At 42.8% G+C, this 137,500-nt stretch overlaps 7 protein-coding genes across 17 annotated transcripts; 5 read left to right on the forward strand and 2 right to left on the reverse strand.

Annotated features, from left to right (window-relative positions):
- Positions 1 to 19,182: 19,182 nt before the first annotated feature.
- LOC133410977 (rho guanine nucleotide exchange factor 7-like) lies at positions 19,183 to 35,585 on the reverse strand. 7 transcript variants are annotated; one of them, XM_061692710.1, is made up of 23 exons: positions 35,259 to 35,585; positions 34,619 to 34,702; positions 32,587 to 32,685; positions 32,385 to 32,469; positions 32,191 to 32,306; positions 31,865 to 32,069; positions 31,235 to 31,326; positions 23,776 to 23,870; positions 23,513 to 23,608; positions 23,098 to 23,220; positions 22,837 to 22,975; positions 22,657 to 22,716; positions 22,410 to 22,556; positions 22,242 to 22,328; positions 22,028 to 22,106; positions 21,713 to 21,843; positions 21,426 to 21,632; positions 21,216 to 21,309; positions 21,042 to 21,131; positions 20,465 to 20,623; positions 20,174 to 20,270; positions 19,997 to 20,078; positions 19,183 to 19,926 (listed from the first exon to the last, which is right to left on the reverse strand). In XM_061692710.1, exons 1-23 carry the CDS (start codon positions 35,421 to 35,423, stop codon positions 19,804 to 19,806), a joined length of 2,655 nt encoding a protein of 884 aa, XP_061548694.1. In that variant the 5' UTR covers positions 35,424 to 35,585; the 3' UTR covers positions 19,183 to 19,803. The 7 variants fall into 7 exon arrangements, with proteins under 7 accessions (XP_061548694.1, XP_061548704.1, XP_061548733.1 ...); XM_061692720.1 differs by having other exon boundaries at positions 19,997 to 20,051; positions 35,259 to 35,581; XM_061692749.1 differs by lacking the exon at positions 20,465 to 20,623 and having other exon boundaries at positions 35,259 to 35,584.
- An 865-nt stretch (positions 35,586 to 36,450) lies between these two features.
- Positions 36,451 to 73,795, forward strand: LOC133411001 (protein-tyrosine kinase 2-beta-like). Of its 3 annotated transcripts, XM_061692778.1 has the most exons (31): positions 36,451 to 36,461; positions 36,546 to 38,086; positions 38,155 to 38,480; positions 40,114 to 40,292; positions 40,376 to 40,463; positions 40,553 to 40,632; positions 40,721 to 40,783; positions 44,463 to 44,517; positions 44,596 to 44,736; positions 45,587 to 45,658; positions 45,741 to 45,842; positions 46,955 to 47,072; positions 47,168 to 47,198; positions 49,470 to 49,495; positions 49,602 to 49,649; positions 49,738 to 49,832; positions 49,921 to 50,002; positions 50,097 to 50,197; positions 54,065 to 54,180; positions 54,255 to 54,355; positions 54,433 to 54,522; positions 62,426 to 62,630; positions 69,903 to 69,993; positions 70,077 to 70,121; positions 70,252 to 70,368; positions 70,450 to 70,482; positions 72,682 to 72,706; positions 72,800 to 72,840; positions 72,948 to 73,082; positions 73,188 to 73,268; positions 73,471 to 73,795. In XM_061692778.1, exons 3-31 carry the CDS (start codon positions 38,277 to 38,279, stop codon positions 73,702 to 73,704), a joined length of 2,799 nt encoding a protein of 932 aa, XP_061548762.1. In that variant the 5' UTR covers positions 36,451 to 36,461; positions 36,546 to 38,086; positions 38,155 to 38,276; the 3' UTR covers positions 73,705 to 73,795. The 3 variants fall into 3 exon arrangements, with proteins under 3 accessions (XP_061548762.1, XP_061548771.1, XP_061548781.1); XM_061692787.1 differs by having other exon boundaries at positions 36,546 to 38,480; XM_061692797.1 differs by lacking the exons at positions 72,682 to 72,706; positions 72,800 to 72,840; positions 72,948 to 73,082; positions 73,188 to 73,268; positions 73,471 to 73,795 and adding an exon at positions 71,235 to 71,856.
- A 6,897-nt stretch (positions 73,796 to 80,692) lies between these two features.
- Positions 80,693 to 83,854, forward strand: LOC133411015 (inosine-uridine preferring nucleoside hydrolase-like). The gene is made up of 8 exons (XM_061692811.1): positions 80,693 to 80,973; positions 82,052 to 82,248; positions 82,332 to 82,511; positions 82,587 to 82,698; positions 82,785 to 82,921; positions 82,998 to 83,075; positions 83,445 to 83,561; positions 83,639 to 83,854. Exons 1-8 carry the CDS (start codon positions 80,844 to 80,846, stop codon positions 83,789 to 83,791), a joined length of 1,104 nt encoding a protein of 367 aa, XP_061548795.1. The 5' UTR covers positions 80,693 to 80,843; the 3' UTR covers positions 83,792 to 83,854.
- Positions 83,855 to 90,450: 6,596 nt separating this feature from the next.
- LOC133411023 (inosine-uridine preferring nucleoside hydrolase-like) lies at positions 90,451 to 99,643 on the forward strand. Of its 2 annotated transcripts, none has more exons than XM_061692831.1 (8): positions 90,451 to 90,696; positions 93,841 to 94,022; positions 94,094 to 94,273; positions 98,064 to 98,175; positions 98,263 to 98,399; positions 98,500 to 98,577; positions 98,713 to 98,829; positions 98,923 to 99,643. In XM_061692831.1, the coding sequence occupies exons 2-8, from the start codon at positions 93,846 to 93,848 to the stop codon at positions 99,073 to 99,075; spliced, it is 954 nt and encodes a 317-aa protein (XP_061548815.1). In that variant the 5' UTR covers positions 90,451 to 90,696; positions 93,841 to 93,845; the 3' UTR covers positions 99,076 to 99,643. The 2 variants fall into 2 exon arrangements, with proteins under 2 accessions (XP_061548815.1, XP_061548806.1); XM_061692822.1 differs by lacking the exon at positions 90,451 to 90,696 and adding an exon at positions 93,263 to 93,367.
- A 9,052-nt stretch (positions 99,644 to 108,695) lies between these two features.
- unc50 (unc-50 homolog (C. elegans)) lies at positions 108,696 to 116,554 on the reverse strand. Of its 2 annotated transcripts, none has more exons than XM_061692845.1 (6): positions 116,470 to 116,554; positions 115,527 to 115,797; positions 115,317 to 115,437; positions 115,104 to 115,243; positions 113,897 to 114,004; positions 108,696 to 109,218 (listed from the first exon to the last, which is right to left on the reverse strand). In XM_061692845.1, exons 2-6 carry the CDS (start codon positions 115,792 to 115,794, stop codon positions 109,082 to 109,084), a joined length of 774 nt encoding a protein of 257 aa, XP_061548829.1. In that variant the 5' UTR covers positions 115,795 to 115,797; positions 116,470 to 116,554; the 3' UTR covers positions 108,696 to 109,081. The 2 variants fall into 2 exon arrangements, with proteins under 2 accessions (XP_061548829.1, XP_061548838.1); XM_061692854.1 differs by lacking the exon at positions 108,696 to 109,218 and adding an exon at positions 109,229 to 112,792.
- Positions 116,555 to 116,804: 250 nt separating this feature from the next.
- Positions 116,805 to 131,062, forward strand: ndufs1 (NADH:ubiquinone oxidoreductase core subunit S1). Its single transcript, XM_061692866.1, has 19 exons — positions 116,805 to 116,895; positions 118,025 to 118,101; positions 118,803 to 118,894; positions 119,051 to 119,158; positions 119,248 to 119,324; positions 119,432 to 119,513; positions 119,589 to 119,719; positions 119,795 to 119,980; positions 120,050 to 120,184; positions 120,257 to 120,371; positions 127,693 to 127,838; positions 127,931 to 128,059; positions 128,881 to 129,010; positions 129,097 to 129,257; positions 129,336 to 129,490; positions 129,568 to 129,743; positions 129,829 to 129,963; positions 130,612 to 130,684; positions 130,777 to 131,062. The coding sequence occupies exons 2-19, from the start codon at positions 118,029 to 118,031 to the stop codon at positions 130,866 to 130,868; spliced, it is 2,196 nt and encodes a 731-aa protein (XP_061548850.1). The 5' UTR covers positions 116,805 to 116,895; positions 118,025 to 118,028; the 3' UTR covers positions 130,869 to 131,062.
- Positions 131,063 to 131,485: 423 nt separating this feature from the next.
- On the forward strand, positions 131,486 to 136,921 carry zgc:110699 (uncharacterized protein LOC325371 homolog). Its single transcript, XM_061664705.1, has 8 exons — positions 131,486 to 131,625; positions 131,711 to 131,779; positions 131,991 to 132,047; positions 132,136 to 132,209; positions 132,597 to 132,735; positions 133,094 to 133,187; positions 134,879 to 134,950; positions 136,747 to 136,921. The coding sequence occupies exons 2-8, from the start codon at positions 131,734 to 131,736 to the stop codon at positions 136,853 to 136,855; spliced, it is 591 nt and encodes a 196-aa protein (XP_061520689.1). The 5' UTR covers positions 131,486 to 131,625; positions 131,711 to 131,733; the 3' UTR covers positions 136,856 to 136,921.
- The last annotated feature ends 579 nt before the right edge of the window (positions 136,922 to 137,500 follow it).

Genomic DNA, 137,500 nt, shown 5'->3' on the forward strand with positions numbered 1-137,500 from the left:
CGTACATCATGTGCACCGTGAAAGAGCCGACGTTAGCAACAGTTGCTACCTTGGTAGCATGGTTTATTGGTTAGAGAGTCTTACTATAACACTAAATGTCTTTGGTTTTAAGATGTATTTTTTTTGTAGAATGTGCAAATCAATCAATCAATTTTAAGTTCAAACAAACAAAAAAACACTCTGGTTTCTTACAAATCAAATTAAAGGTACAATGTTGGGGCAGAGAAGGCTGATTTTCTTTTTTCCAGAGATCATTCTACTACCCTCAGTTTTATGCTGTCAGTTGAAACAAATTTGACAAAAAGTGACCTTTTTGAAAATCGCAACTCCCCTTTAAATCAGGGAGGTATCCAAGAACCCAATGGTCACTCAGTCAGAGCTCCAGCCTTCCTCAATGGACAGAGAACCTTCCAGAAGGACAATCATCGCTGCAGCAGTCCACCTATCATGCCTGTATGGTGGAGTGGCCAGACTGAAGCCACTCTATAAAAAGGATATGAAATGGGAAATTGTTCAAAGCCGCCTTGAAGGACTCTCCGACAATGAGACAAAATTTTCTGGTCTGATGAAACAAAGATTGAACTCTTTGGCATTCATGCCAGACATCATGTTAAGGAAACCAGGGACCACGCATCAAATGGCCAATATCATCCCGACAGTGTAACATGGTGGTGGAATCATCATACTGTGGGGTGTTGTTCAGCAGTGTAAATTGGGAGACATCATGGATGAAAACCTGCTCCAGAGTGCTCAGGTCCTCAGACCAGGGCAAAGGTCTACTTTCCAACAGGACAACATCCCTAAATACACAGCCAAGGTCTTCAAGGAGTGGCTGTGAACGTCCTTGAGCCAGAGCCCAGACTTGAATGCGACTGAACGTCTCTGGAGAGATCTGAAAATGGCGCTACACTAGGGGTGGGCAAACTACAGCCCGTGGGCCACAACCGGCCCGTTGATCATTACAATCCGGCTCGCCAAAGATTGGTACAGAATCGCCCAGATCATATCAATATCATGACTACCTTCATTTGACCTTGTCCTGTAATGCCGAGTGGTTCCACCAGGTTGTGCTGTAATGCAGATTAGTTCCAACAGGTAGCGCAGTAGGTACAGTGATACATTGACTTTGGCTGTTCGGTTTTTACTCTGCTACTGCTCTAAACCCTTCTTCAACCATGAGTGGGCCAAAGAAAAGAAAAGTCGACAGTGATTGCCAAGTGTTTAATATGGAATGGACTACTAAATACTTTTTCACTGAAGTCCGGTCAAAGGGTGTATGTCTAATTTGTTAAGAGACCATTGCATTTTTAGAGGAATATAACATCAGCTGTCACTTTTCTACCAAGCATGCTGATTATGCTTGCTAACAGCCAATCAACGCAGGAAATTATTATGAAACAGCGCCACGGGAGCTGTAGATGGAACTGATTGATCTCCAATGTGATACTGTCTTAAAAGAGAAGTTCAACTCTCAAACTGGATGAGTTTTATGCTTCATTACGCGCAAATACATTTCCAAAAATCGGCACACGGGATGCTGGTGGTGTTTGGCTCCATATATGTGTGTGTGTGTGTGTGTGTGTGTGTGTGTGTGTGTGTGTGTGTGTGTGAGAACATACTTTTAGTGTGATGAACACCAACAAAACATCCTACAGATCCCAGCTGAGTGATGAACACCTCTGATGTGTTCTGAGAATTGCCACAACAAAACTAACACCAGACTTTGATGCATTGGCAAAAAAAAAAAAGGTGATCAACAAAACAAGACTGTTCCAATTAAAAGTAAATCCAAGTATTCATACTACAATGCCTTTTTTGTTGTTGTTGTTTATTTTTGATATGTAAGAATCTGGTCCTGGCTTGGCCCACCTGTCAAATTTTAAAAGTCAATGTGGCCCCTGAGCCAAAAAGTTTATCCAGCCCTGCTCTACACCGATGCGCCCATCCAAACTAATGGTGCTTGAGATGTGCTGCAAAAGGGAATGGGTGAAACTGCCCAAAGATACTGTGTGTGTACATACTGTATAGTTGATCATTAATGAAATTACCGTTGGAAGTGACGGAAAATATGAGCCTTCCTGGCGGTTCACAGTAACTTATAACAGACCTGGCCAGCTGTACGTCCCAAAACCGTGTCTGGAAGTCGATCAATTTACTTCAAATTTGAGAGAAACATAGAAAACTATCCAATAAATTTTGTGATTTTGAAAAACCGGGTTACTCGCATAAAAGGTTTTTTTGGGGGGGGGGTTGTCAACTGTAAATTCGGTAAATGTCTGAGTCTTGTAATGAACTAAATTGCTCTTTTGAGAAATTTCAAAGTTGTAATTAAAACTAGGACATGTTCTATATAATTTCTGTGACCACTGCAGGTTTTTCTTTCATTAACATAGTGGTACCAACGATTTGTCAAGCTTGTGACATCATATTTAAAAAGACACTGGATCAATAAAGTACTGAGGAAATGCTGTGCACAAAAAACTGTCATGTCTTTGTGAAGTGTTGAGTACAATTTTGAGGAGAAAAAAAAAATCTCTCTTTCCATTTTGGAGTAAGGCTGTAATAAACTGAAAAAAGTTCATGTGTCCAGAGGGAGAGGGCACATACAGCAGAATAATCTTCACTTGCGTATTATTTAACTGTCTTGCCGTATTAACCATCATTTGTACAACTGCCAACTCATAAAAACGGCAATATGCTGTCATGTTCATGGATTCAATTTACTGTAAGGACCAAAATATGAAATATAAATTGGAATCTTAATTTGAAAATAAAAGAGTCAATTTTCCATAAATCACAGGAAACGTCTTCTCAAAGACCAAAGAAAATGCTTTTCCTGGTACAATTACAAGTTTTCTCACAGTGGCTCCTTTCATGACTATAAACAATAGAGCAGCATGGCTTCAGTCATAAGGACTGAAATCTTGTGATGAGCCTGACTAAATAAAGACCAAGGCCTAGTACACATGCGTCACAACGTAACACTGTGTTTACATCACAAAGTTTACATCACTAGCTCAAGGGAAATTCAAAATAAAACACTGATTGGTGTTAGTTTATTGACATTATAGTAAAGACCCATTTTCTACAAACATCAATACAGATGCACTTCAAACCCATCAACGCTATCAGATAAAGCTGGTTCACCTCAAGGACAAAATCCATCGAAGCAAACTCAGCCATGTCATTTATACAGCGCAGTGTAGTGAGGAATGCAGTGACCACTACATTGGAGATACCAAGCAACCCCTACACAAACGTAAGGCACAACATAGGAGGGCACCCTCTTCAGGTCCAGAGTCAGCAGTTCGTTTGAATTTCAAAAAAGAAGGGTCATTCCTTTAAGGACAACAATGTCCAAATTCTAGTAAGACAGGACAGCTGGTTTGAAAGCGATATGAAAGATTTTTTTTTTTTTTTTTAAATTAGAAAGGCCCTCTCTAAACCAAGGAGTAGTTTTACTTCATCACTTATCTGCTTCCAAAAATGTCTGGACTCTCTCGCGCAGACTGGCTCACTTCATGCGAAAAGTGGTCACAAACCTGTTTTGCTCCAAGGTAGGTGTCTAACCTAAAACGGACTTCACTACAATTTACTGCATGTTATGAATGATTAGAAATAATTATTAGACAACTAAGTCACATTCAGCACCTAATGTAGCGGGGCTAGTAATGTCGCTTCTTAGTGTACTGTGACGTTCGCTTTCCATGTAGTTAAGCTGTAACCTATAATCACTCATGTAATGCAGTAGTTCATGGACGTATGGCTGTTAACTTAGTGTTTAAATAGCCATCCATCCATTTTCTACACCACTTATCCTCACCTAGGGTCGTGGGTATGCTGGAGCCTATCCCAGCAAACTGCGGGCGAGAGGTTGCCAGCCAATTGCAGGGTACATACTGTATAAACAACTATTGACACTCATATTCACACCTACGGGCAATTTAGAGTCTTCAATTAACCTACCAAACATTTTTTGGGGATGTGGGAGAAAACCGGAGTACCTGGAGAAAACGGGGAGACGGCGAGGAGAACATGCAAACTCCACACGGGAGGCCGGATTTGAACAAAGGTCCTCAGAAATGTGAGGCAGGTGTGCTAACCAGTCGTCCATTGTGTCGCCAGTCGAAACTATTGAAATTTACAGATCTTGTTGAACTACAGACAGTACAAATAATATTTAAAGGTAAAAAAACAAAACTTTGCCTGGAAATATATATATTTTTTTAAATCACTGAAAGGGAAGGAGGTTGCAATTTAAGAAGAGACCTCAGAACGGGTCCTCAGAACTGTGAGGCTGATGTGCTAACCAGTCATCCGCCGTGTTTAAATATCCTCATCCAAAATCTGGTGTATTTATAACGTTGACCAGTCCTTGTGTGTTTACTAAACCTGATTGTGGGTGTTTAAATAATCCAAAATAAGGTTTATTAAACACACAAGGCCTGGTCAACCTTTTACGTAAATAACCAGATGCCTTTTCCTCCACAGGGACACAACAAGAGAACCGTGTTCTACAATAGCACACAAAACTCCAGAAATACAAGCCCAGTGCCAAAATGACAACCGTCACAAAATGCAATTATAAAGTTCCTTTGAGAGGAGCATGAACAAAAACGACATGAGACTGAAGCAAAACATGTTTTTACAGCTTTCCAGTTAAAATGTAGATACTGTATTTAAATGTGTTGTTCTTAACGTTATATTGTTATTTCTATTTCATATGTACTGTATGTATGTTCATTTGTTTGATGCATTCCCTATTTGTATATTATATTTTCAAAATAAAAATATATGCAAGGCCTAAAAATACATAAACTATTATTACCATTATATCATTATATGGAAATTCTCCCAAATGTCAATAACTATGTTTTGTAAATAAGTGTCTAAATAAGTCTTTTTGATAATTGCATCCTTCTGTTTTGCTTCAGCGCTGCAAAATATGAGATTCATAACTGATAATTTTTTTCCTGGGACAGTGACAATGAAGTGCTTTTCTATTCTGTTTGAGATATTTTGTTTTTGTGTGTGTTTACACATTTTTGGTTATGCGTTTTGTAATGGTTGTTCTTGGTGGTATTTATAGGCTGATGTTAGTTAGTCCAGATATGTTCCTTCTATAAAAATGTGTTTCCAGAGTAGATAAAGATGAAATATAGAAAATTTATGCACTCTGTCACGTGATAGGAAAAATTTATTATCAACAATTTTTAAATACCAATCACCTTTAGAAACTGCATTAACAGACATTTAAATTTTAAAAAAGCAATTTATAATAGCAACATTCATTTGACACAAGATGGCATAAATGTAAACAATTGCTGGCTCTGCCTACGACACAGCCAGCAGGAGGTAAGGGCTGTTGACATGTCGTCCCAATTCCAAGGGCCATTTCTCCCTTCATTTTGGCCCTCCAAACGATGGGCAAAGGGGAAGGGGTAAGACAAAGGGGAAGGGCTTTAAGGGGTACAATTGAGATTGGCCAAAAGTCTCATTTCCCTGTTTACGGGCATCAATTTTGAATCAGGGTCAAGAAGTGAGTATTTGTCAAGGAAAAGACAGAGATGGTTACTTTCGCAACTCAGCAGAGCTCATCTCACTAAGGCCAGATACCCAGTACATCCGTGTTTGTTCTGAACATTTGGCTGCTGGTAAGCTTTAACGCTATGCAATGTTTACATTTCAGTACACTTAAGTAACACGTCCATCCCATTTATTTTCTGTACCGCTTCTCCTCACTAGGGTCGTGGGCGTGCAAGAGCCTATCCCAGCTATCTTCGGGGGAGAGGTGGGGTATACCCTGAACTGGTCGCCAGCCAACTTAAGTAACACAGAGATTTATAAACTATATACTGAATATTACAATGGATATCGGTCCATGGAGGCCGTGGTATTAAATGTACATACGCATCAGAAATGTAGACTTATTTGATTAGCGGAATGACAATTGACTCCCACCATGCTAACAGCTGTCTATAGCCTTGAGGCTAATTGCTAGGCAGTGTCAATGCTCTTTTAGCTAAAGACAAGCTGTCAACTATTGCGGGTCATTAAGTGAAAAAGTATTCGTTTTATTTCCGATTAACTTCGCAAACAGTTTGATGGTGAGATGTGAATTGTAGAGGGATCATAGTTGTTTATGACGGCCACTTTATTGTCATCGTGTAGTTCTTTTGCCACTGCATCCAAAGTTTCTCGATACGTACTCTGTCAACCTTTTCACCCTCATCTTAGCACATCTAACAAAATTTGAACATGTACAACATAGCGGATATTGATAAGGGTCATACGGGGGGGGGGGGGGGGGGGGGCAAATGAACGAAAATGAACAGTTGGTCTACCAGTCTTTCCCTTTTTTTTTTTTTAGCCGAGCTTAATCCTCTTGATTTCAACCTCCAACATGGCAGACAAAAGAATGCCAATCCCATGATCAAAAACTGTCAATTGAGGGACTCCAAATCTATGCTTAAGACCTGAAAAGCCTTTTGAGTGAAAAGTGAAACATTATAAATATGTCTTCACTACTAGTGGTTTAAGTGAATGTACCGTTTTAGCATGCTTACCGTTAATCCCGAGAGAGCAAGAACAATAAAGACCACCTTTGAGCCAATCAACTCCACCCATCCAAATCCAAACACAGCTTGGTCTCGTTTAGTCACGTTACCGCGTTTCGTTCAAGGTCTCCGGGACAATACTGAGTTTTGTGGGAAATAAACTTTAATGCATAAAAAAAAAGTCAAAGCACAAAAACTCATATCAGACCAAGCGCAGATTTATACAGACGTTTTAAAAAAAAGTATTTTTTTTCTTTTCTGCTTAAGCAAATCAATTTCACATTGTCTGAACAGCTGAAAGAAGGGAAACACTTGCATCACGACACAAGAGACTGGATTGATGTGATTTGACCTGTGACTACCTCTAGATGGCAATAATGCCAAAGGCATGGCGTAACACTGCCGCTTGACGACAGGCACGACCATGTGATGTGATCGGGCCGCAAGATTGAATCCGGGTCCTTCGGTGGCTTTGCGCGCCAGCCGATGACATCACACTACGGCAGCTCCACATGGACAAACTACATTGCGCGAAACTGATGTGTTCGAGTTCAAGGCCCCTCGAGGTTTGGTTTATTTTTTTTATACCGTCAATTCACGTCGAACATTTGTCTTCATATAAAGTACAGAGGTGTTTAACTAACTGTACTGTAATTTTACGATGGCTTTAAATACTGTATATGTTGTATATGTTGTCTGAAAGAAAAAGAAGGAATAAAATAATTTACTCTATTTATCAATAGATTGTTTTCTTTTATTTCAGTTAGTTAGTCCAGATATGTTCCTTCTATAAAAATGTGTTTCCAGAGTAGATAAAGATGAAATATAGAAAATGTATGCACTCTGTCACGTGATAGGAAACATTTATTGTCAACAATTTTTAAATACCAATCACCTTTAGAAACTGCATTAACAGACATTTCAATTTTAAAAAAGCAATTTATAATAGCAAAATTCATTTGACACAAGATGGCATAAATGTAAAATATTGCTGGGTCTGCCTACGACACAGCTTATGTCACATTTCATTGCCACTAACGATTTGTTTACAAATCATGAACAATGTTGCGCCATGTTTGTACAGATTTATGATGAATTATGTAATATACAAAGATCTGCTTTCAGATTTTCTAATCTTATAACTTTTTGAACATTTAAAAAAAAAATGCAATATTTAAATTAAATGTTGCCATGGCACTGCCATGTTGCCACTGAGAACATCTGTATCTGCTCCTTTGTCGGTTCGTGGGAAACCTGGCATTGCATGCTGCGCACCAGTGCTGTTTATGACTTAAAGAGTACTTCTTTACAACTTTGTCAAAAGTCTCAGACTTGAAGTCTGTGCATTGTCTTTCAGCACCATCTGCTAAAGTCTCAGATTTGAAGTCTCAGGATTATCTTTCAGTACCATCTCCACCGAAGTAAAGTGCAGCACCTTTTTTCTCTGAAATGCACAGAGAAAATATTCATCATGCATTTAAACCTCAAATGCATTTAGAGAACTTATCAAATCAGCAACAGTCTTACCTTTGCATTGTAGCTCACAGTTCAAAATGTTCAGTTTAACTGCCAGATCCCCGACCAGCTGATCGGCCAAGTTCCCAGACATAGCCGACACTCTTCTAACCATTGTAGTTGCCCCCAAATGGACAGAGTGGAGATTACAATTCTCGTCTTTTAGGACTGTTCTTTTTCCAATTATTGTCATTGCTTTTTTGAAAATCTCCCTGTGTGAAAATGCCTTCTTTTCTTCATCAAGAAGTGTGTAGTAAGTGTGTAAATGAAGCTTCCATTACTTATGGGGTGTTTTTCACAGGTCTTGTGAAAAAAGGCTGCTGTTTGCACAAAGCTGCCTTCAACTAAGACTTTTTCAGCTCCTAATTAGCACAGAAGCTAGTGTGGCACGTACTAAAATGTCTCTCCACATTGTGCCTCTTTGACGTTGCCACAGTCGCTCTACAAATGAGGCACACGCAGGATTTTTTCACGGTGGTAAAAAAATAATTTGGCCTCCCATTCATTGTGAAAGTTATATGTTCTGGTTCTTTTGTCTGCCATGTTTTTGGGGGGTTAAATCATCTCAATGTCGTCGTGCCTGTTAGCTTCTCTCCACGTACGCTACAGTTTGGTCACGTGCTACCTTTTGGGTCATTTCCAAATTTACACCAATTTTAAAAAGAATAGCAACAAAAATTGCTTGATGCAGCACACTGTCAAGTGTTGCTTTTTTAGAAAACATTTTTTGAATAGCAATACAAAAAAAAAAAAAAGCATTGTCCAGGTGAACTATTTTTAGAACAGGGTCACGGGCGACTCATAGTGTACCTGTTATAAAAATTAATTGATAATTCTGATTTTAAAAAAAAAACATTTTGGATTTTCCATCCCTTTATTCAAAAACATTATTTCAAATTGACAGTGCAAAACATGCATAAACATACATCGATTATGATTCTGGTTACTGGTTTGGTCCGGTGTCCGTAGAGTTGATATGTTAGTATAATCTGTGTTGGGATCCTAACACAAGTAATTAAAGCCTATATATAGTGTCTATCAAGCTTATTAGTGAATGAACACCATATTCACAAATGAGTATAAGACTGTATTGGCATGTCTGTTAAAGACCTGTTGGACCTTTACTTTGCCACCATCCGGTGGATATTTACGGTACATCTGGTTTATCATCATAATATTGTTCTGGACCTGTATCCGACCAGTAATTTAGACATATTTTATACCACCAATCACTGTAACATTTTTCAGTAATTTAGACATATTTTGTACCATCAATCAATAATATTTTCCAGTAATTTACACATATTTTGTACTATCAATCATTGTAAATTTTTCTGAACAACTTAACTTTTCTTATGCCACCACTTGACAATTTCTGCCTTTTGCAGATGATGGGCCTTTTTTGTTTTCAACAAGCCGTGATCTTCAGCTCTCATTGGAGCAGTTCAGAGTGTTAAGAAGTTGAGATGAGAATGAGCACTACCAAATCTGAAACCATGATCCTCACTCAAAAGAGGGTGGAGTGGCCTCTCCTGGTCAGGAATGAGATCTGCCCCAAGTGGCGGGGTTTAAATATCTTTGGGTCTTGTTCATGAGTGAGGGAAGAAGAAAACGGGAGCTGGACAGGCGGATGGGTGCAGCGTGTGCAGTGATGCAGACTCTATCGGTGGGTCAATGGTCAACCGAAAGGCAACACCCTCAATTTATGGTTCGATCTACGTTTCTACCCTCACCTATGGTCACGTGTACTGGGTTGTGACCAAAAGAACAAGATTGTGGGAACAAGGAGCCCCAAATTAGTTTCTTCCGCAAGGTGATGGGTTAATAGATTAGATAGATTAGATCAGTGATTCTCAACCAGTGTGCCGGGGCACATTAGTGTGCCATGAGCGCTCTTCAGGTGTGCCGTGGGAAATTATAAAATTTAATGTAATTGCTAAAAACGTATTGCCAAGAAATAATGTATCTTTGTTCATCTATTATCTATCTATATATATATATATTTATGCCAAGGCAGGCCAAGCCAAGGCAGGCCAAGCCAAGACAGGCTAAGCCAAGCCAGGCCAAGGCAGGCCAAGGCAGGCCAAGGCAGGCCAGGCCAAGGTAGGCCAAGCCAGGCCCGGCCAGGCGAAGCCAAGGTGGGCCAAGCCAGGCTAAGCAAGACCACACCAAGGCAGGCAAAGCCAAGACAAGCCAGGCCAAGGTAGGCCAAGCCAGGCCCGGCCAGGCGAAGCCAAGGTGGGCCAAGCCAGGCTAAGCAAGACCACACCAAGGCAGGCAAAGCCAAGACAAGCCAGGCCAAGGCAGGCCAGGCCAAGCCAACCCAACCCAACCCAGGCCAGGCTTAGCAAGGCCACGCCAAGACAAGCCAAGACAGGCAAATCCAAGGCAGGCCAGGGCAAGCCAAGCAAAGCCAAGGCAGGCAAAGCCAGGCCAAGCCAAGCCAAGCCAAGATAGGTTAAACCAAGCCAGGCCAAGGCAGGCCAAGCCAAGCCAGGCCAGTTCAAGCCAGGTCATGCCAAGGCGAGCCAGGCCAAGCCAAGGCAGGCCAGGCCAAGATAAGACAAGCCAAGCCAGGCCAAGGGAGACCAAGCCAGGCCAGGCCAAGCCGTTACTACCCTCACCTATGGTCACGTGTACTGGGTTGTAACCAAAAGAACAAGATTGTGTGTACAAGGAGCCCAAAAATAGTTTCTTCCGCAAAGTGATGGATTAATGGATTAATAGATTAGATAGATTAGATCAGTGATTCTCAACCAGTGTGGCGTGAGCGCTCATCAGGTGTGCCGTGGGAAATTATAAAATTTTATGTAATTGCTCAAAAAAGTAGAAATAAACAATAGTCGAAAGAAGAAAGAAATAATGCATCTTTGTTCATCTATAAATTCCAAGCCAGGCCAGGGCAGACCAAGCCAAGCCAGGCCAACGCAGGCCAAGCCAAACCAGGCCAAGCTGTGGGAAATTATAAGATTTTATGCAATTGCTCAAAAAAGTATTGGCAAGAAATAATTTATCTTTGTTCATCTTTTTATGCCAAGCCAGGCCAATGCAGGCCAAGAGAAGCCAGGCAAAGCCTAGCCAGGCCAAGCGAGGCCAAACTAAGTCAAGTCAAGCCAAGCCAACCCAGGCCAAGGCAGGCGAATCCAGGCCAAACAGAACAAGCCAGGCCAAGCCAACCTAGGCAAAGCCAGGCTAAGCAAGGCCATGCCAAGCCAGGCCAGGCCAGGCCAAGCCAGGCCAGTTCAAGCCAGGCCAAGCCAGGCCAAGCCAGGCCAATCCAAGCCAAGGTAGGCCAAGCCAGGCCAAGGCAGGGTAAACCAAGCCAAGGCAAACCAAGCCAAGCCAGGCCAATGCAGGCCAGGCCAAGCCGAGCCAGGCAAAGCCAGTTACAGCCAGGCCAAGGGAGACCAGGCCAAGGCAGGGTAAACCAAGCCAAGGCAAACCAAGCCAAGCCAGGCCAATGCAGGCCAGGCCAAGCCGAGCCAGGCAAAGCCAGTTACAGCCAGGCCAAGACAAGCCAGGCAAAGCCAAGCCAGGCCAAGCCAAGCCAGTTAAAGGCAGGCCAATCCTAGTCAAGCCAAGCCAAGACAGGCAAAGGCAGACCAAGCCAAGCCAAGGCAGGCTAAGTGAAGCCAGACCAAGCCAGGCCAAGGCAGACCAGGCCAAGGCAGGCAAATCCAACCCAGGCCAGGCCAAGCCAAGACAGGCCAAGCCAAGGCAGGCCAGGACAAGCCAACCAAAGCCAAGGCGGGCCAGGCCTAGGCAGGCAAAGCCAAGACAAGCAAGCCAGGCCAAGCCGAGGCGGGCCAAGCCAAGGCAATCCAAGCCAAGCCAGGCCAACACAGGCCAGGCCAAGCCAGGCCAGCCCAAACCAAGGCAGGCTCAGCCAGGCCAAGCCAAGCCAGGCCAAGGTGGGCCAGGCAAAGCCAAGACAGGCCAAGCCAAGGTGGGCCAAGCCAGGCCAAACCAAGCCAAGGGAGGCCAAACCGAGCCAACCCAGGACAGGCCAAGGCAGGCAAAGCAAGGCCACGCTAAGCCAGGCCAAGGCAGGCCAAGCCAAGCCTAGCCAGGCCAAGGGAGGCCAAGCCAAGACAACCCAGGACAAGGCAGGCTAAGCAAGGCCACGCTAAGCCAGGCCAAGGCAGGCCAGGCCAGGCCAAGCCAAGCCAAGCCAGCCTAATACAGGCCAAGCCAGGCCAGGCTAAGCCAAGACAAGCCAAGCCGAGCCAAGACAGGCCAAGCCAAGGCAGGCCAAACTGAGTCAAGGCAAGCCAAGACAGGCTTAGGTAGACCAAGCCAAGCCAGTCCAATGCAGGCCAAGCCAAGCCAGGCTAGGCCAGGCCAAGCAAGGCCACGCCAAGCTAAGGCAGGCAAAGACAAGCCAAGCCAAGCCAAGACAGGCCAAGCCAAAGCGGGCCAGGCCAAGACAAGGCAGGCCAAACTAAGTCAAGCCAAGCCACGAAAGGCCAAGGCAAGGCAGGCTCAGTGAAGCCAGGCCAAGCCAGGCCAGCACAAACCAAGGCAGGCTCAACCAGGCCAAGCCAAGCCAGGCCAAGGTGGGCCAGGCAAAGCCAAGACAGGCCAAGCCAAGGTGGGCCAAGCCAGGCCAAACCAAGCCAAGGGAGGCCAACTCAGGTAAGGCAAACCAGGCCAAGCACAGCCAAGACAGGTCAAGCCAGGCCAAGGCAGGCCAAGCCAGGCTAACTAAGGCCAAGACAGGCCAAGGCAGACCAAGCCAGGGCAAGGCAGGCTAAGTGAAGCCAGGCCAAGCCAGACCAGGCCAAGGCAGGCCAAGCCAAGCCAGGCCAAGCAAGGCCACGCCAAGCCAAGGAACCCCAAGCCAAGCCTAGCCAGGCCAAGGAAGGCCAAACCAAGCCAAGCCAGGCCAAGGCAGGCTAAGCAAGGCCACGCCAAGCCAGGCCAAGGTAGGCTAAGCAAAGCCACGCCAAGCCAGGCCAAGGCAGGCTAAGCAAGGCCACGCCAAGCAAGGCCAACGCAGGCGAACCCGGCCCAGGCTAAGCAAGGTCACTCCAAGCCAGGCCAGGCCAAGCCAACCAAGGCCAGGCCAAGGCAAGCCAGGTCAGGCCAAGCCAGGCCAAGCCAAACCAGGCCAGGACAGGACAGGACAGGACAGGCCAGGCCAGGCCAAGCCAAGCCAGCCCAATGCAGGCCAAGACAGGCCAAGCCAAGTCAAGCCAAGCCAAGAAAGGCCAAGGCAGACCAAGCCAAGCCAGGCTAAGCAAGGCCACGCCAAGCTAAGGCAGGCAAAGACAAGACAAGCAAGCTAGCAAGCTTGTCTTGGCCATGCCAGGCCAAGCAAGGCCACGCGAAGCCAAGCCAGGCCAAGGCAGGCCAAGCCAGGCCAAGGCAGGCTAAGCAAGGCCACGCCAAGCCAGGCCAAGGCAGGCGAACCCAGGCCAAGGCAAGCCAGGCCGAGCCAGGCCAAGCCAGGCTAGGCCAAGCCAAGCCAAGCCAGGCCAGGCCAATGCAGGTAAAGCCAGGCCAAGCCAAGCCAGCCTAATACAGGCCAAGCCAGGCCAGGCTAAGCCAAGAGCCAGCCTAATACAGGCCAAGCTAAGGCAGGCAAAGACAAGCCAAGACAGGCCAAGCCAAGGCGGGCCAGGCCAAGACAAGGCAAAGCCAGGCCAGCACAAACCAAGGCAGGCTCAGCCAGGCCAAGCCAAGCCAGGCCAAGGTGGGCCAGGCAAAGCCAAGACAGGTCAAGCCAAGGTGGGCCAAGCCAGGCCAAACCAAGCCAAGACAGGCCAACTCAGGTAAGGCAAACCAGGCCAAGCACAGCCAAGACAGGTCAAGCCAGGCCAAGGCAGGCCAAGCCAGGCTAACTAAGGCCAAGACAGGCCAAGGCAGACCAAGCCAGGGCAAGGCAGGCTAAGTGAAGCCAGGCCAAGGCAGGCTAAGCAAGGCCACGCCAAGCAAGGCCAACGCAGGCGAACCCGGGCCAGGCTAAGCAAGGTCACTCCAAGCCAGGCCAGGCCAAGCCAACCAAGGCCAGGCCAAGCCAAACCAAGCCAGGCCAATGCAGGTAAAGCCAGGCCAAGGCAGACCAAGTCAAGCCAGCCCAATGCAGGCCAAGCCAGGCCAAGCCAAGTCAAGCCAAGCCAAGAAAGGCCAAGGCAGACCAAGCCAAGCCAGGCTAAGCAAGGCCACGCCAAGCTAAGGCAGGCAAAGACAAGAAAAGCAAGCTAGCAAGCTTGTCTTGGCCATGCCAGGGCAAGCAAGGCCACGCGCAGCCAAGCCAGGCCAAGGCAGGCCAAGCCAGGCCAAGGCAGGCTAAGCAAGGCCACGCCAAGCCAGGCCAAGGCAGGCGAACCCAGGCCAGGCTAAGGCAAGCCAGGCCAAGCCAGGCCAAGCCAGGCCAAGCCAGGCTAGGCCAAGCCAAACCAAGCCAAACCAAGCCAAGCCAAGCCAGGCCAGGCCTGGCCAATGCAGGTAAAGCCAGGCCAAGCCAAGGCAGGCCAAACCGAGTCAAGGCAAGCCAAGACAGGCTTAGGTAGACCAAGCCAAGCCAGTCCAATGCAGGCCAAGCCAAGCCAGGCTAGGCCAGGCCAAGCAAGGCCACGCCAAGCTAAGGCAGGCAAAGACAAGCCAAGCCAAGACAGGCCAAGCCAAGGCGGGCCAGGCCAAGGCAGGCCAAGCCAAGAAAGGCCAAGCCAAGGCAGGCTCAGTGAAGCCAGGCCAAGCCAGGCCAAGGCAGGCCAAGCCAACCCAGCCCAGGCTAAGGCAGACCAAGCCAGGCCAGCCAGGCCGTTACTACCCTCACCTATGGTCGTGTACTGGGTTGGAACCAAAAGAACAAGATTGTGTGCACAAGGAGCCCAAAAACAGTTTATTCCGCAAGGTGATGGTTAAATAGATTAGATAGATTAGATCAGTGATTCTCAACCAGTGCGCCGGGTCACATTAGTGTGCAGTGAGCGTTCTTCAGGTGTGCCGTGGGAAATTACAACATTTTATGTAATCAAAAAAGTATTAACAAGAAATAATGTGTCTTTGTTCACCTATTTATGCCAAGCCAGGCAAGGCAAAGGCAGGCCAGGCCAAGCCAAGCCAGACCAAGGCAGACCAAGACAGGCCAAGGAAAACAGGTCAAGCCAGGCCAAACCAAGCCAGGCCAACCCAAGCTAGGCCAGGCCAAACCAAGGCAGGCTAAGCCAAGCCAGGCCAAACCTAGTCAAGCCAAGCCAAGGGAGGCCAAGCAAGTCAACCCAGGCCAAGGCAGGCTAAGCAAGGCCACGCTAAGCCAGGCCAAGGCAGACCAAGCCAGGCCAAGCCAACTCAGGCCAGGCAAAGCCAAGCTAAGCAATGTCATGCCGAGCCAGGCCAAGCCAGGCCAGTCCAGTCCAGGCCAGGCTAAGAAAGGCCAGGCCAAGGTAGACCAAGCCAAGCCAGCCCAAGCCATGCCAAGGCAGACCAAGCCAGGCCAAGCCAACTCAGGTCAGGCAAAGGCAGGCAAAGCCAGGCTAAGCACGGCCATGCCAAGTCAGGCCAAGCCAGGGTAAGCAACGCCACACCAAGCTAAGGCAGGCAAAGCCAAGCCAAGGCAGGCCTGGACAAGCCAAGCCAAGGCGGGCCAGGCTAAGGCAGGCCAAGCCAAGCCAAGACATGCCAAGGAGACCAAGCCAAGCCAAGGCAGGCCAAGGGAGGCAAACCAAGCCAGGCCAAGGCAGACCAAGCCAGGCCAAGCCAACTCAGGTCAGGCAAAGGCAGGCAAAGCCAGGCTACGCACGGTCATGCCAAGTCAGACCAAGCCAGGGTAAGCAACGCCACGCCAAGCTAAGGCAGGCAAAGCCAAGAAAAGCCAAGTCAAGCCAAGTCAAGGCAGTCCTGGACAAGCCAAGCCAAGGCAGGCCAGGCTAAGGCAGGCCAAGCCAAGTCAAGCCAAGCCAAGACAGGCCAAGGAGACCAAGCCAAGGCAGGCTAAGTGAAGCCAAGTCAGGCCAAGCCAACCCAGGCCAGGCCAAGTCAGGCTAAGCAAGGCCACGCCAAGCCAACGCAGGCTAGGCCAAGCCAAGACAGGTCAAGCCAGGCGAAACCAAGCCAGGCTAAGGGAGCCCAAACCAAGCGAGGGCAAGGCAGGCTAAGCAAGGCTACGCCAAGGCAGACCAAGACAGGCCAAGCCAGGCCAGGCCAAACCAAGCAAGGCCCAACCCAGGCCAGACAAAGCCAGGAGAAGCAAGGCCAGGCCAGGCCAGGCCAAGCCAAGGTAGGCCGAGCCAAGTCAAGGTGGGCCAAGGCAAGCCAGGCCAAGGCAGGCCAGGCAAAGCCAGGCGAAGCAAGGCCACGCCAAGCCAAGACAAGACAAGCAAAGACAGGTCAAGCCAGATCAAGCCAGATCAAGCCAGGTCAAGGCAGGCCAACCAAGCCAAGGGAGGCCAAACCAGGGTCAATTTTAATATGATTTGCATATTTAAATGTGGGCATGGTTAGGGAGGGGTCAGCTACTCCAACATGTACGCTCAATTCTTGATTGGGATGTATGAAGGAAATGTGCTTGGATTCATGTGTACGCACAGATACATACATCTGGATATTTTTGTGCTTACGACGTTTTCTGGGTTAGGGTTTTGAGCGTAGTCAGTGTTTTAGTAGGAAATCCACACAAGTCTTTGTACACGAGGCCCCTGAAATTAGCAGGTACTGTTGTCACAAGGAAAACAGGGAGTAATGTCATCCGGCGCCATGGCCTACATGTACGCTCACCACACGAGATCACATTGCTGAAAAAATAGCATGTCTAAGCTCGTTTAAAGTTTGCTGAACAACATTTGGACAAGGCAGTTAAATACTGGGAGAATATAGTCTGGTCGGGTGAGAGGAAAATTGAACTCTTTTAATACCTTAATGCACACCACGTTTGGAGAAGAAATGGCACTGCACATCACCCTAAAGCCACCATCTCAACAGTGAAGTTTGGAGGTGGGAACATGATGGTGTGTGGCAGCTTTTCAGCAAATGGTACTTCACATTATTGAAGGAAGGCTGAATGGGCAAATCGACCGAGACATTCTTGACAAAAATCTGCTGCCATCTACGAGGATGATGAAAATGAAACGGGGGTGGAAATTTCAGCAGGATAATGATCCAAAACATGCTGGCAAGAAAACTCTCAATTGGTTTAAAAAAAAATAAATACCTGCTAGAATGGCCCAGCCAATCACCTGACTTGAATCCAACCGAAAATCTCTGAAAAGAACTGAATTTCAAGGTCCATAAAAGAAGCCCACCCAACCTTCAAGATTTGGAGACTGCTTGTGTGGAGGAATACGCCATAATCACACCAGAGCAATGCATACGATTAGTTTCTCCATACAGGAGGTGTCTTGAAGTTGTCATTGCAAACAAAGGCTTTTGTACAAAGTATTAAATAAATACCAGTTGCCGTGTTCAATGCTTTTTCCCTGTGCCATTTCACATTATTGCACATAACTTAATTTCTGATCTTATTTTTTTCTACTTTCTTTGTATGTATGGATTACTTGGGTTGTTCCCAACATCTGGTGAAATTTTCATGTCAATAGCGCCTTTGAAAATATATTTAGAGACAAAAATGGTCACGTGTTAAATACTTATTGCAGCTGTTGCAAAGTACGCTAAATGGTATGGTAACAGTATAGCAATATCAAGATGCAACTGACAACCTTCCAACAGTAGCTAACAACAGTGAACTGTGGAGACTAAAATAACGTAGACTTGAACCTACAATCTCTGAAGTCAATTAAAGAACTGCAAATCAGTTAGCTGCAGTGTCTGCTGGTCTTTCTTCACCAGTGACTGACAGGTACACCATCATCCATACATTAGTGCCTGCCCCCTAAAATGGCGATATGGTTGGCCATTTGGGTTTATTAATTTACTATTGAAAACCACCGAGACATCACTTTGGTTAGTATTAAATACAACCCCAACTCCAATGAAATTGGGACGTTGTCCATCCATCCATTTTCTGAGCCGCTTCTCCTCACTAGGGTCGCGGGAGTGGTGGAGCCTATCCCAGCTGTCATCGGGCAGATGCGGGGTACACCCTGAACTGGTTGCCAGCCAATCGCAGGGCACATAGACACAAAAAACCATTCGCACTCACAGTCATGCCTACGGGCAATTTAGAGTCTCCAATTAGTGCATGTTTTTGGGATGTGGGAGGAAACCATAACAGTCCGGGTGGTTCTTTTCCTCTTTGGGCTGGGGGACATGACGTCCACAATTTCCAAAAACAATTTGAAATGTGGACTCGTCGGACCACAGAACATGCTTCCATTTTGCATCAGTCCATCTGAGATGAGCTTGGGCCCAGAGAAGCTGGCGCCGTTTCTGTGTGTTGTTGATAAATGGCTTTTGCTTTGCATAGTAGAGTTTTAAGTTGCACTTACGGATGTAGCGCCGAACTGTATTTACTGACATTGGTTTTCTGAAGTGTTCCTGAGCCCATGTGGTGGTATCCTTTACACAACGATGTCGTTTTTTGATACAGTGCCGCCTGAGGGATCGAAGGTCACGGTCAATGTTGGTTTTCAGCCTTGCCGCTTACATACAGGGATTTCTCCAGATTCTCTGAACCTTTTGATGATATTATGGACCGTAGATAATGAAATCCCAAATCCCTGTTCCCAATTAGCTTGTTCACCTGTGGGATGTTCCAAACAGGTGTTTGATGAGAATTCCTCAACTTTATCAGTCCTTTTTGCCACCTGTCCCAGCTTTTTTGGAACGTGTTGCCGTCATAAAATTCTAAGTTAATGATTATTTGCTGAAAACAATGAAGTTGATCAGTTTGCACATTAAATATCTTGTCTTTGTAATGTATTCAATTAACTGTAGGTTGAAGATGATTTGCAAACCATTGTATTCTGTTTTTATTTATGTTTAACACAATGTCCCAACTTCATTTGAATTGGGGTTGTATAAGACAAGTTGTGACATCTTGTAGTAGAAAACTACAGGACAGGACCATCTTCAGGAGCCTCCTCGGTCCTTGACTGGTCTTGTGATTTGCTATCATGAACGGGTCTCGGAATTGCACCTTCATTCATCCTACTAACATAAGCTTGACAGCAGAGACATTTGAATTGAATGTCTGAAGAAAAACACTCCATTAGTGGAAGAACTTTATTCTATATTTACTGACACATCGTTGAAATAAATAAGGGTTTGATTGTTGTAAATCATTATCATTAAAACATAATTAGATTAAGTTGCTATCAAATACACAATTTACAGTTATTGCATTGTATAGCTTATACAGTCAAGGTCTTTAATCTGACAAATGTCTTTTGTGGTTGACATAGTTAAGTGTAATAACTGAAAAAAGAGGAATGTTTCTCTTGTCTGTTGGCAATCTTCAATGTGATAAATTTCAAGTATAAAAAATAAGCACAAAATCAAACCAGTACAGAATATAAAAACAATATTAATAAAATACCAAACAGTATTTAGTGAATTGCATAATTGACATTATAAAATATCACGTTGTATTGCTTTGGTTTCAAGAGCACACACACCAATTACCTGACTCACTGTGATTATTTCCTTTAGCTCTCTAAAAATAAGTCCTTTTTCAGTTAGTTGATTGACGAAGGTCGTTCTAACAGGATGTAATGTCATCTTCGCTCTAGCTCAGTGGTTGGACACCTTCAAGGTCATTTGGGATGGTTCCGCCTCATTTCTCTCCATGGCATTTTCCCAATGAGAGGGTCCAATGTACAGATTAATAGTTTCAGAGGTTTGTCTCATCCCAGGTTGGGTCGTTCATGTTCTTCAAAACTCTCCTGATGATTCTCTCAAGCTCTTTCCTGGCTCGCTGCTCCTCCTCTAGCGTCCTCTTCATCCTCTTGTTGTCCTGCAAGACCACAAATACTTGGCTTCCTTCCGCCAATACTATCCACTATACCAGCAAAGCGCAAACTTACCTGTTTGAGTTCCTGGACCTCATCTCTCAAACTGTATACAGTGTCTACCAGGCTCCTGCAGCAGCAAGGCAGCTTGGCATTACTTTGACGTAAACAAACTGCAGCGTGATCCACACTGACCAACTGGTACACTAGTGTGACCACTCATGAATGACATGCCACACACTCCTGTCTCACCTCTCCTCCATTACGGTTTGTCCGTTGCTCCTGGTTTCCTCCACTATGATCTTCTCCTCCTCTGGGAATAACATGTGAACATCCCTCCTGCTGGAACCTGATCAAAACAGGACAAACGTGTCAGCTATAGCCTCTTCTTCAAACACCTTGCGGCAACATGCATACAAAACAACAAAGCGACTTATACACAGACATACAAACACAGCAGATATGGACTCTAGAGATCTAAATCTATTTGCAAGCTAGCCAGGTTGCCCGTGTGTATTCCGACTTGCTACACCAAAATCTTACGAGAAAATGAGGCAGTCCTGTAACTAGTGGTGGTCCAGATACTGTCATAATCCGAGTCTTCTGATTGGTCGGAACACGGCAGGTTGCTCGGGATGCCAGCAACGACGAGGCTGGAGTCAGCGAGGACATGGTTGTGCATGAGGTCAGTGCCTTGCCAGGCTGCACCAGCAAGCGGCAGTAGGAATACAGAGGGCAATGGTGCGGGAGAACACAAACCGCAGAAGTTGGGATGCAGAACAAAATTAAATAGAGGTGTGGGGCCCAAAAAATAATTCAAAACACAAAAGGGCACAAGAAAATGTTCAGGGGGGGACAATCCATTTGAATTTGAGGGAAAATACAGAAATTATAATAATTATAATGAGGACAGTGTTTGGCGAGCATAAAGCAAAACAGGGCGTGGGTAATAATGCACAGGAAGTGGAGAGCAGAGGAATCAATGGATGAAAAAAAATGGGAGAAGAGAGAAAAGCCTTGTTAGAATTGAAAGCTGAGAACAAAGATTTGGAGGTGAGCATGCATATTCGCAGCAACTTACAGTATGTACTGTACATGCTGAAAGTGTGTAGAGACTCACTAGAGTTGAGGGTTTGTCGTGTCTTGGCACTGGTGCAGTATGCCTCAATAACTTTCAATATCTGAGCGTCCTCCTCTAGAGCTGCTGTGCCTGAAAGATAATGACGGACAAGAGATTCTTCAACCCAAAATGCTATTCTCACAGGTGCATTTCAGTTTAGATTGACCTTCTTACTCTTTCTGACAATGAAGTCTTCTTCAGAGGGTTTCCTCTCCGGCTTTCTCTTGGGAAGCAGCTTCTTCATATTCTTTGGACTCTTACTCATATCCTGCAAACAATAAGTATACATAGTAGGGGACTAATTTTACAGAAAAAGAACAACATGTTTAAAAGGTCTTTGAAAGTATAAAAGTGGCTTATTTTAACCAGCCAGTCAATAAGCACCTCCTTGCTGTAAAGGGCAGCAGACGGCCGGAGAGGAGGCGCAGGCCGAAGACAGCTCATGCTCCAGGTTTTTGGAGTAGTCGATGGCTCCAGGTCCCCACACATGGGGCTGCCGCCATATGAGGAAAGATGAGGAAGGGTGTGGAAGACGCTGCTTCCGCCACGAGACTCTGAGTGTCGGGAAGGGGTGACAGGCAGGGAGGGCAACTAGGGGGCAGAGACAGGAGAGCAGTCAAATATGAACTTTAGTTGTGTGTTGCTGTGGTAGAATCGAAAGGCAGACTTACTGTTTGATACACCGACTGAGTCTTGTGTGCGTGTGCAGCAGGGGTGTGTGTGTGTTTGGTGAGAAGGTCTAACCAGTCCAGTAGATCCTGCTGACTGTTGCACGCCACTTGAATACGGTCGCACTGAGCACCTGCACAACGCACACGTGTTTCTACTTTGTTCTACACAACCCATACATTATTTCCTATATTTTTCATAATGCTTTCAGAAAAAACAATTACAAATTTAACCCCAAGTCATAGGAATGTGAGACAAGAGAGAAAAGAAGAAATGAAATACTCTGATTCAAACAATACATCAAAACAATATCAGACCAGAAATTTCAAAAGCATTCCTCATGGTTTCCCTATCTTCTATCCTGGAGATCAGCATGCCTGACAGTGGCATCTTCCCCTGCAGAGACAAACTCACAATGTTGTTTGTTCAACATTCCAGCAACATTTTAAGATCCTGTTAGGGGTTCATTCTATTTTTTTTTTACGGTTGACAGGATTGTATATCAAAGCAGCAAATAGCATCGAACCAAACCTGGTAGATGAATCCACTCATTCTCACACTTGCTGAGAGGAAGAGTAGAGTGTGAGGAAAGAGCACAAGGTAGCGTTCACTTGACTCCTAAAAGATCCACAAAGTGTCCCTTACATGCTGTGCCATGTTGCAACTCATTGTATAGTTGAAAATCTTCCAAAGATTTACCTGACAGTTCTGAGAGCAGACCGCAGCCTGGGACATGTGAAGAACAGGACCGAGGGTCCTAATGTCATCCCCCTCCCAGTTCCTGATTGGCTCGGTTAAAATCTGTAACTCCAGGTCCTTCTTCTTCCTCACTTGCTGGCACTGAGCCTGAACAAAGAGGCAGGAGAAAGCACTCCATGAAGCATCTCACAGGTCAGAGTACTTGAGCTGACTGATGGCCTGATGTGTGTGTGTGGTTCCGTCTTACGGCAAGGTTTTGAAATGATTCCATACATGTTTGGAGGTCAACTCTGTCTGGGTGTTGGTCCTGAGAACAAGAAGATAAGAGGTTCATGTTTGTTCAGAAGAAAAGTGATTTCATTTTTCTTCATTTCAGTTGCCAAGGGAACAGATCAGTCATCGGACGTAATATTAATGACAGAAGTACCTCCGTGTGTCTGTCCATTTCCTTGAGCAGGGTTGGGTATCTCTCCAGTCGAGTAAAGGGTTTACTCAAACTGGTGGTCAGTGTCAGGATCCCCGGACTAGATGCCCCCTTGGACTCCATGTACTCCCCGAGCTCCTCACTGCAAAAAAAGCCATTCTGCTCAAGGCATGCACTTGGTTTGTCAGCCCTAGAACAAAGCGCTATCCCTAAAATGTTTGTGAAAATGCGTGTATTGCAGGCAATCTGAAAGGGGTTTCTGACCTTTGCTGCGTGAGCACACTGACAGCAGATGGATGGTTTGCGCAGTAAGCCACATAAAGGTCCTTCATCTGAGGCATTAAGCTCAGGAAGAAGCCTCCTATCCGCTGCTGACATTCTGGAAGCCTTTAAAAAGAATGAAAAAATGTTTTTTTTAAGGGGGAGTAAACATAAACAGCTTAATGTGGTTGCAGAAGTGTGCAAAAACTGCTATTAAATCAGATTAATCAGATCCCAAACATCAAAATGAAAACTCGGCACTCTATTTTGCAAACCAACAAATATGTGCTGTGGTCTGACAAGTCCACATTTTAAAATGTTTTGGAAAATTCAGCCCCTAGACTTTTTATAGCCACTCTATATGACTAAAAATTAACATTGGTGCCGCCTGGCAGACAAAATAGATGTGGCTACTGACTTGGTATGCTCCTCCAAGGATTTAACCAACATCTGCTGGAAGGTCGAGATCTCCTCGAGATTTCCTTGAATGTGGCTGATGTCAACACCACTCAACCTGCAGAGAATCAGGGAAGAGTTGTTTATAATTCAGAGGTTCTCTGGTTCTCCTTACAAATATTTTCATGTATTTCCTAGTGCATGTACACTAGAATATTGCATCCTGTAGCACAATGTTTTACTTTATGGGCTATTCTTGGGAAAATATATTAACAATAACTTGACCTGTCTGTGGGTTGGAGGGCACGCAGGTAGGACCCCAAAAGACTTTGTAGTTCCCTCGAATACTCACACTCTGCTTCCAAGATGTTCTGGAGGACCTTAAAAATAACACACACACACACACTCTTAACAAAATGTAGTGAAACAAGACAATAAAAGCTAAAAGCATCTCAGCACTTCTTTTTGACAGGATCCATTAGAGGAGAGGCAAAACATGTTGACTCCCTTTCTTTGACATTTGACCCAAGGCAGCTCAGTCTGTTTGTCTATAAGGTAGATTCAGGTTCCTCAACAGAAAATGGGAAGCCTGGGGAGACTGTGGCAGCTTGCATTATTAAAGCACACATGCACAAAGAGGAGCACCGACCCTGACGCAACCCTGTCCCAGAAACCATTGGAACGGAAGAAATAACCTACATTATTATACACGCGCACACATGCATACACACATGAATGCACACAATCATGCACGCACACACACAGCTATATATATATATATATATATATATATATATATATATTTATTTTTTATTGCATCATCTTACAAAAAACACAATACATAGACTGGCAGGGTCATTAAAAGAAGATAAAAGCAACAGTCACTTGTAGTTTTTGGCTCTTTTGCTATTCACAGTTATACATTTCTGGGTTTGAATCTCAGCTCGGGCGTCTGTGTGGAGATGCTGTCCATGCGCTTCTGTGATTTTTTTCCATATACTCCAACTTCCTCCAACTGTCCAATATCATGTACTTCGGTAGGTTCAGTGAAGATTAAGTTGTCCAGAGGTGTGAATATGAGTGTGAATGCTTGTTTGTCTATACTATACTGTATGGAGTATCCTGCTATTTACTGGCGACAAGTCCAATTTCTGTAGGTCTGCAGATGTGAATGTGACGATTGTCTGTCAATACAGTGGCTGATAAAAGTCTACTCAGTCAACCCTTTTCAAATGGCAGGATTTTGTAATGTAAAAAATCAAAACAAGCCTAAGATAAATAATTTGAAAACCTTTTCCACCATGAACGTAACTTGTAACCTGTACAACTCAATAGAGAAATGCGCAACCAACTTCCACACTCGTTGAAACAGAATTAATAACTTCCTTCTGGCTCGGTAAATGACGAAGCCTTATAGCAGGAAACCGCGACAAATCATCTGTAGGAACTTTAACGTCTACAGTGTCTTTTGATTTCCACAAGATGTCTTCAATAGCTACCAAAAATGGGATAGGCTCCAGCACCCCCACGACCCTAGTGAGGAGAAGCGGCTCAGAAAATGGATGGATGGATGGATGGATGGATGATATACAGGACAACTATTCAAATTTTGTCTGTAAACACCAACCATAATATATATATATATTTTTTTTTAAAAATCAAGTTTGGCTTCAAAACATCATGTCAGCAACCCGTTGTTATGCTAGTTATTGCGGCATACACGGGAAGTCCGCTAACCTGTTTTCCAGATTTGGTCACTTGACAGTCCACATATTGTTGATTTAAAAAAAAATAATCTTTTGAGAGAAGTAAAAATAAACAAATGAGATGATATGGCTGCACAAGAGTGCACACCTTCTTAGAACTGGGGATGTGGCTGTGTTCAAAATTAACTGAACACATTCAAACTCATGTTAAATAGTTGTCAGGACACACCTGTCATCATTTAAAGTGCCTCTGGTTAACCCCAAATAAAGTTAATCTGATCTAGTAGGACCAGCAGAGTGGACGACTGGTTAGAGCGTCTGCCTCACACTTCTGAGGACCGTGGTTCAATCCCCAGCCCCGCCTGTGTGGGTTTTCTCGGGCACTCCGGTTTCCTCCCACATCCCAAAAACATGCGTGGTAGGTTGATTGAAGACTCTAAATTGTCCGTAGGTGTGTATGTGAGTGTGAATGGTTGTTTGTTTATTTGTGCCCTGCGATTGGCTGGCAACCAATTCAAGGTGTACCCCACCTCCTGCCCGCGACCCTAGTGAAGATAAAGCGGTTCGGAAAATGGATGGATGGTTGACGCCAGCACTTGGGAGTCTGAAGGCGTTGGTCACATTTGAAGGCGTTGGTCACACACTGAAGGCGTTGGTTACATTTACACACAGAAGGTGAAATATGATTGGACAAAAAAAACTAATTCTCCACATACAGCACTGTGGAAGCTGAACAAAGTAGAAACACACATGCTATGAAATGAAGACAAAAGACTGTTTGAAATAAATGTATATATATTATTATATACAGTACATATGTTTCATTACATTATCTATATTACATATTATATATTATATTAAATATTATAAATACATCATAATTCAAGCTGTAATTGTAGGTCAGTGCTCTTGATTGTGTTTAGGCAAGCAGAGAAGGCTCTGAACGCCATCACGGCACACCACTGAGATATTCAGTTTTTCTTTTTTAATAAATCTGCAGAGATTTCAACAATTAATTGTTTCCGGTCAATATGGGGTGCTGTGTGTACATTAATGAGGAAAATAAATTACTTAAATGATTTTTAGCAAATAGCTGCAATATAACAAAGAGTGAAGGGGGTCTGAATACTTTCCGTACCCACTGTGTGTGTGTTGTATATACATACACACATATATATATATATATATATTCTACCGCTTATCCGAGGTCGGGTCGCGGGGGCAGTAGCTTTAGCAGGGATGCCCAGAGTTCCCTCTCCCCAGCCACTTCATCCATCTCTTCCGGGGGGATCCCAAGGCGTTCTCAGGCCAGCCGAAGGACGTAGTCTCTCCAGCGTGTCCTGGGTCATCCCCGGGGTCTCCTCCTGGTGGGACGTGCCCGGAACACCTCACTGGGGAGGCGTCCGGGAGGCATCCGAATCAGATGCCCCAGCCACCTCATCTGGCTCCTCTCGATGTGGAGGAGCAGCGGCTCTACTCTGAGATCCTCCCGGATGACTGAGCTTCTCACCCTATCTCTAAGGGAGAGCCTGGACACCCTGCGGAGGAAACTCATTACTCCCGCTTGTATCCTGGATCTTGTTCTTTCGGTCACGACCCACAGCTCGTGACCATAGGTGAGGGTAGGAACGTAGATCGACTGGTAAATCGAGAGCTTCGCCTTTCGGCTTAGCTCCTTCTTTACCACAACGGACCGATACAAAGTCTGCATCACTGCAGACGCTGCACCGATCCGCCTGTCAATCTCCCGTTCCATTCTTCCCTCACCCGTGAACAAGACCCCAAGATACTTGACCTCCTCCACTTGGGGCAGGATCTCATCCCCGACCCGGAGAGGGCACGCCACCCTTTTCCGACTGAGTACCATGGTCTCAGATTTGGAGGTGCTGATTCCCATCCCAGCTGCTTCACACTCGGCTGCAAACTGCTCCAGTGAGAGTTGGAGATCACGGCTTGATGAAGCCAACAGAACCACATCATCAGCAAAAAGCAGAGATGCAATACTGAGGCCACCAAACTGGACCCCCTCTACGCCTCAACGAGCCTAGAAATTCTGTCCATAAAAGTTATGAACAGAATTGGTGACAAAGGGAAGCCTTGGCGGAGTCCAACCCTCACCGGAAACGAGTCCAACTTACTGCCGGATATGCGGAGCAAACTCTGACTCCGGTCGTACAGTGACCGAACAGCCCGTATCAGGGGCTTTGGTACCCCATACTCCCGAAGCACCCCCCACAGGACCCCCCGAGGGACACGCTCGAACGCCTTCTCCAAGTCCACAAAACACATGTAGACTGGTTGGGCGAACTCCCATGCACCCTCGAGGACCCTGCCAAGGGTGTAGAGCTGGTCCACTGTTCCACGGCCAGGAAGAAAACCACACTGCTCCTCCTGAATCTGAGATTCAACTTCCCGACGGACCCTCCTCTCCAGCACCCCTGAATAGACCTTACCAGGGAGGCTGATGAGTGTGATCAGCGCCCCATCCCCACTATCAGTGTTGGTGGTCCGCTGCTTTCCTCTCCTGAGACGCCAGATGGTGGACCAGAATTTCCTCGAAGCTGTCCGGAAGTCTTTCTCCATGGCCTCACCGAACTCCTTCCATGCCCGAGTTTTTGCTTCAGCGACCACCAAAGCTGCATTCCGCTTGGACAGCCGGTAGCCATCAGCTGCCTCAGGAGTCCCACATGCCAAAAAGGCCCGATAGGACTGCTTCTTCAGCTTGACAGCATCCCTCACTGTTGGTGTCCACCAACGGGTTCGGGGATTGCCGCCACAACAGGCACCAACCACCTTACGGCCACAGCTCTGGTCGGCCGCCTCAGCAATGGAGGTGCGGAACACGGTCCACTCGGACTCGATGTCCCCCGCCTCCCCCGGAACATGAGCAAAGTTCTGTCGGAGGTGGGAGTTGAAACTCCTTCTGACAGGGGATTCCGACAGACATTCCCAGCAGACCCTCACAATACGTTTGGGCCTGCCACGTCGGACCAGCATCTTCCCCCACCATCGGAGCCAAGTCACCACCAGGTGGTGATCAGTTGACAGCTCCGCCCCTCTCTTTACCCGAGTGTCCAAGACATGCGGCCGCAAGTCCGATGACACGACCACAAAGTTGATCATCGAACTGCGACCTAGGGTGTCCTGGTGCCAAGTGCATGTGTGGACACCCTTATGCTTGAACATGGTGTTCGTTATGGACAATCCGTAATGAGCCCATGGAAAGGGGGACCCACGTTACCCTTTCGGGCTCTGCCCATGGGTGCAGGCCCGGCCACCAGGCGCTCGCCTTCGAGCCCTACCTCCAGGCCTGGCTCCAGAGGGGGACCCCGATGACCCACGTCCGGGCAAGGGAAACCTGAAACCATTTATTGTACTTGTCATCGGGTTTTTTGGAGCCATGCTTTGTCTGGTCCATCGCCTAGGACCTGTTTGCCATGGGTGAACCTTCCAGGGGCATAAAGCCCCAGACAACTTAGCTCCTAGGATCATTGGGACACACAAACCCCTCCACCATGATAAAGTGATGGCTCAAGGAGGGGGGATATATATACATATGCATCCCAATTCGAATGATATCAATATAAATTATTTATATTTTCACACCTACGGGCTATTTAGAGTCTCCAATTAATGCATGTTTTTGGGATGTGGGAGGAAACCGGAGTGCCCGGAGAAAACCCACGCAGGCACGGGGAGAACATGCAAACTCCACACAGGCGGGACCGGGGATTGAACCCGGGTCCTCAGAACTGTGAGGCTGACGCTCTAACCAGTCGGCCACCGTGCCGCGTTGGGACATTTTGTTAAACCTAAATAAAAACAGAATACAATGATTTGCAAATCAAGTCCAACCTATATTTAATTGAATACACTAAAAAGACAAGATATTTAATGTTCAAACATAAACTTTATTGTTTTTTTAGCAAATAATCATTAACTTAGAATTTTATGGCTGCAACACGTACCCAAAAAGCTGGGATAGGTGGCAAAAAAGACTGAGAAAGTTGAGGAATGGTCATCAAACACCTGTTTGGAACATCCCGCAGGTGAGCAGGCTAATTGCGAGCAAGTGGGTGCCATGATTGGGTATAAAAGGAGCTTCCCTAAATTGCTCAGTCATTCACAAGCAAAGATGGGGCGAGGTTCACGTCTTTGTGAACAAGTGTGTAAGAAAATAGTCGAACGGTTTAAGGACAATGTTCCTCAACGTACAATTGCAAGGAACTTGGGGATTTCATCATCTATGGTCCATAATATCATCAATAGGTCAAATGTAAGCGGCAAGGCTGAAAACCAACATTGAATGCCCGTGACCTTCGATCCCTCAGGCGGCACTGCATCAAAAACCGACATCAATGTGTAAAGGATATCACCACATGGGCTCAAGAACACTTAAGAAAACCAATGTCAGTAAATACAGTTCGGCGCTACATCCCTAAGCGCAACTTCAAACTCTATGCAAAGCAAAAGCCACTTATCAACAACACCCAGAAACACCGCCGGCTTCTCTAGGCCAGAGCTCATCTAAGATGGACTGATGCAAAGTGGAAAAGTGTTCTGTGGTCCGACGAGCCCACATTTAAAATTGTTTTTGGAAATTGTGGACGTCGTTTCCTCCGGGCCAGAAGAAAAGAACCATTCAGACTGTTATGGACGCAAAGTTAAAAAGCCAGCATCTGTGATGGTATGGGGCTGTGTTAGTGCCAATGGCATGAGTAACTTACACATCTGTGAAGTCACCATTAATGCTGAAAGGTACATACAGGTTTTGGAGAAACATATGCTGCCATCCAAGCAACGTTTTTTTCACGGATGCCCCTGCTTATTTCAGCAAGACAATGCCAAACCACATTCTGCACGTGTTACAACAGCGTGGCTTCGTAGTAAAAGAGTGCGGGTACTAGACTGGCCTGCCTGCAGTCCATACCTGTCTCCCATTGAAGATGTGTGGCGCATTATGTAGCCTAAAATACAACAATGGAGACCCCGGACTGTTGAACAGCTGAAGCTGTACATCAAGCAAGAATGGGAAAGAATTCCACCGACAAAGCTTCAACAATTTGTGTCATCAGTTCCCAAACGTTTATTGAATGTTGTTAAAAGGTGATGTAACACTGTGGTAAAAATTACCCTGTCCCAGCTTTTTTGGAACGTGTTGGAGCCATCAAATTCTAAGTTAATGATTATTTGCTCAAAATAAATAAAGTTTATCAGGTTGAACATTAAATATCTTGTCTTAGTAGTGCATTCAATTAAATATAGGTGGAACATGATTTGCAAATCATTGTATTCTGTTTTTATTTATGTTTAACACAACGTCCCAACTTCATTGGAATTGTGGTTGTACTACACAGCCAGTACTTGCCAGAAATTCATGCAGCTGCTTCATTGTATCTGTCAGCCTCTTGGCAGCCTCCCTGACCAGTTTTCTTCTTGTCTTAAAATAAATCTTGCAATGGGTGTCCAGTTGTTGGTCATGTCACTCATTGTTGTGCCATATTTTCTCCAGTTGACGATAACTTTCTTCACTGTGTTCCATTTACTACTTTGGAAATTATTTTATTCCCCTCACCTGACTGATATATTTGAACAATGAGATCCCACTCATGGTGTGGAAGATCTGTCCAGACCTCAAATTGTGCTGTAAGATGTGACTACAAAAATGTCAAGAAAGCCCATTATAACAGCTGAAATTTATTTCCGGGGTAATAAGAGGAACTTCGAATGGTTGGCAGGTGTGTGCCATTTTACATGAGTTTGAAAGTAATTGCTAAATTGTGAACACAGCCACATCCCCATTTATAAGAGGGTGTGCACACATGTGAAACCACATTATCTTATTATTTACATTTTTTTTCTTATTTTTGTTTTAGTTGTCCATCCTTTGCGTCACATTAATGTTGCAAAAAGAATTTGAGACAGGGGTGTGAAGACTTTTTATATCCACTGTATGTCACTCCTGTGATTGATGTTGAAGTTATCAGTCTCGTGTGATTGACTTCTGACAATAGACTCTGTGAAGATGTGATACTCACCACATTGTAGTAGGTCTTGCTGATAATAGAGGTGTCAAAACCTTTTGGGGGATTTCTCAGCGTCCCAGACTTTGGTTTGTCTAATGGCTTGTCTGCACAATAAGAAAAAGGGAGAATTAGTCAAAGACCAGAAGCACACTTATTTGGTTCCAGTGTTTAGTAATTAATTGAATTTTTATTGGAAACAATACTCATTTTTTTATTATAGGAGGCTCGCTCTAAGCTATGATTAATGCCTGTCAATGACACTGGCAAGCATGTGTGATGATAGCCCGCAGCCTCACAGCAAACAACTGACATTAGCCAGATCAATCCACTGTCAGCCCTCTGCAATCACAGTTGATGTTTTCTACACTAAACTTGCAGGATGATCCTCTCCAACCAGCAACTGTGGAACTTCCTGGCTTTGTTTGTCAGTCAAGTTTCCTTCCTTTCCTTCCTGTCATTCTTCCCCCTCCCCCCAAAAAACAAAACAAAAAACAACGTAACTTACATACAACTGGACTCATATAACTTGAGAATGTGTGTTTGCGCATGTCACTGCTTCGGACAACTTTGCATATTCTCAGCAAGTACAGATCTGATGATAAAGGTGTGTTGATATGTCATGCGTGTAATTCCAGCACCCACCGCTTCCTTTCAGTTCCCGCACATAGTTACTGGGGAACCAGCCGGTCTTGCCATTAAGCGAACCTTCCCACCAGCCCCCCTCTTCCTGCCTGCTCACATTAATGATGTCACCCTTGGAGAAAGAGAGTTCGTCCTCATTTGTCTGCTGGAAAGGGAAGCGTGCCTTGAAAATAAATTGGCCACACCCACTCCCATCAGACATGTCCTGCAACAGAAGAAAAGCCCATGCATCAAATGTGCAGTTAGAGAACATAATCTGAAATAATTTCTGTTCATTGACTGTTATCAGGTGAGAGCTATTCGCTACCTTTCCTGTGATAACTTACAAGGCTGTGATACTGAGGTGGCTGTAGTTTGGAGGACTGACTTTGACTGTTCAGAGAATCAAACGATTTAATCCTCAATGTGACGGAGTGTGGTACACAAACAGAAACACCTGAATCTGCAGAAAATGCGCCATTTCAAATTCAAATAATATCGTAAAAAATAAAATTGTGAACATTTATGCAAATGCTGTTACCTTCAGTGACTTTGTTCAGCCCAACCAAGGTGTTTAGGACCTTGGTGAAGTTCAGCCCCTGAAGGAGGTCATTGACCTCAAAAGGCTGCAGGATTTAGAAAATGGATTATAACAACACTATGATCGTATTAAAATGCACAATCATGTAATAGCATCCTGTTATAAAAAAAAAAAAAAAAAACTACAGTATGAAGACACATGCCTGCCTGAAAGCATTGTGTTTAGGTTGGGTGTTAAGGATGCCATTCCAGCTACAGTCTGAAGCGGGATTACTCCAAGTCTGAGCTCCCCATGGTAATCTCTCCATCACACACAAAACACACGCGCACACATGTACAGTCATAAACAAAATACCTCTGAGGCGCCTAATCTTGTGAAACAACACAATAACATTCCCAAGGAGTGGCTGGAGCACAAAGTGCATTACATATGGTTAATGAATATTATGTATTTTTTATTCTAATGAATTTGTTCAAATAAATCGGGAACGCAGTGCTGTTCATTGACTATTGTAGCCTGCTGATTAGTATTTAGAGACCGCGGCTGTAATAAACTCTTTCATCACCTCTCCAACTATCATTGGGCTAATTTACAATAGTCTACTTTGTACTTTATTCATTGCTACAGTGCTCTATCTAATTGTTCGACATTGCATTATATTCAGCCACTCCCATAACACATAACAATTGATGAGTAGCCATAAAACCGGATACTTTGGTTAATTTGTCACCATGTCCATTAGCTCAGTAAGGCTGTTACGGTAACATAATATTGACTCAATAATTATATTTGATGGTTTGATTGAAAAGAGTGTAAGGGTAACTGTGATTGGCCAGAGAACTATTCTCACAAGAGCTTGATTTAATTATTCAAATAATTTACCTAAAGACCAAAATATACAATTGTAATTGTTATCTAATAAATCACTCAGCTCTTATAGATTCAGAACTCCACGATTGGAGAGACAGGCAGAATCATTCGAATTACCATGCTGATGTCAGCCAAGCGCTCACTAATGGAAGCCTTGGCATCCAGCTCCATGGTTGACTTCTAATCAACCTGATTGGAAAATCCACTAGCTGCATGACATGTTGCATTACATCAGCCCACTACTCTCCTCCCCTTCATGTTTTGTTCTTCACAACAGAAATATTCCTGTTACCATGACTACCACTGGCAGGATGCATTTACACATGCAATTAACTTGATAATTTGGCCTTATTTACACAGTCCTACACAGGTGACTGACTAAGTATGCTACTAAATCAAGAAAAACAGCCGCCATTTTCGTTCCATTTCGCTGTGCCGGATTTCCAGTACTTGGATTTCGTGGAGGTCCACCAAAATCGCATTTTCGCATTGTTTCACACAAGCTAATTCTTGTTCTTTTCCGATTCCATTGGAAAATCCCTTTACCACATTGTTTTTTAAATGTTCAATTCAGATGAGATTTTCTGTGGTTCTGACAAAGATGAAAATGTTCCTCGATTTTGGCGCCCCAAATCACACTTTCATAGGATTCGGACACGATTGAAAACTATATGGACGTGATGAACTGTTATTATTCTTGTTTTCTGTGACGTTTTAAATAATTCTGTTGATGGGCTTGCTCTCGGTTTAGCCTGGAAAATAAGATGGCTCAACCACCATTGAAAATTCATTCAATAGATTTTCGTCTCAAAAAATAAGAAACATAAGGGCATTTTTCGACCAAAGAGTCAAGGTTTCGGTCACACATTTCCTATTCATTTGCATTTAAGTGGCATAAAATCTGTAATCATTTTCCGATTCTTATAAACTAGGGTTCAAACGTGTTTTCGTTTTAGTCTATTTTGATATTCAGGTTGTTTGAAATTTTTAGTAACATACCTACTGACTGCATGGCTACTTTATTGGTGCTGAGTTATAAGGGATCATTAAGTCTCTTTATCAACTGTTTACCCGACAAAACCCCCGAAAACAATTATCCACGTTATTTGTAATTCCGGTTATACTGTATGATTATTGCAACGTCCCATTACCGCGTAACGTGACGTCATTTCCGCGTAATGCGCCGTTTCCTGCCAAATAGTGCGCACCTGTAACAGCCCGGCCGTTACAGCAATAGGTACACCTGAGTATCAATAGAATCAGAAACAGCTATTTAAAGACGGTGTAAATTATAAATATTAATGTGGACGTACATAGAAATTTAATTTCAGCATATTCATAAAAGCATGAATACGGTAACCCACCTCCACGCCGAAAGTCCCGACGCCTTTGATGAATTCGCTGACGTTCAGTTGAGACTCGCTGTCACTCCTCGGTTCCTGAAAACACTGCGCATAAAAACTCGCTCCATTAGAGCGGAAAATCACCCAGATTTTTTTTTAACGAGTAAAAATCAGGACAAAGATACTTCTACAGGAAAATGTTTATTTCAAACGTGGCTTGTTGCACTTGCCACTTGTCTATTAGCTGCGTTTGTGCTCGCAAGCGTCAAAATCTAGCTACACTTCCGGTTGAACTTTCAAACTAAAGATTGAATTAAGAGTAACTTATTTTTATTTCATTATAGATTTTACGTGAAACGAGAAATCGTTAATTACAGTGCGTTAATTATCGACCGTGAGCTGCATTATAGGCGAGTATCACCCATACTATGGCCCACAGAAGCTGATATCAGTAAGGCGCCTTTATTTCGAAAGAGACATGTCCGCCCTTGTCTATCACTCATTGGAGGACCAAGTAATCATTTACTGTTCATTCATTTCTTATCTAGTTTTCCCAGTAATATGAAGACTCTTATTTTTGTGCTCGTAGGTTTACTTTATGTTTAAACTGTGTATGATGTTAAATAAATGTTGTTCTTTGATAGTCTTTCCTAACACGTACTGTTTCCGTTGTCCCCGGTCTCAGTCGCTCCAGCAGCCTGCACAGGACCACCCCGTCCTGCAGAGACGTCCGGAGGAAAGCCTCCGGATCAGAGATGCTCTTCTTGGGAGACTCCAGCACCCCGAGCGTGATGAGCCACGTTACAGTCTGTTCGACCGCGGTCATTGTGGACCCTTGGAAGGTTGTGGGACGATGACAAGTGGAGAATAGTCAGCCTGACGGTTCAGGCGTCCACCTCATGGTTGAATCACCCCAGCTAATATTCCAATGTCAAAACATGGATTTTCTCTCTCTCTCTCTCTCTCTCGCTCTCTCTCGCTCTCTCTCGCTCTCTCTCCCTCTCTCTCTCCCTCTCTCTCCCCCTCTCTCGTGCATGTATGATAACTCTGGTGTGCACAAGTGATATGCATTCAGTTATTCACTTCTGCCTCGACGAAGGGGTTGTGCAACAAAATGCTTTATCCCCCTGTCCCTTCAACACACGCCATTATTACATTCATATTAATTCAGAAAGCCCAACACTGGTCACGTTCCGTTTGCAGCTGTGCGAAAGAGCGTTGTGACGCCACCTGGTGAACAGGGATGGGAAATGCAATTGCATGTTGAGCGAGGTGTTTGGCAACACTGTATATATTATGTCAAATTTATGTCTAGTCTCTCGTAGTTTTCATTCCACTGTACTTGCCGTCTGTTCGACCATTTATTGAATTGGAAGTACATCTGTTTGATTTTGTGTAGTTTAGTATTTACATATTATGTAGGGTACATTCTGGAGTTTTGATTTTGTCTGTAACATTTTGTACTGTGGTTTCACCACCTTTGTGTTGATAGTTATTCTCGCGTACTCAGTCCCGTTGACCTTATGTCCTCATAGTTTTTTGTTATGTGCATTTGATCGCTACTCGTCTATTTATGCACTCCATTGGTTTAATAAAATCATGATAAATTGCTCATTTTGTGGTTGTCTGCTTCCTTGGGCCACATTACAGCGTATTGCACCAATCATAACAAAAGTGGCCCAAAAATGTCTTGTAAATCTGACACACCACAGGGAAGAGTATTGTTAACAAGGTGGACAGATTTCTATAGAGCCCCTAAAGGGACATGGAAAAAAGAAAAAAAAAGAAACTTGTTTCTCATTCGAATGAGAAACTTTCTCATTTGAACGAGAGAGTTTCTCATTCGAATGAGAAACGTCTACCTGTGAGTGCAAGCTAATTTACCTGCTAGCGGTAGCGTCCTGCGTTCGGGTAGCCGTACAGTAGCTTATTTACAACTTGCTTCCAGTGCATGTCAGCTGAGAGAATGGCAACAGAAGACGACTTGCTCTTTCCTCAAAACAAGGAATATACCTGATTGTGTCATCGACCAACTAAAAGAAGATAAGGTGAGTATAAATGTAAACTTTCATCACACTAATATAGCAGTATAGGCTATAGAATAGCTAAGCCATATTTGCTAGTGTGTGTAAATAAGCTAGCACTCACAACACGTAGACGTTTCTCATTGTAACAAGAAACTTTCTCATTTGAACGAGAAACTTTCTCGTTACAATGAGAAACACGTCCCCCCGTCCCATGTACCTTTAGGGGCTCCGTAGGATTTCCATTAATTAATAATAATAATTTTTTTTTTTTAAAAATCACAAAGTATGTGATTTATTTATTTTTTTTAAGTTTTGGGCTTAGTTTAATGGCACACTATACTGGTAGAAATTGACTAAGTTATTATGAATAAGGAAGTGGCAACTCTGCCGAATGGCCACTACATGGAATAAGGGCACTTTGTACTTTAGTGGAGGAGAGCCAACTCATGCCAGAAAGTATATGCCCCAGCCCTCTTTCAGCACGGGAGTAGTTTTTAGCACTACCCAACAAATCCGGCTAGCTGAGATGGTGAAAAAGAGACTAATCGGCCATTCATAAAAACAATTGGTGAACACCGCACACTTGCGCGACAGTGCAGTCAGGTTTGATCGAGTCGCTTAGTGGGCGGCAGCCTTAACTCTCATAGGTGCGTGTATATATGGCGACATTGTTGTGAATCAACACCATCACAAGTGGACGTTAGTCACCTGAGGTGTCCGGCGTTGCTGTTCTACAATTAGAACAGTCAGACTCTGCCTCACCTATCCAAGAGCGATTCACAGGCCAGTGTGCTCACCCCAGGGAGACCCGGCTAAGAGGACACCACCAAGACCGATGGTCACAGGGCCATCCGTCATCCTCACCGGTCCCCAACAAGGACACAGGGACCCCACCAGTGCCCCCCTAGGCAAATACCATCCCCACTGAGCGCCCAGCATGCTGAACTACCGCTAGTCCCCCACCCACCCCTAGGAGCGCAAGAAGCCCCACACGACTGTTCTCAGGACCCCTAAAACACACCAGGATAGACTCCAAAAAAGCCTCCAAAAAAGTGGTTCCTTTGTAAGAAGAATAATAAACACCATATTGCCACTTATAATAGCTGTATCAATGTTTGCTTTTTGATCATCTTAAAACCATCAATTCAATGCATCTTTTTATCAAAACATTTGGGGGCCTGGCAACATTTGGTCGAAAACCCTGGGCAATACAGGAGTTCATCAGTCCAGTCAATTTTTATGTCAGCGGCTCTTCGACTTCCTCATTTGCCTGAGTGTTGCTTCCTCTTTCGTTTACTGTTTTTCAGAGTGAAGCTTCAAAAAGAGTTTGGTAACGGTTAACATAGACAAAAGAATTCTCGCATAACGGACTTTAAAAACGGAGTAACATATCCCTGACAAATTAGTTTGTATTCATCTTAGAGTCATTGTGTTTGGGGTTGGTGAGACTTGCACAAGATGGGTGAGTACAAGAGAAAGTACATTACTTGTTGAAATACAACAACCTGATAATCTTTTCTCTGTCTGCAGCACCTGCGTATTCATTCATGGATGTTTAACAAAACTGCTTTTTGCAGTTGTGACAATATCTGTCGATGAGTGTAGTTTACATTCTGTGTGCTTGAGTGTGTACGTGCGCCTGTGTGTGTGAAATGTCTGGAGACACCAGCACCCTGTCTTGGAGGAGCATGTCTCCCACCGGCCCCTCGAAGACCCCAGGCATGTCTCCCACATCAACTATTGGCAGGAACAGCATCTTCCCAGTGAAGATTATCAAAGTGTGTTTCCTAAGCAACGGTTTCAACCTCGGCAAGAACTTCAAACTGGTCCGCTGTGACGAAGGAATGACAGTCAGGGTATTTTACAACTACTTTGCTAACTAATACTAGTTTTGTTCTGTGCTGTAGATTCCTGGGTTGGTTGGGGCTAGTGTGCTTATTGGAAGGATTCTGTAAGCTATGGCAGCCTACTTGTGATCGCCAGTATACACTTTGCAATGATCATCAGTCAAACACTGGAATGACACGTACACGAATGAGAAAGACAAATACAGTATTAAGATAAAATGGCACACAAAAAGGCCAGAGCCGAGATTCAAACTCATAAGCTTGTTGCTCTGAGGCAACAAAACTAAACAGTATTCAGTGTACTGCTAACATTGACTTTTACAAAAGCTCCAAACAACTACTGGTACAATTGAGTAATAAAAATAGCACTACTATTACTATTATACTATTAAAGTGGACATAATGGTGTGCTAGTGGTTAGTTCGTCTGTCTCACATTGCTGAGGTTTCCGTTTCAAATCTCATCGTTCCTGTGTGGAGTTTGCATGTTCTCCTTGTGCTTGCTTGGGTGTACCTGGGTACTCCACCTACCTCCCACATTGCAGAAACATGCAAGTTAACTTCATTGAAAACTCTAAATTGTCCATAGGTGTGAATGTGAGTATGAATGCTTGTTTGTCTCTGTGTCCTGGGATGAATAGGCCCTCACACACCTTTTCAAAGCAAATACCCCAAATTATAAAATTTTGATGCCATGCTCCACCCACATTAAATGGCATAGACAAAAAAAATAATGCTTAGCAATTTAGCATTGGCAATTGGCCCTAGATACCTGCTTCCGATTGGGCCTCATTTGAGTAAAGGATAAGGATTTTGATAAAGTAAGCCCTGGAATTTGCCCAAATATGCTGCTTCTAACCAAAATGTATTTTTAAGTGTTTTTCATTTGCCATGTCGTGATAGACGTCCACCTAATTTCGTGTCAATCAGTGAAACCTATCGGGGCAAATGTTTTCTCTTTTTCCCAGAGGGACAACTTAGTGAATTTAGCGGGGTCATTTTTGGGAGTGCTAAAATGTAACTTTTTCACCAGGATACGAATGTTTATAAAAACTGGTGAGTTTTCAGGCATGTTGAGGCAAAAACAATATGTAATAAAGTATTCGGAATAATCATAAACAGCAATTTGAAGAGGGGTACGTTGGTCTAGTGATCAGCAGCACATCTGGCTCAGGTCTGGCCTTTCTGTCTGGTGTTTGTATGTTCTCCCTGTGCTTGCATAGGTTTTCTCCAGGTACTCTGTTTTTCCTCACACATTCAAGAAATATGCATGTTTGGTTAATTGAAGAAACTTTCCTTATGTGTGAATGGTTGTTTGTTTATAATGTATGTGCCATGCGATTGGTTGGCGACCAGTCCAGGGTGTATCCCGCCTCTCCCTTGAAGTCAGCTGGGTTACGCAGGCTCAAGCACACTCGCAACCCTAGGGAAAGATAAGCAATATAGAAGATGGATGGATTTGAAAAGGGCCTAATAATAATTTGCTTATCAGGTTCAATAGTGTTGATTGTACCTTGAAGGACAAACAAAGACTTCACTTGACCCCGCTCAATGTGTTTGATGCTTTACTCAACTGAGGTACATATTGATGTATTACCAAGTCTTCAGCTTCACAGGAAACACACGAAAATCTTCTGTCACAGGATGTCATCAGCATTGTCCTGTCCGGTGGCTGCATGGGCCCAGGCATAATACACACCCTTTGTTACGGTCTGCTCCTCAAACACCTCAAGTCATCGGAGATACACTGGCTGCACCCAGACCTGACCATGGCTGAACTCACCCAGCGATATGAGCAGCAGCACCTGGAGGCTGAGTGGAGGTCTATATACCTCATTGATTGTGGTGGAGCACAGATGCTTGAAGTGAAAAAAGGCACAGTTATTGCAGCTGTTACTTTTCCAGATATGACCTGAGGATCAGATACATTCCATCAGACTTCTTGGAAAAATTCCAAGAGGACAGAACCACCATGCTCTACTTTTACCAGCAGGTCAACTAGTTATTGTTGTTTGAAGGGCTTGTATGGTCCTAAAAGAAATTGAATGGTTTTAAGGTACCTAAAACTGAGTGTTTTTGCAGGTACGCAGTGACTATATGCAGCAGTTTGCCTCTAAAGTCAGTGATGGAATGGCTCTGCAGCTTGGCTGCTTGGAGATTAGGTAGTATAAACTTCCAAGCACACACATCTGTATCAATCTTCTGCATAAAACAACAACAAAAAGTTCTTTTTTTTAATTGTTCTGGCAGGAGATTCTACAAAGACATGAATCCAAATGGACTGGAGAAAAAGTCCAACTTTGAGCTCTTGGAGTAAGTCTGTGCCAAATGCTTTATGGACAATCTCTGACATGCTCATACACTCAGATAACAGGCAGCCGTTGAACACACACATCAAGTTTAGAGGGGAGCTGAGATTCTGGAGTGAAGACAATTTCATTTGGAACATCATACAGAACTCTTTCCCCGTCCACTGCCTGTAACAACAGGTTTAATCTTGGCTATCGGTCTAAAATACCTTCTCTGAATCTTGGAGTCATATGTTTGAGAATGTTGCTCCTCGTCAGAGCTAGGTAGGAACTCGCTACATTTAGTCCGTTACATTTACTCAAGTAACATTTTGGATCAATTGTACTTGTCAGAGTACTTTGAATGCATCTTGCTTTTTACTTTTACTTGAGTATTTATGTTAAGAAGAAACTGTACTTTTACTCCGTTACAATGATCTACATGCCACCCGTGGCACCATTGCTCCAATCCAATGTAAGTACAGTGATGTTTAACTTCAATTTACCAATCCAATGGTACAAAGGAGTCACATGGCAGAACAAAGTTTTCCATTGGGCTTCGCGGGCCAATCAAAGTAACTGGTGACAGCAGAAAATACAACACCTTTAACAGTCTTGTCAGTGCCCAAACTTGGACATTTCAGCCCACTTCCAACTTGAGAAATTACCTTGCGGTAATTTGCAGATGTTTTTGTTTTGGCTGTGCGTATGGCAACATTAGCTTTATTTTATGGTCGCAAGTAAAAGATGAATCTTTTGGGGTACATTCTTCTCTCTCTCTCTCTCTCTCGCTCTCTCTCTCTCTCTCTCTCTCTCTCTCTCTCTCACACACACACACACACACACACGTATATACACACACACACACACATATACACTTTAGCAATAAGTCTGGTTAGCTCTCACGCAGATAAGTCTGGTCAGAAAACAGCTTCTTCATTCAGTCATTTTAGTGGATAAGGCAAATAATGTTTCTCTAAGGCCCTGTGCATCTGTTGTTGGTTTTGGCCACTTAAAAATTTAAATGGTAGCAGGTGTGTGTGGACTCCAATTGAACAAGAGTGTGAATGTGATCGGTTACTTCAGAACACAGCCCCATGACAGTTATAAGAGGGAGTGCATCCTTGTGCAACCAGATTTATTTTTTATGTATTTAATTTAAATTTTCTTTAACCAGGTAAAAAAACCAGTTAAAACAGAACCTATTTTGCATTCGTTACCAACCAAGAAGGTAGCAAGTTAATCATCAAGTCCAAGTCAATCACATACTAGTTTATTTTAGTTTTTTATTTTCACCCCCCTCTCAAAAAGATACACAAATAAATCTGTTGAGTTGTACAAATTCTAGGTCACATTAATGGTGGAAAAGGTTTTTGAATGATGTATTTTGATCAAAATTCTTTTACATCATAAAAACCTTTTTATTGAACAGGGGTGTGTAGACTTTTTATATTCACTGCAGCCTTCTTCCTGTTTTTGTAATCTGCCCGGTTCAACAAGTGGAAACAATATAGTATGAGACCATTTCTTGGAGCTGAATTTTCCTTAATTTGTTATTTTACAAAGATTTTATTCATCATTTCTGATTTTATCATGATGTTTTAGATGAAGTGATATTCTTCAGCCATATCTGAATTTACACAGTCATATTTAGTTTTATTTTATTTGACTATCATGCTCTGATTTAAAAATAAAGCAGAAGTTACTCACGAGTTACTCAGTACTTGAGTAGTTTTTTTTCACTGAATACTTTCTTACTCTTACTCAAGTAATTATTTGGAGGACTACTTTTTGCTTTACTTGAATCATATGATTCCAAAGTAACTTCTCTTACTTGAGTACAATATTTGTCTACTCTTCTCACCTGTGCTTCTCATTTAGAGCAGGGGTGGGCAAACCTTTGTGCTCAAGGTTCCACATTTAATTTTTAAACTGGACAGAGCTTTGTATGTAAAATATGTGTAAATGTTAAAAAATATTTGTTTGATTATTATTAACTAAAATTAAATGTATATGTAAAATTGTTTACTTTACAAATATTACAAAATTGCATTATCTATGATAAATTAATTAACCAATTATTAAATTATTCATTCATTCAGGCGGGGTACACCCTGAACTGGTCGCCAGCCAATCGCAGGGAACACATAAACACACAGCCATTCACATTCACATTCACACATATGGACAATTTAGAGTTAACCTACCATACATGTTTTTGGAATGTGAGAGGAAACCGGAGTACCCGGAGAAAACCCACGCAGGTATGGGGAGAACATGCAAACTCCACACAGAGGAGGCAGGGACTTGAACCTGGGACGTCATAACTGTGAGGCAGATGTGCTAACTAGCCGTCCACCATGCCCCATTATTCCATTAGATGAATCAAAACCACAATGACTAAATACGATTTAAATAAGCTATTAGCTATTTTTAAAACAGGGCCACGTGGTACTCATGTACAGTAGCCCTTGGGGGCACCCTAATGCCCGCGAGCAACATGTTGGTGACCCCTTTTTTAGAGTCTTCAATTAACCTAATGCCTAGATCAGACTACAGGATTGTAGCCCCGACAGTGGCCCGATGAGCTATTGCGGGTGATTTCCCAGATCAGGACCGACATATTTTTTCTCGGGAACGACAAAACTTCTTGTGTGACATAATCCAGGACCAACGATTTGACCCTACGATAGCCCTACGATACCAAAATGAAGTCTAGCATGTTTGATTGTTTGGATATCTTCTGTGTAGTGTGACCCATCGACGACAACTCTCCGATAGCGCCGTCGACCAGTAGGATTGTGTATTGCGACCGGTGTAAGGCTCCCCCGTGCTTGCTGTTGTCAACATACTTGGTCGCCGTTGTCAACATTTAATAACAAACCAATGTTTACCAAAGCTTTAAAGCATGATTTGACAGAACGCCGGCATGTTTACGTACAACCGTTAGTGCTAGCACTAGCTTTCTAGGCTACATAATGTTTGTTGCCCAGCCCGGTCGCGTTGACCGGCGACGGTTTCTGGTTCCGCCTCTCCGACACTGTTTGATTTGACAAGATAAAGCGTGAGGCGGCGCGGTGATAACTGGTGAGCACATCAGCCTTATAGTTCTGAGGACCAGGATTCAAATCCAGCCTCACCTCTGTGGATTTTCCATGTTCTCCGCGTGCCTGCGTGGGTTTTCTCTGGGTCGTCCGGTTTCCTCCCCAAAAATATGCACGGGAGGTTAACTCTAAATTGTCCGTAGGTGTGAATGTGAGTGCAAATGGTTGTGTGTTTATATGTGCCCTGGAATTGGCTGGCAACCAGTTCTGGGTTTTCTCCACCTCCTGCCCCCAGTTAGCTGGGATAGGCTCCAGCACACCCACAACCCTTGTGAGGATAAGGGGTGTAGAAAATGGATGGAATGGAAGCCTAGGGATTATAAAAGACGGGATGCGTTGGTATCGGAATACATGTTGTATAGTGTTGCCACTGTCTGACGGAGATACGATGCAGTTTTTCACAAGTGCAAAACAAGACCTCAATCACAAATATTTTATTACACGAATGCCTCTTTGACAGTGTCAATGAAAATGTTTCGATTGAATCAAGTGGTCAATGTGTGTGTACATGTAGGCTAGACAGATGACAGCCATGTACAGTACAGCTGTGATTTATAAGTTTCATGGTTTCTCAAGATATATCTGCCTGTTCTCCATTAGGAAGGATGTTGGGCTGGACCTGTTCTTTCCAAAAGAGTTGATCAACAGCATGAAGGTATAGATCCATCACAAGTTCTGCGGTGTTCTCTGCCACCTAAATCTGATTTGTTTGTTTTGATTTACCACGCATCAGTCAAAGCAGCTGCGTCGCATGGTCCGGCAGACGTTTCAAGGCTATGGCACGCTGAACCAAGAGCAGTGCATGGCCAAGTTCTTCAGCACTCTGGCTCAATGTTACAGCTATACACAGGAGAGATTTGCCTGCCAGCTGGTGGTGAGTCTGTGTGGAATGAAAGAAAGTACAGTATATAAACTTTCCCAAGCCCACATCTCCCAGGAGTTACATTGTTACATAGCGTGACAATTACATGCCACAACATTAGGTACACCTGTATCTGCTGTGTCAAATATTAAGCCTTTTTAAAAAAAAAAAAAAAAAAAAAACAGCCTACAGCCTTCTGTGAAGCACCAACCAATGCTGCTTCCTGTTTCAAAAGTAACACAGCAAGCCAGTACGCTCATAGTTTATTTCCCCTCCAGATGTAGGTTCTTCCAGAGGTGCAGCCAACAATGGCAACACTTTTAAATCTGCTGTAACAAAGTTAGTAATAGTAACACCATTTAGACAGCTAATAACCGTGGGATGATTATTTTAATACAATTATTGCCATACACATTGCTTCCTTATCCATACTGCAATCCCATTCTCTTTGTGTTTGGGAGAAAAAGGCATACAAACAGTGGCGGGCAAAGGTATGTTGCTGTTGCTGAACTAATACTCCCGCCCACCCCCCTTAAAGAAGGTTGTCAACAGGGGCGGGTTGGGGTAAGATTGCTTGGATGCCATTGCTTGCCAGCCCGATGCCCCCCCAAGCTAGATGCCAGGGGTCACTAAACCCTCCCTCCCTGCACACCACTGCATACAAACCTTCTGACAGTGGTATAATCTTTGTGAAGACCAGATTTTTGATGCAGCAGTGGCTGCTGAGTGGCACATGAAAACCTTTACCACAAGCTCATTTTGGGAATTATTTTAGATCACTGACCCATTTTAAAGAGTGCTGGTCTGTGCTACAGTATAGTCTCACAGGCAAGATTGTGTATGTGACTGTGTTTCCATAAAGCACGGTTGGCGTGTAACCATAGACCTGGTCATCGGAGCTGAAGGTATCAGTCAACAAACTGACAACTCAACAGTAAGCTCTCTCTTTTTAAATAAAATACATTCCTACTGTTATTGGACATCTTGGTGAAAGAAATATGTTTTTTTTTCCCCAGCCTGTCTGCCTGGCCACATTCTCTCAGGTCAGCAGTATCTTGTGCTCTGCAGAAAGCCACGGCCGAGCTCTGCTCACGGTATACATAGAGGGAACCAAGCAGGTAACCTTCCCTGCATCCTTGATGCTAAGTAACAGAGAGTGTCATATTTGCATAAAGCATGTTGGGTGATAATGAAGTTGAAACACTTTGTTACTGTACTTAAGTAGATTTTTCAGGTATCTGTACTTATTTATATTTCTGATGACACTTTTCTTTTACACTCAACATTCGAGAACAAATAAATGTACTTTACACTCCTTTGTCAAAATACTCATTTTCAAACTCTGCGGATGATGACACGATTTTAAAAAGACAAAGGTGATGTCCACCGCAGTTGTGATCTTGATTGATTGAGATCTTTGGGTCTTTTAAGGCGGAAAACCAGGGACAGCAATGACATGGAGGAACATGAACCAGGGCTTATTAACGACAACGGCATCAGATTCAGAGAAGCACGATATTCCCCATCCATGGCCATATTTAACTCAGTAGTTTAAGAATCGTTAGTTTTTGTCAGCTACAAGGATAATTCATGGCGATTGCGTTGTGTCTTGTGCCAACTTAAAAAAAACACACACCATTTATGGCATTCAAATATTTGTCTAATCTGAAAAAACACATATGGGTATGGTGTATTTCTTCTGTTGTTAGCTAACGTTTTGCATTTTTTGTGACTCAATTCATAATGTCAGCAAAGCTACGCGAACTGAGCCAACATTACGTAGTGCAATAATGAACATGATTTTTTTTCTTCTTCTCGGTACGAGCACTATGTGTAAGTTATTGAAAGAGGTCAACCATTTTGTGTGCACTTGCTTTGTTGTCATGTCGTTATGACAATGTAATTGAAAGTTAAAAAAATAATAAAATTTTTACTTTTCACTTTTGCACTTTAGTACGTTATAGTCTATACTTTTTAAATTTGACTTCAATACAGGAGTTGACTCAGTACTTAGTCTTTTTGTTGTTGTTTTTAGATTTCTGTTATTGTAATTTCTCTAAGTACAGAGTGTGCGTACTATTGCCACCTTTGCACCAACAGATCTTTTCATCTTCCTCTCATAAAAATAAATGTAAAAAAAAAACATGCTGCCAGTGTTACAGGACTCGAAAAGTGCTCTGACCTTTTTGTGGTTTAGTTTTAGCACTAAATATCCTGTTCCACCCTGCAGCCTCTTTCAGTGAGTACGGCGTCTATGGCTGTAGCAGAAAACATGGCTAACCTAATTGACGGCTTCTGTCAGCTGGAATGCTCCACTCAGGGCTCGCTTATTAGCAGGCCAAGCAAAGGTACACATTTGAAGCGGTGGCCTAAAATGAAAAACTCATTTAAAATGATCGCATGTGATGCATTTAATAAAAACATTAACGATTTATTCTTACAGTGAGACTGAAACTGCCTGACATTCCTAAACAGTGAGTTAAACCTTAATAGGGCACCCTCAAAATATACTTGAAAATTTATGTCAACCATGGAAAGTTATTGGAACATATACTTTATTAAATGTACTGTACTTCCCATGGGCTCACCACCTGTGGGAGGGGCCAAGGGGGTCGGGTGCTCTGTGAGCTTGGTGGCAGCCAAAGGCGGGGACCATGGCGGTTCGATCCCCAGCTAAAGAAGCTAGTTCTAGGGACTTGGAACATCACCTGTCTGGCAGGGAAAGAGCCTGAGCTGGTGTGCGAGGTTGAGAAATTCAGACTGGACATAGTCGGGCTCACCTCAATACATAGCTTAGTCTCCAGTACCAATCTTCTCGCATTCCAATTCTACTCAACCTTTTTGGAATACTTTGAGGGGGTGTTGGAGAGCGCTCCCAATGGAGAGTCCCTTGTTCTGCTTGGGGACTTCACCACTCATTTGGGCAATGGCAGTGAGACCCGGAGGGGTGTGATAAGGAAGAACCCCCCACCACTGCTATCACAACCCGAGAAGTGTTCTGTTATTGGACCTGTGCTTGTCACGGACTGTCCATAACTAACACCATGTTCAGACATAAGGATGTCCACATGTGCACGTGGCACCAGGTCACCCGAGGCCGCAGTTCAATGATCAACTTTGAGTTTGTTTCATTGGACTTACGCCAGCATGTCTTGGACACTCGGGTGAAGAAAGGGACAAAGCTAACAACTGTCACCACCTGGTGGGGTGTTGCTTCCAATGGTAAGGGAAGATACCAATCTGCCAAACGTATTGTGAGGGTCTGCTGGGAACGTCTGGCAGAATCTCCTGTCAAAAGGAGTTTAAACTCCCACCTCCATCAGAACTTCACCCACGTCCCGGGGGATTGAGTCCGAGGGGACCATGTTCCACGCCTCCATTGTTGAGGTGGCCGACCGGAGCTGTGGCCGTAAGGTGGTAGGTGCCTGTCGTGGTGGCTATCCCCCAAACCCATTAGTGGACACCAGCGATAAGGGATGCCGTCAAGCTGAAGGAGGAGTACTATTGGGGTTTTCTGGCCTGTGGGACTCCGGAGGCAGCTGATGGGTACCGGCTGGACAAGTGGAATGCAGCTTTGGTGGTCGCTGAGGCAAAAACCGGGGCATGGGAGGAGTTTGGTGAGGCCATGGAAAATTGCTTTCAGATGGTTTCAAAGAAATTCTGGTCCACCATCTCCACTCAGGAGGGGCAGTGCACCATCTACACTGTGTATAGTGGAGATGGCGTGCTGCTGACGTCAACTCAGGACGCTGTGAGTCAGTGGCTTGAATACTTTGAAGACCTCAATTCTACTGACACACCTTCCTGGGAGAAAGTAGAGTCTGGGGACTCTGAGGTGGGTTTCCTGGGGTTGAAGTCACTGAGGTGGTTAAAAAGCTCCTCTGTGGCAGGGCCCTTGGAGTGAATGAGATCTGCTCGGAGTTCCTAAAGGCTCTGGCTGTTGTAGGGCTGTCCTGGTTGACACGCTTCTGTAACATCACCTGGACCTCAGGGACAGTGCCTCTGGATCGGCAGACCAGCATGGTGGTCCCCCTTATTAAGAAGGGGGACGAGAGGATGTGTTCCAACTATAGGGGGATCACACTCCTCAGCCTCCCTGGTAAGGTTTATTCAAGGGTTCTGGAGAGGAGGGTCCATCAAGAAGTTGAATCTCAGATTCAAGAGGAGCAGTGTGGTTTTTGTCCTGGCTGTGGAACAGTGGACCAGCTCTACACCATCAGCAGGGTCCTCGAGGGTGCATGGGAGTTCACCCAACCAGTCTACATGTGTTTTGTGGACCATCGTTCGACCATGTCCCTCTGAGTGTCCTGTGATGGTCTCTCCGGCAGTATGGGGTATCGAACCCCTGATAGGGGCTGTTCGTTCCCTGTACGACCAGTGTCAGAGTTTGGTCCGCATTGCTGGCAGTAAGTCAAATATGTTTCTGCTTAAGCTGCTGCTCCCGTGACCCGACCTTGGATAAGTGGAAGTACTGTAAATGGATGGATGGATAAATTTACTGCATAAAGATTTATTTTATTTTGTTTACTTTTGTTGGTGATATTTTCAATTACTATATGTCACAGTGATGTAAATGTAATAGTTATTATTCAATTAAATTCATTTTACAACTTTTGTTTTTTTTAGACAAAATAATTTGAATTATAAGAAACTTGAATTTCTGCATGAGAAAAGACCATTAGCTGCTTTTGTAGTTAGCCTTTTTTGACATCTCGGGCTCAGAAATGCTGTTTAATCTCTTCTAGCAATGATTCCACTGGACCCAAGAAAGGTTTGGCTAAGTTTAATACTTAACTTACATACTTGCAATAAACTAATATGCATGCACAGTAAACATACACTGGCATATTTTCATCATTTTGCTCTCCTGTCTTCAGTTTCAGACATTTATGCTGAGATTGCTGAAAACACAATGGACCCATGTGGTGAGTCAGGTTTCATCAAACCCTAATAATACCTAAAAATAAGAATGCAGTACTTCCATTTACAAAAAAAATGTGTTCATGTGTCCAGAAAAACACAAGATCTCCCAAGATGAGATAATTGTAGGTCACATCCTGGGTGAGGGCTTTTTTGGAGAGGTTCATGATGGTGTGTATAAAGGCCAGGTAAGTTGATTTGCAGTGTTGCTGTAATGACATCACTGCAAAGCCTGCACTGTACGATCACTGCGGTGTCGGTGTTTTGTGTATGAAGACAGGCGAGACGATCCGGGTGGCCATCAAAATCTGCAAGGACTGCTCAGCAGCCGTGAAGGAAAAGTTTCTTAGTGAAGCTTGTCAGTTTGTTCATGTTCACAGCAAACATCTATGCATGCTCTGTCTGGAATTAATCATATACATAAAATGCCTTAAACGCTGATTGAATTGCAGCCTTGATGAAAAATCTGGACCATCCCCACATTGTGCGCCTGATTGGAGTCATTGCTGCTGATCCAGTCTGTATTGTCATGGAACTCTATGAACATGGAGAGGTGTGCATGCGTTTTAAGAAAATGATGTTCCATCACAGTTAATGTTGAAAGATACCAACAAAATTGTGGGCTATTATCATAGGATGACATGGAATGTAATAGTAATTTCCACATACCACGAAAATACTCCACATACATAATCTTGCGTTTGATCATCTTGCATAAAAAAAATGTCCACGATAGGAACCCAACCTGCATGCTGTTCTTTTTCTCTTCTCCAATCTTTTGCTAAATGGCAATGCTATTGGGCATAAGACAGAATAATGGAGACCTCAACAGATCTGTTGGTGAAGGAAACAGAGGCAATGATGACGTGATGGGCAGGTTTGGTGTTAAGGAAAGTAACTCTGAAGGGCAGATGGTGGTGGATTTTGCAAAGAGGAAAACATGGCTGTGGTGAACACTGATTTCAAAAGAGAGGAACCCAGTGAGATACAAGAGCGGAGGCTGGTGCACACAGGTGGACTATATTCTATGTCAACGATGCAACCTGAGGAAACCGTAAGGTGGTGGCAGGAGAGAGTGTTAGGCAGACAACAGTGGATGGCATTGTGTAAAATGACTGAGTTGAGAAAAAGGAAGCATGATTATAGAGTGAAAGATCAAATGGTGGAAGTTGGAGGAACTTTAAGAAGTACAAAAAGGTCTGGGTTTTTGAAGGGTCAGCGAAGAAGTTAGGGAATAGTGAAAGAACTGAAGATGACAAAGGCCAAAGTGTATGATGTGTTGGACACAAAGGAAGGAGAAAAGGAGTTCTACAAATTAGTCTGGCAGAGGTATCGAGCTTGGAAGGATTTGCAACAGGTTAGGGTGAGTAAAGACAGTTATGGAGATGTACTGATAGGTGGGGAGAGGGTGTCGAGTTGATGGAAGAATTAATTTGAGGGGTTGACGAGTGAGGAAAATAAAAAAAGAGAGGAAAGAGGTGGTGGAAACAGGACCTCAGCAAGATTGGAAATGGAGGAAAGCTCTGACGAGGTTGAAGAGTGGAAAGGCACTAGAAACAAACTTGCGAAAGTATGGAAGTGGCAAAGTGTGATGGCATACAGGTGGAGGTGACAGAGTTAAAGATGCTGAGAATCTGCTTGGGAGTGATGAGGATGGATATGATCAGGAATGAGCTCATCAGAGGGACAGCACAGACTACAATGTTTGGAGACACAGCCAGAGAGGAAACAATGAAATGCTTTGGACGTGTGCAGTGGATAGTGGATCTGTACGTCGGTAGAAGGATGCTGGAAATTGAGTTGTCAGGCAGGGTTCAAATCCCGTATTAGTATTCTCATGTTTTTTTATTTTTTGGAAAGAAGCAGCCGCACAGAAAACGATTTTAGTGGACAGACACAGGGGAATAGGGTTGTGAACCACAGCAGAAGGATAGGTAGACAGTCTAGATATTTGACTACAAGTAACAATACCAAGTCAAATAGGTGGAGTTAGAGCAGAAGCTGCAGAGAACAGAGATTAAATAAGATTTTTCACTGTGGCAATCCCAGAAAGGGTTTACCTGAAAGGGAAAGAAGATGGCAAGTTCTCAGAGTAAAGTAGACGCACTGCACATTAGTCCAAACTGCACTCACAATAATAAACCATTATCTGATTAAAAGTAATACTTCTTTGATAGTGTAAGGCGGAACTTACCTTTCGTTGAATTTTGCTTTTCCTATCGTTTGGAAAATAAATTGCCTTATCCAGAGACAATATCCGGAAAAATCATGAAAGGTGAGTTCTTATACTATACGAACAGTGTTGCAACAGTCACTGTCATGAACGGAACAGAGGATAGGACCCAAAAATGCATGACTCCAAAACAAATGCACAGTTTCCAAAAAGAGAGGTTTAATAGACGGGCATAGGTCGGTACACAGGCAGGCAATCCAAGAAAGGCAACAGTATCCAAAAACATGAGGCAAAGAGGCGAGGTCGATAATTGGAACAGGGTCAAGTCTTACTGTGAGTCTGTGACGTGGAAACAAGGAATGCTGGAACGCGACGACAAGATACAACGAACTGGCAACGAGAGGGAATGAGACACAAGGTTAAATACAATAAGTAATTAGGGTGAACGAGGCACAGGTGGTGAAGATGCTCACAGGAGCAGGTGTGTGTGAAACAGGGGGGGGGGAGACAAAATCCGGAACACACACCCATGACAGTTACCTTGAAAAAGTAACTTAGTTACTTTACTGATTACTTTATTTAAAAAGTAACTACGATAAGTTAGAAAAAAGTAAATTTTTAGTTACATTCAGCAGCTGTCAAATGGCAGGAATATCACTTATCCACAGTACAAAAAAGAAATTCGCTTAACTATACCCATTACTTTTTCGCTTAACTATACCCATTACGCCACACAAGTTACAGTTACATCAACATGAACCACTGACCTAAATATAAGTGTAGTTGAAGCTACATTAAAACAGCAACCTATTGCAGACTTGACATGACAACACACCTAAGTAAGTAAGTACCTAAACGTAAACAAGCACACCATTCTCAGTACACTTCTCTAAAGACTCTTACCTGATAGATAATTGTGGTCCATGAAGGCAACTGTGTGTGTGTGTTTGTGTGTGCGTGTGCGTGCGTGCGTGTATGTAAACGTAAAAGTGAGTGGCAGTTTGATATTGGGCGCATACAAACACACACACATAACTACGCACACACACACACGCACACACACATGCACACACACCATTGCTCCTACTATCGTAATTTTGATGCGAAGAGGGAGAAAAGGTGACAAGATTACGCAACTGTATTACTAGCAAAGCTGTGGGTGATTGACAGGGGGAGAAGCACTTACTTACGTGACGTCAGCCGTGCAGCGCATGAAACCAGCTCACAGTCCGGACTACAATGAAGTTGAAACTTCTCACTTTTCATTGTAAATATTATTTAAGTATTGTAAGTCCTTCAATGAGTCTGTTCTTGCCCTCCATGACCGATTTATGACCACACACTTCGGTATGAATAATTACCCCACAATGTATTGAGCGCTTAACACGCCAATAAAACTGTATTCTTAATGTGCCAAAAAAAAAAAGTAACAACCATGAAACACACTTTTTACAAAGTAAAATAAGAAAAATACTGTGGCCATAGTGAAATCGTGCATTTCTTTGCATTTTTATGGTTCTGAACCGTCACTGTGCATTGTAGAATCAACAATCACCTCCCAATTGCATTCTTCCACTTATTGAGAAATCAGCAGTCTCTGTGAATGGTTAAGTGCTGCTGATTGGCTGGACTGTGAGTTTTTGATTGACCAGCCACAAATCAGTACTTGGTGAGATACAGTGATGACTCAAAAGTAACTATTAATTGCTACAAAATGTAACTGTAGTCTGATTACTCTCCAAGACTAAGTAACTTACTTTGCTTGTTACTCAAAATGGTGGAATTTTGGAGTAATGTATTACTGGCATCATTGTGTACTAATCCTTAGTGTGTATTGCTTGTATTCATTGTGTGTTTATGTCCCACCTGAGTAATGGGAGATGGTGACTTTTCAAAGGTTGCTTTGGTATTAGTTGGGCCTCTTGTATTCAGAAGGCTATAACCACCTCCCTCAACTTTAATCTCCCATGCGTTAAAAATGTTTCATTGTTCATTTCCATACATGGGAACGGAACACCTACACCAACCACTGAATTGAATATAAAGGGTTAATAACACACGTAATGTTGGAGAACCTAAAAACAGTGTGATGAATAATAGCCCATGATTTTTCATTGCTATCTTTTGTTTTAGATCCTATAGGATCATGCACATGGTCATACAGGTGTGGCCAGTCAGTCAGTGTATATGTGGAAAAAAAGCCAATCAGTTAGTCATTTTATTTCTTTTTTGTGTGTATGGTGTCAGCTGGGGAAATATCTGGTGGAGCAGAAATATGTCCTGACAACAGCAACATTAATCCTGTACTGTCTACAAATCTGCAAAGCCTTAGTTTACCTAGAGGGCCTCAACATGGTGCACAGGTATGTGCAGATCACCTTTCCCCTCTACATGTGGCATTTTCAACTTCATTGTGCATTCTACCCTGCTTATGTAGAGATATAGCGGTGAGAAACATCCTTGTGGCATCTCCTGACTGTGTCAAGCTTGGTGACTTTGGTCTCTCTCGCTACATAGATGACCAGGAGTACTACAAAGGTACACACATATTCACAAGCACAAATATTTCAGGTGTCAGTGTTCATCTATTCAAACCTCTCTCCTTGATTATGCAGCATCTGTTTCACGATTGCCAATCAAATGGATGGCACCAGAATCCATCAACTTCAGACGGTTCACCGTTGCCAGTGATGTCTGGATGTTTGGTTAGAGTCCCCCTCATGCATGAACACAAATGTTTAATGAAGCATAGACCCACTGCCAATGTCAGTCTGTGCTAGAGATGAAACAGTATGAACAGTTCATACAGTATTACAATTACCAGGAGCAATATGGTCATTGGTAACGGCATTATCACAATATTGCTAAAAGCAATTTAACAAATAAATTACAGATACATGCATCCAAAGCATTGCAACGAGTTTTGTTCAGAATACAAAAAATATGATGCCAGCAACTCTATGCACTTTGCACATTAGAAATTAACAACAGTTACCAAACAGGGTTTTCATGCATGCAAGATCCCAAGAAAATTCATTGCGTTAAAAAATGGACAGTACTTTTCCCTAGTCTTTATCAGTTAATGGGTTTGTGACCAGTATCCAAGTCCCACCTGTGGTTCCATTCTTGTTCAGTAAAAATACAAAATAAATAAATAAATAAAACACGTGGCGCTGATATCTTCTCTTATTGGTCACAAGAATGACATCAGCGAGTAAAGCGATACAAATAAAAACCAAATGAAGCCATTTATTAATAACTTTAATAATCAACCAGACAATCTATCTTATGCCCTGCGATTGGCTGGCCACCAGTTCAGGGTGTACCCCGCCTCCTGCCCAACGATAGCTGGGATAGGCTCCAGCACGTCCGCGACCCTAAAGAGGAGAACCGGTTCAGAAAATAGATGGATGGATGGACAATCTATCTTAGCAGCCGAATGTATTTTAAAAGAAGGTGCTAGCATGCTCAACTAGGTGTAAAAAGATGTATCAGTCAAGTTGAGTCACAGTAATGATTTTCAAGCATGGCAGGAACATATAGTTTTTTGTCTTTATTTAACATATACAAAAACAAATCAACAAACGCTAAAAGGAAAAACAAAACAAAAATAAACAAAATAAATGTACATGTTCAAGAGGAGTAGGAAGAAGTAAAAAAACGTATGTCCTACCCCCAATTCTGAGTACAGATTTGACTTATACTGTATAATACAAATGAAAAAAGAAGCTCATCATATCGGGGCATAATCTCCCGTATGCTTAAATCAAGAAAAAGCGCGCAGCTCCGCACTTTGCGGCACCCATTCTGCCGTCCACTTAATTCTATCATTTGTCCACAGCCTTAGTTTTATGTAAAATAGCTAGGGTTTTTGACATCTTGGATTTTATGTTGTCTATAGGAGATTTCCAACATAGTTTATCATCAATTATTACCCCAAAGAATTTATTTTCATATACTATATCTAGTGATATTGGTCTGTAGGGTGTAAGTCGATGTTCGTCTCCATTGTTTTGTTTTTTTAGATTGGTATTATCAGCTATTTTTATTATTTCTGGAAAATACCAATTTAAAGGGCCGGTTACAAATGTGTGTGAAAGGTTGTACTATGTGTTTAAGAATTATTTTAAAGGTCTCATATTTTGGCAATTTAGACCTCCATAGCGTGATTCCCAAACATGGACATAGTATAAAAGTGTCAATCTCATTTTTAAAAAAATGAGAAGAACCGCCTCCTTTCCTCTGATTGGTTGCCTCCGTGTGGAAGACCCTCTTATGAGAGCACGTGTTTTTTATGTTGACAGCGCTGGCTCAGGAGTGGAGAGGTCGGTGGAGATCTTTACTTGTGACATTGATAAGATTGAGAAATTCTAATGACCTGATTTCAGATCTCTTGGCATAAAAACGTCACAAACTCAGGAATGCGTGGAGGATTTTAATTCATATTTCATACATTTACTGAGGCACTATAGAGACAATATTACATCCCAGATATTAGAGAAGAAGGTAGAAGAAGTAGTACTGATCATCCCAGACAGAGAGAGAATTGTGATTGGTTCAGATTGTAATGGACATGTTGGTGATAGGAACAGGGATGATGAAGAAGTGATGGGTAAGATTGGCATCCAGGAAAGGAACTTGGAGTCATGGATGGTGGTAGGATGGAAATGGCTGCAGTGAACACTTTCTTCTAGAAGAGGGAGGAACATAGGATGACCTACAAGAGCGGAGGTAGAAGCACGCAGGTGGATTACATTTTGTGCAGACGATGTAATCTGAAGGAGGTTACCAACTGTAAGGTAGTGGTAGGGGAGAGTGTGGCTAGACGGCATAGTATGATGGTGTGTAAGAGGACTCTGGTGGTGGAAGCTGAGACAGTAAGAGTGTTGTGCGGTGTTTCGAGAAGCGGTGAAACAGGCTCTCGGTGGACAATAAGAGCTTCCAGAAGACTGGACCACGACAGCCAAGGTTATCAGAGAGACAGGCAGGAGAGTACTTGGTCTATCTTGAAGGAACCTGTGTTTTAAAATCTCCAAACTTCCGTGGTTCCAAGCGTGCTCGTTTTCGTGAAAGAACTTCGTTCACAACAATGTATAAAAAACAACCAATTTATTCCTGACAGAGGAGTCTATACATTTTGCAGAGCTCTGGGTTCGTAACTACCCTATCTTATCCTTAGCAGATACAGTAGTAGAGCCAAACTATCTGACTCTACCCCAGACTTATACAATGTTTCAAACAGGCCGGTGTGGAATCGCTGTCGTCTGATCGGTCCGTAATCTGACGTCATCGTTGTTCGGCCAAATGATGACTATCTGATCTGGCTCCCCGCAGTTCCTTTCTTCTTTGCCATCTGTCTCCAAATACCCCCTGATGGGGACCACATACCCCCCGATGGGGGCCTTCCTGCAATATACTCCTATACTCCAATACACATTCTCTTCCAAACTAGTTAGAGTTACATATTAGAATATAAAGTATTCTATATTCCCTTCAATATTCTTGGAGCAAAGGGGAGAAGAAGACTTGGTGGTGGATCCTCAAAATACAGGAAATCAAACAAGGAAAGAGGTTAGCTAAGGAGAAGTGGGACAGAGAGGACTGAGGAGAGGATAAAGGAATACATGGAGATGCGACGTAGAGCTAGACGAAGTACTTCAGAGCATCCCAGTCAGGGAGAGAGTCATGAATGGTGAAGATTGTTATGGACATGTTGGTGAAGGAAACAGGGGTGATGAAGAAGTAATGGGTACATTTGGCATCCAATAAAGGAACTTGGAGGGACAGATGGTGGTAGACTTTGCAAAAAGGATGGAAATGGCTACAGTGGACACTTTCTTCCAGAAGAGGCAGGAACATATGGTGACCTACAAGTGTGTAGGTAGAAGCATGCAGCTGGATTACATTTTGTGCCGACAATGTAATCTGAAGGAGGTTACTGACTGTAAGGTCGTGGTCGGAGAGAATGTGGCTCGACAGCATAGGATGATGGTGTATAAAATGACTGTTGGTGGGGAGGAAGATTAAGAAGACAAAGGCAGAGCAGAGAACCATATGGTGAAAGTTGAAAAAGGAAGAGTGTTGTGCGGCTTTTCGAGAAGAGGTTTTCGGTGGACAGGAGGATCTTCCAGAAGACTGGACTATTACAGCCAGGGTGATCAGAGACACAGGCAGGAAAGCACTTGGTGTATCTTTTGGTAGGGAAGGGGAGAAGGAGACTTGGTAGTGGAACCTCAAATTACAGGAAATCATACAAGAGGTTAGGAAAGAAAAAGTGGGACACTGAGAGGACCGAAGAGAGGGGACAAGAATACATGTAGATGTGACATAGGGTGAAGGTAGAGGTGGCAAAGGCCAACCAAGAGGCATATGATGAAGTGTATGCCAGGTTGGACACTAAAGAAAGAGAGAATGATCTATACTGGTTAGCCAGACAGAGGGATAGAGATGAGAAGGATGTGCAGCAGGTTAGGATGATTAAGAATAGCGATGGTACTGTGGTAACTGGTGCCAGTAATGTGCTGGATAGATGGAAAGAATACTTTGAGAAGTTGATGAATGAGGACAATGAGAGGGAACGAAGAGGAGAAGAGGCAAGTGTGGTGGACAAGGAGGTAGCAATGATTAGTAAGGGTGGAAGTTAGAAAGGCACAGAACAGGATGAACAATAGAAAGGCAGTTGGTCCTGATGACATTCCTGTGGAGGTATGGAAGCATCTAGGATAGGTGGCTGTGGAGTTTTTGACCAGGTTGTTCAACAGAATTTTAGTGGGTGAGAAGATGCCTGAGGAAGGGAGGAAAAATGCTGGTGCCCATTTTTAAGAACAAAGGGTAATGTGCAGAGCTGTGGGAACTGTAGAGGAATAAAGTTTATGAACCACACAATTAAGTTATAGGAACGTGTAGTGGAGGCTAGACTCAGGACAGAAGTGAGTGTTTGTGAGCAACAGTATGGTTTAATGCCGAGAAAGAGTACCACAGATGTATTATTTGCTTTGAGGGTGTTGATGGAGGAGTACAGAGAAAGTCAGAATGAGCTACGTTGTGTCTTTGTAGAACCAAAGAAAGCCTATGACAGAGTACCCAGAGAGGAGCTGTGGAGCTGTGGTGCTGCATGCGGAAGTCTGGAGTGACAGAGAAGTATGTTAGAATAGTACAGCACATGTATGAGGGATGCAGAACAGTGGTGAGGTGTGCTGTCGGTGTGACAGAGGAGTATATGGTGGAGGTGGGACTCCATCAGGGATCAGCCCTGAGCCCTTTCTTGTTTGCAGTGGTGATGGATAGACTGACAGATGAGGTTAGACTGGAGTCCCCATGGACCATGATGTTCGCAGGTGACGTTCTGATATGCAGTGAAAGCAGGGAGCAGGTGGAGGCATGCACTGGAAAGCAGAGGAATGAAGGTTTGCTGATGTAAAACAGAATATATGTCCTTGAAAGAGATGGGTGGAGTGGGAAGAATGAGGCTACAGGGAGAAGATATAGTGAGGGTGGAGGACTTTAAATACTTGGGATCAGCCGTCCAGAGCAATGGTGAGTGTAGTAAGGAAGTGAAGAAACTGGTTCAAGCAGGTTGGAACGGGTGGCAGAAGGTGTCGGATGTTTTATGTGACAGAAGAGTCTCTGCCAGGATGAAGGGCAAAGTTTATAAAACAGTGCTGAGGCCAACCATGATGTACAGATTAGAGACAGTGGCACTGAAGAGACAACAGGAAGCAGAGCTGGAGTTGGTGGAAATTAAGATATTGAGGTTCGCTCTAAGAGTTACCAGGTTGGATAGGATTAGAAATGAGCTCATCAGAGCGATGGCCAAGGTTAGATGTTTTGGGAGACAAAGTTAGAGAGAGCAGACTTCGATGGTTTGGACACATCCAGAGGAGAGATGGTGAGTATATTGGTAGAAGGGTGATGAGGATGGAACTGCCAGGCAAGAGAGCTACAGGAAGACCAAAGAAAAAGTTGATGAATGTTGTGAGGGAAGTCTTGAGGACAGTTCGTGTTAGAGAGGAGGATGCAGGAGATAGGCTAACATGGAAAACGATGACATGCTGTTGGGACCCCTAACGGGACAAGCTGAAAGGAAAAGAAAGGTCGACATCATATTTATCTCTAGAGTCAGGAATTCATTTTGCTACGTCACCTGGACAAATAAAAATATTAAATTCAGTGGCTATTGTTATGGCTGGTGACGAGTTAGGACCCCAAAGTACTACCAGAGTGTGGATGGAATTACTGAAATTCTTTATTTCAATAAAGCATCAAGAAAAAGTGCTGCACAACAACAAGTAGAACAAATAGTAATGTACAAATTAGCAAACGAACAAAGAAATAAACATAAAGAAAGAAAAATAGGTAGATGGATACATTAAAAAGTACAACAAACAGTGACTAATGAAAAAGGAGGAGCCAGGAGTATACTAGAAACAATGTTAAAACTTACTATGAAAAACAAGGAGCATAGAAAATATCCAACTCGAGCAAATGGAAACCAAACAGAATGCGCACAGCAAGCTACAGGACAAATTGTGTTTGGTGTGGTCATAGGGCTTAAGACTGGGAGCTGATTACAATTGCCCAAAGGTATGTGCCTCCCTGTTCAACTCCTCCTTGCGCCCCCAAACGGAAACCAAGAAAAACGCAGGGAGCACCTACTCACAGGACAAAAATAAAAAATACATTCCTAAGAAGAACATGACAGCTATATCCTTTTTTTTGTTTGTTTTTTAAAAAATCAATAATAGTATTTTCATCTTTTATGAAGTATTTGGGATAGGTCATTATAACCATTATTAATTATGCTATTTAATAGTCTCAATAGTTCTTGTGTGCTACTCTTATTCTGCTCCAATAATGTGTGGTAATGTTCTTTCCTTCTCATTCTTTTGATATTTATGAGTTTGTTTTGATACTTCGTATATTTTATTTTAGCTTCTTTTGTCCTCAATTTAAAACATATTTTACATGAGGTATTATTCTTTTTGCATGCATCCTCTACCCCCCTTGTGATACATGGCCTATTTGAGTACTGACGTGTCCTGGTGACTTTTTTTTAGGGGACAATGTTTCTCATATATAATTATAATTGACAAAAATGCATCATACAGCTTATTTGGATCTTGGTTAGCACAGACTTCATTCCATATTGTTTTTCTAGGTCCATCTTGAGGGCAAGTGATGTTTTTTTTGTGTTCTTGGTCTAAATTCTGGTATGTGAGAATTTATAAGAACAAAAACGCATATCCATGTTTGTGGGTGGCGAGGCACAGCCGGTGGGTCGCCAGTTTGTGTCCCGCCCAAGCGCTTGTCGCTGCGTCGTTGGGCAAGACGATTAGCCCACATTGGCCATGATGTGGTCGGATGTTTGGTGGTGGTCGGAGGGGCAGTAGGCACAGAACGGCAGCCACGCTTCCGTCAGACTGCAGGACTGTACTGTACAGCTGTAGCAGTACATGTAGTTTGCAACCACTCGGTGTGACCTTGGAATGTATGCTATTGTAGAGAGTCTAGAAAAGCACTATATAAGTATAATAAGATTTATTATCCATCCATACATCCATTTTCTGAGCCGCTTATCCTCACAAGGGTCGCAGGCGTGCTGGAGCCTATCCCAGCTATCTTCGGGCAGGAGGCGGGGTACACCCTGAACTGGTCGCCAGCCAATCGCAGGGCACATATAAACAAACAACCATTCACACTCACATTCACACCTACGGGCAATTTAGTGTCTTCACTCAACCTAGCATGCATGTCTTTGGGATGTGGGAGGAAACCGGAGTGCCCGGAGAAAACCCACGCAGGCACAGGGAGAACATGCAAACTCCACACAGGCGGGGCCGGGATTTGAACCCCGGTCCTCAGAACTGTGAAGCAGACGCTCTAACCAGTCGTCCACCATGCCAAGATATATATATATATATATATATATATATATATATATATATACACACACACACACACACACACACACACACACACACACACACATATATATATATATACGACATATATATAATGTCAGGGCGACATTGTACGGTGGAGTCGGTCCAGCAGGTGCTATTACAGCTGGGGAGTCATACACTGCTGAGGCCGAAGTGGGAAACACCATTGTCGGGGTGACATTGGACTATGGAGTCCATCCAGCTGGCAAGCCACTACATCAGCACCACCACAAGAGCAAAAAAAAACAATGGAGCCACAGAGAATTGCATTCACTGAAAAAGCACGAGCCGTTTCATCATCTCCTTCATTTTTCCAGCAAAGCATGGCTGTGAGAAGTGTTTACTGGTTGAATGGGAAGCTCTTAAAGCCCAGGAAAGGAAAAGTGTTAATTTCTGCATTCAGATCTGCATTATGGCAAGGAAAAGGAAAATACAATCTGAATAGTGTGAAACTGCCAATAATTTTTATTTTTATGTTCAGTGAGCAGTACCCTTATTTTAGTAACTGTGTGCCAGGCCGACAGAATGACCACAACCGAATGCGAATGGGAAAAAAATGCAGTGTCTGAAAATGCAGCTGAAAATGCAGCTGTTTTGCAATCCAAGAGCCCCTGTCGTCCCCTTTACACGAATAATCCAGAAGGTGTGTGCGTGTGTGTCCAAACAGGTGTGTGTGTGTGGGAAATCTTCTCCATGGGCCGGCAACCATTTCTCTGGCTGGAAAACGGACAGGTGATCACTCAGCTGGAGTCTGGTGTCCGACTCCCCAAGCCACTGTTGTGCCCGCCCGCCGTCTACTCTCTGCTGACCAGTTGCTGGGCCTACGAGCCGTACATTCGTCCCAGCTTCAGCCAGCTTGTCTGTTCCCTGAGGTACTCAGCTTCTTACTATAGTACATGTGCAAAGCGATATTATTCAATTAGCAGCTTACAAATGGTCCTTTTTAAGGGGACATATTACGGTAAAGCCAATATCCATCCCACTGGTTGGCATTCTAATGTAGCCCGGACTTGTCTTAGGCCCAACAGTATATGGGGCGGAATGAGAGCTGGCTCGCTGCATGAGACAGATCTGACCTAAATCAAGTTAATTCCAGCATGACAAGAAGTATGGTGTATGACAAGTACCGTATGTACAGTATGTAATGCTTGACCCTTGGGGTATTTTAAAAGACATGTCAATAAGGGTGCTAGGGGTGCTACAATACCGGTCAGCTGAGTCACACAGAATAAGAAAAAAATAATTACAAATTTAAAAAGTCAAATAATGACAATGAAATATGATAATAACATACTACACATTATATGTATATCTATTTTTAGATGAGATCCATATCTCATTGGTGGCTCGGTCTCATTCACTGTTAATATCTCATTAAATTGGGACATGCGAGGTGGGGTACAATGAAAAATATATTGCTGAGAAAGTGCGTTGAATTTCAGTGTGTTTTATGAATTGTAACTTTTTTGCTCACCAGCCATAATTTTGTTGTTGGATAATTGTGTTTAATATTATAGTAGTTAGATTTTAAAAAATTATTTACAACACCTTTAAATGTGTTTGACCTCTGTGCACAATCAAAACAAGACAAAATAAATGTTTAACACTTCAAGAACCACCATGCGTATCAGACTTCTGAATCTGAACCACCACACAGACTTTGGTGAGTCTCTTTTAAAATAGAAAATTAAATATCATGGGAAAAGATGATATTACACTTCAGCTGGGCCGTGTCTGTACAATCAGTTGATTTGCCCACAGCAATAGACAGACATCTGCTGTTCCCAGGTTTCCAAAAGTTTTCCTGCAACATCCTTTGCAAGTAGTTCCACTCTGTGAAGAGTTGCTGTGTTTGAGAAAGGCACTTCTTTTAATAGCTGACGTGATAAACTGCCTAGTTTTGTTGTCTACTCACTTAACCAATGAAGCGTGCAGTTGTTTACAGTTTCCGATACGGTTAAAGGTCTCATATCAATACCACCAGGATACCGGGTTAATACTTGTTGCATTCGGTAGACAAATACTTCTCAGTCCATTCCGTCTGGAATTGCCCATTTTCAACATCCACTCTGCGTTTTTTTTTTTCAGCTTTATGGGAGACATTTCGAAGCCCGTCTTGTCAGATTTTGTAGATAATTATTTATATAAGTAATTATTTGAAGGACTACTTTTTACTTTTACTTGAGTCATATTTTTCCAAAGTAACAGTATATATATCGTGCACAGAATTATTAGTCTCCTTTTTTAGGATTATTTTTATTAATTACCAACCAGATTGCTTTAGGTTAGTCAAAAATGTTAATAAACCTGAATAATTATATTAAAAACTCAACTAAAAAGTTTCTAATAGAAATGGATAAGCCTTCTATGGATTCTGTCAGTTTCTTGATTTGTAGTCAATCACGTTTTTGTGCAGCAGAGACTTTGTTCCAAGAAGTGTAGTTTTCCTTCACCGTATATCTCCCGTTTAAGAACTGTCTTCAAGTTCTCAATTGGATTCAGGTTAGATGAGGAAGGGGGCCAAGTCATCAGTTTTTCATTTTTCAAGCCTTTACTGACAAGCCACGCAGACGAGTACTTGGATGCATGTGATGGAGAATTGTCCTGCATAAAAATCATTGTCTTTTTGAAAGATGCAGGCTTTTTCTTGTACCACTGCCTGAAGAAAATATCTTCTCAAAACTGACAGAATGTTTACGAGTTCATTTTCAACCCGTAAAGGTCCAACCAGTTCATCTTTAAAATATATCATACCAGTATCCCACTTTGCTGGCGTCTGAGTCCAAGTGGAGCTCTGTGCCCGTTCGTGATCCAGCCACGGGCCCATCCATCTGGTCTGTCAAGAGTCACTCTCATTTCATAAGTCCATAAAACCTTTGAGAAATCTGCCTTTAGTTATTTCTTGGCACAATCGAGGCGCTTCAGCTTATGTGTGTTGTTCAGTGGAGGTCTTTTTCTTTTCAGCTTTTCTTACCTTGGCCATGCCTCTGAAAACTGAACATCTTGTACTTTGAGGTATTCCAGTTATTTCTGAAAAATGGCAGAACCTGAAGATAATGGGATCGTAGTAGCTTCACTCTTGAGTCTTCTCAAATCAGTAGCACTTAATTTGCATCTTTTTGTCTTAACACGTTTCTTGCGACCCAGTTGACTATTTGCAACAAACGTTTGATGCTTCTGTGATCACGCCCCAATATCTTAGATATTTCAACAGTGCTGTCTCCCTCTGAGAGACTTTTGATCATTTTTGACTTTTCAGAGTCACTTAAATCTCTTTTTTGGCCCATTTTGCATAAAGACAAGAAGCTGCCTAGAAATTACGCACACCTTTATGTAAAGTGTTGATCTCCTTAGGCCACACCCACACTCATTACACAAATACACAACACCTGCTATGCTTAAATCCATTGTAGCGCTTATGTATGAAATAAGAATTGTAATTAACTTAGGATAAAGTAATAAGCTGTGAGCGATGCTTGCGTTACTTCCGATTTATCGTAAAATTCGATTTGATTGTTAAAATCAAACTAATGTCTCAAAGGTCACATTTTTCAAGTTGAACTTTCGGCGACAAACCCTTTTTAAATCAGTCTCAGAATCTGGAGGTTAGTACACTCTACGACATTTTGAGTCCTAGGTTACAGAGGTTTACTTAAATTCAGAACACACACAAAATACGACCAAGAGTGGAATTTTATGGTATATTTAATGAAACACGCATCTACAACTACAAAAAGAAAACAACACTAAGGGTAAACGAAAGAAAGAAAATGAGGTGTACGAAAATGGAAAAGAGGACACCATGTGTGAACTAAATGAGCATGTGACAGTTTAATGCGTTGAGTCAGAGAGTGAGAAGGCAAAGGTGGGATTTCGTATGACGCTAGTAATTTCCCCACAATTATTAAGCACTGATGTTGTACATCATAGTAAGGATTGCAGTGTCGACTCACGAATGCAGATCAGCTGGTCTTTGGGGGTGGTCTTCCTTTGGAAGTGGCTCCGGAAGCAAGGCGACAGATTTGGTTGCAGACGAAAAAGATGTAGAAAAATAAAAACAAAGGGAACAAGAGAGGCGTGGGAAGAAAAATGGCTGGTTGTCACACCTTCTTGGGAAAACCGGACGTCTCTTCCTGCCTCTTTCGTGGCTCGCTGGCAATTTCAGAGCGATCCCGCTTGGCTGGGAGCGGACCCGGTATCTTCGTAGTAGCGGCTCTGATCGCTTAGCGGTGGCCCACGTTTAGACTGGAAAGCCATGTCGATCCGGGCTCGCGTTTACCAAGCCGTGTGCCCGCACAAAAGGGGGAACAGGGGAGGGGTGGCCGGCGGCCAGCCCGGCTGGCGAGCTGCCCGCAAGGTACGAGGAGAAGAAAAACAAGACTAGCCTGAACTCAACTCCTTGAGAAAGGTGTGAGTTTAGAGTTAAATACCCCAGGGGCGGGACGTAAGAAGAGGGCGTGCCAACTTGGAGAAGACCACGCCCACCAGCCTGAATCTTGTCCACAAATTTGAGTAAATAGGTTTTAAAATAATAATTTCAAACACTCCCAACTTTGTACTCTCATGCATAGAATCATTGTTTAAACTTTGGCCGTGGCAGATGGGTTGCGTATTGTTCAATACAACATTTCGTACTGTTTGATTTCAAATCATGAACAGCTTTCAAAACCTTGCAAAGGACCTGTCAAAGTGAAAATGGGGACACAGACACCAAGGCATACATTTGGAATATTTCTACCGAGTTTGCAAGATATAAAAACGGACATTTTATCTTCTGTTAACAAACATCAGAGGCACGTCCACAAGTTCTGGCGTTTGCAGTTCCTCTCAACGCCAGTGGGTGGAGCCTCACACGCATATTGGATATTAACCAGATATTCTTCCCCGACCATTTGGTCCGGGAAGGCGTCTTTTGAAGACAGGAATCAAGATTTGACAGGAAGCTGCTAATTAGGTTAAGGTCGACTTGACGTGTACCAGGCCCTGTCCTAGTCGCTGTCTCACAGCAGGGCAGCGTGGAGGAGTGGGAGTTCTCAGGTGGTCGCGAGTCTCTGTGACGCCTCAAAGTTGCGGCGTGAATGTCCGCTACACCATTAAGTGGTGATGTTACGAGATGTGCCGAGTCTTCGAGGCGTGTGTCGAGTAATGGAGGGGGGTGTTTCCGCAACGCGCATATCGTGGCTTGCTTCGTTTCGGGGCGGACCCGGAAGTGATGACGTCCAAAGTCTTGCTGCCCGGCTGTACCATGTGACTGATTTGGGAAGCTGTTGGATTTATCTCACCAAACATTATAATGAATAAACACAAAAGGAATGAAGACGTTGGTCATTTTACTCATGAGGAGGGCGCATGGGAGATTGTTCAGGTTACAGCCTCTCAACACGCTCTAAACAATCTCTCCCGTCGCTCCTGCATTTATTTGAAAATAGGGAGGTTTCTAAGTTTACAAGACATAATGTACTAAGCTACAAGACACAACACACTAAGGGTAGGGTTTCAAGGTGAAAACATGGCACCTGCCACGTCCCGGCCACGTCCTTCTCTCAGATGATTCCTGCTGAGTCATCTTCTTGAAGGCGAGACATCTTTCTTTCTAAACATTGTCCATAATACTAATGCAAGCTAAGCAAATAAATGATAACTTCTACAATATATCTAACAGAAGCGCTACAGGGTTTGCCACAAGGTTCGACTGCAATCTAAACCCCTCATGCAGACTCCATTCAAAATGTGCAAGGCCGTAAACCAACATCAAAAACTGACATCGATGTGTAAAGGATATCACCACATGGGCTTAGGAACACTTCAGAAAAACCAATGTCAGTAAATACAGTTCGGCGCTACATCTGTAAGTGCAACTTGAAACTCTACTATGCAAAGCAAAAGCCATTTATCAACAACACCCAGAAACGGCATCTAAGATGGACTGATGAAAAGTGTTCTGCAGTCCGACGAGTCCACATTTCATATTGTTTTTGGAAACTGTGGACGTCGTGTCTTCCGGGCCAAACGAGGAAAAGAACCATCCGGACTGTTATGGACGCAAAGTTCAAAAGCCAGCATCTGTGATGGTATGGGGCTGTGTTAGTGCCAATGGCATGAGTAATTTACACATCTGTGAAGTCACCATTAATGCTGAAAGGTACATACAGGTTTTGGAGAAACATGTGCTACCATCCAAGCAACGTCTTTTTCATGGACGCCCCTGCTTATTTCAGCAAGACAATGCCAAACCAAATCCTGCACGTGTTACAACAGTGTGGCTTCGGAGTAAAAGAGTGCGGGTACTAGACTGGCCTGCCTGCAGTCCAAACCTGTCTCCCATTGAAAATGTGTGGCGCATTATGAAGCGTAAAATACGACAACGGAGACCCCGGACTGTTGAATAGCTGAAGCTGTACATCAAGCAAGAATGGGAAAGAATTCCACCTCCAAAGCTTCAACAATTAATGTCCTCAGTTCCCAAACGTTTATTGAATGTTGTTAAAAGAAAAGGTGATGTAACACAGTGTAAACATGACCCTGTCCCAGCTTTTTTGGAATGTGTTGCAGCCATAAAATTCAAATGTAATTATTTTCTAAAAACAATCAAGTTTATCAGGTTGAACATTAAACATCTTGTCTTTGCATTGTATTCAATTAAATATAGGTTGAACATGATTTGCAAATCATTGTATTTCATTTTGGCAGCACGGTAGGTGACTGGTTAGAGCGTCAGCCTCACAGTTCTGAGGACCCGGGTTCAATCCCTGGCCCCGCCTGTGTGGAGTTTGCATGTTCTCCCCGTGCCTGCGTGGGTTTTCTCCGGGCACTCCGGTTTCCTCCCACATCCCAAAAACATGCATTAGACTCTAAATTGCCCATAGGTGTGATTGTGAGTGCGAATGGTTGTTTGTTTGTTTGTTCCCTGCGATTGGCTGGCAACCAGTTCAGGGTGTACCCCGCCTCCTGCCTGATGATAGCTGGGATAGGCTCCAGCACGCCCGCGACCCTAGTGAGGAGAAGCGGCTCAGAAAATGGATGGATGTATTTCGTTTTTATTTATATTTAACACAAAGTCCCAACTTCATTGGAATTGGGGTTGTAAAATGTTCCAACATTTTGTTCAGATAAATCCCTGAATCAATTAATTTGACTTTCCACACATATACTTCTTACTACTGTCACTATTTCTATATCAATATTATCAGCAGCCTTGTTGCAAGAGATTGAAGCAACTGTTAAATACTAAATAACCCATAGAATCTCATCATCACTTTAATTTTCTGATTATAGGATCAGAAAGCGCAAAGCAACGTTAGTAGTCGTGAGTTGTAGAGTTTTTAATGTGTCTTTCATGCAGACTCATACTATATCGCTTAAAATCACTGACTGTTTGCACATCGATGTCATCAACAGCAATATTTCAGGTGATTCACGGACAAGTAATTCTCAGACATGTTGGGAGATACTCCGAGCTAGCAGAGCTGCCGCTGTATACTTCGCTGTTAGGTTATTCTGCTGCTCACTGTACCGTAACTTTAATCGTAGTTGTGAAATGTAGAGCCCTGGGATGTTTATTACAATTTTGGGAGAGTTTTCTGCGTGTACCTTCGACACATGCGTTTTGCTCTCCGGAGCTTCTACACACGAGAAAACCTTTTTTCTCTCCGGCGTGTGTTTGTGAGAAGAGCTTCCGCTTCAGATGGCTTCCGTCCCTTACTCGTGCTGTGGCTGCTTAACCAATCAGATGATGCCGTCCGTGGCACAATGTTGCGGACAGAAATGGCAGGAGAGAGAAAAACAGGGAAGCGTGGCTGCATCTGAGCCCGAAATAACCCAGGTTTAAATTCATTTCTTGATAGTGGCACGTCAGATTTAAAGAAATACTGATGCCGATATATGTAAAAATTCCAAATATCGGTGCCCATAATCGGGCCGGCTGATAATCGGTCGATCTCTAGTCAAAATACTTACTTGCTAAAATACTTAATATTTCTGCACAGGATGTAGTGCCCCCTCTGATTAAACCTCCACCAGCCGCCACGGCGCATGGGAGACATTTTAAATTGTACAAAAATATATATATGCATGTTTCCTTTAAAATTAAACATTTTAATTTTTAAGAACAACTATTATAGACACACATTGTGCTTTGATAAAAGGGACATTCTCAAAATTGAGGAGGCGGATACGACACACTGCATCTCGTCTATCTCGCCACTGGACCCTGACCACACTGAGCCTCCCCCAAAGGTGCTGTATAATAGCAAGAGGGTATATTTACTTCTGGCAGTTCTTTAACCACTAACACATCCTCTCTTGTGGTCTCTCTTCAGCCTTCCAGAGTCGGCATCACTTGCCCTCATGTCACACACATGCAGGTGTGCTTCACAGATGTCCATAGATTGCAGTGCATTGCACACTCACACATTCTGTCATGCATAGATTAAATATTGAGTTGCATCGTGCCAAAGCGTCATATATTTTGTGTGCGTGTCTGTGTGTGTTTAGGAAACAGCCTGGCATGTGCCAGTTTGGGAGAAGGAGCAAGTTGATTACACTCTACAAAGGCAAAGAAGAGAGATGGAGATGGATAGACAGTGGCTAGAGCAGGAGGAGCAACAACTGGTGATGTGCACTCTGTGTCTCTCTTTCTCTCTCACCTACCTACACACACATACGATCGCATGTATGGTGTTTGTCTTGCAGGATCCTGCCGTGCGACAAGCGTCAAACACCAAGGTGCAATATTTGTTCTAATTGCTCCAGCTCAAATATTTGTCTTACAACACAAATGTAGACATTTGGATGTACAACCCCAATTCCAATGAAGTTGGGACGTTGTGTTAAACATAAATAAAAACAGAATACAATGATTCGTAAATCATGTTCAACCCATATTTAATTGAATACACTACAAAGACAAGATATTTAATGTTCAAACTGATAAACTTGATTGTTTTCAGCAAATAATCATGAACTTGGAATTTTATGACGGCAACACGTTCCAAAAAAGCTGGGACAGGTGGCAAAAAAAACTGATAAAGTTGAGGTATGCTCATCAAACACCCGTTTGGAACATCCCACAGGTGAACAGTTTAATTGGGACAGGTGGGTGCCATGACTGGGTATAAAAGGAGCTTCCCTGAATTGCTCAGTCATTCACAAGCAAAGATGGGGTGAGGTTCACCTCTTTGTGAACAAGTGCGTGAGAAAATCGTCGACCAGTTTAAGGACAATGTTCCTCAACGTACAATTGCAAGGAATTTAGGGATTTCATCATCTACGATCCATAATATCATCAAAAGGGTCAGAGAATCTGGAGAAATCACTGTATGTAAGCAGCAAGTGTCATGGGTGTGTGTTCCGGATTTTGTCTCCCCCCCCCCTGTTTCACACACACCTGCTCCTGTGAGCATCTTCACCACCTGTGCCTCGTTCACCCTAATTACCTATTGTATTTAACCTTGTGTCTCATTCCCTCTCGTTGCCAGTTCGTTGTACCTTGTCGTCGCGTTCCAGCATCCCTTGTTTCCACGTCACAGACTCACAGTAAGACTTGACCCTGTTCCGATTATCGACCTCGCCTCTTTGCCTCATGTTTTTGGATACTGTTGCCTTTCTTGGATTGCCTGCCTGTGTACCGACCTATGCCCGTCTATTAAACCTCTCCTTTTGGAAACTGTGCATTTGTTCTGGAGTCGTGCATTTTTGGGTCCTATCCTCTGTTCCGTTCATGACAGCAAGGCCAAAAAACAACATTGAATGCCCGTGACCTTCGATCCCTCAGGCGGCACTGCATGGAAAACCGACATCAATGTGTAAAGGATATCGCCACATGGGCTCAGAAACACTTCAGAAAACCATTGTCAGTAAAGACAGTTCGGCCCTACATCCGTAAGTGCAACTTGAAACTCTACTATGGAAAGCAAAAGCCATTTATCAACAACACCCAGAAACCCTGCTGGCTTCTCTGGGCCCGAGCTCATCTAAGATGGACTGATGCAAAGTGGAAAAGGGTTCTGTGGTCCGACGAGCCCACATTTCAAATTGTTTTTGGAAAAATTGTGGACGTCGTTTCCTCCGAGCCAGAAGAAAAGAACCATTCAGACTGTTATGGACGCAAAGTTCAAAAGCCAGCATCTGTGATGGTATGGGGCTGTGTTAGTGCCAATGGCATGGGTAACTTACACATCTGTGAAGGCACCATTAATGCTGAAAGGTACATACAGGTTTTGGAGAAACATATGCTGCCATTCAAGCAACGTCTTTTTCATGGACGCCCCTGCTTATTTCAGCAAGACAATGCCAAACCACATTCTGCACGTGTTACAACAGGCTTCCTAGTAAAAGAGTGCGGGTACCAGACTGGGCTGCCTGCAGTCCAGACCTGACTCCCATTGAAAATGTGTTGCGCATTATGAAGCGTAATATATGACAACGGAGACCCCGGACTGTTGAACAGCTGAAGCTATAAATCAAGCAAGAATGGGAAAGAATTGCACCTACAAAGCTTCAACAATTAGTGTCCTCAGTTCCCAAATGTGTATTGGATGTTGTTAAAAGAAAAGGTGATGTAACACAGTGGTAAACATGACCCTATCCCAGCTTTTTTGGAATGTGTTGCAGCCATAAAATTCTAAGTTAATGACTATTTGCTGAAAACAATAAACAATAAATTTGAACATTAAATATCTTGTCTTTGTAGTGTATTCAATTGAATATAGGTTGAACATGATTTGCAAATCATTGTATCCTGTTTTTATTTATGTTTAACACAACGTCCCAACTTCATTGGAATTGGGGTTGCACAAAATGAGTGCTCAACGGTTGTGTAAATTCAAGTGCACCCACTGTCTCTGTGTCATTTAACTCTTGAAACAGTTCAAGCTGCTCTGAAAAAAGCAATAACAACCTGACAAGACCCTTTTTCATTTGCAGCTTGTGGAAAAAAATCCGGCTGCTAGTAAGTTGCCTATGTGTTGGTTGACCTTCAAGTACAACTTCACAAATGGTAATAGGGAGGTGGGAATGTAAAATAACGGGTACTGTGTTTTAGATCCTCCACCAACATCCTCAGCACCTTCCGACGTCACATGGGTAAAACCATATTCTTCTCTCTTAGTTGACCAAATAATTGAATCAAATTGATATTCTTTCATTCAGGTGATTAGTCAAACAATTACTACAGAATAGTTGTGTTATAGTCTCGTCCTACAGCCGAATTGGACCGATCAGATGATCAGGTTTACTCCAGCGTCATGGCGATAGTCAGACAGGTGGTACAGCTGAAGAATGAGGTCAACATGCTGCCCGCCTCGGCGTATCCCAACGCTGTCAAAGTGCGTGCGTGCGTGCGTGCTTTTTTCTGTCTTTTTACATATGATGTAACCCAGTATGATGTAACACCCTCTCCACTTGCCCTCACCTCACTCCTCCCCATCCAGGCAGTTGGCATCTCTCTGCGAAGCTTGATTCAACACGTTGATGATGTCATGCCTTCCCTGCACAGCTCAGTTACAAGCGAGGTATTGTCTTGGTATCCCTTTTGTCCGCCATATAACTCAGCTGCATCCTTCCCACTTTTGGAATTCCAGCCATCAGCCAATAACACTTTTCCACTTACATTCCTCTTCTGAACACATTTCAGATATTTTTTTTTATGTAAAATTCCCCCCATTATGACAAGCTTGAATAACTTGTGGTGCTTATATCGCGGACCTTTCTCAGATCGTAGGCACGAAGAAGCTGCTGAACAAGGACTTGGGGGAACTAATCAATAAGATGAGACTGGCCCAGCAGAACTCGGAGACAACTCTGAAGGAGGAGTGCCAACGACAGATGCTTGCTGCTGCACACACCCTGGCACTGAACTCCAAGAACCTGCTGGATGCAGTGGATCAGGCCCGGGTCAGGGCCAAACTGGCCATGCCGAGGCAGGATGAGGACAGCTCGGGGGATTGAGGGGTTTCGGTTATTTGTTCCAGTGTACAGTGTAGTACATACACAAAAACAGAACTATGGGATGGAGAAATAAATATTTGTCTGACCTGAACTCTTGTTTCCTAAAAACTTTGACATGTGCCTCGCTGTCTTTTAGATTGCTGATATACAGTATTGCAGTGAGTTTGGGACCTGGGCCTTCAGTGACCTAATCCACCTCTTAATAACACCATCACATTGCAAATACAATGTACAAAAACGCTACACATATGCGTGGCATGAAAGAAGACCGGGACATTCCCCATATTTGACGATGAATGCCATTATTACTAAAGCAAGAAGCAGTTATCTTTATCTCCCAATACATCACCACCAAACAACTCCAAACCTCTATAGTAATTGTAGTGTATAAAGTACAATATAGCAGTTCACAATCAATATTTATCTAATAACAAGACAAAAACATCAATACATTAAATAAAATATATATTCACCAGAGATACGGATGGAGAAACAGCAGAACTTTCTTTTCTCCTGCCTGTCTGTGTCAGCTAGCTCTCACATGCTGCTCTGAAAGTGCCCCAGAATCCTTTTCCAGGTTGAAAACAAGCCAGACAGTAATATGTTAGTTGACCTAGACCACAAAGTTGATTTATTTTTTTTAAGTGGCCTTGAAAATTTATTTTTAATCATGTCCAAAATCAACCAATCACAGAACTATTTAGCTGAACCAATAAGAGGATGGGGGAAATACCAATGTGACTCAGCCTGCGTGAAGACGCAGTGACGTGAATCTAAAATCGGATTGGTTAGACACTTTCAACGGTGTGAGTGTGTTTGACCTGGTTGACGCCAACACTTGGGATTCTTTTTTTGGCAGATTACATTTAAATTACAACACATAGAAACTGAAATCTGATTGCACTCAAATATTCTACATATACAGCACACATGCGATGAAATGAAGACAAAGGACTGTTGGAAATAAATATATATATATATATATATATATATATATATATACACACACACACACACACAGTGGGTACGGGAAGTTTTCATACCACCTTAATTTTTTCACTCTTTGTTATATTGCAGCCATTTGTTAAAATTATTTACGTTTTTCCACATTAACGTACACACAACACTCCATATTGACAGAAAAAGATTTAATTGTTGCATTTTTTGCTGATATATTAAAAAAGAAAAACTGAAATATCACACAGCCATAAGTATTCAGACCCTTTGCTGTGACACTCATATATTTAACTCAGGTGCTGTCCATCTCTTCTCATCATCCTTAAAATGCTTCTACACCTTCACTGGAGTCCCGCTCTGTTTGATTATACTGATTGGACTTGATGAGGAAAGCCACGCCCCTGTCTATATAAGACCTTAAAGCTCACAGGGCATGTCAGCGCAAAAGAGAATCACGAGGTCAAAGGAACTGCCGGAAGAGCCCAGAGACAGAATTGTGGCAAGGGACAGATCTGGCCAAGGTTACAAAAAAATTTCTGCTGCACTTAAGGTTCCTAAGAGCACAGTGGCCTCCATAATCCTGAAATGGAAGACGTTTGAGACGATCAGAACCCTTCCTAGAGCTGGCCGTCCGGCCAAACTGAGGAATCGTGGGAGAAGAGCCTTGGTGAGAGAGGGAAAGAAGAACCCAAAGATCACTGTGGTTGAGCTATGTACTTTGTAATTATAAATACACTTAAAAATAAAAAAATATATCAATGGAAGACAAAAACAATATTTGATAGGAACTTCGGAACCAAGAGAAAGAAGGTTTTATATTCTGCCTAAGATCCATAAAAGTCTGGATAAATGGACAGTTCCATTTGAGATTCCCCCTGGGAGACCCATTGTCTCAGATTGTGGGAGTGAAACATATTGTACGGCAGAATATTTAGAATATTACCTAACCCCACGCTCTACTAGACACCCATCTTACGTAAAGGACACACATCATTTTATAGAAATGGTTAAAAATGTTTACATTTCTTCGAACTTTTGGTTCTTTTTAATGGATGTGGACAATTTGTATACAAACATTCCTATTCCAGCGGGAATCGAATGTATTAAAAAGATATTTCAAAAATATCCGGATCCAAAGAGGCCGGACTACGAATTACTACAATTATTAGAAATAAATTTAACCAGGAATGATTTTATTTTCAATAAAAAATATTATTTACAAATTAAGGGGACAGCAATGGGTAAAAAATTTGCGCCGGCATATGCTAACGTTTTTATGGCCAATTGGGAAGAAGAAGCACTTGCCAAATGCGAAAAGAAACCAGTTAGTTATTTACGATATTTGGATGATATTTGGGGATTATGGTTAGGAAATAAACAAGAATTTGAAAACTTTGTTAAAACACTAAATTCACAAGATCTGTCTATTAAACTTAAAGCAGAAATTAATTACAACTCTATTGATTTTCTTGATACTACAGTTTTCAAAGGACCAAATTTTCAGAAGGATCATCGATTGGACATTAAGGTATTTTTTAAGGCAACAGACACTCATGCATTACTACACAAAGGGAGCTTCCATCCGACGCATACTTTTAAGGGAATAGTGAAGTCCCAGATTCTCCGTTTTCACCGAATTTGTACAAGAGAGGTGGACTTTAGGAAAGCGGTGAGAATATTGTTTGAGGCCCTACGAAAAAGAGGGTACACCAGATCATATCTAAGTAATTGTCTAAAATCATTTTTGAACAAAAAGGAGGAGAAAGGAAAGATGATTCCTTTTATTACATCATACTGTACAATTGGAAGAGTACTCCACAACAAAATAAAACAAAATTATACAGAAATATTTGGGAGACACAACAAGGATGCCAAAAACAACAATAATATCGGCATACAGAAGAAATAAGAATCTGAAAAAAAGAATTTAAAAACAACAAAAAATAATTATATTTACAAAACTATAAAAATAAAAACAAAATGACAGGTGAGAGGTGGTCAGTGGTCCAGTATGGACGACGGGGCCAAAATGGGAGACAAATAGGTGGGAATCAGGGGGACGGGAGGTACCAGGGGTGGAAGGCCAGTGCATCCCCTTTTCTTACCGGGGGTCGGGCAGAGGCCTATCACCCTCGGAGAGGAAGGGTTCAGCCCTCTTTTCCTCACCTTTACTTTGGTGAGAGATACAACATTTATTTTCACCATTTTGAATCACATTGCCCTCAATGGAACTATTCAACACCCCCCCGGTCATAACAACATGAGCAACCCAACTGTCTGTTCATCATCCTCAATGGACTAGGAATTTTTTTGCACTGTAATAAACCATTTAGACTTACAAGAGGTCTGCAGTCTACTAAAATGGGGTACAGACATACAGCGGCTGAAATATTTAACACGTCACCATTTGTCTCATTAAATATATTTCCAAAGGTACTACTGACATGAAAATTTCATCAGATGTTGGGAAGAACCCAACTAATCCATACATACAAAGAAAGTAGAACAAATAAGATCAGAAATTAAGAAGTGTGAAATGACACAGGGGAAAAGTATTGAATCCGCCAACTGTTATTTATTTAATACTTTGTACAAAATATTTTCTTTGCAATGACAGCTTCAAGACGTCTCCCGTATGGAGAAGCTAATCGCATGCATCGCTCTGGTGTGATTTTGGCTCATTCCTCCACACAATAGGTCCATGGGCTTCCTTTATGGGCCTTGAGTTTCAGTTCTTTCCATAGATTTTCGATTGGATTCAAGTCAGGTGATTGGCTGGGCCATTCTAGCAGCTTTATTTTTTTAATTTGAAACCAATTGAGAGTTTCCTTGACACTCTGTTTTGGCTCATTATCCTTGTCAAGATCATTATTTTTGTCAAGAAAGTCTCGGAACATTTGCCCATTCATCTTTCCGTCAATAATGTGAAGTTTGCCAATACCATTTGCCGAAAAGCAGCCTCACACCATCATGTTCCCACCTCCGACCTTCACTGCTAGGATGGTGTTTTTAGGGTGATGTGCAGTGCCATTTGTCCTCCAAACGTGCTCTGCATTATGGCATCCAAACATTTAAATTCTGCTCTCATCAGACCGGATTATATTCTCCGGTATTTAACTGTCTTGTGCAAATGTTGTTCAGCAAACTTTAAATGAGCTTTGGCATGCTTTTTTTGTTTTTGTAAAACAATGGGTGTCATGGTCTGTGTTTTGGTTTGGGTTGTGTTTAGTTTTGTTCCATGTTTTCCTGTGTTCCATGTTTGTCGTGTGCTCATTAAGTTGTTGTTTCCACCTGTTCTCGTCTGCTTTGTGTCGACCAATCAGCTCTCTCCAGCCACTCGTGTCTTGTCCAGGTGTTCCTCGTTGTCTCGTCTATCTGTTTGTATTTAGTTCCCTGGTTTCTTTCAGTTCTTGTTGGTTCATTGTCGTTGTCACATGTCTCTGCCATGTCATAGTCGTCAGTTGTCTTTATCATTGTGGTATGTCATTGTCAGGTGTCATTTTCCCTTTCTATTCCACGTCTTACTCACAGGTCATAGTTTGTTTCCAGTTTTAGATATTTGAGTGTTTCTTTGTTACTTTGATTTGATTGGTATCTGTTGTGGGACTTTGTTCAGTTTTCCCTTTTCTAAGATTAAATATTATTTTGAGAATCCTGCACTCCTGCCTTGCCTCCCTGCTTCCCTGCAATTGGGTCCACCATGTTCTTACCTTGTGTTACTCGCCCTCGCCCTAACCACGTACGTGACAATGGGGTCTTGCGTGCGGCACGGTGGACAACTGGTTAGAGCATCTAACCAGTTAGAACATTGAGACCATTGAAAAAGCCTTTCATAGGTAACAAAAGGCGCCACATGTGACCGACTGGTTAGAGCGTCAGCCTCACAGTTCTGAGGACCCGGGTTCAATCCCCGGCCCCGCCTGTCTGGAGTTTGCATGTTCTCCCCGTGCCTCCGTGGGTTTTCTCCAGGCACTCTGGTTTCCTCCCACATCCTAAAAACATGCATGGTAGGTTAAGTGAAAACTCTAAATTGCCCGTAGGTGTGAATGTGAGTGCATATGGTTGTTTGTTTGTTTGTGCCCTGCGATTGGCTGGCAACCAGTTGAGGGTGTACCCCGCCTCCTGCCCGATGATAACTGGGATAGGCTCCAGCACGCCCGCGACCCTAGTGAGGAGAAGCGGCTCAGAAAATGGATGGATGGATAGGTGTCAAAATGTAATGCTTTTTTTCAAGCATCCAAGCCTGATAAAATAGTCCGGACACTGCGCCACGATACTGGCAGGTGTCTACCAGTCCGTGATCAGTTGAGCCCCATGACTGTACAAAAAGCATTTAAAACACTGCCAGCCTTCCCAGATAACATGAATATTTGACTTCTAAAGCCGTCAATGACAGTGAATGTGTTTGTCACAAAATTGTGACATATTGACGTGCCTGTTTAACCTCATCGTCCAAAACTTTTTTTTTTTTTCAAGCGTTTAATCCTGATAAGATAGTATGAACATGGCGCTGTGATGGCAGCTGTACGCCGTGTTGACAGCCAGCAGTGCCCATCAATGTCTGTGGTGACATGTTGCCACCCATCTATAACTTCATAACGCTAATGCCTGTGTTATGTCATCTTCCAAAATTGTTTTTTCCAAGGGGAGCAATGCAATCAACCCAAGACACAGCTCACAAAACTCATGAAAATAGGCAGAAATCAATCACTTGCCTCTCTGCAGGAGGCAATCGAGTTCAACAAAATGGGCCTAGGTATCTAAGCTCCCTATTTTCATTTCGCTTGTGTTTGTCTAAAACAGTGATTCTCAACCGTTAGGTCGCGACCCAAAAGTGGGTCACGTACCCATTGTGGGTGGGTCACAGACAGCTCGTAAAAAAAAAGACATGTATTCCTTTCCTGAGTTTTTCCGCTACATAAAAGAGCCATACTAAGTTCCCACATGAAACGTGACAAGAAGTTACTTTCTTGTTCTGTAGCCACTATTTTACTCTATAAACAAATAACAGTACAGCTCAGCCTTTGGCTGACTGACGTCATGGCAAGCAATATGCCTTTGGGGTACAGAAAAGTCATTTGAAAATGTAAAAATATAACGTACTGCACATACGTACAGTGTATTTTAAGAGGCAGTTTTTAAACTAAAAGATCTTTGTTGTTTTTTACTTCTATGAAAGTGGGTCATGACTTTGCAACAATAGAGTTTGAATATCGGCGGCATGGCGGTCAGCCTCACAGTTCTGAGGACCCGGGTTCAAATCCGGCCTTGCCTGTGTGGAGTTTTCTCCGGGTTTCCTCCCACATTACAAAAACATGCATGGTAGGTTAATTGAAGCTTCAAAATTGCCCATAGGTATGAATGTGAGTGTGAATGGTTGTCTATATGTGCCCTGCGATTGGCTGGCAACCAGTTCAGGGTGTACCCCGCCTCCCGCCTGAAGTCAGCTGAGATAGGCGCCAGCACACCCGTGACCCTAGTGAGGAGAAGCGGTGTGGAAAATTACACCACATGCTTGCTTGTGAGACAACCACGAACGTTAACTAGTATGGGGAAATCAGGCCTGCTTCTGGAGCTTGCGTAAAAGCTCAAATGGGGTTTTGACCGAAATGTGGGTGGGCCAAGATCTGTTAAAAACAAAAAACTCAGAACATGAGTCTCAAGTAAATACTGAGTCTTTTGGCAGTTAATTCTTTCTGTAGAAAATGTCAAGAACTATGGCATAAGTTCCAATGTTCACACCATTAAAGGGCTACTTTAAGAGACATTGTGGATTTATATGGTCTGTCGAGCATTTTGAAAACAACAAATCTAATGGCGGTCTAAAACTTGCAAAGTATTAAGTCTGAAGAAAAGGTCAAAGCAGACATCAAACAGATCTCTTAAAACAAAGCTTTTTATTGTCATTAACTCGGGTACACAAAGCATTAGGAAAGAACTGGTTTGCACACACCTACTACAAGTAGTTCCCCTAAGTGTTCAAAGGGGTTTGTCAGTGAAATATTTAATTTAACATCGCCGCAAGGGTTTTTTTTAGTTGGGACACATTTGCTGAAGCATTGCTGGCTGAAAGTTGACAGAGTCGTTTATTAAACTCTACTTTGAAACATGATGCCTCCAAGAAACAAGACACATGATGCCTCCAAGAAAGCATTTTAGAAGAAAAAATATCCCTATCAGGCATGGGCGTTGCCTGTTGCATAAGAAACTGCAGTTCTTTAAAAAGAGGATTGCCAAGCTTAGCCTGCCAGAGGGTCTCTTTTACATTTACAGGCTGCAGCTGCGAACCACCCTGCAACGACTTCTCCCGAGGTGAGGATTCCTGTGACTTGAATAACTATCAGATGGTAGATATTCAGTCTTTGTATTCAGTGCCTCTTATTCGTTTCTGAAATTACAATATATTGTCTTTTCCTGTATAATGTACCTCTCTTACACAAAAGTATTTCCCCCCCCCAGTGAGCATTGACACTTTATACGCATGAATATGCATGCATATTTAAATGAATTATACGGAGCCCCAGACGTGCCATGAGGGGGGGAAAAAACTATTTTGTGCACACGAACTACTACATTGTGCGCATGAACAACTACTTTGTGTGCACAAACTACTATAATAAAGTATTTTGTGCGCATTAAGTACTACATCGTGCGCACGAAGTACAACTTTAATAACAATAATTATTCTATGCATACTAAGTAGTTGTTTGTGCTCACGAAATAGTTACAGGGTGTGCACAAAGTCCATACTGGACGGGAGGGTAACCAAATCGAACGCACCGCATCCTCTTTCGAAGTTAAAAGTCGAGGCACAGTTGCAGTTCCCACAGACACACAAAGAGTCGTTTAGTACTCGCTGTAACAAAGTAGCAAACATAGACCCAATCAAATAACTGCCGAAATGTAGAATAATAAGATATTGACTCGAACACGATAAGAAAATAAACTTACCCTGAAGCCATCGCACGTGTCTTGCAGTTTCGGCTGCGTCGTTTGTAACTCGATTTGGTTACCCTCCAGTCCAGTACGGAGCCACGGCTTCTTCGTGCACACGCTATAACTATTTTGTGCGCACAAATTTTGCTTATCTGGATGGTAAGCTGTGGAGAAAAAACTTGTCGTGCTAGAAAAAAAATGTGGAATCAGCATGACTTTTAGTTTTAATCAGCAGACAAATCTAACTCAACAGAATTTTTTTTTTTTTTTTTCAAATTGGTCCCCAGTGTTATCTTTCATTTACAGAATGTCTATGTTTCAAACATATTAGTAATTGTTTTTTGGGGGGGGCGGGGGCGGGGACGACAACAATCTCATATTGTGTCCAGCTAAGGCCCCCCTATGTCCATGACCCTTTGAGATCAGTTGAACATAATGTCCTTCCATCTCACAGAAACTTGCAGATCCATGATGAAAAAGAAGATAATCCTTGATGTGGACACAGGGGTGGATGATGCTCAGGCCATCATGATGGCCTTGGCAACGCCCGATGTGGAGATACTGGGGATCACCTGCTGCCACGGCAACACCCCCCTTGAGAATGTCCTGAAGAACACCCTCCGGGTTCTAAAGGTGTGCAACAGGTTGGACGTAAGTAGCAACACTTTTCATTCCTGAAAGAACTACATACAGTATGTGCTTTGGAGCTTTGATAAGATATCAAAATCCAAAAGATCCCAGTGTACGCGGGATGCTCGCAGCCCCTACTGTCCAACAAACAACATGCCAGTGATTACCATGGGAAGGACGGGCTGGGTGACGTGCCAGATCCAGATGCTCCGGGGTTGGAACTGGTGCAGAAGAAAAAAGGTGTTCAGGCCTTAATCAAAATGATCAAGCAGAACCAGGGAGAGGTGAGACAAGCAACTAAGCAAAGATAGTTTTCATTTGTACATGTCAAAGCAGGACGTATTTTAACTTGTCTATAGGTGACTCTGGTGGCCACAGCACCTCTGACTAACCTTGCAGTCGCAGTGCAACTGGACCCTTCCCTTCCCAAGAAGCTAAAGGCTCTGTACATCATGGGAGGCAACATTGAGTGTACTAGTTTATCCTTTCCAAACATGCACTTGAACCTCTTTTCCTCAGTGATCTCTTGCATGAACCGCTTTGCGTGATGTGTGCAGCCAGGGGTAACACCACAACATGCGGGGAGTTTAACTTTGTCGCCGACACAGAGGCTGCCTACATCGTGTTGGAACGCTACACCTGCCCCACCACCATCGCCTCCTGGGAGTTCACCTGCAGTAACAGCTTGCCATGGGTAAGCCTTGAACCTCAACTGGCAATAAATACAATCATAAATTCTTTCTGCATTCTTTTTGGGCTTCTGTCGTCAGTCTTTTTGTGACCACTGGCTTTCTATGAAGACTGAGAAAGCTGCTTTCCTGAAAAACATTTCATGCCTCTCTATGACGGTAAGTCACCAGAGGGGTCGGGAGGGGTGTGTGCATTGCAACAAGTAATTATGTTTAAAGGAGACATATTAAACAATGTTTTTGCACTATATGAAAGTTCCCAGGTGTCTTAATACCATGTTTGTGATATACTATGTAAATTGGAATAATGGCTCGCTCACAGACACATTTTCAGAAGCAGACAGCGGACAAAAAAATTACTTCACACAATGGGTGACCAGGCACTCCAGTATTTCTATGCAATTAAAAAGTACATTTTCCATACTATGTCCCCTTTAAGATCCTACAATTCAAGTTGGCAAAAGCACTCCCTCAAACCGGATTTGATTGACACCTAAATGCATCCTAGCTTTCTTAATGCAATGACAGAAATCTCAGTCAGCGGAATACCAGAAGGAAATTACAGCAGGAAAAGGATTCAACGCTTGTGACACCTACGCCTTGGCCGCCGCCATCGATGACTCGCTGATCACAGAGGGTGAGAAGGTAAATGCCAGTTGCTTTTCATTCTCTATTAAAATGGAAACAAATCCACCCGGTCACTGCCTGTCCTGGGCCTTCAGGTCACTGTGAGTGTGGAGCTGGTGGGGGACTTTACCCGAGGCATGATGGTGTTGGACTACATGGACCTGTTGAAAAAGAAACACAAGGTAACCATCATAAAGAGAGTCGACTTGGAGAAGTTCAAGCAGATGCTCATCAATTCAGTCAAGTAGGATTGTTCGAAACAGCCAAGATGGGAACTTGTACGTCTGCTCAAATAAAACAGTTACAAAATATTGTTGTTGTTTTTTTTTAATGTTTGTTTACATGCCGGCACGGTGGGTGACTCGTTAGCACTGCTGACTAGCTCCTGCCTCCTGTAGACATGTTGGCACGCGTTAGCGTTAGCTACCAGGACGTAACCTCAAGAGTCTGCAACTCACGAGGCTCTGTGAGCAAAGTCAGTGTTATGTGGAGTGGATTTTGGACACAATAGCCTGTGTTTTCCAGCAGGACATCGATAGCATCGATTGCATGGGACAACTTAGCACGGGTCCCCGCTGCCTGGAAGCCCAGCTTGGAGCGCTCCAACCCGGATACAGACTAAACCCGACGTCGGAGACCACTCAGGAAATCGGGGAGTTCAAGAACAACAACAATTCACCCGAATGCAAAAGTAAAACCACTTACAAGTGGAACCAAAAGATCCAGTTTTCGAGTGTCGTGGCTCCGTACGCAATGAAAAACAACACTGGCCGGTCACACATTTATTGTCTACAATGGGAGAAATCAAATGCACTAAACACAAGAATACTCCACACTAAAAGCTTAAACAGAATCACGTTTGAGTAAATTAAATAACGTATTAATATATAAATTATTATTATAGTCATAGAAAAAATATTAGACATTAGATTTCTAATGTCTGGTGCAACTAAAAGTACATTAGTTTGCACAAATATAATGATGGCAATGAAAATATCTCATAAGAGCTGATGTCAAGCTGTCGGTGTTCTTGATAATTCATTCATTCACCTCCCCTACCGCTGATCCTCACGAGGGTTGCAGGTGTGCTGGAGCCTATCCCAGCTGAGTCTGGGCGAGAGGCAAAACTAATTGAGGATTGTTCTCTTAAGGGTACGCATGCTTTTGCTACAGATCTTGTGTCGGGTGTCATGAGTGTGAAGAGGGAACCTAATGTGCTCAGCGAGAGTATATTTATAGTTAATGGCTGAAAGCCTCTCTTTAAAAAAAAAATAAAATAAAAAAAAATATATATATATATATGTATATATATATATATATATATATATATATATATATATATATAAATAGTTGCAAATGGTTCAATTGAGTGAGAACGAGGTGCGCTCGTAGTTTACGCGTTTGCATTTAGCCTTATGGGAAAACGATTCATTTTATTATTGTTTTAGTTAAAGTGATATTATAGGACGATATTTGAATTTGCACATTCCTCTAGATTTTTTATTTTTATTTGAAATTCAGGCACTGACAAAAAAAAAAAAAAAAAAAAAAAATGAAATACAAGTTACTCACCCGTTACTCAGTACTCGAGTAGCAGAAATGACAAGAAGACTTTCAATTGGACACCAATAATGAATAACCCAAGAATAAAATTCAACTCGAGACATACATTCAAAACCTATAACTTAATAACTGCAATGATGGATTTAAGGGTTTTTGAGGTGGGGCTTCCTACCTAGGATTTTTAACTGCAAGTGATCACACTTTGCTTTTTTTTTTGTCATTTCTGGAATGTGACCAAATCTACTCATTTAGGAGTACGAGCTGATAGAATAATAAAATAATCCATCCATCCATCCATTTTCTGAGCCGCTTCTCCTCACTAGGGTCACGGGCGTGCTGGAGCCTATCCCAACTGTCATCGGGCAGGAGGCGGGGTACACCCTGAACTGGTTGCCAGCCAATCGCAGGGCACATACAAACAAACAACCAGTCACACTCACAGTCACACCTACGGGCAATTTAGAGTCTCCAATTCATGCATGTTTTTGGGATGTGGGAGGAAACCGGAGCGTCCGGAGAAAACTCACGCAGGTACGGGGAGAACATGCAAACTCCACAGAGGGAGGGCCGGGGCTTGAATCCGGGTCCTCAGAACTGTGAGGCTGACGCTCTAACCAGTCGGTCACCGTGCCGCCTAATAAAATAATAAAATAGTAAAAAGTCGTCCTCCAAATAAAATACTAGTATTCTGTGAAAAAAACAACTCCTCGATTCCTGAGTAACGGGTGAGTAACTTGTATTTCATTATTATTATTTTTTTTTTTAGTCAGTGCCTCAATTTCAAATAAAAAAAACAAATATATAGGAATGGGCAAATTCAAATATCGCCCTATAATTTCACTTTAACTAAAACAATAAAATGAATAGTTTTCCGATCAGACTAAATGCAAACGAGCGCACCTCGTTCTCACTCAATTCAACCATTTACTTGTACAACTATCTTCTTCTTTTCCTTTCGGCTTGTCCCGTTAGTGGTCGCTACAGCGCGTCATCCTTTTCCATGTAAGCCTATCTCCTGCATCCTCCTCTCGAACACCAACCGCCATCATGTCTTCCCTCACGACATCCATCAACCTTCTCTTTGGTCTTCCTCTTGCTCTCTTGCCTGGCAGCTCCATCCTCATCATCCTTCTACCAATACACTCACTATTTCTCCTCTGGACGTGTCCAAACCATTGAAGTCTGCGCTCTCTAACTTTGTCTCCAAAACATCGAACCTTGGCTGTCCCTCTGATGAGCTCATTTCTAATTTTATCCAACCTGGTCACTCCGAGAGCGAACCTCAACATCTTCATTTCCGCCACCTCCAGTTCTGCTTCCTGTTGTCTCTTCAGTGCCACTGTCTCTAATCCGTACATCATGGCTGGCCTCACCACTGTTTTATAAACTTTGCCCTTCATCCTAGCAGAGACTCTTCTGTCACATAACACACCTGACACCTTCCTCCACCCGTTCCAACCTGCTTTGACCCGTTTCTTCACTTCCTGACCACACTCGCCATTGCTCTGGACGGTTGACCCCAAGTATTTAAAGTCCTCCACCCTTGCTATCGCTTCTCCCTGTAGCCTCATTCTTCCCCCACCAGCCCTCTCATTCATGCACATATATTCTGTTTTATTTCGGCTAATCTTCATTCCTCTTCTTTCCTGTGCATGCCTCCATCTTTCTAACTGTTCCTCCAGCTGCTCCCTGCTTTCACTGCAGATCACAATGTCATCTGCAAACATCATGGTCCACGGGGATTCCAGTCTAACCTCATCTGTCAGCCTATCCATCACCACTGCAAAAAGAAAGGGGCTCAGGGCTGATCCCTGATGCAGTCCCACGTCCACCTTAAATTCTTCTGTCACACCTACAGAACACCTCACCGCTGTTCTGCTGCCCTCGTACATGTCCTGTATTATTCTAACATACTTCTCTGCCACTCCAGACGTCCGCATGCAGTACCATAGTTCCTCTCTGGGTACTCTGTCATAGGCTTTCTCTAGATCTACAAAGACACAATGTAGCTCCTTCTGACCTTCTCTGTACTTTTCCATCAACATCCTCAAGGCAAATAATGCATCTGTGGTACTCTTTCTAGGCATGAAACCATACTGTTGCTCGCAAATACTCACTTCTGTCCTGAGTCTAGCCTCCACTACTCTTTCCCATAACTTCATTGTGTGGCTCATCAACTTTATTCCTCTCTAGTTGCCACAGCTCTGCACATCACCTTTGTTCTTAAAAATGGGCACCAGTACACTTTTCCTCCATTCCTCAGGCGTCTTCTCACACACTAGAATTCTATTGAACAAGCTGGCCACAGCCACCTCTCCTAGATGCTTCCATACCTCCACAGGAATGTCATCAGGACCAACTGCCTTTCCATTTTTCATCCTCTTTAATGCCTTTCTAACTTCCCCCTTACGAATCATTGCCACTTCCTGGTCCAACACACTTGCCTTTTCTACTCTCCCTTCTCTTTCCTCCCTTCTCTTTCATTTACAGTTGGTAACCCCCTTCTGCACAAGATGTAATCCACCTGTGTGCTTCTACCTCCGCTCTTGTAGGTCACCCTATGTTCCTGCCTCTTCTGGAAAAAAGTGTTCACTACAGCCATTTGCCTCCTTTTTGCAAAGTCTACCACCATCTGTCCCCCCAAGTTCCTTTCCTGGATGGTGTACTTACCCATCACTTCTTCATCACCCCTATTACCTTCACCAACATGTCCATTACAATCTGCACCAATTACGACTCTCTCTCTGTCTGGGATGCTCAGAACTACATCATCTAGCTCCTTCCAGAATTTCTCTTTCACCTCTAGGTCACATCCTACCTGTGGGGCATAGCCACTAATCACATTACACATAACACCCTCAATTTCAAATTTCAGCCTCATCACTCGATCTGATACTCTTTTCACCTCCAAGACATTCTTAGCCAACTCTTCTTTTAAAATAACCCCGACTCCATTTCTCTTCCTATCTACACCATGGTCAAATAATTTAAACCCTGCCCCTAAACTTCTAGCCTTACTGCCTTTCCACCTGGTCTCCTGGACACACAATATATCAACCTTTCTCCTAATCATCATGTCAACCAACTCCCGAGATTTTCCTGTCATAGTCCCAACATTCAAAGTCCCCAAATTCAGTTCTAGGCTCTGTGTTTTCCTCTTCTCTTTCTGCCGAAGAACCCGCTTTCCACCTCCTCTTCTTCTTTGACTTCGACCCACAGTAGCTGAATTTCCAACGGCGCCCCGCAGGTTGACGGCGCCGGTGGCGGACGTTGTTAACCCGGGCCACGACCGATCCGGTATGGAATTCTTTGGATGAACGCTCATATTTGTTTGGCAAGCTTTTAAGCCGGATGCCCTTCCTGACGCAACCCTCTGCATTTATCCGGGCTTGGGACCGGCCTACAGTTTGCACTGACTTTTGCCACCCATAGGGCTGAATTTTACTTGTACAACTATATATATATATATATATATATATATATATATATATATATATATATATATATATATATATATATATATTTCTTTTTTAAAAAGAGAGGTTTTCAGCCATTAACTATAAATATACTCTCGCTGAACACATTAAGGTTCCCTCTTCACATTCATGAGACCCGACGAGATATGTCGCAAAAGCATACCCTTAAGACGGACGGGGGTGTCAAACTCAAATTCACGGTGGGCCAAAATTAAAAATTGGGACAACGTCGTGGGCAAAACTCAATATTTGAGGAAGAATCAACGCGATGTGCATGTCTCCCTTCTCTCCAGAAATGTAGCGTTAAAGTTTATCATATGACAACAAACTTAAATTTCGCTTAAACACTGAATCTGGAAAAAAAACAGTTAAACTAACATTATAAACACGAGAAATCAAATTTGCGATAAAAGACCAGTGGGATTTGTTTGTTGTTTTGTATTTAAATAGATAACATGAATTCTTCTGTCTCTCCATTTTCTGTGTATCAATCTCCAACTACCTTTCTTTTTGATGTAAATCTTTTTTCAAAAGCCAACAACAAAACAACCCAAAAAAATAAGAATGTCCTTCAATAAAAATCCAAACTTCAAACTATTAACAGTCACTGTCTATGAGTTGATAAAGGGCATTTAAAAAAAAAAAAATGCAATTATGTTATATTCTTTGTTACAGCCACGTTGCTCCGCACACGATAAAACAGGTCTGTGTTTTAGTTTAGTGAACAGACAATCTGCCTCCCACCTGTCTTGGAAGTTAACCATTTTCCATCTTTCGTTTGGCCATTTTTGGCAAGGGGAAGTGTAAATTTGCTCGAGGAGACTTGCTAACGACTCCAACAGAAAGGGAAGGGGCGCTCGTAGGTCGAGACTGACGGGCCAACACACTAGCAAAGCATTCTGGGATTTGTAATATTAGTGGCGCATGTGCTATATACTGGCGGGCCAGCTCTAATACACATTTGATATGGTCTTGATATGGTCTATGGTCAATTTGGCCCTCGGGCCTGAGTTTGAGTTTAAAATCATTATCATGACTCCACCCATATTCATATCCAAAACTCAAGCTTCTATACAACAAACGACCGTGATGTAGACGAGGTATCTGCACTTCATGTCAAACATAAAAACACACAACAAGCAACCTTTTGTTGAATTGTACTAATTAGTTGGATGTCTGTGTGCAGGAGAGGTTGGACTGGAGCCAGATCGAGCACTCCCTATTTGTCTGGGTATTGTTGTAATATTTTATAGCTTGATGCCAATGAGAATGTTGCATTAAAAATAATACACAAAAGTTGATTTTAGTGAGGGATCCATTATGTTTAATGGCTAGTTAGGTTTTCTGTGATGGATCAATCCCTTCTTTATAAGCAGAGAGAAAATACAGTTGTTGTTTTTTTAAAGTTGAGGTGAAAATAAAATTGTTGAGTAATAGATGTTAGTCAGTCAACGTATGCGTAATATTAATTTAATTTAATTTTGTATTTTTTTTTCGATTATAGCCATGGAAGCAGGAATAGAACTTATGAAAGCATGGTACTACCCGCCCTGCCTGCTCAGTACAATATGGTTCCGTTGACCTCAATAATAATGAAGAATGACGCAGCAAAGTAAGTTTTGTTGCTGAAGAGACTGACTTCCCAGGCATACAGAGAAATCCTGCCACTGTCATGTGTGTGTGTGTGTGTGTGTGTGTGTGTGTGTGCGTGTGTTCCAGGTTTTGTCTTCCCCTCCCCGTTTCACACACACCTGCTCCTGTGAGCATGTTCACCACCTGTGCCTCGTTCACCCTAATTACCTATTGTATTTAACCTCGTGTCTCATTCCCTCTCGTTGCCAGTTCGTTGTACCTTGTCGTCACGTTCCAGCATTCCTTGTCACAGACTCACAGTAAGCCTTTGACCCTGTTCTGATTATCAACCTCGCCTCATGTTTTTGGATAATGTTACCTTTCTTGGATTGCCTGCCCGTGTACCAACCTATGCCCGTCTATTAAACCTCTCTTTTTGGAAACTGCCCATTTGTTTTGGAGTCGTGCATTTTTGGGTCCTATCCTCTGTTCCGTTCATGACAGCCACTGCAATTGTCCGCCAAGTGTCATCAAAGTTAAGGGTGAGTACAAAATGCGTTGTTTTGTAAGTTCATTTAAGCCAAATCCTGATCCTAAGCGTACCACAAGTTTAAGTTGAATTTTTACTAGAGTTTTTATTAGCGACACTTGTATGACAGTTCGAATTTTTAAAAAGTGTGAAGTATTTAGTCTTTCAGCAAGTGCTCTTGACACCTACAACACACATCATTGATGGGTGAGTAATTTCCTTTTAATTGTGTTAGCAGTTTAAAAAATACACTCGTATGGTTGTTGCAAAATGTTTTGATTGTTTTTTTCCCATTTCCACTATTTGTTATGGGGAGAAAATGTTCATAACCAGCTTCCCAAATTCATTTTGTTTGGCTTTAGGGTCACTATTTACATTTGACTGTGTTTTATTGTGATCTATCCAATTCCATTACTAGTAACACATAAATTCAAATTAGAATGATTTTAGCTAATTCTTTTTAGATTTGTTCATCAGTAATACAGTTTGGAACATTGAAACGCTGTTGTGAAAACTGCTTTCTTTGTAGTTGGCAATCTTTCCATCTGTTTTTGAGGCTTTTAGTGCTGTAAGTTAAGGATGTGTATAAACGGAAGAGAAAAAATATATACACCTTACTACCAAGATCGAGGTAAATACAATCTTTTGTTGGTTATTTTCAGAAGTCATATTTTTCATCTTAATGAGTAATCAGGTTTATATGCAGACCTTTTCTCATTCTGATTGAAACATGCTGATGCTTTAAACACAGGCTATTGATATTTAGTCATACAGAAAAAAACTGGAATCTACTCTTATGTAGTTAAAAAAAAAATTATGTTCTGAAAAAAATAGTGATGGTAAGTAAATATAGTACAGCTATTGAATCCAAGTGAAGAACCTCATCATCAAATGTGACTGTCAAAATATGACTTGGAGACTATCAAACTTAATCTTCTTATCACTTAAGGCACTTCAAGCAAATCACCAGATCAACAAATATTTTGCATGGACAAACAAGCTTTTTACTTTTTGTCTGCAGTTGTGTTTGAAGCTCTTTCAAAGCCAAATCCTTACCGATGAGCTACTGCTACCACATGTTTCGGCTCCTAATATTTGGCTTTGATTATGATAGTGCTTTGGCTGCTGCATTTAAAGGCACTTTTGGGCTGGAATTTCATCAAGCCTCACTGCTGAGTCATAAGCTGAGAAACTCGGTGTGGGCGTGGTGATCACAAAACAGATGTGTAGCTTGTTCCTTGGCTGTACACAAAAAGCTCTGGTATGAGTTGCTCTGTAGAAAACTTCTCTTACAAGGGGGCCCTTGTGTCATGCAAGGACAGAAAATAATATAAGACAGAAAATGATACATGACTCACAACATGCAGAGCTGTTCCCACTAAACATCCATTCAAAATTCCAGCCATCCATTTTTTTCAATAGTGCTTAACTGAGCACAATCTCTCCCAACTGACTCTGGTGGGGTACATCTTGGATTGGTCGTCAACCGACTTGCATGCCCACAGACTATGTTTCCCAATACCTTCTCACAGAAACAAATTTAAATAAAACTTTCATTTACCTTCATGCTCTCGAACTACAGTAACAGATTGTGAATACTGTAATTCTATCCTAGTAAACATGTTGAATAGGAAGGAAAAAGGCGTGACGTGGCAGAGGCACTGAAAAGTCATAAATACAATGGTCTGTGGTGCCTTGCCTGAGCAGAGGCAGAAGCATAAGAGTTATGAGGACTGCTGAAGGAGGCTTTTCTCCCGACAGTCCTTCGCGCGTTCGTTGAATTTCAGATGGTGAGAATGTTGGTCAGAATCAGAGACTGGAAATGAACTTCTTTAAGATCTTTATTGCAGAATGTTCTGGGCACAAATGTTCTACAGGCAAAGGCTGCAGCTGCTCAAATGTGCGCTTTCGCAGCGTTCAGTGCGAGATTATATACAGTGTTCAGGGCGGTGTTTAAAGCTTGAGCAGGGTGTATCCAAGGCCACAGGAATATCTCTTGGCACAAAACATCCTGTTCTGCGGCTATGTAGTTTCAGTTACACAATTTATCAGAACATTTTGCTACTGAATTTAGGTGACACAACATAACAGTGCACAAATAGGTCTGTATATGGTCATGGCATCAGTATATGACGTGCGAGGGCCTTCCGGACTCAGAAGAATAAAAGCTTTGTGGTTACACCGAAAAACATGGTGCATAACCAAATGTTTTAAGATATGACAATGCTCACTTGTATTACAACACCACTAGTGCATCCAAAAAGTATTTACTGCTCAACCTCGACCATGTTGTTTTTGAATCAACAAGATTGATTTGCAAGTACGGAAAGGGGGAAAACATTGTGGTTTTGGAGAATGACATATGCACTCACTTACCACTTTATTTCTGTGCGTCGACTGTCTTCACTTGGTTAAGTCACATCAAAGTAATTCTGAAGAGAAGGAAAGAAAAAGGGCGGAGTCTCAACTTATGTAACTTTAGTAAACTGTTTCAGGCTGTTTTTTTCGCCCAACATGTCCTCAATAACCAGCAGACATTGTTTAGTGGTGGGTGTGATGTAATTTTCTTACATTCCCCCCCAAGCCCCACCTCTTGTATAAAAAGCAGCATGTAGCATGGAGAAGCGTTACTTCCTGACTGCGGAGGCTGCAAACTGTCATACATTTACAACCTTGCCCGGCAGGTTAGTTGATCTGTTTGTACACACCTCTCTAAACTGACCTCTTTTCAAACTTCTTTCAGACTAATGACACATCTCTCTTTTTGGAACTTTTTTGTGCGGTTGATCTGCAATTTCGGATTTTTATTATTATGGTCTGTTTGCATCCTTCATTGTCATTTGTGTGTTACCATTAGTGTGATTTTGAGATGAACAGTTGCACAACAAAGTGTGTTCATTGCAAATGTTCGCAGAACTACAGCAGCTGTGAGACATTGTAACATGCCTTCTTGAAGAATGTTGCTCTGATAACCGGCTAAACACACATGCGACCCTGAGAAGCCATAACACAGAGCAGCCTGTGAGCGGCTCACCTGCATTCAAAGTCCCCTCGATGAATTCATTTGTAGCAGCTGTGAATGTGTGCAATGGAGGATTTTTATAGCCTCGTGGCCATGAGTTGTTGCCAAGTCTCCTTCTCCCTCTGCTGCCTCCAGATATAATGAAGAAGCTGATCCTCGATGTGGACACAGGGGTGGATGATGCTCAGGCCATCATGATGGCCCTGGCAGCCCCAAATGTGGAGATATTGGGGATCACCTGCACCCACGGCAACACTCCCCTACAGAACTCCCTGAAGAACACGCTCCGTGTCTTGAAAGTCTGCAACAGGCTGGATGTGAGCATTAACTTGCATCTCTGCAAAATAATTCCTTCTTCTGTAAAACTTTGCAATGTCATGCATCACAGATAAAGGTCTACGCTGGCTTCGAGGAGCCTTTACTGGGCGTTAAAATAAACGCGGGAGAATTTCACGGGAAGGATGGGCTGGGCGACGCCCCAGATCCTGAGGCTCCAGGCCTGGAACTGGTGAAGAAGACAAATGCAGTGGAGGCCATCATTTCTATTACCAACCAAAATCCTGGGCAGGTGCGTGGATGACAAAATTGAAATAATTCCATATGAAAGACTTTTTTTTCTTTTAAATAAAAAAAAAAGTTGATCCTGCTTTTTTAGATCTGCATTGTTCTTGTAGATACTAAAGTCCCACATATGCTGATGAGGTCCCAAAAAATGTTTACTTTAAATTTATATTGCGCAGGTGTCAAACCCAAGGCCAGGGAGCCAGATCTGGCCTGCCGCAGCATTTGATGTGGCCCACTAAAGCAAATCCTGTGCGTCTTCACATTTCTTGCTTAAATCTGTACCAAAATGGAAAATTGTCTTTTTTAATATAATTTATATTTGTATTTTATATTTATATATATTTAATGTCATTTAATATCAAGCATTTTCATTACATATACAGTAGCATCAACAATTTTATAAAAAGAAAATTACATTTACTCCAGTTTTTTTTGGATAAATTGTACTTGTAGAGTAGTTTGAGTGTAACATACTTTTACTTGAGTATTTATGTGAAGAATCGATACAATGATCGACATGCTGCTTGCTACTTTTATTTATCCATTATTTTGTACGCGATCTATTTTTAGACTTAATCATCCACTTCTGCATAGGGCGTCGTTGCGCCAATCCAATGTGATCTCAAGTGTCAATTGACTCCAATTTACCAATCAGATGGCACAAGGCAGTAACATGACCTCACTCAGACCCTTCGTGGGCCTATCAAAGTGACTCATTTTGGGGAAAGACTTTACACACTTGGAAAAACAAAACTTTCTCATGCAGCGTAGTCTTAAATGATGACTGCCCAAACGTGGCTATTTCAGCCCACTTCTAACTTGAGAAAACACCTTGCGGTAACTTGCATATCTCTCATCTCTCTCCCTCTTTCTAACACACACACACACTATAAAGAACTTAAAGATCCAGACCTTGTGTCTCAATCCTACCTCAGTCTGCGCGGACCAACTCGCTCCAGTCTTCACACAGATCTTCAATAGATCTCTGGAACTTTGTGAATTACCATCCTAGAATGACTGAATGACTACAGGCCTGTTGCCCTAACTTCTGTGGTCATGAAATTCTTTGAATAGCACTTGCTGGTCCACCTCAAGAGCGTCACAGGACCCCTGCTGGACCCCCTGCAGTTTGCCTACCGAGCAACGAGGTCTGTGGATAACGCAGTCAACATGGGACTGCACTTCATCCTAGAACACCTCAACGGCGCGGGGACCTACGTGAGGATCCTGTTCGTGGATTTCAGCTCTTCATTCAACACACTCATCCCCGAACTCCTTCTCCAGCTCAGCGTCTCGCCTGCCATCTGCCAGTGAATTTACAGCTTTGTGACGGGCAGGAAACAGAAGGTGAGGCTGGGGGACACCACCTCATCTACACGCACCGGTGCACCCCAACGATGTTTCCTCTATCCGCCGCTCTTCTCTCTCGCTACACAAACGACTGCACCTCGATGCACCCGGCTGTCAAGGTCCTCAAGTTTGACAGCCAACACCACAGTCAACAGCTTCATCAAAGACGGTGAAGAGTCTGCATTTAGACAGGAAGTTGAGCCGCTGGAGCTTTGGTGTGGCCGACACAATCTGGAGCTGAACATGCTCAAGAATAGAGAGATGATCGTGGACTTCAGGAAGCATCCTCTGCCACAGCTGCCCCTCACGCTGTCCAACTGCCCTGTGTCAAAACCTTCAAGTTCCTGGGGATTACAGTCTCTCAGGACCTGAAGTGGGAGACCAACATAACCTCCTTCCTCAAAAGGGCCCAGCAGAGGATGTACTTCCTGTGGCTTCTGAGGAAGCACGGCCTGCCATAGCAGCTGTTGAGGCAATTTTACACAGCAGTCATCGAATCGGTCCTGTGTTCATCCATCACAGTCTGCTTTGGTGCAGCCACAAAAAAGGACAAACTCCGACTGCAACGGACAATCAAGACTGCCGAAAAAATCATCGCTGCCAGGCATGCAAAATCCTCTTGGACCCTCCATATCCTGGTCACCAGCTCCTTCCCTCAGGTAGGCGCTATCGATCAATGCGAACTAAAACCAGCAGACGTTCCAACATCTTATTTCCTCTTGTAATTAACTTCTTAAACAGTTAACTGACAATTCCATTGTAACATGCTACCAATTTTTTCTTGAAATTGTTGTCACATCTCTGTGGGGACACTTCTACATTATTCGTCCACTCACTGTAGTAGTCTCATCACTCTGCACTAATTGCGTATCTGCTGTTGACCAATACTGGCCACTCATGTGCTTGAGAAGTATCTGCACCATTACACAATTGACACAGTTTCAGATTATCACACTACTAGTCACTTTAAACTGCTTAAATTCTGCACCATTTGCCCAATTGTCACTGAACCAGATTATCACCCAATTAGTCATTTCAAACTTCTCTAAATTGCTATAGGACTCTGCATCATTTGTACAATTGTCATTGTATCAGCATTACCGGTAACCTTTCATTGCTCAGTGACTCCGTAGTGTGTTTATGTTTTATATCTCAAAAGTATTTTTTTTTGTCAAAATGGCTGTCTGTTGTCATTGTAGAGTGGCTCCAACTACAAATTACTTGTGTGTTTTGACATAATTGGCAAATAAAGATGATTCTGATTCTGAATAAGTCTGTTCAGCAAAGAGCTTTATTTAAGTGAATAAAGCAAATGTTTCTCTCGGGTCCAAAGCATGTGTTTTGGGGCAGGTACAAATTTTAATGGTGGCAGGTGTGTGTGGGCTTCTCTCTCTCTCTCTCTCTCTCTCTTATATATATATATATATATATATATATATATATATATATATATATATATATATATATATATATATATATATATATATATATATATATATATATATATATATATATATATATATATATATATATATATATATATATATATATATATATATATATATATATATATATATATATATATATATATATATATATATATATATATATATATATATATATATATATATATATATATATATATATATATATATATATATATATATATATATATATATATATATATATATATATATATATATATATATGATTTCATGCTCTTTTTTTTTTTTTTCTTCCCACTGAGTACTTTCTTACTCAAGTGAATATTTGGAGGACCACTTTTTACTTGAGTCATATTATTCTAAAGTAATAGTACTCTTACTTGAGTACAGTATTTGGTTACTCTGCCTATTTGCCTCAGATAAAGTTGCCAGCGACTAACAATCAATATCCCTGTTTCATAAGCATTTTACTTCCACGTTACCTTTCCAAAGGCTATGAGGTCAGCCAACTTAAGAGTGAGTTAACGCCACAGATAAATGCATGAAAAGTGTTATTCATTATTAATGTATTTGATTTTTTGTTTTCATATTTAACACTTTATTAATTTTGAATGGTTATTATTACGCACTTAAAAAATATTTGAACATGTTAAAATGACACATTTGATTATTTTCTCTGAAACGAGGGGGAAATGATGTCACTTTATGACATTTTAATTATGTGCAACAGATCTAGATGATCAAATTAAGCATCTTTTTTTTAAACATCTTTTTTCTGTGTAACTTATTTGTAAAGGTCTGCACAGCTTTATGTACTTTTTTTTAATTTTTTTATTCCAAATTAAAAGATTAAATACCTGCCTTTTCCAATCATGTGACAATATTTTCACGACAGATGAATTCATTGTTTGATTTAGTGTTGATTTTAATTTAAAAGGCTACCCTTTGGAAAGTAATGCAATTTAAAAATGTGAAACGTTATCTGGCTTGCATGTGCAGGTGAGCCTGGTCTCAACAGGGCCCCTCACCAACCTGGCCCTCGCTGTCAAAATGGACCCTTCCTTGCCCGCCAGACTGAAAGACCTCTACATCATGGGAGGCAACATCGAATGTAAATTGATCATTAATCCATTCACAACTTGCACTGCCCACCAAGATGTTTAGGATGAAGGACACCTGTCTTTTTTGACACATGTAGCAAGAGGGAACACGACCGTGTGCGGAGAATTTAACTTTCTCGCTGACCCTGAGGCTGCTTACATTGTGCTGGAACGTTACACTTGTCCCACCACCATCGCCTCCTGGGAGTTCAGCTGCAGGAACAGCCTGCCCTGGGTGAGGAGCACATGTCACTTCTGGTGATTTCTTAAACCACACAATTCTTTTCTATGATCGTTCCACGGTCCAATAATGTCTCTCTATTTGTGTGCCGTAGTCCTTTTGTGACACCTGGCTAGCCCAAAATACACCAAAGGCTCGTTTTATGGAGACTATCTACGCCCACACCCGTAAGGTAAACATTAATGTATGTAGCACCACTACACGAGTGTAATCTCTACTCTATCCAGCAGGTTTAAGCTAGAGTTTATAGGACATTGAAGAGACTGTAGAGATCACGACTTTTACATGTTGACCTGGTGCCCTGCAGATGGTTCAGACAGACCGATACCAAAAGGAGCTGGTGTCAGGATCCGGGTTCAACACCTGCGACACTTACGCTGTGGCTGCAGCCATCAATGATGACGTGGTGACAGAAAGTGAGAAGGTAACCGCTTCTCTCTCATTCTTAGATAAGGTGCATGGGCTTCATAGGAAATATGAGATGTGAATAAACATGTCTGTGGTATCGTTGCCGAAGGTGGCTGTGACAGTGGAGTTGGAGGGGAAATACACCAGAGGCATGATGGTCCTGGACTACATCGACGCGCTGCACAAGGAGCATAAGGTCACCATCTTGAAGAAAATTGACCTCGAGGTGTTCAAGCAGTTGATGATGAATGCATTGAAGTAGTAAGGGCTTAGCCATCATTTAAGAAGTAGGCGCAGTAGTGGTTTCTGGCATGTGTAGGGTGGCATTTTTGCACCCCTCCACAAAAATCATATATGAAATGGATTTCCCTTGGCATCATGACATGTAACTCATTGGCCTTTGTATAAGGACTTTGCACCCCCTTGTGGAGTCGCCCTCTGTAGAAGGGATGCCTTTTCAAAGCTCAAGTTAATTTAAAAAAAAAAAAAAAAAAAAACCCTCTTGAGGTCAACTATATCCCAGGAACTGACCTCAGCATCATAAGCATCAACTGCACATTTGGGAAGCAGATCTCATACATGGACATAATAGATGATTTTGCATCAAGGATGGTCAGAAGGCAACACTTGTGAAATAATGTAAAATCAAATCCTGAACATAAAATAAAGTAAGCATGCTGGGAAACAACGCCAACATTGTTGCCATAAGGTTTGCTGAAGTTTTCTTTTCATTTGTGTAATGCAATTGTTTTGTAATAGTATAAGCATAAGTAGCCAGATAATTACATGTCCATTTGCAACATTGAAAAATAAAATTTAGTAAAACATCATTCTTGCCAGCAAGCTTATTGGACACAAAATGGAAAGGAATTGAAAAGCTTTTTTTGTTTTTTTTTAATTGTTGTTATTTTAGAAATCCCAAAATCTCTTGCTTTCATCCTCCCAAATGTCAGTACTTTGATTTACTGAGTCCTCCTTGAAAGGCAAATGTGTTTTTAAGAAAAACAAGGCATTCATGTACATCAGCTTGGACTTAGGAAACCTGATCAAAATTTTTGCCCATTATGTTCGTATTAGTATCAAACATTAAGTCATTCCCCAAATTTACAGAGTTGTTGAGGCTTTGGGCTTATCCCATTATAGGCGTCGCCAGAGTGAATCGATCGCATGATTTGTTCAGCATAGTTTTAGTTTTTACACCAGATGCTTTTTCTGACACACATACCACCCACCAGGCATGTGCACACACAGCCACTAGGTAGTGCTCAAGCACCTGCTCTTTTTCAAGTTTTATTATTGTCAATCTTAACCAATATCCCACATACTGGAGTATGTAGTCTGCCAAGTACTGGAGGGTCCATCTTTTCTATCTGGTTGAATGTTGCTGACATGGGCCCCAGATAACTTCATGAAGTCATTGTGATATAGCTGGGTGACCTTTAGAGGTCCAACGACAAATTGACAACTAATCCATCCATCCATTATTCCAAACCGCTTCTCACCAGGGCCGCGGCCGTGCTGGAGCCTATCCCAGGTGACTCTGGGAGAGAGAGGGTATACACCCTGAACTGGTTGCCAGCCAATCGCAGGGCACACATAGACAAACAACCATTCACACTCACATTCACACCTACTGACAATTTAAAGTCTTCAATTAAACTACCATGCATGTTTTGGGGACGTGGGAGGAAACTGGAGTACCTGGAGAGAACCCATGCAGGCACGGGGAGAACATGCAAACTCCACACCGGCAAGGCCGGATTTGAACCCTGGTCCTCAGAACTGTGAGGCAGATGTGCTAACCAGTCGCCCACCGTGCCACCTCGATAACGAATTGTATCCATCCATCCTTTATCTACACCACTTATCTTCACTAGGGTTGCGGGTATGCTGGAGCCTATGCCAGCTAACTGCGGGTAGGAGGCGGGGTACACCCTGAACTGGTTGCCAGCCAATCGCAGGTCACATATAAACAAACAAACAAGCATTCGCACTCACATCCATACCTACGGACAATTTTGGGTCTTCAATTAACCGAGTACGCGGAGAAACCCCACGCAAGCACGGGGAGAACATGCAAACTCCACACAGGCGGGGCTGGGATTTGAACCGTGGTCTTCAGAAACTGTGAGGCAGATGTGCTAACCAGTCGTCCACTGTGCCGCCTAATCGTATCAATTATCAAATTAATTGATACATCTTTTTGAAAATGGATTAATCCTTTAGAAAATGTCAGCCTCGCAACAGTAAATATCAATAATTACATTTACAATAATCTTTTCCTTTCGGTTTGTCCCGTTAGGGGTCGCCACAGCGCATCATCCTTTTCCATGTAAGCCTATCTCCTGCATCCTCCTCTCGAACACAAACTACCCTCATGTCTTCCCTCACTACATCTAAACCTTCTCTTTGGTCTTCCTCTAGCTCTCTTGCCTAGCCTCCTCACCCTTCTACCAATAAACTCACTCTCTCTCCTCTGGACGTGTCCAACCTATCAAAGTCTGCTTTCCTTTACTTTGTCTTCAAAACAGCGAACCTTGGCTGTCTCTCTGAAGAGCTCATTTTTAATCCTATTCAACCTGGTGACTCTGAGAGAGAACCTCAACATCTTCATTTCCGCCATCTCCAGTTCTGCTTCCTGTTGTCTCTTCAGTGCCACTGTCTCTAATCCGTACATCATGGCTGGCCTCACCACTGTTTTATAAACTTTGCCCTTCATCCTAGCAGAGACTCTTCTGTCACATAACACACCTGACACCTTCCGCCACCCGTTCCAACCTGCTTGGACCCGTTGCTTCACTTCCTGACCACACTCACCATTGCTCTGGACGGTTGACCCCAAGTATTTAAAGTCCTCAACCCTTGCTATCTCTTCTCCCTGTAGCCTCACTCTTCCCCCACTACCACTCTCATTCATGCACATATTTTCTGTTTTACTTCGGCTAATCTTCATTCCTCTTCTTTCCAGTACATGCCTCCATCTTTCTAACTGTTCCTCCAGCTGCTCCTTGCTTTCACTGCAGATCACAATGTCATCTACAAACATCGTGGTCCACGGGGATTCCAGTCTAACCTCATCTGTCAGCCTATCCATCACCACTGCAAACAGGAAGGGGCTTTGGGCACATCCCAATAACATGCATTATTTGGAGACTCTAAATTCCCCGTCGGCATGACTGTGAGTGCGAATGGTTGTTTGTTTCTTTGGCTTGGCTGGCAACCAGTTCAGGGCGTACCCCGCCTCCTGCCAGATGACAGCTGGGATAGGCTCCAGCATGCCCGCAACCCTAGTGAGGAGAAGTGGCTCAGAAAATGGATGGATGGATCATGTCAACTCACCCTGGATTTTCCTGTCATCGTACCAACATTCTAAGACCCCACATTCAGTTCTATGCTCTGAGCTTTCCTCTTGTCTTTCTGCCTAAGAACCCGCTTCCCACCTCTCCTTCGTCTTCGACCCACAGAAGCTGAATCTCCACCAGCGCCCTGTAGGTTAATGACGCCGGTGGCGGACGTTGTTTACCCCCCACTCCAGGAAAAACTCATCTGATCTGTACAATTCACGTAAATGGCCCATTTTAAATTCAAAACGGTGAATTTCACAGAAAGGCGACTGATTTGCATGTATGAATGCGGTATAGAATTCTTTGGATGAACGCTCATATTTTTTTGGGCAAAGTTTTAAACCGAAAGCCCTTCCTGATGCAACCCTCTGCATTTATCTGGGCTTGGGACTGGCCTACAGTTTGCACTGGCTTGTGTCCCCCATAGGGCTCAATTAATTATATTCATTATAATAATGAAGCAGAATCATTGTGTTTCATTGAAACAAGACATTTGCAAAAATATTTTTGGAAAACAATTATCAAGATTTTTGCCTTTTTTTCTTACAGATGTTAAAGAGCAAACCAGTCACTGAATCATAATCTGTTTGTGCATTTTCTGCATGGTCAATTTGGAACAACGTCCTGTTCTTGAATAAAAAGATGAAAAAAAATCAGATTAATCAATTAATTTAAAAAATTGATCAACAGATTAATCAAATGCAATCGTTAGTTAATCGCTAGGGACCTTGTATGATGATGGTTACTTGCAAATGTGCGGTCTCACAGATGTGTGTGAATACCTTTGATGGTACACCCCTAAAGGAGGCTATGCATGGAGTCACACTCTATCCGTGTGTGCCCTGCAACCAGGAACTTTTGTTCTCTAGTGGCACCATGCTTCATGGTAAGATCTACAGTACATACACGTTTGTGATGATAGAACACTGATTTTGCTAATTACTCCAGATTTTGACTTTATCCAGGTTTCGGCCGGTCCCTCGGACCGACTCCTCCCAGGTGCAACAATACCCAGTGTTGGGAAAGTTAATCTTCTACGCAAACTAGTTCAAAGTTCAGTTCACCGTTCCAAAAATGAACTAGTTCAGTTCCTTGTTCATAATTAAAAATGTTGAACTTAGTTCACCAATCACAAAATGAACTAGTTCATAGTTCTATTTGTTTTTTCAATACCCTCAAAATACTGGCATATCATTTCCCCATTGTTGCCACCCATTCAGTCCACACGAGTAGCCAGCTACAGCCTTCACCCTACAATTGAAAAACACAAGGAAAAATGCGTTGCTTGAATGTTTTTTTTGTTTTTTTTTTTTAAATGAGGACTTAAAACAAAACCAGGACTTTTGTCCTAATGTGCAAAAAAATAAATAAAAAAATAATTTAAAAAAACATGCAACACAGTATGACAGGAACGATGGTGAAAGGACATTGATATCTTTTCAGTCCACGCTGCCAACAACCTATTCTTTTATCCGGTCTTGGGACTGTTTCCCCAAACTTACTGAGTGCCACTTCCCAATATGAAATCTGAAAATATACTCTAAAGCCCACCAAAACCTCAACACGTGAGACTAAGGTAAATCATTCTCAAATATACAGTTTTCATTACCAGAATAAGAATAAGTGGGGATATATGTGTGAAATTGTAAAACGTCTTTGAGTGCCTTGAAAAGCGCTATATGTCATGCATTATTCATTATTGTTACTATGATTGGCTGTAGGACACAGGGCTGCAATATGATTAGTTGCTGCATCCGAGTAGGACATGCCCTACAGCATCCAGGCAGAAAGACAGCATCTGACTTCACTGTATCGTCATGATTAAGAATCCCACGAACACTAACAAACTTGATTGTTTTCATTTTGTACAAATGTGATATATATTAGTCCCCTCCAAAGGTATTGGAACGACAAGGTCAATTCCTTTGTTTTTGTTGTATACTGAAGACATTTGGGTTTCAGATCAAAAGATGAATATAAGACAAAAGTTCAAAATTACAGCTTTTATTTCATGGTATTTATTTATCTAGGTGTTAAACAACTCAGGACAGAGCACCTTTTGTTTGAAGCCACCCACTTTTCAAGTGAGCAAATGTATTGGAACAGATTACTAAATTAACTTGAATAACATTTATTATTTGGTGGCAAAACCCTTACTTGCAATAGCTGCAGCCTCTTTCAGTTCTTGTTTGTTTCTGGGGGTTTCTCCCTTCAAGTCTCCTCTTCAGGAGGTAAAATGCATGCTCTATTGGGTTATGGTCCGGTGATCGACTTGGCCAGTCTACGACCTTCCACTTTTTCCCCCTGATGAAGTCCTTTGTTGTGTTGGCGGTGTGTTTTGGGTCATTGTCTTGTTGCATGATGAAGCTTCTCTCGATTAATTTGGATGTATAACCCTAATTCCAATGAAGTTGGGATGTTGTGTTAAACAAATAAAAACAGAATACAATGATTTGCAAATCATGTTCGACCTATATTTAATTGAATACACTACAAAGACAAGATATTTAATGTTCAAACTGATAAACTTGATTGTTTTTAGCAAATAATCATTTAGTTCGAATTTTATGGCTGCAACACGTTCCAAAAAAGCTGGGACAGGGTCATGTTTACCACTGTGTTACATCACCTTTTCTTTTAACAACATTCAATAAGCGTTCGGGAACTAAAGACAATAATTGTAGAAGCTTTAGAGGTGGAATTCTTTCCCATTCTTGCTTGATGTACAGCTTCAGCTGTTCAACAGTCCGGGGTCTCCGTTGTCGTATTTTACGTTTCATAATGCGCAACACATTTTCAATGGGTGACAGGTCTGGACTGCAGGCAGGCCAATCTAGTAACACATGCAGAATGGTGGTTTGGCATCGACTTGCTGAAATAAGCAGGGACGTTGCTTGGATGGTAGCACATGTTTCTCCAAAACCTGTATGTACCTTTCAGCCTTAATGGTGCCTTCACAGATGTGTAAGTTACCCTTGCCATTGACACTAACACAGCCCCATACCAGATGCTGGCTTTTGAACTTTGCATCCATAACAGTCTGGATGGTTCTTTTCCTCTTTGGCCCGGAGGACACGACGTCCACAATTTCCAAAAACAATTTGAAATGTGGACTCGTCGGACCACAGAACACTTTTCCACTTTGCATCAGTCCATCTTAGATGAGGTTGCGCCCAGAGAAGCCGGCTGCGTTTCTGGGTGTTGTTGCTAAATGGCTTTTGCTTTGCATAGAAGAGCTTCAAGTTGCACTTACGGATGTAGCACCGAACTGTATTTACTGACATTGGTTTTCTGAAGTGTTCCTGGGCCTAAGTGGTGATATAGGACAAGATGGCGCCTACCAGTGTGGTCGCCTCGGTTACACGCTCTCTAGTATTGTTTTTATTTTTGTGTTTTTCGTTCGTCTTTGGAGACATTACACGACTCACTTACACAAGGGGAGACTTGCTAACCATCAAGAAGGCTACTCCGGACTTTCTTTCACCAACTTTCACAAATCCGCTCAGTTCCCCCCCCCCCCCCCCCCCCCCTCCGAGTTACTCACAGGAGCGGCGTCCGCGGTCTTCAGCGCATGGAGGCGGAGGCGACGCCACAGAGTGAAGCGAGCCGGCATCCAGGTGAAACTCCACAAGAGAGGATACAGATTGGCGTTTCCGTCCATCCACCTTGGGAATCTACGCTCCCTAGCCAACAAAATGGACGAGCTTCATCTTCTGAAAAAGACCAGTAAAGACTTCGGAATTTTGCCATGTGCTTTACGGAGACTTGGCTTTGTGAGGCTGTACCCGATGGCGCCGTCATGCTTCTGGGTTTTCATCTTCACCAAGCAGACCGCATCACGGAGTTATCGAGGAAAACAAAAGGTGGCGGGATATGCTTCTATATCAACGAAAAACGGTGTACGGACGTCACGGAGCTCAGCACACACAGCCGCCCGCATTTGGAGTCGCTGTTTTTGAACTGTAAGCCATTCTACTCGCCGCGTGAGTTCGCATCATTCATTCTTGCTGGCGCCTATATTCCGCATCAAGCTAACATGAACGCCGTACTGCTAACGCTCGCCGAACAAGTCAATGAAATGGAAAAAAAACACCCGGACTCGCCCCTCATTATTCTCGGGGACTTTAACAAAGCTAAACTCAACCACGAACTCCCTAAATACAAGCAGCACATCGACTGTCCTACCAGGGAAAATAACATTTTAGACCACTGCTATACTATGCTAAATAACGCATACCGTGCTATACCTCGTGCAGCTCTGGGCTCGTCTGATCACTGCTTAATTCACTTAATACCGACGTACAGGCAAGAACTTAAATGCGCGAAGCCTACAGTGAAAACAGTGAAAAAGTGGACCAATGAAGCAAAGACAGAACTTCAAAGCTGTTGAGACTGCACAGACTGGAGTGTCTTTGAATATTCAGCTGGCAGCCTGGATGAATATACGGACACTGTCACATCCTATATAAGTTTCTGTGAAGAGGTTTGTGTACCAACAAAATCATTTCGGACATTCAACAACAACAAGCCGTGGTTCACTGCCAAACTTAAGCAGCTTCGCCAAGCTAAGGAGGACGCATATCAGAGCGGGGACAGGGTCGTGTATAATCGCGCTAGAAACCTGCTGACTAAAGAAATTAACATTGCAAAGAGGAACTATGCAGCAAAGTTGGAAAAACAGTTTAGCGCTAACGACTCTAAATCAGTCTGGCATGCATTCCAATCGCTGACCAATTACAAGCGACGATTCCCCCCAAGCTGAGAACAATAGCTCACTAGCCAACGACTTGAATACCTTTTACTGCAGATTTGAAAAGGACACTTTCACATCCACACGCAGCATCAGCACTGGGGCGCCCCAAGGTTGTGTCCTCTCTCTGCTGCTCTTCTCTCTCTACACGAACGACTGCACCTCAGCGCACCGGGCTGTCAAACTCCTGAAGTTTGCAGATGACACCACTGTCATCGGCCACATCATGGACGGTGACGAGTCTGCATATTGACAGGAAGTGGAGCGGCTGGAGATGTGGTGCGGCCGACACAACCTGGAGCTGAACACGCTCAAGACGGTAGAGATGATCGTGGACTTCAGGAGGCATCCCTCGTCACAGCTGCCCTTCACGCTGTCCAGCTGCCTTGTGTCAACCGTCGAGACCTTCAAGTTCCTGGGAATTACAATCTCTCAGGACCTGAAGTGGGCGAGCAACATCAACTCCGTCCTCAAAAAGGCCCAGCAGAGGATGCACTTCCTCTGAGAAAGCACGGCCTGCCACCGGAGCTGCTGAGGCAGATCTACACAGCGGTCATCGAATCAGTCCTGTGTTCTTCCATCACAGTCTGGTTTGGTGCTGCGACAAAAAAGGACAAACTCCGACTGCAACGGACAATCAAAACTGCTGAAAGGATTCTCGGTACCCCCCTACCCACCATTGAGGACTTGCACGCTGCCAGAACTATGACAAGAGCGTGCAAAATCCTCTCGGACCCTCCACATCCCGGTGCTAAAAACAATAAAGTTTATCAGTTGGAACATTAAATATCTTGTCTTTGTAGTGCATTTAATTAAATATAGGGTGAACATGATTTGCAAATCATTGTAATCTGTTTTCATTTATGTTTAAGACAATGTCCCAACTTCAATGGAATTGGGGTTGTATTTTTCTGTAAATTGTAAACTTCAGAATCCATTCTGCTGCTACTATCATGAGTTACATCATCAATAGAGTAGTGAGCCCATTCCAGAAGCAGCCATGCAAGCCCAAGCCATGACCTCAACCATGCTTCACAGATGAGCTTTGGATCCTTTCTTTCTCCATACTTTGGCCTTTCCATCACTTTGGTAGAGGTTAATCTTGCCAACACAAACACTATCCATTAGATTTAGATAAGCACTCAATCTAAAAGGCAACATCTGAGCAACTAGAAACACCCATCAGTCATATTCCAGTACATTTGCTCCCTTGAAAAGTGGGTGGCTTCAATCAGAAAGGCGCTCTGTCCTAAGTTGTTTAACACATCTAGATATGAATACCATGAAATAAAATTAAAAAAAAAAAAAAATGAAATGTCTCATACCATTTTGTTCTGAAAGCCAAATGACTTCAGTATACAACAAAAACAAAAGAATTGACCTTGCTGTTCCAATACTTTTGGAATCCTCATCTTGTTTCACTTGTGACTAACAATGACTGACTCACTCAACGGTATCCATGTTTACGTGACCTCTTAATTTGTTATATACTAGCTATCTTTAACGGTTTGACTTAACTTACATTGCTTGTTTGGGGGGGGGGGGGGGGACTGTACAAGGTTTGTTTGCTCTACAATTTTTCAGCTTACATGCTTGCTACTGGTGCGCTCAAGGGTAGCTTGTAAATATGTGTTATGACATGTTAAAAAGAAACAATCATTCCAATGGCTGTAAAAGTATGTTTGAGAAGTACTATTTACTGATGGATGTGATTGAGCAAGTTATCTGTTGTGAAAATAACAAGGAATGAGAGCAAGATGATTCCCACTAGAAAGTAAAACTTGGATCTTGAAATTCAGTAAAACATTTTATTGTAAGAGCTCTGGAATGTATGCCTTTAGAAAAAAGGAAAGGCTGTTCCCTGTTTTCATTTCAAGGTGTTTTTTCTCACTTCAAGAAAAACAAGTTTTATTGTTTCCTTTGTGTGTATACATATATATTACAACCTCCCAGAAATATATTTACAAATCATACAAAAAGAACTAAAAGCTGTAGCTCAAGTCTTCACTTGTTTCTGCAATGTCGCCACATGCAGACAGAGGTGCTCTGACTCAAACAAAAAACAAATGGAGTCATTCCAGAGTCGGACTTAGTTCTAAGTGATATATTATCACTTTGACGCTGTGTGCAAATGGAGCCAACCGAACCGACGTCCAGCCTCCATCACACCGCTCCTACTGGACTCTGTACTTGTAAAACCAGCAGAGACCTTGAGTAAAGTTCCAGCCCAGAGAGATGGAAAGGATGTAGAGGAGCGCCAGCGGGACAAAGGGGTAGAGCAGCCTCACTGTGTTCTTCAGGAACGGCAGAGCTGTTTGAACACATAACAAGGGAGGACATTTTACACACGGCATTGACGGACACTTCATCTGTTTGGGATGTAATAGATTTGTAGATTATATGAAATTTAAAAATCCAATGTTCCTATGGCTACAACAGAAGTGCATGGAGTGATGTCTCTCACAACTTAGATACATTGGGACTGAAGAGAATGATCTGATGGGCCCAGTATTTAAAAAAACAATTAATAATAATAATCTGGATCAGAATGAATGAATGATGAAAGATCTCTTTTTTTTCCCTAACCCGGATCAAATTAATCTTGCAGGTTTTGTCCTGGTATTTCAAACTTTCAAAGAGACTCTGGATACCACAAGATCAGGATTATAGAATCCATATTTCAGGTTTTTGAGTAGGCCAACTACCAGGATTCATCCCAGTTGTATTTTTACCCTTTACCTCTTTAATTTTTACTCTGCTCTTCTTCAAGTTGCCTTCAGCACAAGATTATGTTCTTCGTCACGTCTTTTAGACCCAAAAAAATAAAGATACACTTGAAATTGTTGTAAAACAGATTCAAAGTAGCTTGGATTCAAGTGTGTGGTGATGTCAGGTGAAGACGTTACTCTTACATAGGCTTACGCAATTATTGAACAAAATAATTATTTACATTGCCCCGTGGTTCTCAAACCTTTTACACCAAGTACCACTTGATAATTACTTAGCTCTCCAAGTACCACCATAATCACCAATGTTAAAATACAGTAACATAGAAGGCCTAACTGCTCATGAAAAACGAGACCAGTTTTATTCTTAAGTGTATTTAATATTATTGTAAACCTCCGTAACATTATGTAGTTTGAGCATTAAACCTGTGCTTAAATATAGGAAAATACTAAACTGTACTTAAAAAATGAAATTGAAATGTATTAACCTTTCAGGTTAAATACAACTGAACTGTACTTGGGCAGTGATCCTCTCATGTACAACTAGAGGGAACCTGCTTGAATTTCCATACTTTTAAAAAAGGTGCTATCGACATGAAAATTTCACCAGATGCTGGGAACAACCATGCTCACTGGAACATTCAGAAGGTTAGATATGCACCTGTAATCGACACCATTATGTTTTTGCAACAATTACTTTGTGATGGTCTTGAGACAGCTCTTTCCTCTTACCCATCACGAGATGTGTCTTGAGTCACACCTTGGCAATGAGACCTTTTTGTAAGCCATCAATTAGGACTGAACCAGCTGATATTCATTTGCACTGACAAGGGGCTGGATTGCTGTTTGATTATTGACAGATTTTAGGTGTTGTCTTGCCTTTCCATGCCTTTTTGCACTTCCCATTCTTCAATACTTTTTCCCTGTGTCCTTTCACATTATTACACACAAATTAATTTGTTATACTTTCTTTTTATGTATGGATGGATTAATAGGGTTGCTTCCAACATCTGGTGAAATTTTCATGTCAATAGAATCTTTGGAAATATATTTAGTGATTAAAATGATGATGTTTTAAATACTTATTTCAGCCGCCGTATGTCAAGAACATTACCACGGGACAGTTGTTGCAGTACATTATGCAATAGAATTCTAAAAATCTGCACACTATTCAATTTCACAACATAATCATTATTGTATAATCTTAATTGTTAATCAATGATAGCATCATTATTGGTTATTATAAAGTATTTATTGCATCAACCTGGCAGATGCATTTGCAGCCAAATGTCTTCTCTCCACTATTGCTGCTAAAATAACGCAAATTTCCCCATTTTGAGACTAATAAAGGTTATCTTATAGATGTATTATATTGGTTCATTTTCTCAAATGATGTAGCAGAGATTACGTACTAATTCTTTTCCGGTCCACTTATGACTGTCTAGCACTGTATATAATAGTATTTCCCTTTATAAACGCACACTAATTTGCTCTTCAAAGTTGGCTAATCTCCCCTTAATTGCGGTTTCAGCCCGACCAATGTGACAAGTGTACTGTACCACCCAATCACTTATTTTTGTGTTTTGCGACTTCATGTGATAGCTTAGCAATTAGAATTGTTTCTGTCTCTCTCTCTGTCTCATTTTATCCACCGTCCCTCATTATTATGATACTTATCGAAAGTGTAGTTTATTCGCTGACAAGGAGGCGATGATGATTTGTGACGTCTGCTGTGTTGAGAAGGGATATGAGGCGCACGTTCGCTTCCGCGGTTCGGCTTCGTACTTTATTTAGCCGCGTTAGCTGGAGTTAGTAGGTAGCTGGCGCAGCACAAAATATAGCGTGCAACAAGCATTCCATCCCTGAACAGTGGAAAGCAGTGAGGTTGGACAACAATAGGGACGCTACGTTTGGGCTAGTAGCCGCTAGCATGATGACGGAAAAGCCACGTGGTTCCCCGTAATTCATCGTGACATGCGTTTGTAATTTGAACTATTACAGTAATAAAGACATTCATCTTTGTTATTAATCTGTTTATATTACTAGTAGTTTGTTGAATGTATGTGTTACTTAACAGTTACACTTATTTTACATTTATGGTTGATTTATGGCACAATGTCATTATCAAACTGTGAGTGTAGGGTGTGTGTAATAAAGTGACCTCTCCAGTCAATTCAACTGGATAGTCAGCAGGGCATTGTTTGTTAATAGTAAAGTATTATTTACTATGAGGTGTACACACTCCAGTGCTGGATGTCAGTGATCAACATGTGCATTGTTATGCATGACACGTTTCATGCATTTTTTGGTGAAATAAGTCTTTCAATCCAAAACCGAAAATGCACTTTTGGCCGAAATATTTCGGCGGCTGAAATTTCGGTGCATTACTACTAATCTCCACCTTGGGATTTTGGAATACCCAAGAACAGAATTTGATCAGATTGCGGATAGGATTGGATTACCAAATCTATACCCCAATTTTACTAGAATCAGGATCACATATCATTGGTACTGGAGGAAATTATTGTACGTCCAAAACGGTCACTTTTCAGGAAACCCCCCCAAAAATGGCACGTGTTACCGTTGCATTGTCAAACAGGGCAAGCCATTTTCCAACACTTGAACACAGCTGCCCACCGATCACTTGGTGAGTCTCACCAACACAATAATTTGTAAAAATATCACACACATGCGTAGGGACTGACCAATAGTATAGATTTAAGAAAAAATACTAAATTTACCAAGTTTTGGCCTGACGCCAGTGATATCCTAGTTTGAAATACTTCTTGTTGAGATCTAATCCTATCCAGATCACTCTTGATTCAAATTAAATCTTTTGAAAAACTGGTCGGCGGCACGGTGGGCGACTGGTTAGCACATCTGCCGCACTGTTCTGAGGACCCGGGTTCAAATCCGGCCTCGCCTGTTTGGAGTTTGCATGTTCTCCCCGTGCCTGCGTGGGTTTTCTCCGGGTACTCCGGTTTCCTCCCACATCCCAAAACATGCATGCTACGTTAATTGAAAACTCCTAATTGTCTGTAAGTGTGAATGTGGGTGTGAATGGTTGTTTGTTTATAGGCGCCCTGTGATTGGGTGGCGACCAGTTCAGGGTGTACACCGCCTCTCGCCGAAAGATAGTTGGGATAGGTTTCAGCACACCTGCGAATAATCACAAGGCTGCCATCACAAATAGACATCCTCAGATTTCTCAACAATAGTGGTCTGTGGTTACTACTTTTTATATGAATTTGCATTTTAATTTAAGGTTTAATTCTAAGCTCTTCTTGAAATAGAGCTGGGAAACATGCTTCCTTCCTTCCATCAAAACTATAAACATGATTTTTAAAAATAAAGGAAGGCAAATGTGCACTTTTTTTTTTAATTTCTAATACATTACTAGAAAAAAATAGGGTGTTCCTTGATGGAAAAATGTAAATAAGTTATCATGTGTTGTGCTTTTCTGCTTACGTCTAGTGAGAGAAATGTTTTATCACTGCATGCAAAGTTTTCTCCCACAGGAGGAGTCATGTCCTTGCAGGTGCAAGGACAAATTTGAGCCGAGGAGTTTCCTGTGTCTTGATAAGAAGTATATAATTCTTCTACTGTCTCAACAAGCATGTATGCCCCCACCTTTTTGTCGTTAGAACTCATATGTAACAAGGGAACTGCCCTAAAGTAATAAAAAGAGAGAATCCGGCAGAGTGAACTCAGAAAATGGTTGGAGACTGTAACTAAGTACACTCTTGGCCGTTTTCTCCTTGCAAGTCTGAAAACTGAACTACCTCTGTGTCTGTCTTGATTTTTTTTTTTTTTTTTTTTTTTTTTTTTTTTTAAACAAGTGTTTTAGGTGTCTTGAACCTGACATTCCTCTTTGTGTTTATTTGTATCAAGTCAAACATAATACCCCTATTTCACACAAAAAAAAACATTAGTAAGGTGCAATATGTTTTTTTAAATGAATTACCGTATTTTCATGACCATAGGGCGCACCGTATTAAAAGGCACAGTCTCAGTTACGGGGTCTATTTCTGTATTTAACACATACATAAGGCGCAGGCATGCTTAAAACATACGGTAGCTTAAAACATACGGTAGCATGCATTATAATATATATATATATATATATATATATATATATATATATGCATTATAAGGCACCCCGTCCATTTTGGAGAAAATTTAAGACTTTTAAGTGCGCCTTATGGTCGTGAAAATACGGTAACTGCAACATTGATGAGTATTTAAAATGAGAAGAGGCCTTACCATTGTACCCCAAGAAGGTGATGTACAGATAATAACCAATGGCTATCAGCCACAAGGTGTTCCCCACAAAATATCCAAGGAACCAGTCAGAGTTAATCACTATCAAATCTGAAACAAACAAGACCACAAATAAAGAATGAGTCCCTTTCACACTGCCGGTCAAAGGCAGAGTTTTCCAAGTTTTTCCCATGTTGTTGTTTTGTGTGGAAGCCATCGAAACGGAATGGGTGTGATGAAGGCTTCAGGGGGCACCCTTGTGAAGGGGAAAAGTGGAACGCTGGTACCGATGTCCGAACTTTTAACACCCAACACACACGTCTCTCACCCTCTTGTGTTAAAAGTAATTATTGCTGTCCCTGTCCTACAAATACCGGTATTGTATACAACACATCAGAAGATTTGGACACAGCACAAAAAAGAAAAAAAAAAAAAAAAAAAAAAAACATTTTGTTTCCCTAAAAGATTTAGTACTCAGATATTCAAATTTTAAGTAATGTCAAAATTCTCTATATTCAAACGTTTTCTATAGACTTGTAAAACTTCAGCAACACAAAACAACATTTAGGTCAGACATCAGAGTTTCCTTTCTATATATGGACCCAGACTTATTAATACCTTTCATTTTGACTCTTGTGATTTAACCAGCCCAGCATTGTAACTCCTCCCACGTGACACTACGCAGCCCGTCAAATAATTAGTTCAGACTAGTGCAGCTTTTGTGAATGGGTGTTTGAAGTCCAAGAAAGCAAATTCACTCTAAACAGATTATGTAGTTCTTTAAAATGAGAAGAGAGTAAAGAAATAAAAGGGTGTGTAATAATCAGAATCATCTTTATTTGCCAAGTATGTCCAAAACACACAAGGAATTTGTGTACTTATACTTGTACTTGTACGTAATTGTTTACTTATTAGTATGAGTTCAAATTGTTTGTACCCAATTTACTTTTGCTCACATAGTTTATCCAGAACGAATGCAGGTGCTCACACCCTTTTATTTATTTACTGTATTGAGTTGCTTTTTTCCATTTTCAGGCACTTGACCAAAACCACTATTTTAAAACATAAATCATCATTTGTATTTTATTTTACAAAAAAAATGGGGAAAAAAAATAAAAATTTCCTTCCAGTTCAGGGTGAAAATGAGCGATAAATAGTTTGCGATGACAAAATGTTAGCTTTTGACCCTTGATTTATTTGATTCACTTACGGTTGATGAAAAAGAGCTGCAGGAAGTGCAGAATGACAAGGAGCGGGTAGAAAGCGTTGAGGTGAACGTCAAACGTGTAACCCCACTCGACATCAAACTCACGGCTCGGGTGTTTCAGCAAGTATTTGTTGCTTATCGCCCTGAGAAGACAATCAATTAGTTTCACTGGTCAACATTTTTTTTCCCTGCACTTATTGCATCAGCAAGACTCACCACATGAGGGTTGATATGAGGAGACCCACTCCTATGCAATCAATAAAGACCACCCACAGCAGGAGCTTCAATGTCTCAAGAACTCCCATGTCCAGCACCAATCCAAAGCCCATTGTTGAAACTATATGTACACATACAAGCAAGCCAAAGATTAATCAGTCCAGCTTCACGTTGTCATGCCATCATGTTATCAGGTGACGCCTGACTTGCCACATAACCAGACGCTGAGCAAGACCAGGAATGCTGGGTCATCCCGGGCCCACTGGTCCTTGGTCTGTTTCCTGTAGTGGAAGTTGCGGTAGACTCTCTGCGGTGATGTGAACAAATAAAGCATCTGCCACAGGGCAAATTCAAAGTCCATTTGCCTGAAATGGAGCAGCCTTCGCAGGTACTTGTAGCGCTTGGCCCCCGCGGTGTGGCGAGCAGCATCCCTCAAACTAAGGGCACCGTTGCTGTGTTGGCTGGTGGTTGGCAACATGGACTTGAAAATAACAGTAACAGTTATTAATATATAGTCTATATAGTTATTAACAACAAAAAGCGACCAAGCTTTCCAATTATACCAGCCTTTTGAAATTGTAAGACGAAGATTTAAAACGTAAGAAAGTTTGAAAGTCAGATTCCACAACAACAAAAAAAACACCCCGACCGTCTTGGCATTAAGATGTTGACTAGAAATTGGTACGTTTTCACCTGTTTTAAAGATACATAACTTTCTCAATATTTGTCACAGGGAAACGATACTTACATTACTAGAATAATCTGTAAAATGTCGGTCAGATAATATTGGTCTCATGAAAATCGATTAATCTTTGACATTTTACGCACATTTCAAAATAAACAAGAAACCAGTCCGGAACACTTTCCACTTTCTGTAACATGTAAACATAGATTCCCCACTGTCTCTTGAATTCAATAAATGTGTTCACTAAATCCTCCACAGACAGACGGAGAAGCTATGAATAAATGCTCATTTGCAATAGCAGCGTCACCATACGCAATATTTACCAAATTTAATATCATGCTAGTATGCTAACTACAACAACTATCAAGAAGGCCTGTCATTGTTACTCGAGACCGACTTGGAGTGATGCCAACGGATGATACTCAAACGCAGTTAAAATGAGATGTATTATTATCTGTGTGGATTTACCTTTTTGTCGTAGTCCTTTTCGTGCTTGTTATTGTAGCTGTTTATGAAAAATGTGTCGGGAAACTGAACACGTAGAAGCTTCCGGTAAAACGAGAGGCACTATGGGTAATGTAGTTGGACTGAGCTGTGCATCATCAAAACAACCCCAATATACACTAAAATGAAGAACGACACATTTCAGGACCAATTTGCAAAAGTTAACAGTAAAGAGGTAAACTATCGCTCCATATAATGTTTAAATGTAATGATTGTCCAGCTGTTTCCCGATTTGTCCACGAGATGGCAAAATTACTTTTAATGTGAATTTCGAGGTCTCATTTCAAACGGAAGTAGAAGTGTTTGCTAGTTCCGCTAACTACGTCGTTGCTTGTCTACTGGAAGAATATAAACACAGCTGTTCTGGTCCAGAAGGCCAAATAGCGACAGGTAAGAATAGTTTAAATCTGATACATTTGTAATTATTGTCATACTTGGATTGTCTGGATGTAAGACAAGTTCAAAATGATGTGACATCCAGTGCAAGCCCCAGTGTACCAGTTATAACACTATGTCCTTGAATTGTGGGCTTACCTAATGCTGCTCTCCTTCCAGCAAGTCATTTGGTTGGTTCGTGTCAGTTATTACCTTCGTCTATCGTATAAAAATGATACATTTAATAATTGCATGTACCTGATATACAGATTGTATTATTTTAGCTGTCTTTCTTAAAGGTTGTTTTACGTTTATTTTTGTTGTTGTTGACAGTGATTAGTGCACTTGTTTGTTTGGCTTAGCCTACGTCAAAGACACACATACGCACACACAAGTTTGCCGTGAACGATCACCAGGAGTGCTTTGGGGAATTAGCCAGCCAGATTTGACTCAAGACCTGTGAGTCAGACGTGCGAACCAGTCGTCCACCGGCCCGTGGGAATTATCCAATTTCACTTAATTTATTCTGACAATTATCATTTATTATATCCATAATGTATATGTTTATCTATATAGATAGATTTGTATCACTGCTTTGCTCATTTCCTACATCCTGTCCTGCCCTTTTCTGTTCTCTCTCATCTTGTCCTATTGGTTACGAATGTCCTCACTGGATGTCCCCCATTCAGCCATCCATCGATGTACCATACTGCTTATCCTCACTAGAGTCGTGGGTGTGCTAACGCCTACCTCAGCGGACTCTGGGCAAGAAGTGGGGTACACCCTGGACTGGTCGCACATATAAACAAACGACCATTTGCAGTCACATTCACACCTTTTACAATCTTCTACTAGCCTACCATGCATGTCTTTGGAATGTGGGAGCAACCCACACGGATTTGAACCCGTATCCTCAGAACTGTGAGGCAGATGTGCTAACCAGTGGCTCACCATGCTGCCCTGTTGCCATTCATAAAACAGCATCATGCTGAACGCATCATTATTTCAGTAGTCATACCTTTTGTGACATATTTGTCTAGTATTGTAGTGTTAGATTTTTGTAATGTAAAATTGATGCCTTGGCTCAATAAAGGTTAACATAATATTTTCCCACTATATTTACATGATCACCTATTTCATGAAGAATCATGTTGCGCCTGCCGAATGTTGGCCGAGCTTTGGCCGGAGCCACCAAGGGCAGCCTGGCTCCATCCTACACTGGTAAGTTTTTTTTTTTTTTTTTTTTTTTTCTCTCTCTCTCACTCTCACTCTCACTCAAACAAACAACACAAGTTATTTGCAGTCTGCACAACTGAAGTACGTCGTGAGGAATTTCATCTAAATGCTGAAACACAAATTTGATCAAGCACCTGAAGAATGTAAGAGGAGCATGCCGCGTTCAAGCAACACAGCGTGGGGGAGGGGGGGGATTGTCAAATGGACTCAAACTCTGGACAACACCTGTCCATATAGCTGGGACAGTGAGAAAGTTAGTCATTTACAGTATTTATTAAAGTAATTTAATTACAATAAAGTATTTTAATTACAGTAAGTTAGCACTCATTATGTCTGTCAGTTCTAATGTTGATTTGACCTAAACCTCTGTCAGTGGCCAATCCTTGAATCCCCCCTATAGGTCATTGTTGTTTTAACATTTGTCTAAAATGCTCGAGAATAATTTGAGCTGGGATGGTCTCCAGCACGCCCGCAACCCTTGTGAGGATAAGCTGTACAGAAAATGGATGGATACAGTATACAGTACACAAGTATATACAATAAATGAACAAGTCGTGTAAATAGACACATTGCTCCATCTTGTGATCGGTTATCGTTTTTCTTTAAATTTGCTGATCGGTGATCGGCCCCAAAAATCCTGATCGTGTAAAGCCTAGTATTAACATTCTCATGTGCATGTGTTTTAGTACGGGTTAATGTGCGTGCTGCTAGCAACATGGTGGAGGTGTTTGTTGATGGGAAACCAGTGGAGGTGGAACCTGGTACTACTGTTCTACAGGTAAATAATTGTTTCATTTTGCAAACTGATTAACAATGCAGTAATATGTAAAATGATCAGTATTTGAATGTAAATCAATCTACATCGAATAAGTCAAATTTTGGGATTTGGGCCACTGTGTGTTCTCTTGTTTTGTTTGTTTCTGTTCCCCAACAGGCCTGTGAGAAGGCAGGAATCCAGATCCCAAGGTTCTGCTACCACGAGCGCCTCTCAGTGGCTGGAAATTGTCGCATGTGTCTAGTAGAAATTGAGAAAGCTCCAAAGGTAAAATCTGTCAGAAATCCACCCTGATGAAGTTATTGACAAGAAAATAGCTGTTGTAACTTTTTAAATTATTATTTTTTTGTCTACAGCCAGTGGCAGCCTGCGCGATGCCAGTCATGAAGGGCTGGAACATCCTCACAAATTCAGAGAAGACTCGCAAAGCCAGGTGCAGACTTTAATGATTGGCCAAAATCAATCCAATGGTAGCTGCAAAACTGTCTTCAAAGTAACGACAATATTGCAAACAGACCAAATGATCTTTTGTGTTACCAGAGAGGGAGTGATGGAATTCCTGCTGGCTAACCACCCACTGGACTGCCCAATTTGTGATCAGGGAGGAGAGTGTGACTTGCAGGTAGCTATTGTATAGGAAACCAAAGTAGAAGAAGTGATATTTACTACTCAGCACTTTTGGCTGCGGTGCTTCCAGGATCAGTCCATGCAGTTTGGTTCCGACCGCAGTCGTTACACAGAGCAGAAGCGAGCAGTGGAAGACAAGAACATTGGACCACTCATCAAAACGATCATGACTCGCTGCATCCAGTGCACACGCTGCGTCCGGTACCAGAGATGACTGAAATTATATGATGATATAAGTATCATCAAATAAATAAATAGAATATTGTGTTCTTGCAGTTTTGCCAGTGAAATTGCAGGAGTTGAAGATTTGGGAACAACAGGAAGAGGGAACAACTTACAAATCGGGACTTACGTGGAGAAGATGTTCATGTCTGAACTGTCGGGAAACGTTATTGATATTTGCCCAGTCGGCGCGCTCACCTCTAAGCCATACGCCTTCACCGCACGGCCATGGGAAACTAGGTAGGTAAAAACTAAAGGTGACTTTACAAGAAAGAAGACCATCATTTGAAATGGTTGACTACATTGCAGGAAAATTGAGTCAATTGACGTGCTGGACGCCGTGGGAAGTAACATTCTAGTGAGCACAAGAGGAGGTGAGGTGATGAGGGTTTTGCCCAGGCTGAATGAAGACATTAATGAAGAATGGATTTCTGACAAGACCAGGTAAAATTCCTACTTCATATCAGCTCACAGCATACCTGTTTTACAAAAAACAAAACAAAAGTTTTTTTGTAGGTTTGCCTATGATGGTCTGAAGAGGCAGCGGTTGACTCAGCCAATGGTAAAGGATGAGTCGGGTCAACTGACCCCAGCCACCTGGGAGGATGCACTGACTCGTGTCGCTGGAGCTGTAAGTGTTATTGCTCCAAAAAAATCCATCATCCTTTGTGACTGTGGCTTCAGTAATTTGCAACCTCCCTCCGTCTTGATGCACACACTGGGTGATGTGCTTGAACCCGATTGGACCAAATCATAACAAAAAAATGACAGTTGGCGACTCACCTACACACATTGAGCGATTGGATGTCTGGACGCCCTGAACAGTGAGCCTGTATAGGTGTTTGATGCTGCATATACAGCAGGGGTATCAAAACTCATTTGAGTTCCAGGGCCACATTCACCCCAATATGGGCCAGAGCAGTATAGTCATGGCCTAATAAGCTATAAATAAAGACAATTCAAGTACATTTGGAAAATATTCACATTATCGTGTTGCAAATAATATCTATCTGAAATTCCTTAACAAAGATGAGTGCAGTTTCAACATTATGAATATTGTTTTCATTTACGCGTGCGGTTCACCGATCTATATACTGCATGTAGCTTTTACCTTATGATATAAGAATCATAATCATCTTTATTTTGCCAAGTATATCCAAAAATAACAAGGAATTTGGTAGTTGGAGCTCCTCTTGTATGACAACAGACAGTCAATTGACAGAGAATACTTTTGAGACATAAAGACATTGAGAAAAACAGACGCTGAGCAATAAAAGGTGACTGGTAATATGGAAATAACGGTAGAAAAACAGTCGCTGAGCAATAAAAGGTTGCTAGTAATCTGGTAATGCCAGAACAATTATTATTATTATTTTTTTTTTTACAATTGTGCAAAATTTTTACAATTGTGCAAATTGCTCTAATTCCTCTAGGAATTAGAGCAATTTGAATGACTAATATAGCAATAGTCCAGTGCAATGACCATTGTGTAAAGGGCGCCGAGACTTCAAGGAGTGTACGCAGTTTAAAGTGACCAGTAGTGTGATAATCTGGGACAATGTCAATTGTGCAAATGTTGCAGAAACTCCTCAGTCACTGTGCAAGTGGTGCAGATGCTACTCTGGCATGAGTGGCCAGTATTGGTCAACAAAAGATATGCAAATAGTGCAGCGTGGCGAGACTACTAAAGTGAGTGCATGAGTAATGTATAATTGGCCCGACAGAAATGTGACAACAAAGTCAAGACAAAAATTGGCAGCATGTTGCAATGGAATAAGTTAACTGTGTAAGAAGTTGATGGTAAGAGGGAAGAAGCTGTTGCAATGTCTGATGGTTTTAGTTTGCATTGTTCGGTAGCGCCTACCTGAGGGAAGGAGCTGAAAGAGGTGGTGACAAGGATGTGGAGGGTCCAAGAAGATTTTTCATGCTCTTGTCTTAGTTCTGGCAGCGTGCAAGTCTTTTCAGCAGTTTTGATTGTCCGTTGCAGTCGGAGTTTGTCCTTTTTTGTAGCAGTACCAAACCAGACTGATGGAAGAACACAGGACTGATTCGATGACCGCTGTGTAGAACTGCTGATGAACTTGAAGGTCTCGACGGTTGACACAAGGCAGCTGGACAGCGTGAAGGGCAGCTGTGACGAGGGGTGCCTCCTGAAGTCCACGATCATCTCGCCAGTCTTGAGCGTGTTCAGCTCCAGGTTGTGTCGGCCGCACCACAGCTCCAGCCGCTCCACTTCCTGTTGACGTGCAGACTTGTCACTGTCTTTGATGAGGCCGATGAGAGTGGTGTCATCTGCAAACTTCAGGAGTTTGACAGCCGGGTGCGACGAGGAGCAGTCGTTCGTGTAGAGAGAGAAGAGCAGCGGAGAGAGGACACAACCTTGGGGTGCCCCGGTGCTGGTGCTGCATGTGGATGAGGTGGCCTCACCTGCTGTGTCCTGACCGTCAGAAAGCTGTAAATCCACTGGCAGATGGCAGGGGAGACTCTGATCTGGAGAAGCTTGGAGGAAAGGAGTTCAGGGATGATGGTGTTGAACGCAGAGCTGAAGTCCATGAACTGGATCCTCATGTAGTTCCCTGTGCTGTCGAGGTGTTCTAGGATGAAGTGCAGTCCCGTGTTGACTGCATGATCCGCAGACCTGTTTGCTCGGTAGGCAAACTGCGGGGGTCCAGCAGGGAACCTGTGACGCTCTTGAGGTGGTCCAGCACGAGGCGTTCAAAGGACTTCGTGACCACAGATGTCAAGGCGACAGACCTGTAATCATTCAGACCCGAGATTGCAGGTTTCTTGGGGACTGGGATGATGGTGGAGCGTTTGAAACAGGGTGGTAATTCGCACAGTTCCAGAGATCTATTGAAGATCTGTGTGAAGACTGGAGCGAGCTGGTCCGCGCAGACTTTGAGGCAGGATGGGGACACAAGGTCTGGGCCTGCCGCTTTATTAATCTTTTGTTGTTTGAAAATGCGTCTCACATCCTGTTTGTGCATGGTCAACGCAGAAGTCAGATGTGTGATGTTGGTCGGTGGTGTGAAAGTGTCCTTTTCAAATTTGCAGTCGAAAGTGTTCGAGTCGTCAGCTTGTCTACTATTGTTCTCAGCTTGGGGGGGATCGTCGCTCGTAATTGGTTAGTGATTGTAATGCATGCCAGACTGATTTAGAGTTGTTAGCGGTAAACTGTTTTTCCAACTTTGCTGCATAGTTTCTCTTTGCAATGTTAATTTCTTTTGTCAGCTGGTTTCTAGTGCGATTATACAGGGCCCTGTCCCCGCTTCGATATGCGTCCTCCTTAGCTTGGCGAAGTTGCTTAAGTTTGGCAGTGAACCACAGCTTGTTGTTGAATGTGCGAAATGAGTCTGTGGATTCAAAACAATTTTGAAGTTCTATCTTTGCTTCATTGGTCTAAAATAGTAGGACAGTCGATGTGCTTATAGGTATGAGGTAGATTACCTAAAATTCCACATCTATGCATCTATCCATTTTCTACTGCTTGTCCGAGGTTGGGTCGCGGGGGCAGTAGCTTTAGCAGGGACCCCCAGACTTCCCTCTCCCCAGCCACTTCATCCAGCTCTTACGGGAGGATCCCGAGGCATTCCCATGCCAGCCAAGATACGTAGTCTCTCCAGCGTGTCCTGGGTCGTCCCCGGAGTCTCCTCCCGGTGGGACGTACCTGGAAGAACTCACCAGGGAAGCGTCTGGGAGGCATCCGAATCAGATGCCCCAGCCACCTCATCTGGCTCCTCTCAATGCAGAGGAGCAGCGGCTCTACTCTGAGATACTCCCGGATGATTCAGCTCCTTCTTTACCACAACGGACCGATACAAAGTCCACTTTGAAAGCCTTCTCCAAGTCCACAAAGCACATGTAGACTGGTTGGGCGCACTCCCATGCACCCTCGAGGACCCTGCCGAGGGTGTAGAGCTAGTCCACCGTTCCACGGCCAGGACAAAAACCACACTGCTCCTCCTGAATCTGAGATTCGACTTCCTGACGGACCCTCCTCTCCAGCACCCCTGAATAGACCTTACTAGGGAGGCTGAGAAGTGTGATCCCTTTGTAGTCGGAACACACCCTCCGGTCCCCCTTCTTAAAAAGGGGGACCACCACCCCAGTCTGCCAATCAAGAAGCACTGTCCCCGATGTCCACGCGATGTTGCAGAGGTGTGTCAACTAGGACAGCCCCACAACATCCAGAGCCTTTAGGAACTCCGGGCAAATCTCAACCGGCCCCGGGGTCTTGCCACCGAGGAGCTTTTTAACTACCTCGGTGACCTCAACCCCAGAGATAGGAGAGCCCGCCTCAGAGAACCCAGACTCTGCTTCCTCATCGGAAGTCGTGTTGGTGGATTTGAGGAGGTCTTCGAAGTATTCTCCCCACCGACTCACAACGTCCCGAGTCGACGTCAGCAGCGCCCCATCCCCACTATACACAGTGTTGATGGTGTACTGCTTCCCCCTCCTGAAACGGTGGATGGTGGACCAGAATTTCCTCGAAGCCGTCTGAAAGTCTTTTTCCATAGCCTCACGGAACTCCTCCCACGCCCGAGTTTTTGCCTCAGCAACCACCAAAGCTGCATTCCTCTTGGCCAGCCGGTGCCCATCAGCTGGCTCAGGAGTCCCACAGGCCAAAAATCCCCGATAGGACTCTCCTGTGGTGATCAGTTGACAGCTACGCCCCTCTCTTCACCCGAGTGTCCAAGACATGCGGCTGCTTGACACGACCACAAAGTCGATCATAGAACTGCGACCTAGGGTTTCCTGGTGCCATTGCACGTGTGGACACCCTTATTCTTGAACATGATGTTTGTTATGGGAAATCCGTGATGAGAACAGAAGTCCAATAACAGAACACCTCTCGGGTACTGATTGGGGGGGGGGGGGGGCGTTCCTCCCAATCACGCCATTCCAGGTCTCACTGTCATTGCCCATGTGAGCATTGTAGTCCCCCAGCAGAACAATGGAGTCCCCAGCAGGAGCGCTCTCCATCACCCCCTCTAAGGACTCCAAAAAGGGTGGGTACTCTGAACTGCTGTTTGGTGAATAGGCACAAACAACAGTCAGGATCTGTCCCCCCACCCGAAGGCGGAGGGAGGTAACCCTCTCGTCCACCGGGGTGAACCCCAACATACAGGCGCCGAACCAGGGGGCAATCAGTTTACCCATACCTGCTCGGCGCCTCTCATCTTGGGCAACTCCAGAGTGGAAGAGAGCCCAACCCCTCTCAAAAGGACTGGTACCAGAGCCCAAACAGTGTGTGGAGGCGGGTCCGATTATACCTAGTCGGAACCTCTTGACCTCACACACCAGTTCGGGCTCCTTCCCTGCCAGAGAGGTGACATTCCAGCTTCTCTAGCCGGGGATTGGATCGCCAAGGTCCCTGCCTTCGGCCACTGCCCAGCTCGCACTGCACCCGACCCCTGTGGCTCCTCCCACAGGTAGTGAGCACATGGGAAGGGAGACCCACGTTACCCTTTCGGGCTGTGCCCAGCCGGGCCCCATGGGTGCAGGCCCGGCCACCAGGCGCTCTCATTCGAGCCCCACTTCCAGGCCTGTCTCCAGAGAGGTCCCCAGTGACCCGTGTCCGGGCAAGGGAAACCTCGATCCACTTATATTTTTAATCATAGGAGTCTTTTAGCCGTGCTTTGTCTAGTCCCTCACCTCTGACCTGTTTGCCCCGGGTGACCCTACCAGGGACGTAAACTCCCAGACAACTTAGCTCCTAGGATCATTGGGACACACAAACACCTCCACCACGATAAGGTGACTGCATCCAAATCCCACATCCATCTGGAAATCTTGAAAACCTTAACTGACTCATCACACCATACAAATTAAAGTGTGAACTTTTAAAAATGAAAGTACAGTTATCCCTCTGCGTTGTAAATGTACACATAAAAAATCGGCAGTACAGTAACAAAAACAAAACGGTTTCACCAAACCAACCTCTTTTGAACTGAAGCTGTTGACTGATATTTTGCAATATACAGTATTTTAAAATAGTTCTCCAGGAAGTATTCATTTTCACATAACTGTATTTTTCACAGTCCAAAGGTGGCACAATATATAAAATAGGCTTACTTTGCTCATGAAATATGGAATTTACTCTTCTCTGACTAGACGATTGATGTCCTCATTCAGTAGTACTTTGCAGGTTAAATTTATAATCTTCACAAAAGGCAGATTCACAGAGTGAAACTAAAAAACACAAAATAAATGTATTAGCAAAATAAATGTATTAGAAAAATGTATTGCATATTTTAGCTAAAATACAATGAATCAGTGAGGTAAGCATTAGTCTGCACAAACAATTCGCAGCCCATCTCCAACGATTAGCATGCATCACATTAGCTTGTACATCTAACTAAAGTGACTTTCAGGTTTTCCCTGTCAGAGGCCCAAGTCACTTGCATGATTTGTTTGGCACAGTTCATAAGCTGGCTGCCCTTTCTGATGCAATCCACCCGTTTTTACCTTGGCTTTAATAAACCTTTGTCCCCATTAACTTCACAAACTTGTTTTAACTGTACATTTTGCACATGAAATTACTTGGCAAACAATATATGATATGATACATACAGGTGTTGCTTAGGCATACATGGATTGGAAGCGTGCGGATCTTGTTTCTCTCTCAGCTGTGTTTACACACAAGTCACATCACTTCCAGTTCTATGGTGTTTGTGTCAAAATAAAAGCTTGAATTTCAAAATAAGAGTCTTCATATAAATAAATTAAAACTTGATTGACAGGCAGAACAATACCCATGGATTCATTGAATACACTTCAAAGACAAGACATTTAATATTCAAACTGATAAACGTTATTGTTTTTAGCAAATAATCATTAACTTAGAATTTTATGGCTGCAAGACGTTCCAAAAAAAAGCTGGGACAGGTGACAAAAAATACTGAGAAAGTTGAGGAATGCTCATCTGTTCACCTGTGGGATGTTTGTAACATCCCACAGGTGAACAGGCTAATTAAAAACAGGTGGGTGCCATGATTGGGTATAAAAAGAGCTTCTCTGAATAGCTCAGTCATTCACAAGCAAAGATGGGGCGAGGTTTACCTCTGTGTGAACAAGTGCGTGAGAAAATAGTCAAACAGTTTAAGGACAATGTTCCTCAATGTACAATTGCAAGGAATTTAGGATTAATTTAATTTATTTAATCATCTACGGTCCATAATATCATCAAAAGGTTCAGAGAATCTGGAGAAATCAGTGCATGTAAGCGGCATGGCCGAAAACCAACATTGAATGCCCGTGACCTTCGATCCCTCAGGCGTCACTGCATCGAAACCTGACATCAATGTGTAAAGGATATCACCACATGGGCTCAGGAACACTTCAGAAAACCAATGTCAGTAAATACTTGAAACTCTACGATGCAAAGCAAAACCATTTATCAACAACACCCAGAAACGCCACCGGCTTCTCTGGGCCTGAGCTCATCTAAGATGGACTGATGCAAAGTGGAAAAGTGTTCTGTGGTCCTACAAGTCAACATTTCAAATTGTTTTTGGAAATTGTGGACGTCGTGTCCTTCGTTTCAAAGAGGGAACGAACGGGTTGTAAAACACAATATTTACGACTTTATATACTGTGTTCGTATAGGTTAGGGGGGCGACGTGGCAGCCGTTCTGTCTCACGCTCGCTTAAAACCTGAAAATAAGATGTGAGCAGACATTTACAATATGGGCATTTTGCTTGGCTGTAATCTGCAGTGTTGCGATGGTGTGCGCTGGTGATTAAAATTTTGAATCCCGGCAAAATCAGTGGCCGTCTGATTACCCACTCCTGAAAACGGTTGCCCAACCCCACACACCACTCGACACTTCTGTTGGGTTCGGTCGCATCGCTCGGTGTGCAGCACCAACTTCTGGGTTGCGGTGAAAGCATCGAGGAGCTAGGAATGTTGCATTTAACAGACATGAGATCCACCCTGTGTGTTTGTTTAGCTGCAAGGTGTACAGGGCAGCGAAGTGGCAGCCATCGTGGGAGGCATGGCAGACGCGGAAGCTCTCGTCTCCCTAAAAGATCTCCTCAACAGGTTGAACTCGGAAAGCCTCTGCACTGAGGAGGTCTTCCCTCTGGCTGGAGCCGGGTATGTAGTAAACTCCACTGAAAGAAAATGCACAAGCCCCCCCATTGTGTCTCCATCTACAGTATTTCCTACTGTTCCCACTCCCTCTACAGCACTGATTTACGGTCCAACTACCTCTTGAACACGCGCATTGCTGGCATTGAGGACTGTGACCTGCTTCTGCTGGTTGGGACTAACCCACGCTATGAGGCCCCGTTGTTCAACGCCAGAATCCGCAAGAGGTGAAACCACATGAGCTGCCTGTACATTTATCTCATGCATACCCTCACCAGCCACAACTTAAGTTAAACCTGCATAGTTTGCTATTGTAGCCCAAATTCGGCCTTTTCAAAGATAAGTAGCTTGCTAACTGGTATTAAAGATTTCATTTTGCTTAACCAAGTGTGAGTGATGCATATACTATACACTACTCACAAGACATTAGGGATATATGGCTTGCAGATGACCCTAAAATGCACTGCAACCTTTATAGGTTAACTTAATTTGACCTTCTCTAAACCTTTAAATCCACATGTCCAAATGTTCAATGGTTCACTACTTTTTTGCTCTATGTGCTGCTCTCAAACAAGGAGCTGAATGGCAAAACTCACAATAGGTGTTTTTTTGTTGTTGTTGTTGTTTTCTGTGACTCCTCAGTCTCTCTGTAGCTCAGTTGTAACTTGATTTTGTCAAAATGTGAATAGCATGATGAAGAGGACTGTTTTAATACCAATTCAAATTGAACCAGGAACTGTATTACTTGATTCATGGATCAAACACCTGATGTGAATGTTGCCATTTCCCCCCCCCAAAAAAGTGTGTGAGTAGTGCAAGTTAACATTGGGTGGCCTTTAGCCTCTGAAATATGCTAATTTCAATGTAAAAATCAATACAAGCTTTTGCAATAAGCCTCGTGGGGACTTCTACTGCAACTATTGTTACAAGCTGAGAGGAACATAAATCGGAGATTCACTGCTCGTAGTTACCTCTTCCTTGTAACCCATTATTTAAAAAACAATCACTTCACTTCTCTGCCATGCCTGATTGTTTCTATCTTGTCCAGCTGGCTTCATAATGAGCTTCGTGTTGCCCTGGTGGGTCACAATATCGACCTGAGTTACACCTATGACCATCTTGGAGAGGAGACATCTGTGCTGAAAGAGCTGGCCAATGGAACACACCCATTCTGCCAGGTAACAGATGCACTCACCTGACTTTGGGGAGGCAAAACATTACCATTGCCTATACATTCCCGATTGGCTACTTTTTCTGCCCGCAGGTCCTTGCAGCTGCACAGCGTCCGGTCGTCGTAGTGGGCAGTAGCGCTCTACAGAGAGCAGACAGTGCTGCCATTTTGAGTTCAGTTTCCACCATCGCACAGAATGCCAGAACCAGCAGCGGAGTGGAGGAAGGCTGGAAAGTTCTCAATGTCCTGCACAGGTATGGAAGGGAGATGATGCACAGCTATAACAAAAACAGAGTTGGCTGTCGAATTTGAGTTTCTTTGGGCTTGAGCAGAGTGGCCAGTCAAGTAGCGGCTCTGGATCTGGGCTACAAGGCAGGTGTGGATGCCATCAGGACGAACCCACCCAAAGTCTTGTTCTTGCTGGGAGCTGATGGTGGGTGTATCACCCGAGGTGACCTTCCTAAAGACAGCCTCATTATCTACCAGGGTAAATGCACGCTCATCATACCAACACATCACTACGTAATGACAGTGAATACTTGAGTCCCTTTTAAATTCCTGCAGGTCATCATGGTGACGACGGCGCAACAATGGCGGATATAATCCTCCCCAGTGCTGCGTACACGGAGAAAAATGCCACATATGTCAACACGGAGGGGAGGAGCCAACACACCCGGGTAGCTGTGACCGCTCCGGGAATGGCCCGAGAGGACTGGAAGATCATCAGAGCTGTGGCGGAGGTGAGCATGATGTTGCGCCATACGCCATATTGAATTCAAACTAACATTCACAGCCACTCAAAGACACGCGCTTGTGTGCCTCCAGCTAGCAGGTGTGACGCTGCCCTACGACTCACTAGACGAGGTTCGATCCAGGCTCGCTGAGGTGTCTCCAAACCTGGTGCGGTATGATGACGTGGAGGAGGCAAACTATTTTAAGCAGGCAAACGAACTTGCTAAGGTAAACATGCTTTAATTGCTTCAGAGAACGTCACAATCGTACGTCTTTTTTCCAGTATTCAATGTGATATGAACTAATTGCAGACAGCAGGTTTACACAAATGAGTACACAAAACTTTGGAGAGGACTGATGCACGAACGAACAAGCAATTAGATTTCAACCAATTGTATTTCATGAAATCCATTTTGCTAATCTGGATAAGGGTGCTTTTTTTTTTTTTTTTTAACCATATGAGTCAATGTAACACCATTGGAACTGTCCAACTCTCACAATCATATTGGCATCTCCTTTCTGTATGCCACTCTTTATTAACCATAAAGTAGCCTGTTAAGTAACAGACAGATGGACAAAGAAAGCCAAATCCAAAGCTCTAAGAATTGCTTTCATATTTCATATTTAGTGATATTTACCAATATAGTTCATCCTTAGTGGAGTTTAATATATATATATATATATATATATATATATATACATACACACACTAAGAATTGCTTTCATATTTAGTGATATTTACCAATATAGTTCATCCTTAGTGGAGTTTTATATATATATATATATATATATATATATATATATATATATAGAGAGAGAGACACACACACACACATATATATACACACACATTCATTTATTTACTTTCTCCATCAGGGGGTGAAGCAGGACCTCATTGCGGCTCCTCTGATACCACCTCAGCTTTCAGTAAAGGACTTCTACATGACGGGTATGTGTAATACTCAGTCGGAAAAGGCCAAAGCAGAGTCCAGCTGCCTAAGTGAATTCCCCTTTTTTTCTGTTCCCCCTCGTGTTGTTTAGACTCCATCAGCAGAGCCTCGCAGACAATGGCCAAGTGCGTCAAAGCCAGCACAGAAGGCGCCGCCTCTGTCGACGAGCCCTCCATTTGTTAAACACCCAACACTTGTCCATAAACTCTTGGGTATATTAAAATGATCCACATCCCTCATCAAACTCAGTTTTGCAGCATTTAATTTTAATGTGTCCTTGTTGTTGTAGCCACCTTAATTGTTTTCACTCCTGAGAAAAAGCTTTGTTGAGGTGGGGCTTTGAAAAAATGTACAAAATGAATAAAATATTATCCTGTTTTGTGAGTGGTTTATTTAATGTAATTCTAAATTATTTAATTTGCTTATTATTTTTGGATCCCAAAAACGTGCATGGTAGCTTCACTGAAGACTAAATTGTGATTGGCTGGCAACCAGTTCAGAGTGTATCCCGCCTCCTGCCCACAGTTAGCTGGGATAGGCTCCACCAGGCCCGCGACCCTAGTGAGGATAAGTGGTACAGAAAATGGATGGATTTTTACATTGTTTTTAATTTTGAAAAAAAAATCCTAAACAATTACATTTTTCATGCACCTGTTGATATATCTGAGGGGGAGGATACATGTAATTACATTTTATGTAATAAGTGGAATGTGGAGACGTGCTGGATATTACAGCTGTCGCTAGATGGTTTGTATATAAGGCCCTGCAAAAACTTTCTGAATGTCTGCAGCTAGATTGGGAAGCTGCGTTTTGTGCGCGTCCTCCGCCCAGCTGCCTCGTGTCCCTGCGAGTCAGTCTCCTTTGAGCAGGCAACAGCAGAGCAAGAGGAGGGGAGCTTTCGTGTTTTCCCCCCAACTTTATTTGTTAGTTTATTTTCAAGGTCAGTCTAAAGTAAAATTGCTTTTAATGTCTAGCCTTTTCTATCTATACTTGTGTTGATGATTTTTTTTCTATGTTTTATGCAGAGACAGGCACCCAGCAGTGCGGAATGGTTAAACTCCTCATCCTGGGAACTCCAAACACAGGAAAGACAGGTAGACTCCCCATGTGAAGATTAATCTGTTGACTGTCTCTCGTCAAAGTTTAAAATGTCGGGAAAATATGCTTTGTATGACTATTTGCTCGCCGCATCCATCGTCAAGCCAAACAAGGAAAGAGCACTTTTTTCAACTTCCTAAGATTTTAATGCTTTGATTTCTGTACAGCAGTGTGCTCTACCTTTTTTTTAAATTATTATTTCTACAGCCTTGTGCGTCCGCTTCATGACCAAGCGGTACATTGGCGAATATGACCACAAGAAGGGTATGATCGTTACAAGTTAACGTTCCAGAATAATGGGGGGAGGGGGGGAAAGGCTTCCCTCTCACTGCCATCATGTGTTCCACCACAGAAATAACTTACAGATGCTGCCGACTGGTAGATCAGGAAGCTGTTGACCTTGAGATCTTGGATACATCATATAAGGTACATTATCAGCCTACTGCTCACAAACCCGTTGTGGACCTCATACATTGTAGTTGAGTACGTTTATTTATTTTTTAAAATCCATTTCTCAGTCAACACAACCATTTTTAATTTCAATGATCAGCCTTACCTGTGGTCAAATTATTGTGAATTTGAGTTGTTGATCTAAAATTTCATTTTGTTAGACTTACATTGGTGTATACATTTCAGCATTAATTGAAAAATGACACTTGTGTTTGTGCACATTGAAAAATCTTGTTCAAAATTAATGGCAGACATTTGCGGGAGTATTTTGTAGCATAGTATGCCATAGAAAATGTTGATTCTGAAAGGGAAATCATTTATCCCGAGGGCTATAAAGTATATTGGTGGCGTTGTTTGCGACAGGAGAGATGGTCGCCTTCTCTGAAGGCATCCGTCTGCTGGGCTGATGGCTTCCTGTTGCTCTATTCCATCACACACCGCCAAAGTTTCCTGGAGGTCTCACGGCTCAAAAGACTCATTGACCAAAGCAAACAGAGTCTGGGTAAAAAAAGGCATTGACTCACAGCAATCAGAGACTCTCACGTCTTTTACGGCATCGTGGCCGCATCACCAGTAATAGTAATACATCAAGACTACTGACTAACCCACCGGAACACAAGAACCAGCACTGTGTGATCTACAGTGGGACACTTCACTATGTTTGCGCTCTGTGTAATTCCTGGATGAAGCCTGCCTATTGTCACCTTGACACACACGTGTGCATACACACACACACCAGATACTCAGCATGTTGTAGAAAAATAAGCGTTTACACAGCCACGTGACTGTACTCATTAAATTCGAAAACAGACTTATAAGTCTCCATCCGGGAAATAACAGTATATGTGTGTGTGACTCAGCTATCCCAACAGTGCTGGTAGCAAATAAAGCAGACTTGGAAATTGGCAGGGAGGTGACAACAGAGGAAGGACAGAGACTGGCCCATGATTTAAGGTTTGTATACTGTATATCGTAAATGATCGGTGTGTGTTTTTCTTTCAAATGTACTCTCAGTGCTTACAAAATGGCTGACTGGTGTCACCAAATGTCTTCACAAACTTTGTTTGGTACATACAACCCCAATTGCAATGAAGTTGGGACGTTGTGTTAAACATAAACAGAATACAATGATTTGCAAATCATGTTCAACATATATTTCATTGAATACACTTCAAAGACAAGGTATTTAATGTTCAAACTGATAAACTTGATTGTTTTTAGCAAATAATCATTAACTTAGAATTTTATGGCTGCAACATGTTCCAAAAAAGCTGGGACAGGTGGCAAAAAAAAAACTGAGAAAGTTGAGGAATGCTCATCAAACACCTGTTTGGAACATTCTACAGGTGAACAGGCTAATTGGGAACAGGTGGGTGCCATGATTGGGTATAAAAGGAGTTTCCCTGAATTGCTCAGTCATTCACAAGCAAAGATGGGGCGAGGTTCACCTCTTTGTGAGAAAATAGTCGAACAGTTTAAGGACAATGTTCCTCAATGTACAATTGCAAGGAATTTAGGGATTTCATCATCTACGGTCGATAATATCATCAAAAGGTTCAGAGAATCTGGAGAAATCACTGCATGTAAGCGGCAAGGCCGAAAACATTGAATGCCCGTGACCTTCGATCCCTCAGGCGGCACTGCATCAAAAACCGACATCAATGTGTCAAGGATATCACCACATGGGCTCAGGAACACTTCAGAAAACCACTGTCAGTAAATACAGTTCGGTGCTACATCCGTAGGTGCAACTTGAAACTCTACTATGCAAAGCAAAAGCCTTTTATCAACAACACTCAGAAACGCCACAGTCTTCTCTGGGCCCGAGCTCATCTAAGATGGACTGATGCAAAGTGGAAAAGTGTTCTGTGGTCCGACGGGCCCACATTTAAAATTGTTTTTGGAAATTGTGGACGTCGTGTCCTCCGGGCCAAAGAGGAAAAGAACCATCTGGACTGTTGAGGACGCAAAGTTCAAAAGCCAGCATCTGTGATGGTATGGGGCTGCCAATGATATGGGTAATTTACACATCTGAGAAGGCACCATTAATGCTGAAGGGTACATACAAGTTTTGGAGAAACATATGTTGCCATCCAAGCAACGTCTTTTTCATTGACGCCCCTGCTTATTTCAGCAAGACAATGCCAAACCACATTCTGCACGTGTTACAACAGCGTGTCTTCGTAGTAAAAGAGTGCGGGTACTAGACTAGCCTGTCTGCAGTCCAGACCTGTCTCCCATTGAGAATGTGTGGCGTATTATGAAGCATAAAATACGACAACGGAAACCCCGGACTGTTGAACAGCTGAAGCTGTACATCAAGCAAGAATGGGAAAGAATTCCACCTACAAAGCTTCAACAATTAGTGCCCTCAGTTCCCAAACGTTTATTGAATGTTGTCAAAAGAAAAGGTGATGTAACACAGTGGTAAACAAGACCCTGTCCCAGCTTTTTTGGAATGTGTTGCAGCCATAAAATTGATTTGCAAATCATTGTATTCTGTTTTATTTATGTTTAACACAACGTCCCAACTTCATTGGAATTGGGGTTGTACTTAATTGGAGAACCACAGTTAGAATGGCCCAAGTGATGTGTGTGATATATGTGTGATGTGTGTGCCTGCGTGCCTGCGCGTTTGCATGAAGGTGTGGTTTCAGAGAGCTGTCAGTGGCTGACTCTGCATTAGCTGTGGAAGCAGCCGTGTTTCAGCTCATCAGGTTGGTTTCAGTCGTGTAAACAGTTCTTTTCACATACTTACCAGCCCCACACATACAGATGTGGACAAAATTGTTGGTACAGTTCCATCAAAGAGAGAAATCCTTCAATGGTTACAAATACCTTGACGTAGACAGAAGTACGGCGGTACCTTGAGATACGAGTTTATTTTGTTCCATTACCGCGCTTGTAACTCAAAACACTCCCAACTCATATTTCCCCATTGAAAACCCAAAAACGTCAATGTCAATGAGAGCATTTGACTTTGTGTAAGTGCTGGAGGATATGACGTAATGGTCGGCCAATCAAGCCGTGTCGTGTATGATGTAGGGCAAGGCTGGCTCGTCTATCAAGAGCGAGACGCCATTGTTCGGTCGCAGACGCTGCCGAATAAATGTGCCTTTCAGGCTAAAGCGCAGTGGACGTGTGTTTAAGACAGATTTTCAACACCGTTACAATCTGAAACGTATACGGTTCGTTGCAAACCGGATAGTCGCGTTTCAGCTCCCCTGCTCTAGTGTACCTCATGAGGTGTCCAAAGAAAATGAAGGAATTTAATTGTCTGAGTGAAACTTGTGTCATAGATATAACTCCAGACTACACACAGTCAGAGACGAATATTTAATGACTTTTTTAAATATACGTACATTTCAATAAATGAGAATATCGTTGAAAAGTTTTTCTTCAGTACTCATAGAGTGATTAAACGCTGAAGTACTTTTCAGAGGACAAATTCCAGCCTAATTTCTACATTAAAAATCACTTTCTGGAATTAATTGACTATTTCGTTTGACGTTATATTTTAGTTTCTCAATATGGGGAATTTTTTTTATTTGCTATGTGCGACAATCATCAAAATAATACATATTTTAAATATGAAATACTTCACTCTGAGTGTTTGCAGTGTGCAGTTGATCTCTATAATGTCACTTTTTGAATTGAACTACCTAATAAAAGAGTTGCACTATTCATGTGTGAGCATGATTGACATGAACGCGTGAATGCCAGTGATGTGTGCGAGAATGTGATTGACGTGCTTGCGCGAACGCATTTGAGTAGTGTTGATGAGAGCAAGACTCGTGCGTATGAGAGCATTTGAGTAGTCCATATGGGAGTCTTTCAGTAGTTTCTGTGTGTGTGTGAAAGCATTTGAATAGTAAGTGTGAGAGCTAATCCTGAATAATGTCCCTAACGGCCCCTCATAGACGAAGGCCTGCCGTACACTGCACGATTTGGTCAAACCTGATTGGATCGGACCATCTAATAGAAACAAGGCTTGCCGACACACCCCCACACATTGAGCGATTGGTGTCTCGCTTGCTTAAAACACGGAAATGTAGCCTGAGCGGAAGCTTATATGCATTTTGATTGGCTGGAATACGATGTTGCACGCCGGCGATGAAAATTTTCGGGTAGCCTGTCAATGGCGTTTTAATAATTTTTTATTATGTTTTAAATGTATTGATTACTTTTGTCAGTTTCTAGGAATTTCTGTTAACCATTGTGATTTTTTTTCTTTCTTCAAAAGAAAGGTACCATCAATTTTTTCCATGCCTGCAGCTTTGTGCAACATTTACTGTATATGGAAAGGCGGTTCCTCACGTGGTTCTAATTCTTGGAACACAGAAGCCTCATTATTGCAGCATGCTTGTACCGGTCTGTATAGCACCTGCACATCTGTAGATTGTGCTCGAAAACCCACCAGGGGCCCCTTAAGGTTACATGCTCAGACAATCAGGACCGCACAGGAAGGGCTCGCTACTAACAATGGGACTGTCTCTCCACCCATGTGTGATAGGCGAGTCCTGGATCAGCAGCAGCCTCTGCCTTACCGCCGTTCCTACATGCTGACCATGCGCCATGCTCTGACTACAAAACTGACCCGGTCTAAAACCATGCAGTGGTGACCTTGACACATTCATTGCACTATCAAGGAATACTTGGGTCTGTATTAAACCTATATGGAAACTACAGATTTGGTGTCTTCTTACAGTATTTCGCAATTGTTAACCACAAAACCCGATTGTCGCAACCAAATTCTCATTGCCTCAACCCACTTATTGAATTGGTCAATCATTTAATAGAACTCTAAGCACTTTTCACTTAGTTAGACACAAATTGCTAACATATTTGCAACCACTAAAACACATTTTACACTCTATTGCAAAACGATAAGCACAGGTAGCAAAAGTGAAACTGAAAGCACAGGTGTCTCAACAAACAGCAACACAAAATTGATCACACTTCTGTCTTATGACTCCGGCCTCGCCTGTGTGGCGTTTGCATGTTCTCCCCGTGCCTGAGTGGGTTTTCTTCAGGTACTTCGGTTTCCTCCCACATTCCCAATTTTTTTTAAAAAAAATAGACTCATGCATGGTAGGTTAATTGAAGACACTAAATTGTTATGTCAGTGAGTCCGAATGGTTGCCCTGCGATTGGTTGGTGACCAGTCCAGGGCGTACCCTGCCTCTCGCCCAGAGTCAGCTGGCATAGGCTCCAGCACGCCTGCGACTCTACTGAGGATAAGCGGTATGGAAAATGAATGAATGAAT

Source organism: Phycodurus eques, chromosome 1 (assembly GCF_024500275.1).
Source record: "Phycodurus eques isolate BA_2022a chromosome 1, UOR_Pequ_1.1, whole genome shotgun sequence".
NCBI classification, from domain to species: Eukaryota; Metazoa; Chordata; class Actinopteri; order Syngnathiformes; family Syngnathidae; genus Phycodurus; species Phycodurus eques.

Bases quoted from the DNA above. Each gene is read 5' to 3' on its own strand.
- LOC133410977 (XM_061692710.1), bottom strand. From the start codon at position 35,423: ATGACCGCGGTCGAACAGACTGTAACGTGGCTCATCACGCTCGGGGTG. The intron at 22,976-23,097 runs GTCAGAAACCCC...CTTTTTTTGCAG, and splicing joins AGTGTGCTCACGCAGCAAAG to TGAGGAGCTCGGGGAGTACA. The intron at 21,132-21,215 runs GTAAGAAGGTCA...ATTATCTTTCAG, and splicing joins AGACTTCATTGTCAGAAAGA to GCACAGCAGCTCTAGAGGAG.
- LOC133411001 (XM_061692787.1), top strand. From the start codon at position 38,277: ATGTCTGGAGACACCAGCACCCTGTCTTGGAGGAGCATGTCTCCCACC. The intron at 49,833-49,920 runs GTAAGTTGATTT...TTGTGTATGAAG, and splicing joins ATGGTGTGTATAAAGGCCAG to ACAGGCGAGACGATCCGGGT. The intron at 62,631-69,902 runs GTACTCAGCTTC...CTTTGATAAAAG, and splicing joins CAGCTTGTCTGTTCCCTGAG to GGACATTCTCAAAATTGAGG.
- LOC133411015 (XM_061692811.1), top strand. From the start codon at position 80,844: ATGGGCGTTGCCTGTTGCATAAGAAACTGCAGTTCTTTAAAAAGAGGA. The intron at 82,512-82,586 runs GTGAGACAAGCA...ACTTGTCTATAG, and splicing joins TCAAGCAGAACCAGGGAGAG to GTGACTCTGGTGGCCACAGC. The intron at 82,922-82,997 runs GTAAGCCTTGAA...TTCTGTCGTCAG, and splicing joins GCAGTAACAGCTTGCCATGG to TCTTTTTGTGACCACTGGCT.
- LOC133411023 (XM_061692831.1), top strand. From the start codon at position 93,846: ATGAAGAAGCTGATCCTCGATGTGGACACAGGGGTGGATGATGCTCAG. The intron at 94,023-94,093 runs GTGAGCATTAAC...CATGCATCACAG, and splicing joins AAGTCTGCAACAGGCTGGAT to ATAAAGGTCTACGCTGGCTT. The intron at 98,578-98,712 runs GTAAACATTAAT...GGTGCCCTGCAG, and splicing joins TCTACGCCCACACCCGTAAG to ATGGTTCAGACAGACCGATA.
- unc50 (XM_061692845.1), bottom strand. From the start codon at position 115,794: ATGTTGCCAACCACCAGCCAACACAGCAACGGTGCCCTTAGTTTGAGG. The intron at 115,438-115,526 runs GCAAGTCAGGCG...GTGTACATATAG, and splicing joins GCTCAGCGTCTGGTTATGTG to TTTCAACAATGGGCTTTGGA. The intron at 114,005-115,103 runs GTAAGTGAATCA...TGTTTGTTTCAG, and splicing joins GCAGCTCTTTTTCATCAACC to ATTTGATAGTGATTAACTCT.
- ndufs1 (XM_061692866.1), top strand. From the start codon at position 118,029: ATGTTGCGCCTGCCGAATGTTGGCCGAGCTTTGGCCGGAGCCACCAAG. The intron at 120,185-120,256 runs GTAAAATTCCTA...GTTTTTTTGTAG, and splicing joins TGGATTTCTGACAAGACCAG to GTTTGCCTATGATGGTCTGA. The intron at 130,685-130,776 runs GTATGTGTAATA...CGTGTTGTTTAG, and splicing joins AAAGGACTTCTACATGACGG to ACTCCATCAGCAGAGCCTCG.
- zgc:110699 (XM_061664705.1), top strand. From the start codon at position 131,734: ATGGTTAAACTCCTCATCCTGGGAACTCCAAACACAGGAAAGACAG. The intron at 131,780-131,990 runs GTAGACTCCCCA...TTATTTCTACAG, and splicing joins TCCAAACACAGGAAAGACAG to CCTTGTGCGTCCGCTTCATG. The intron at 132,210-132,596 runs GTACATTATCAG...TGTTTGCGACAG, and splicing joins TCTTGGATACATCATATAAG to GAGAGATGGTCGCCTTCTCT.